The sequence below is a fragment of the Chiloscyllium plagiosum genome, unplaced genomic scaffold, assembly GCF_037043375.1.
Source record: "Chiloscyllium plagiosum isolate Xiang-an unplaced genomic scaffold, Cpla_swu_hap1 HiC_scaffold_26, whole genome shotgun sequence".
Classification (NCBI taxonomy): Eukaryota; Metazoa; Chordata; class Chondrichthyes; order Orectolobiformes; family Hemiscylliidae; genus Chiloscyllium; species Chiloscyllium plagiosum.
In genome coordinates this window covers 30,907,405-31,051,583 of record NW_028270164.1, presented here as the reverse complement: position 1 = coordinate 31,051,583, position 144,179 = coordinate 30,907,405, and the positions used below count along the sequence as shown (strand labels likewise).

Below are 144,179 nucleotides of genomic sequence, written 5' to 3'. Positions count from 1 at the left end.
TTCCTAAATAGGGTGGAAATTCAGAACTCTGAAGTGCAAAAAGACTTGAGAGTTCTAGTCCAGGATTCTCTCAAGATAAACTTACAGGTTGAGTCAGGAGTTAGGAAGGCAATCACAATGATGACATCTATTTTGAAAGGACTTTAATATAAAAATAGGGATACACCTCTGAGGCTCTATAAGGCTTTGGTCAGAGCATATATGGAGTATCGTGTGCAGTTTTAGGCCCCATATCTCAGGAAGGAGGTCCTGGCCCTGGAGCGTGTTCAGAGGATGTTCACGAGAATGAAAAGCGTAGCAAATAAAGACTGTTTGAGGACTCTGAGTCTACTCGGTGGAGTTTAGAAGGCTGTGGGGAGATCTAATGGAAGAATTTAGAATATTGAACGGCCTGAGCAGAGTAGATGTTGAGAAGATGTTTCCAATGCTAGGAGAGACAAGGAGCCGAGGGCTTAGCTTTAGAATGCAGATAACAACATTGAACATAGAGAACATAGAACAGTACAGCATAATACAGGCCCTTCGGTCCACAATGTTGTGCTGACCTTTTATCCTACTCTAAGATCAAACTAACCTACACACCCTTCATTTTACTATCATTGTTGTGCCTATACAAGAGTCACTTAAATGTCCCTAATGTATCTGACTCTACAATCACTGTTGGTAGTGCATTCCATGCATCCACCACTCGGTGTGTAAAGAACCTACCCCTGACATCTCCCCTATACCTTCCTTTAATCACCTTAAAATTATGCCCCCTCATGATAGCCCATTTGTGCCCTGGGAAAAAGTCTCTGGCTATCCACTCATCTTTGCCTCATCAGCTTGTACACCTGACAAGCCGCATCTCACCCTTCTTCCCTCCAATGAGAAAAGCCCTAGTTTCCTCAACCTTTCTTCAAAAGACATGCCCTCCAGTCCAGGCAGCATGCTGGTAAATCTCCTCTGCACCCTCTCTAAAGCTTCCAAATCCTTCCTATAACGAGGTGACCAGAACTGAATACAATATTCCAAGCATGGTCTAGCCAAGGCTTTATAGAGCTGCAGCATAACCTCACAGCACTTAAACTCACACTCTGCTAATGAATGCCAACACAACATATGTCTTCTTAAAAACTCTACCAACTTGGGTTGAAAAGTGCTGGAAAAGTACAGCCATTCAGGCAGCATCCGAGGAGCAGGAGTATTGACGTTTCAAGCATAAGCCCTTCATCAGGAATGAGGCTTGTGGCCCAAGGTGGCTGAGACATAAATGAGAGGGGGATGGGGCTGGGGGGGAGGGTAGCTTGGAATGCGGTAGGTCAATGAAGGTGGAGGTGAAGGTGATAGGTCAGAGAGGAGGGTGGAACGGATAGATGGGAAGGAAGATGGACAGATAGGACAGTTCAAGAGGGCAGTGCTGAGTTGGAAGGTTGGAACTGGGATAAGGTGGAGGGAAGGGAAATGAGGAGACTGGTGAAATCCACATTGGTCTCATGTGGTTGGAGGTCCCAAGGCAAAAGATGAGGCGTTCTTCCTCGAGGCATTGGGTGGTTATGGTTTGGCGGTGGAGGAGGCCCAGGAATTGCATGTCCTTGGCGAAGTGGGAGAGGAAGTTAAAATGTTCAGCCACAGGGCAGTGGGTTTGTTTATTGCATGTGCCCCAGAGATGTTCTCTAAAACATTCTGCAAGTCCTGTCTTCCAAATGTAGAGGAGACCACATCAGGAGCAATGAATATAGTAGATGACATGTGTGGAAGTAGAGGTAAATCTCTTGAAACATCGATTATCCTACTCCTCGGATGCTGCCTGACCAGCTGTACTTTTCCAGCACCACACTTTTCGACTCAAGTTGATAGGGTTGTTAAGAAGGCATACGTTGTGTTGGCATTCATTTGTGTCATTGGTAAACCTACTAACCCACACTTCCACTTCTTCATCCAAGTCACTTATAAAAACTACGAAGAGCAGAGGCCCAAGAACAGATCCCTGCGGGACACCATCCACTACCACTCGCTGACTTCTTTCGGCCAGTCAATTCTATATCCAGACAGCCAAATTTTCCTGTATCCCATACCTCCTAACTTTCTGAATGAGCCTACAGTGTGGAACCTTACGAAATGCTTTACTGACATCCAGAGACAGGGAAACCTCAATTATCCAAATATCAATTAACCGAATATCGAATTATCCGAAGGAGATCTCGAAGTCCCGATAGAAACATTACATGAAAGAGCTGTTTCAACCCTAATCACATCTTTTATTTATGCTGATTAAAAACGATCTCTGCTGAGAATAGTCCTGGACATAGAGGGGAGCCCAGGCACCATCTCCAAATGACTGATCTCTCGCCCTCTCTCTCTCCCCCCACATTTTCCCTGGAGTTCTACATAGGGGTGAACCCTAAACCCCTTTTCCCTGGATATTCTCTCTAACATTGTCCCATACAGGATAGAGGTGGAACTTGTCAAAAAGTTGCAGTTAAAAGGGTGTGTGTGTGTGTGTGAGCGCTATTTGGAGACTTACCCCAGAAAGGTATAAGCAGTCTTACTGTTGGTGTCCAGTTCGGCTGTCCCGGGGAGGTGGATGGGGGTGGCCGGGTGGGCAGAGGCTCGGATAGAGGTCAGACAGTGGGTGGTGGTGGATGGGGGGGAAGTGTTGGATAGGGTTTTGGGAGCGAGTAGGGGGGTGGTGTTGGGGGCGGGTGGGGGATGGAATTAGGGGGCGGTGTTGGGGGGCTGGCGGGGGCAGTGTTGGATAGGATTTTGGGGTGGGTGAGGGTGGTGTTGGGCAAGGGTGGGGAACTGTGTTGGGGGGTGGTGTTGGGGGCGGGTGGGGGACGGTGTTGGGGGGCGGTGTTGGGGGATGGTGTTGGGGACAGACGGGGACGGTGTTGGGGGTGGGTGGGGGATGGTGTTGGGGGGCGGTGTTGGGGGCAGTGGGGTACGGTGTTGGGGGGCGGTGTTGGGGGTGGGCGGAGAGATGGTGTTGGGGGGGTGGTGGGGGCGGTGTTGGATGGGGTTTTGAGGGCAGGGGTGGGGGGGTACGGGCAAGAGCTCGCACACTGTGTGCTGCTGCCTAGTCTGAACAGGGAGCAGACTTAATAGAAACTTCCCGAGCCCCAGAGGAAACGCATTGAATCGATTAACCGAAAAATCAGTTATCCAAACGAAATAATGCCCACCCATCTCGTTTGGACAATCAAGGTTCCTCTGTCCACCACATCCACTGCTCGATCTTCGTCAACATGTCTCATCACATTCTCCAAGAACTCAATAAGGCTTGTGAGGCATGAACTGTCCCTCACAAAGCCCTGCTGACTATCTTTAATCAAATTGTGTTTTTCCAGTTCTACAGGCCTTCCCTGAGTCTGCTTTATAAAGGACTAGGTTCTGGCTGGGAAGGCCATTGCTTGTTACCAAGGGAACTAAAACCAAGCTCTACATGGAGATTAATTAGTGATTCCGCTGGACCTTATAGGATTACTACACCTCCCTAGTGGCATTGGGGATCTACCACAGCACATGTACCACGGCACTTCATGAAGGCAGCTCATCACTTCCTTCTCAAGGGCAACTAAGAATAGATTATAAATGTTCACCAGCCAGCGATGTACATGTCCGTTGAGTGAATTAAAAAATTGTAATAATATTCTATTTGTTCCCATGCAGCAATTTTCACTATGTATGATTGTAAGAAACTTAATATTTATTGAATTCATTCTATATCAGATAGGAAACTCAGGGTGAAAACAGATAGGAAATTCAAGACTACGGGGAAATGTAAAAGATGTAAAATTTTCCTCTATGTGCTATATTACAACCTGATGTGCCTCAAAATATTTTCAAGACACTTGTCTTTCAATGTACATGCTTCATAAGGTGTATAGTCCAAGGTGATCCACAGTTTTCAATCCCATATTTACTATCGATGAAGTCCTTAGACAATGATCATTTCCTATTGTGTCCCTCAGCACCTGTTCCTGTGCGTTGCAATGTTCCAGTCCACAACACTTGGTCCAAGGACATCTCCTTCCACTGGAAAACCAGCAGAGCATTTTTTGCAGAGATGATGGTCCTCCAGCTATGCTTGGTGTTTGTTTCAGTGTGTGTCCTTGTGAACAGCTCATGGAACACAGAGACCTGCATCATAGAGTGGCTTGATCTGAACCTTGCCTCCAGAGCCCAGTTTGAATTGATTACAGATTGCCAACCAGTCTGCCCTTCCTGATGATCATTATAGACAAGCTTGAGGTGGTGGAGAGGTTAGTATAAATTTGGTATCAATCTGGAATTTTGGATTGTGTCTTTCTTGATAAGAATAAACACATCACAATATATTTATTCTTTTTTACCTATTTTTCCTAATCCACCTATTCAGAAATGTTGCTACACACAATGGAGCAAGTGGGACTTGAACCTGGGCCTCCTGGTCTCGGAGTAGGGATATTATCACTGCATCACAAGAGTACTGACCTACAACCTCTGGCTTAGGATGCCAGTGCCTTTTCCTTTGGCAACTAGGGGCTTATAATCCTTTAACTTAGGGCACAAAGCTGCAAACTTTATGTTGAAACATAAAGGAACCACTCATGTGACCAAAATTCCATTAAACCTATTAATACTTCACATTTTCCACATGCATTTTGTTAATTTAAGCGGTCATGTAAATCGAAACAAAATCTGAATTGGATTTATTTTTGGTCAAGTTGACACATCATTCTGAATAACTGCTATGTTCCTTATAACAGGTTGGTATTGTGATCATTGAATTTCAAAGTAGCCGGATAATATCCCCATGGGTCAATTGCTGACTATTTTCAAACTCCAAGAACAGATGGTTGTTCCCTTTCTTTTGTACTGGTTTTCAAAGGTTTGAAATAATGTTTTCTTTTGGCTCAGCTTGCAACCGATGGTCTGTGAACATTAGCATTTCAAGAAAGTTGTTTATTAAGTGCAACCTCTCATATACAAACATGTTTGACCTTCACTGAGTTTCTGAATTAAATTCTGAGAGAAAAGTTAAAAGGGAATTTAATAGAACTGTGCTTTTAACAGAGCAGAACTGTGACACAAGTTAGCCTCTAACATTTTAGCATTTTTGGTCTATTCACAGAGATTTATAACAAGCTTGGGTCTTCCAGCAATGTTTGTATTACTACGGCAGCTGCCATTCTCATATAAAAAAATCAATAGGACACAGGTCACACCTTAAATTACTTGATCTATCACTTACGTTATAACAGAGCCTTGCATCGATCATGCAGGGCCTTGATTTAACAGTGGTAAAATGAACACCTTGTTTCAATGAATGAGTACTTCATTCTACACAACAGAGCAACAAAAAGTGAACAGTTATAAAATGATTCATTAATTAGTATCCATTTTATGTTAAATAAATATTGATGTGGGCCTTTTTATGATAATCCCTATGGTTGAATAGCTTACTGTAACTTGCTGTTGAAGCTTGAGCATGAAGAAAGACACAGTTGGATAAGATATATGAAACCCAATGTAGGCAGTCCCTGGGTTGTGAACAGGTTCTGTTCTGGAGTCTGTTGAAAAGTTGATTTGTAGGCAAGTTGGAACACAATGCTGTTTGCAAGTACAGAAATTGTATATTGGATCTTTAAAATTACACCCCATGTGAGACTGTATTCGAAAATATAAGCATCTGTGATTCAGCTGTTGATAAATCGGAGACCCTCTGAATAAAATTGGCATTAGGTAACCTAATGAGACAATGGCCTGGATATTCCAATGACCATTGATTCGTTGGAACTATGCTGACTACAGTTCTAAACCTCCATATACAGCAAACACAATGGGCAAATCTCTTCCTCTGGAAAAAAAACCCTTAACATAGAAGAATTTGAAACATTCCATTTCCGTTAACTTAATTGTTACTCAGGCAAAGTGAGACAAATAAAAACCTAGTCTTACTTCTGAGCAATTATTAAGCTGAAACCCAAATTACCACAGACACCCCAGATACACCTCTCCCAATCCCTTCCAGTCCCAGCACCACTGACAACAACCAACCCAATACAATTCCAGACCCATCTGGATCCAACATCTCCCTCTGCCAGAGGCCACCCCTTCATTTATTGGCCCTGACATCTTCCCTATTGCTGTCACCAGCCCGAACACCTACCTCCATCTCTCCAACCCACCCTATGCACTCCAAAGCTTACCTGGCATCCTACCTACCTGGCAACCTGTTTATTTGGCTCTCTGGCACTGAACACCTGACATTCTACTACCCTGACACTCTACCCACCGAGCACTCATCCCCTACAACCAATTAGGCAGAAGTGGGTAATGCAGATGCTGGAGATTAGAGTCAAGATTAGAGTGGTGCTGGGAAAGCACAGCAAGTTAGGCAGCATCTGAGGAGCAGGAAAATCCATGTTTCAGGCAAAAGCACTTCATCAGGATTTTCCTGCTCCTCGGATGCTGCCTGACCTGCTGTGGTTTTTCAGCACCACTCTAATCTTGACTTCCCTTTAGCCAACTGCCATCCAAACACCACACTTACTTTACATTCTTAGCCTTTCATCGTAGCTGTCAACATGACTATCTGGACACAAACCTCAGAACATGGCACAATGTTTGCTGCACAAAGAGATGTGGTTTGAATTACCCTGACTACACTACATCATGAAGGAACTGTACTGATTTCAACTACTCTCTGCATTTCTAAAGAAACCAGGATCAGAATTCTCAGCTAGAAATGTGGATCTGAGAACTAACATAAAAGTGTATGAGGCGAGTGACAAACTGACTGTGATTGGAACTTGGAACATCCAGGCCATTATGTTCAATCAGACCTGAACTGGCTAGAAGTAGCATTTTGCAGGAAGTTTAATCAGCCAGCATGATTACCTGAAACATGTGCAGGGCTCCTTGAATATGAAGATCAGGATACTACGCTGGGTGTAGGATCTCAATTGTAAAGTTCAATTTGTAAAAGGGACAGAAGTGCCTAAATGGATCCTTAAAGTTTTCTGGAGGGAATGACTTTCAGACACCTGCTTGCATCCTTTTCAGTCACAAGATCCTCTTCCAAATATTCCTCACATCTTACCCAGGTTCCTTTAGTTGGACCAGTGGCTTTTGTGGTCCAAAGTGATGCTTCTGTCTACCACCTGTTGTCATTTCACACCAATGGTATTGTGCATGGTGCTCTCACCACTGTTTCTAGCAGTGATAGACTGGGGTGGTTGAGGGGTGGCACTCCCAGCCACATCCTGTTCATTGAGTGGCTACCATCCTTATTACAGATATTGGCTGCCTGGCTCCAGGAGTTGCAGACCAATCAGATGTCTCGCACCTAAGTAGCCTCAGCAGTGCCACTGGAGGAAATGGCCACCTCTGGGACTGCTCCTGGATAAAGAACAAGCACCCTGACAATCAATGGAGTTAGGAGGTGCAGGGGAAAGTCAGGCAGGCTCTAAAAAGGGGAGGTAAGTGCAGCCAGCATTCTGTGGGTTAATGAGTGTCTGAATAGGGGAGTTCACCTGTTGGTCTACCCATGTGGCAGAGGACTCCCACCACTTATTAAACACCAGGAGAGGCAGAAGAGGTCATGCAAGTGGCTCAGTCAGGATCTGGGTTGGAGTGCCATCTTCTGCTTTCCCTGTCACTTGCAAGATGGCAAAGCGGCATTGTGGCACATCACCCCTTTCTTTCCATACCATTATACAGTCCTACCCTCTTCCAATCTCACCATAAGTGCCCTGGTAAAATTCTGGCCATTGCCCTCAGTTAACAAAATAGAAGGATGCTGAAATAGAAAACTGGTATGGTTTGTAATCTAAAAGGGTGAGATCAAATGAACCACCTTCATCTGAATCAATCTTAAAATTTTGTAAAACCTCACTTGCCCTCTTTCCCCCAGCACTGGAACAGCCATTGGTCAGTTCTTTTGCTGATGTCACTGACTGGAAGGACAGTAATGGAAATTTGCATGACCACATACCATTACTTAAAGCATTTCCAATCATGATCCTGACTGTCATTGTCAGGAAAATTGCAGTAAAGTATGTTTGCAATCACTGAGATATGTCCAGTTTGGCACAATCCAAAAAATAATCAGAAATCAGTTTTCATCTTTGAATCTGAAATATTCAAAATTTGATTCAGAACCACTTATGAGTCAGACCTGTACCTTTATATTGCATATTATTAGTGTTGGGGAATTAATGCTTGCCTAACTAACAATATCAAGATCAAAAATTATTGCTTCATTGAATAGCAAAAGTATCAGGTGGATAGGTCTGGCTGTGAATAAGCTGCTTGGAAATCTTTTGTAATATTGTACTGACCACGGTTGGAATGATTTCTTTGACATTACAAATTAGGCAGTGAATTTCTCACCGGAAACAGTGAGAGGTGTCTCTGGTATGAGTTCAAACAAGTTCCTACTTTGCAACTGTTGCTGGGGGTGCAGTGTAATTACAACTGCAATTACAATTGCTAGATCTGTGTTGTTGCAAAGAATAAATGACATGATTCTCCAGAATCAGATTGCAGTCTGACTCAGCAAGTAGGTTTGCAAATGTATAATACATTGGCAAACCAGATTTAAACAGTGCCCCTAAAGCTCCTGAATCAATGAGATGGATTTTACCAATGGGGGTGGCTTTGCTCCAGGATGTGGAAAAGATGAGGTGGGTGAGGGGGTTGCCCATTTTCATCCTGTCACTATACCAGTGGCAACTTGGGAAGGTGAGGAACAGTCTGTCAACTTAAAGGCCAGTTGAACACTTGAGTAGCCTATTAAGAGCCCCTTTCCCTGCCACTGTCATTTTACTGTGGTGAAGAAACATCATTCAAACATGGCAGAGAGACCACTAAGTAAACCTTAGTGACTCTCAATGGGTACAATGTGACTCTCATAAACAGGCACACTTTGACCTCTGAGAAATACCCTAATGACAATAGTCATCTCCAGAGCAATGGAACCACCTACCCTCAGCAACATCTCCTACTCTTCTTTGGGACCTGCGTAACTGGCTTCTGTGCACACACAACCCTACCTGGTAGCTGGGGCACTTTCCATTCCATTATCTTGTTCCCAATGCCAATTGTGGATACTACTCTTGTTAGCAGTATTGAGGCTGCTGAGATAGCAGCCTTTTAATTGCTCAACAACTCCCACAGCGAGTAGATGCCATAACTCTAGGTTAGAGGTGACCTCTGACAAGATGGAACCCTGAATCTTGCAAGCTGTGAGAATCAAGTTGTCTTCTACCAGCTTTTGGTTCCTTCAGCAGGATCTCTGATATTCATACAACATTTAGCTCATTTTTAAGTTAAAAGGAATTGTTATTTCAACTAATGTTGAGGGTGGTCCCCTTCAAATGAATCGGTGGTTGATCAGAAGGGCTTACCTGAGAACGTGCATCCTTCCCATTTTTCTCTACATATTGTGCCGAGGGGATCAATTTCTGCTGTTCAACATTTGGGTCAACACACAGAGGTGCAAATTCAAGTTCTGTCCATTTTTCTGAAAATAGTGAACTTTCTATTACAGCTTATCGACCTATGAAAATCAGTTCCTTTTTCCAAGATCACAAACTATGGGCGAAAAATGCCGCAAGGCCTGCCTCAGCTGATCCATCTAAAAAGTGTGTCCCATTATTCATTTTCTGACAGTGCAACATTTGGTATAGTGATTGCAATCTCGTCTTTCAGTTAAAAGAATGTGCATTTAGCCCTGTGCAAAAAATCTGGTTTGGTTATCGTTTCATTGCAGTACTGAGTGAATTCTGGGTAATCAGAATAATTTTCCCTGCATCAGTTTAATTCCATTCATAACTCTCCTGTCTCTGAAACAGAAAATGATGGCTGAGAAAATCATTTGCACAGTGCCAAATGGTGACAAAATTCAAGAATGGCACACTAGCAGAGACCCATAGCACTGTGTGCTCTTGGGGAATTGAGTTCAGTCTGAAAAGCAGGGAGGCTCAAGTGTATCTTTCCACACTGTAAACATGCAGAGTAGTTCCGAGGGAGCATTGTGTTCTTTAAGATGATATAATATTTACAACCTCATACTTTGTACAAATCTCTGACTCAGAAGGCCTGCACCAGTTTATTGCAGAAGCTGTTTGTAACTGATAATCTCATGGACTCAGAGTAACCTCATTTGTCATATTTTATCATCATAGAGAAGACAAGCTCCCGTCAATTGCCCGCACTCCACACATTTTGTGAAATGTAGGGGTTTCCTTGGGCAAAACCTACCTTATAATCTCTTACTATTCACTATGACATTAGTTTGACACAATACTGAAATAGTAAGTGTAATGGTTATAATTGTGGGCCAGTAATGCACAAGTTTAGATTTCAGAATTCACTATTACCAGGTATGAGTCTGAAATTAATCAAACTTTACTTCAAGGAAGACAACTTACTGTGCATGACCTATTTGCAACCTATGAGGTTGACTTATGCTCTTCATCATGCTCTTCATCATGCTCTTTGAAGTGCAGTAAATGCTGGAAGAAGGTTTGCTCCGCAGAGTCAGGCTTAATATATGTGGGTTCGGCCAATACCACCAACATCTTGATAACACATTAAACCAAATCACTACTTTATAATAAGCAAATGACATGGGGAGGTGATGGTCTAGTGGTATTGTTACTGCCATAGCAATCCAGAAACCCAAAAGCAATGACATTTCATTTCAATAAAAATCTGGAATTAAAAGTCTAATGATGATCATGAAACCATTGTCAAGGTAAAATCCACCTGGTTCACTCATGTTCTTTAGGGAAGGAAACTGCTGTCCTTACTTATTCTGGCCCACAAGTGACTCCAGACAATGCCGTTGACTTTTAACTGCCCTCTGAAGTGGCTAGTAAGCCACTCAGTCACATTAACTGCTAAAAAATGGTAAAGGAATGAAACTGGATGCACCACCTGACATTGACTAAGGCATCAGAAATGACAATGGCAAACACAGCCCTGTCAATCCCACAAGGTCCTCTTTACAAACATCTGGGGGCTGGTGTCAAAATTCGGAGAGCTATCTCACAGACTGGTCAAGCAAAACCCTGACATACTCATGTTCACAGAATCAAACCTTATAGACAATGTTCCAGACACCACCACCATCATCCCTAGTTATGCCCTTTTGCATTGGTAGGACAGGCCTAACAGAGGTGGTGGTCTGGTGGTATACAGTCAGGATGGAATTGTGCTGAGAATCCTCAACATTGACTCCAGACACCATGATGTCTCATGGCATCAGGTCAAACTGGGGAAAGGAAACCTTGTTCTAATTACCATGTATCATCTTCCCTTACTGAATAACCAGTATCCTCGTCCCTCGGCTGATGAATCAGAATTCCTCCATGGTGAACAGCAAGTGGAGGAAGCACTTAAGGAACCAGGGGTGCAGAATGTACTCTGGATGGGGACCTCAATGTCCTCAACCAAGAATGGCTCAAAGTTACCGTTGCTGACTGAGCTGACCGAGCTTTACAGGATACAGCTGGTAGACTGGATTTGTGGCAGTTGGTGAGAGAACCAACAAGAAAGAAAAAATGTACTTGAATTATCTTCACCAATCTGCTACTGTAGATGTATTTGTCCATGTCAGCATCAGTGAGAGTGATGAACACAGAGTTCTTGTTTTCACATTGAGAATACCCTCCATTGTGTTGTGTGGCACCATCACCGTGTTAAATGGAATAGACCAAACACGTCTAGTAACTCATCCATGAGGCACTGTGGATCATCAGCACCAGCTGAAATGTATACCAACAAAACCACACAATTACGGCCTGGCATATCCCCCTCTGTACCATTACTATCAAGTCAGGAGATCAATCCTGATTCGATGAAAAGTGCATGAAGGCATGCCAGGAGCAAGATAGCATACCTAAAATGAGGTGTTAACCAGGTGAAGCTACAAAATGGGGCTATTGCATGCCAAACAACATGAACAGCAAATAACAGACAGAGCCAAGTGATTCCACAACCAACAGTTTAGATCTAAGCTCTGCAGTGCTGCCATAGGTAGCAGTAAATGGTTGTGGACAATCAAGTGGGAGAGGAGGCTTCATAAACATCTCCATCCTCAGGCATGGGTGAGCCAAGCACATCAGTGCAAAACATAAGGCTGAAGCACTTGGAACAATCTTTGGCCATAAGTGCCAAGTGGATGATCCATATCGGCTTCCTCCAGTGGTCCATAGCATCACAGGTGTCAGTCTTCAATCAATTCAATTCACTCCACTAATATCAAACAGTTGGAGGCACTGGGTACTACAAAGACGCTGGGTCCTGACAGCATTCCAGTAGTAGTAGATTAGATTACATTACATTACATTACAGTGTGGAAACAGGCCCTTCGGCCCAACAAGCCCACACCGACCCGCCGAAGCGCAACCCACCCATACCCCTACATTTACCCCTTACCTAACACTACGGGCAATTTAGCATGGCCAATTCACCTGACCTGCACATCTTTGGACTGTGGGAGGAAACCGGAGCACCCGGAGGAAACCCACACAGACACAGGGAGAACGTGCAAAGTCCACACAGTTAGTGGCCTGAGGCGGGAATTGAACCCGGGTCTCAGGCTCTGTGAGGCAGCAGTGCTAACCACTGTGCCACCGTGCCGCCCACTGCAAACTTATGCTCTGAACTTGCCACACATGTAGGCACGCTGTTCCAGTACAGTAGTTACAACACTGACAACTACCCAAAAATGTGGAAAATTTCCAGTGTGTCCAACCCAGCCAATTAAGACCCCATCACTCTACACTTGATCATCAGTAAAATGGTGGAGATTGACATCAGCAATATCTATCAACCAGCATTTCTGAGCAATAACTTGCTCACTGATGCTCAGTTCATGTTCCACTCAAGCAACTCTGCTTCTGATCTCATTGGTCCAAACATGGATAAAAGAGCTGAATTCCAGAGGTGAGGTGAAAGTGACAGTCCTTGACATCAAGGCCACATTGATCAGATGTGGCATTACGGAGCTCCAGCGAATCTATAACCATAGGAAATCTGGGGTAAACTCTCCACTGGAACAAAGGAAGATGATTGCAGTCATTAGAGGTCAGTCATTTCATTTCCAAGACCTCATGTAGGCATTCCTGAGGGTTCTGCCCTTGGCTCAACTTTCAGCTATGTCATTAAGGAGTTTTCTTCCATCATAAGGTCAGAAATGGGGATGTCCACTGCTAAATGCACAATAGTCAGGACCACTCATGACTCCTCAGATACTGAAATAGTCCATTCCCAAATGTAACAAGATCTAGACAATATTGAAGTTTGGACTAACAAGTAGCAAATAACAGTCACATCACAAAAGTGCGAGGCAATAATCTTTTCTGACAATAGAGAATGTAAGCATCACCACTTGGCATTCAATGGCATAGGTCAGGGAGGAGAGGGTGGAGTGGATAGGTGGAAAAGGAGCTAGGCAGGTTGGACAAGTCTGGACAAGTCAAGGGGACAGTGCGGAGCTGGAAGTTTGAAACTAGGATGAGGTGGGGGAAGGGGAAATGAGGAAGCTGTTGAAGTCCACATTGATGCCCTGGGGTTGAAGTGTTCCGAGGCGGAAGATGAGGCGTTCTTCCTCCAGGCGTCTGGTGGGGAGGGAGCGGCGGTAAAGGAGGCCCAGGACCTCCATGTCCTCGGCAGAGTGGGAGGGAGAGTTGAAATGTTGGGCCACAGGGCGGTTTGGTTGATTGGTGCGGGTGTCTCGGAGATGTTCCCTAAAGTGCTCTGCTAGGAGGCGCCCAGTCTCTCCAATGTAGAGGAGACCACATCGGGAGCAACGGATACAATAAATGATATTAGTGGATGTGCAGGTAAAACTTTGATGGATGTGGAAGGCTCCTTTAGGACCTTAGATAGAGGTGAGGGAGGAGGTGTGGGCACAGGTTTTACAGTTCCTGCGGTGGCAGGGGAAAGTGCCAGGATGGGAGGGTGGGTCGTAGGGGGGCGTGGACCTGACCAGGTAGTCACGGAGGGATCGGTCTTTGCGGAAGGCGGAAAGGGGTGGGGAGGGAAATATATCCCTGGTGGTGGGGTCTTTTTGGAGGTGGCGGAAATGTCGGCAGATGATTAGGTTTATGTGGAGGTTTGTAGGGTGGAAGGTGAGCACCAGGGACGTTCTGTCCTTGTTACGGTTGGTGGGGTGGGGTCTGAGGGCGGAGGTGTGGGATGTGGACGAGATGCGTTGGAGGGCATCTTTAATCACGTCTCAGTTGTTTGGCCGAACTGGTCCTCACCCTTAACAATTTCTCCTTTGAATCCTCCCACTTCCTCCAGACCAAAGGGGTAGCCATGGGCACACGTATGGGCCCCAGCTATGCCTGTCTCTTTGTTGGCTACGTAGAACAGTTGATCTTCCATAATTACAACGGCACCACTCCCCACCTCTTCCTCCGCTACATTGATGACTGCATTGGCGCCACCTCGTGCTCCCGCAAGGAGGTTGAGCAATTCATCAACTTCACCAACACATTCCACCCTGACCTTAAATTTACCTGGACCATCTCTGACACCTCCCTCCCCTTCCTGGACCTCTCCATCTCCATTAGTGATGACCGACTTGACACTGAAATTTTTTACAAACCCACCGACTCCCGCAGCTACCTGGATTACACCTCTTCCAACCCTATCTCTTGCAAAAATGCCATCCCGTATTCCCAATTCCTCCACCTCCGCCGTATCTGCTCCCAGGAGGACCAGTTCCACCATAGAACACACCAGATGGCCTCCTTCTTTCGAAACCGCAATTTCCCTTCCCATGTGGTTAAAGATGCCCTCCAACGCATCTCGTCCACATCCCGCACCTCCGCCCTCAGACCCCACCCCTCCAACCGTAACAAGGACAGAACGCCCCTAGTGCTCACCTTCCACCCTACAAACCTCCACATAAACCAAATCATCCGCCGACATTTCTGCCACCTCCAAAAAGACCCCACCACCAGGGATATCTTTCCCTCCCCACCCCTTTCTGTCTTCCACAAAGACCGTTCCCTCCGTGACTACTTGGTAAGGTCCACGCGCCCCTACGACCCACCCTCCCATCTTGGCACTTTCCCCTGCCACCGCAGGAACTGTAAAACCTGTGCCCACACCTCCTCCCTCACCTCTATCCAAGGCCCTAAAGGAGCCTTCCACATCCATCAAAGTTTTACCTGCACATCCACTAATATCATTTATTGTATCCGTTGCTCCCGATGCGGTCTCCTCTACATTGGGGAGACTGGGCGCCTCCTAGCAGAGCGCTTTAGGGAACATCTCCGAGACACCCGCACCAATCAACCAAATCGTCCTGTGGCCCAACACTTCAACTCCCCCTCCCACTCTGCCGAGGACATGGAGGTCCTGGGCCTCCTTTACCGCCGCTCCCTCACCACCAGACGCCTGGAGGAAGAATGCCTCATCTTCCGCCTCGGAACACTTCAACCCCAGGGCATCAATGTGGACTTCAACAGCTTCCTCATTTCCCCTTCCCCCACTTTATCCTAGTTTCAAACTTCCAGCTGCGCACTGTCCCAGACTTGTCCGACCTGCCTAGCTCCTTTTCCACCTATCCACTCCACTCTCTCCTCCCTGACCTATCACCTTCATCTCCTCCCCCACTCACCTATTGTACTCTAGGCTACTTTCTCCCCACCCCCACCCTCCTCTAGCTTATCTCTCACGCTTCAGGCTCTCTGCCTTTATTCCTGATGAAGGGCTTTTGCCCAAAACGTCGATTTTGCTGCTCGTCGGATGCTGCCTGAATTGCTGTGCTCTTCCAGCACCACTGATCCAGAATCTGGTTTCCAGCATCATTGTTTTTACCTCATTCAATGGCATACTATCACTGAATCTTCCACTATCAATATCTTGAATGTTTACAATTGACCATAATTGAAATGGACTAGTCACATTTAAGTGGTGTATCAGAACAGCAGGCCAGACCCTAGAATCTTGAAGTGTCACACACACCTCCTGACTCTCCAAAGCCTGTCCACTAGTTAGAAGGCACAGGTCACTGGAAGAGTGCAGCTGCAACAGCGCTGAGGAATCTTGACAACATCCAGGATAAAGCATCCTGTTTGAAAGGCAACACATCCACAAACATTCAGTCTCTTCAACTGATGTCAGTTATAGCAGTGTGCACCATTCACAAAATTCACGACAGAAATTCACCAAAGCTCCTTCGACAGCATCTTTCAAAACTATGGCCATTACCATTCAGAAAGACACAGACAGCAAATACAGTTGAACACCACCACTTGCAAGCACTGTTCCAAGCCACTCACCATCCAAAATTAGAAATATACTGCCATTTCTTCAGTGTCACTGGGTCAAAGTCCTGGAATTCCTTCCATTATGGCATTATGGGTGTACCTACACCAAATGTACTGCAGTGGTTTAAGAAGGCATCTCATCATCACCTTCTCAAGGGCAACCAGGGATGGGCAATAAGTGTTGGCCCAGCCAGCAGTGCACACATCCAGTGAGTGAATTTTTTAAAAAACTGACAAGACGCTGTTAACCTTTATTGTCAATGACTCTGAATCCATAATCTGGATTTGATGATAGAATATCTTCCTTCCTTGCAAGCTATTTTCTCATAATCAAAAACTAGAATGAAATGGATTTTATCCTCCAGCACCTAATGCCTGGTTCTGCCACTCATCACACCATCTATTTGCTTTCTATTCCTGGTCTTTTGCTCTTACCTATTTGCCTGTACTGACAACAGCAAAAGAATTTAAGATCAGGGATTCAGAAACTATGCCATTTTTAACTTTCTGTGAGTCAATGTGTTTTGAGAAAGTCAAAAATGGCCCTTGAGTTTAGCACTGCATTGTCACATTTGCTGCATGTATACTTTAATTTTGTATTTACCTAGTCAGTAGCAGAAAAATTACAGAAGGCAAGAAAAGCCAAAACCACTGGCAGAGGATGAGGGAACAAGTGGAAATTCCAGAGGAATGTCCTTCCACAACTTTCAACTCTTTCCAAGAATCTGAACCTGATCCCAATATGTAGTCATTAGTAGTCAGAAATTTCAATCATATCCAGATTTATTTGACTATAGTAAGTAAAGTAGGAAAAGTAAAAGAATAAAGAAAATGATTAGCATTCAATTTTTTTCAGATTGAAGATTAAAAATGTTTGTAAAATTCCGAAAGAATCAAAATGTATATCAACATTTTCACATCAGTAAGTGGTCCATTTGTGTTTCATGCAGATTGCAGTTAGCAGATATCGACGTACAATTTTCTTGCTTCAGTTTAGAGTGTGGGAACATGTCTAACTGTTACTGAGAATAGCTTGTGGAGTGTGCAAAGGTTTCAGCCACTTCCTGACCTGATTAAAAACACTCCTCAGACGATTGTAATAATGTATGGGAACCTTACAGTGAGAAGCTGAGGTTAGAGCTGAAATGACTGTTTGCCAATCAGTTTGTTTCACTGATGCAGACAGATATTGAAAGGTTCAAGAGTTCATCGTCTTTAACATACCTTAACTTGAAATTGTACAGAAAAGGAGAAATCTTTCTGCAGGGATCTTGATTGGACTATGAACATTTTGTTACCATAGAAACATAATTTTGCATTTTAAAGGAAGCAATTTAAGGGAAGAGAGCCTTGTAGTTTAGTTGCCCAGTTCGATTTTCAATGATAATGTTTTAGCTGGAAATTCACATTAATTAGCGGCATAGATTACAGCATTTGCCCCAGTGGAGGAATTGTAAGGTAAGACTGTTGTCTTTTTATTTATTTTTAATATTTAAATATAATTTGTAATTATTTAAAAATTATTCTTCTGAACTGTATGGGCAGCACGGTGGCACAGTGGTTAGCACTGCTGCCTCACAGCGCCAGAGACCCGGGTTCAATTCCTGCCTCAGTGTGGAGTTTGCACGTTCTCCCCGTGTCTGCGTGGGTTTCCTTCGGGTGCTCCGGTTTCCTCCCACAGTCCAAAGATATGCAGGTCAGGTGAATTGGCCATGCTAAATTGCCCGTAGTGTTAGGTTAGGGGTATGGGTGGGTTTCGCTTCGGCGGGGCGGTGTGGACTTGTTGGGCCGAAGGGCCTGTTTCCACACTATAAGTAATCTAATCTAATCTGTATTTTACTCTATCCTTCAGTTCTGCTATCTAAAGTGAAGTTGATATTTCAGGTATCTTTTGTGTCTCCTCATGTGCTGTTTTCTACCTTAAACTCCATGTTCCTTGCCCAAGCTACTGTTCTTTTAATGCTTCAACTAAATGATCGTCCTTCATGTCTGAGCTTGAACAGTGAGGTCAATGGGCAACTCAAGCATGGGAATTTCAAAGACTAATCCAATATCAATCAATGCCTGCATGAGTTTACTTTTCAACAACACTCAATAGATAGTTGGCAGGTACTTGTTAGGCTAACCTCAGACAGAATAGCAACTGCTTCATCTCAGTATTTCTTCCTATGGAGTGGGAAAAGAAACATAATCAACCATTCAATAATAAGGGGTACTGAGCTGAAACAACTCTGTTGCTGTTTTGCCTGAAACTAGCTTAACATGTACAACACTAATTGGGGAAATGGGAAAATCTCGTATGCGTGCATATCATATAGTCCATTCTCTCACTGATATTAGAAACATAGAAAATAGGTGCAGGAGTAAGTCATTTAGCCCTTCAGCCCTACACCACCACACAATATGATCATGGCTGATTATGAAATTTGTATACCACTCCTGTTTACTCTCCATACCCCTTGATCCCTTTAGCCACAAGGGCCATGTCTAACTCTGTCTTGAATATATCTAACAATTGGCCCCAACAGCTTCCTATGGGAAAGAATTCCATAGGTTCACAACTCTCTGAGTGAAGAAACTCTTCCTCATCTCAGTCCTGAATGGCTTACACCTTTTTTCTAAGACTGTGACCCCTAGGTCTGGACTGCCCAACATTGGAAACATTTTTCTCTCATCCAGCCTGTTCAGTCCTGTCAGGATTTTTAAAGTTTCTATGAGATTCCCCCTCATTCTTCTAAATTCCAGTAAGTACAAGGCAAGTTGATCCAAGCTTTCTTCATATGTTAGTCATGCCATCCCGGAAATCAATCTGGTGAACCTTCACTGGACTCCTTCAATAGCAAGAATGTCCTTCTTCAGACTAGGAGATCAGAACTGCACACAATACTCAAGGTTTGGCCTCACCAAGTTCCTATATAACTGCAGCAAGACATCCTTACTCTGATACTCAAATCCTCTCACTATGAAGGCCAGCATGCCGTTAGCTTTCCACTCTGCCTGCTGCACCTGCATGCCAATCTTCAGTGACTATTCCACCATGACACCCATGCCTCATTGCATCTCACTTTTACCTAAACTTTCACCATTCAGGTAATAATCTGACTTCCTGTTTTTTTGCGACCAAAGTGGATAATCTCACATTTATCCACATTATATTGATTTTGCCAAGTATTTGCCCACTCAGCCACTTTGTCTGAGTCAGCCTCTTAGCATCTTCCTCTCAGCACACACTGCCACCCAGCTTAGTGCCATCCGCAAATTTGGAGATATTGCATTCAACTCCTTTGTCCAAATTGTTAATGGATATTGTAAACAGCTGAACTCTGAACCCCATTCATCACTACCTGCCACTCTGAAAAGAAACTGGTTATCTAACTCTCTGCTTCCAAAAGTCAACCAGTTCTCTATCCATATCAATATATTTCCCCCTAATACCATGAGCTTTAATTTTGCTTATGAGCATCAAAACAGCTTTCCGTTTTTTATAACTTAGAAACGGTTTATGCCTTAATGTACCAAAAGTAAATTCTAACCAGTTTCAATAAGCTGCGTGATGTGTTCCAAGAAGAATTTGTACCATTGTGACTGTAAGGGTATAGTCAATCATAGAGGAGAAAGTGAGGTCTGCAGATGCTGGAGATCAGAGATGGAAATGTGTTGCTGGAAAAGCGCAGCAGGTCAGGCAGCATCTAGGGAACAGGAGAATCGACGTTTCGGGCATTAGCCCTTAGTCAATCATAGAGAGACTGTGAGACTATAAGAAATAAAAGTAGAAATAGGCCCTTCAGCCCATCAAGTCTGTTCTGCCATTAAATGGCTGAAGTGAAAATCCTCAACTCCATTTGTGCCCATTCTCTTTGATTCCCTTCCTGATTAAAAATGTGTCAATCCCAGCCTTGAATATGGAAGAAGCAGTAAAATACAGAGCAAATAGCCTCAGCACCCCAGGTGAAATTACAGACAGATTCTGATTTTGTTTTATTCATTCAGAGCATGTGAGCATTACTGGCCAGGCCCACGCTCTCCAATTGCCCAAAGGGCAGTTGAGAGCCAACCACATTGCTATGGGCCTGGAGCCGTATGTAGACCAGATTGGGTAAGAATGGCAGTTTCCATCCGTGAAGGACATTAGTAAGTCAGATAGGTTTTCCTGACAATTGACAACTGTTTCATGGTCATCATTAGACTCTTAATTCCAGACTTTTTAAATTGAATTCAAATTCTACTATCTGCTATGGTGGGATTCAAACCCTAGGTCCCCGTAACATTACCGGGGTCTCTGGATTAATAGTCTAGTAATAATATCACCAGGCCATTCCCTCCTTATTGTTCTTTTGATTATCCTCTAAATCTTGACTAATTGACTAATATTCAGGAAATTGTAAGGTATATTTTCACCTATATGATCAATGGAAGGGAAATTGTTTGGGTTTCGTAACAGGCAGGCAATCACTGACCCTGCAGTGAAGATAAAATGTTACCTTTTCTATGCAACAAAGAGTTGATAATTTCTGAATCACAGTGCTTGGTTCAAACATACAGACCAATTCTTTGTAATTTGGGTTTCTCCCAGCATTCTAGTTTCTAACCACCTTTTATTATTTTTCAGAGATAACCTCTTAACCTCTTTCAATTCCTGCTAAAGGGAATTGGGATAAGACTAATTCCTGAAGTTGATCATTAATCTGACAATCCTCAAATAATCTTGGTTCCTGACTGAGGATGAATTAGATCAAAATTCAGTTTAACTGACATTAGCATGTCATGGAATAAGTTGTTGTTTGTAATGCTCGTTCACTATAATGGTACAACCCTTTTAGCGAGTAACTTTGCCTACAAATGTAGATTATTAAAACACAGAAAAGAAAGTAAGTTGAGATGTCCTTGTGGTAATACTACAAAGAGCTACAGAACAACTGTTAGGTCATTAATTTTACTTTGAAGAATTTCCAGTGTCAGATTAGTTGAGTAAGAACTCAAGTACACCTTGGCAGTCACCCCGACTTTGTTTCTCAGTAACTCTTAGTAAAGCTGCAAACTCGAATTTTAAAATCTTTAAGCTTGAAAATGTTTGGTGTGACCAACTGCAAGGGGAATTGTTGGTGCCCTTTTGACCACTCTGCCAATTCATCCTCTAAAGATAGTGACATATCCAACAGCAAATCTCACTGTCTCACAGGAATTGGTTGGGTTGGATTTTTGAGTACAGGATATGCCTGGGCAAATGTTGTTCAAATGCAAAATAGCTGGAACAGTTTTTCGAAGGTCACATCAGTTTCTGGAACACGTCTTCAATACTGTTGCTGAAATGTTGTCAGGACCTATAGCCTTTGCAGTGTCCAGTGTCTCCAATAGTTTCTTAATATCACTGAGATGAATCCATTGTCAGTTGTCAGAAAAAGCCCATCAGATCCACTAATGTCCTTTAGGGAAAGAAATTGCCATCTTTACCTGATCTGGCCTATATGTGACTCCAGATCCACAATAACGTGGGCAATTAGGGCTGGGCAACAAATACTGGCCTGGCCAGTGACATCTTCATCCCATGAATGATTAAAAAAAAATTGGAATGAATCGAATTGGCTGGATTACATCATTCGAGATTCTGAGGACCTCTATAAGGGACTGAGTTGCATCATCCAGCTCCGGCTGAAAATTGCTACGAGTGCTTCAGCCTTATCTTTTGCACTGATGTGCTGGGCTCTTCCATTATTGAGGATGGGGATATTTGTGGATCCTTCTCTTCCAGTGAATCGTTTAATGTCTACCACCATTCATAATTAGATGCAGCGGGACTGTAGAGTTTAGATCTGATCTGTTGGCAATGAAATCGTCTAACTCGATCTTGCTGCTTATGCTGTTTGGCTAACAAATAGTCCTGTGTCGCAGCTTCATCAGGTTGACACCACATTTTTGGTGTGGCTGCTGCTGCTCCTAGCATGCCCTCCTGCAATCTTAACTGTCATAGAATTACACCCAGACCCATTCCCCTACCCCTATCACTCTACATTTCCCCTGACTTATGCACCTAAGTCTACACATCCCTGAGCACTATGGACAATTTAGCATGTCCAATTCATCTAACTGGCACATCTTTGGACTGTGGGAGGAAACCAGAGCATCTGGAGGAAACCCACACAGACACGGGGAGAATGTACAAACTTCACACAGACAGTCACGATATTTTGCATACTCTTCTATTACCCTGATTTACTTATGTAAGGTATGATTTGTCAGGTTAGCATGCAAAATAATACTTTTCACTGTGTCTCAGTACATCTGATAATAATAAATCAAATCATATCAAATTAAGTCATTGAACCAGGGTTCAATTATGTTGCTATATTACAAGAAGGATGTGGAGACTTTGGAAAGGATGCAGAAGAGGTTTATCAGGATACTGGCTGGATTAGACAGTATGAGCTATAAGATTAGATCAGAGTGGTGCTGGAAAAGCACAGCAGGTCAGGCAGCATCCAAGGAGTAGGAAAATCAACGGAATTCCTGATGAAGGTCTTTTGCTTGAAACGTCGATTTTCCTGCTCCTCGGATGCTGCCTGATCTACTGTGCTTTTCCAGCACTACTCTGATCTAAACTCTGGTTTCCAGCATCTGCAGTTCTCACTTTTGCCTAGTATGAGTTATAAGGAGAGGCTAAAAAACTTGAGTTGTTTTCTCTGGAGTGGCGGAAGCTGAGGAGAGACGTCTATAAAATTATGAGATGCATAGATAAGGTTGATGATCAGAATTTTTTTCCCAGAGTTGGAATGTCAAATACGAGGGGCCGTGTAATTAAGGTAGAAAGAGAAAGTTCAAAGAAACTGCGAGGGGCAAGTTTTTTTACACAGAGTGGTAGAAGTCTGAAGAACGCTGCCAGGGATGGTGGTAGAGGCAGATACAATAGGGGTGTTTAAGGCACTTTTAGATAAGCATATGAATATGCAAGGACTAAAGCGATATGGACCAAGGCAGACAGAATGGATTAATTTAATTTGGCATCATGTTCGGCATAACATCGTGGGCCAATGGGCCCATTCCTGTTAAGTACTGTTCTATGTTCTATGTGGTTGGTTTTTGATTTGAGGTCATGATGTTGCAGAGTGCAGCCATGTGCTGTATAAATGCCCAGTCTGAATTGCTAAATCTGTTCAAAGTCTAACCTATTTAGTGCCACATCTAGCGACAGTGTCTCACAGCACAATGTAAGATACTCCCAATGTAAAGACAGGATTTTATTTCTATAAGTATTATGCTGTGGTCGTTATTACCAATACTGTCATGTATGTATAAGTGCATCTGTGAAAGGAAGATTGGTGAGGATGAGGTCAAGTATGTTGGTTCCATCACCAACTGATGCAGACTCAGTCTAGCAGCTTTGTCCTTTAGTACTCAACCAATTTTGTCAAGAGTGGTGCTGCCAAGCCCACTCTCGGTGTGGACATTGCTGAGCCCAGCCATTGTGTCCTCCATTACAGTAAGGAGTATAAATTCAGTGAGGTGGGCAAGGTGGGGAGGTTGTTGACTTGTTAGGCTATTTCAGAGGACAGTTAAGAGTTAAGGATATTGCTGTAGGTCTGGAGTCATATGTAGGTCGGAACAGATTAAAATGACAAGTTCCGTCTTAATAAACGACATTAGGTGATTTTTTTAATGACAAACAACAATGATTTCGTGGATTTTTAATTTCACACTTTTTTTTTCACATATGATAGTTCTTTCTGCCCAGGAATCGGTTGATTCAGTTTAAAGTCAGTTAATTTCTTGAAGATGTCAAAAAAACTTCTATCTCAAATCTCAGAAAAACCCTACGACTTAGAATATCCTGGATGTTCTTCATATCGCTCCATTTGGCAGAAAATCTGGAGAAATAACATAATTGATTGCTCACATCATTTCTTCAGGATATTCTGATCAACTCAGGAATTCAAAAGAAGCCTTGTGGAAATTATTGCTGTTGACCTTTATGTTTCGCAAGATAATTATGGACTAAACATGCCACATTAGTTCATTTTCTAGAACTGGCCAATACAGCATCCACGGATCAATGAATTCAATACCCGCTGTGACATCGAACACGTCTTCCCCCTCCTCCGCCTCCCAGCTTACTTTTTCCACCAAGACTCCTGGCTTACCTCCAAGGACCCCTTCTTCTGCCTCCAACACACCCCATCCACCTGGACACACCGTGCCGGTCCATTACCCGCCCTCAATCTCTTTATTTCCAACTGCCACAAGGACATTAACCACCTCAACCTGTCCACCCCCCATCACCCACTCCAACCTCTCACTCTCACAACGCACAGCCCTCCACTCCAACCCCAACCTCACCATCCATCCAGCAGACAAGGGGGGTGCGGTGGTAGTTTGGAGCACTGACCTCTACACCGCTGAAGCCAGGCACCAACTCAAAGATACTTCCTCCTACTGCCTCTTCGATTATGACCTCATCCCCTCATCACCAAACCATAATCTCTCAGACCGTACACAACCTCATCACCTCAGTGGATCTCCCACCCACAGCTTCCAACCTCATAGTTTGGGAACCCCACACCACCTGGATCTACTACCTACCCGAGATCCACAAGCCTGACTACCACAGCCAACCCATCGTCTTGGCCTGCTCCTGCCCCACCAAACTCATCTCCACATACCTTGTTACTGTCCTATTCTCCCCTAGTCCAGGAACTCCCCACATACATTCGGGTCACCACCCATGCTTTCCACCTCCTCCAAGACTTCCATTTCCCTGGCTTCCAACATCTCATCTTCACCATGGACATCCAGTCCCTATACACCTCCATCCGCCATGACCAGGGCCTCCAAACCCTCAGTTTCTGACACTCCCGATGTCCCCACCAGTACCCTTCCACTGATGCTCTCAGTCATTTGGCTGAACTGGTCCTCACCCTCAATTTCTCCTTTGAATGCTCCCACCTCCTCCAGATGAAAGAGGTAGCCGTGGGCACCCGCATGGGCTCAAGCTATGCCTGTCTCTTTGTTGGTTACATGGAACAGTGCACCTTCTGTAGTTACACTGGCAGCATTCCCCACCTCTTCCTTCACTATATTGATGACTGTATTAACCTCCTGCTCCCATGAGGAGATTGAACAGTTCATCATCTTCACCAACACATTCCATCCCGACCTTACGTCGTGCTGGATCATCTCAGACACCTTCCTCCCCTTCCTGGACCTCTCCATTTCCATCAACGGTGACCAACTCAACACTGACATTTTCTACAAATCCACCAACTCCCACAGTTACCTACACTACACCTTCTCCCACCCTGCCCCCTGCAAAAATGCTATCCCTTATTCCCAATTCCTCCGCCTCTGCCGCATCTGCTCCCAGGAGGACCAGTCTCACCACAAAACACACCAGATAACCTCTTTCTTTAAAGACCGCAATTTCCCCTCCCATGTGGTTGAAGATGCCCTCCAGTGCATCTCATCCACTTCCCGCACCTCCACCCTCGAACCCCACCCCTTCAACCACAACAAGGATAGAACACCCCAGTCCTCACCTTCCACCCCACTAACCTCATATACATCGTATCATCCCTGCTTTTTCCGCCACCTACAAATGGACCCCATCACCAGATATATATTTACCTCCCCATCCCTATCCACTTTCCGTAAACACCATTCCCTCTGCAACTACCTCGTCAGGGTCACACACCCCCACCAATCCACCCTCCCCTCCCGGCACTTTCCCCTGCCACCATAGGAATTGCAAAACCTGTGCCCACATCTTCCCCTCACTTCCATCCAAGGCCCCAAAGGAGCCTTCCACATCCATCAGAGTTTTACCTGCACTATCACACATCATTTACTGTACCGTTGTTCCTGATGAGGTCTCCTCTACAATGGGGAGACAGGATGCCTACTCGCAGAGCACTTCCGATCCATCCACGCACTATCCTGACTTGTTCCTTCACTGTCATTCCATCAAACTCTTGCAACTTCCTCCCTAAAAACAGGGTGGATGTACCTATATCACTATATATTGCTGGGATTCAAGAAATTGACCCACCACTCCTTTCTCCAGAGCAATAAACCAGGCAAAATAAATGGTGGCTAGCCAGTGACACTAACACTTTGTAAAGCAAAAATAAATTTAGGAAACTTGGTAAAATCTGGGGACTAAGCATCCTGGGTGAGAGGAGGGAATTAGCATCCCTGGAAGAGTGGGGGGAGACAAGGTCACACCCAGAAAGAAGATAATTGAAGATAAAGGCAGCTGATGATTCAGGATCAGGCTGGGGTGGTTAATGGGGTAGAGGGACGATTATAGAGACACTGGGGAGGTTTTCAGTTTAGGAGATTGGAGGAAGACTGGGGGCTGCGGTGTGTGAAAGGATTGGAGGATGCGGAAGTTCACAAAAGTTCATCCTATCTGCATCCCCCTCTCCTCCCCACCTCACCCACCTGCTCAAAACTGGATACGAGCGAGTACGAAGCGGAATGCATCAGGATTTTAGATGGTTTTTATTTGACCCAAACCCAATTCTTAAATTACCCTTTAAAATGATCCTTTATGGATCAGTCTCATGATTATATTCTGATGATTGAATGTGATCCTTTAGTCAAAGTGGTTAGAACTGAGCATAATAGTCAAAAAGCAACCTGATCAAGAATACAACACAGTTTATTCATGACATCCTCGGAATTAAATTCTACCATTTTGACTGTATACTTCAACATTCTTTTCACTTAATTAATTTTGTTCTGCATTGCAATTGTTCACTGTCAATTGATATTAAAATTTTATAAGTACCTTTCGACTTCCTTCTTACTTACATGTGTCATCTATTTTTCTTTGGTGCACGTGGTACCATTCCTTCATTATCTTTAACTTGCCATTTTTCTCAACTTGTCAACATTAATGTTACTTTTCTTCTACATATCCACTAGATGGCATGAATCAGCAGTAGGTCAACATAAACTATCCATTTATTCATTAACCTACGCCCTGATGGAGTTTAGATGATGAAATTTTGCAGCCGCTAGTTTAGTCAGGAAAAGCTGCTGGACTGGAAGACTCTAGAAAGGGGTGAAAATAACCAATATCCAAGATAAAATGTAAATCAGTCTTTAAGACAATTACTAACATGCTACTGAAAAGCAAAGCTTTTAAAATGTGAATCTTTTCAAATTTCAGTTATGAATATTAGACAGGAGTGTTCTATGTCATGCTAAAAGTGTGAGCTGCACTTTGGTTAAATATTGCTTTGATGATCTCTCATTTTGGTAAAGCAATTTTTATAGCCACAACAGTCTCATTCTCCATTGCACTCAAAATAGTCCTGGCTAAACAAAAAACAGCAGTGCAGGCACTAACAAGATAAAGGATAATGCCACCCAGGGAGCATTTAATTCTAACCTCAATATATTTTGGTCTAACAGAAGAAGGCATTTAATTAGAAACATCTGTTCACAATAAGTGCTGTGAAGAGATGTGTCATTTGTTGACTATAGAGGGTGCTAGTCACACTTTAATAAAAGCAAGCATGACGACCAACCATCAACCCAACAAATCATCAGAAATAAATTCTGGCCCCATTATAGTTTTATTGTATAAAGCAACATTACATTGTGCCATATTGAAAATCTTTCTTTTAAATCAGCTGAATTCAATGAATATTTAGAGTTTACTTTTGTCAAAGAGTGGAATGAACACTAAAGAATGCAGTGCAAATAAGACCCACGTGTTTGGAATTCTTAATTGCTAATTAATATAAATGTTTAAAATGTCAGGTTGACTACTGCACTTAGGTGGTAGTGTGGGGGTTAATAAAATACAATAAAAAGAAAAAAGAAAAAAATAGAGGAGTGCTGACTGCCTGCCCCTCTATAAATAAAAAAAAATGACCCGGGGATGTTTTGATCACACAGCACTGCCCTTTAAAAAAAAATAAAATAAAATGTCAGGTTGAGCATCCTCACTGATTCCACTGGATACCACTCTGGAATCTTAAATCATGTGGCAGTGGCAGTGGCAGTGGCAATGGCCTTGCCCAGCGATAGGAACATGACTTGATTTCAAGAAATAAACCCAGAGAATCTTGGAGAAACTTTGTGGGTCTGGCAGTGACTGAGGAGAGAAAAACTACGTTAACATTTCAAATCCAGTATGACACTTTTTCACTAGTTCTTATCAAAATTTTAAGGAAAACAACAGGTCTAGCACATAAATGCTAGGTTCTCAAAGATGGCTCTGGAGGTCTTGGTGTAGGAGCTTTGTCCTGCAGTGAGTGGATAAATGTCATGGTGCCCTCCTGTCACTCTCTGCTGAAGTATCTCTGCCTGCTTTCATGTTCTCTTAGACAAACACTCATAGACAAACACTCCCTTTCTCCTGGTAACTTCTGTCATAAGTACAATAAAATGGAGCATTTAACAGATTGCTTGTTGTTTTTCAATGAATCCTCAAAGAATTTCCAGATTAAGTGTCACTTGAGAATGTTGGTGATGTCTTGTCAAAGTGTTCCAGATATGTTGATGTCTCTTGACATGTTTGAGGCCTTGTGGGGCTCCAGCAGCCATAAACTGGAAATAACAAGTATCTTTTGAAGTAGCATCTGAAATTGAAATTAATGTAATGGGGTATTGTAAGCAATTAATCATTATTAAAGTGCTTTAACTGAAGCATTAGAGCTGAAAATGTGTTGCTGGAAAAGCGCAGCAGGTCAGGCAGCATCCAAGGAGCAGGAGAATCGACGTTTCGGGCATGAGCCCTTCTTCAGGAATTCCTGAAGAAGGGCTCATGCCCGAAACATCGATTCTCCTGCTCCTTGGATGCTGCCTGACCTGCTGCACTTTTCCAGCAACACATTTTCAGCTCTGATCTCCAGCATCTGCAGTCCTCACTTTCCCCTTTAATTGAAGCATTGGCAACTAAAATACCTTGAAGCCTCTTTAATGACACTTGCGGGATTGTAAGTGGCAGATAGTTTCTTAATCAAGCCTCTGGGAAGCTGTTCCTTTCACTGGCTTCAACTTGTTTACAAAGGTAACATCTTGTACTGAATATAGGATAAACCAAATACTTTAGCTCATGGCACACCTTAGCCATCTCAGGGAATCTTTAACATGTGAAGTTATGCCAAAAATTGTTCCAACAAGCCTCCAAATTGTACATTTTGTGTCAACTTCATATTATTTTAAGAGAAAGTCTTGCAAAGAGACAGCAGCTTTCATGACGTCCTAAAAGTGCTCTACAGCAAATTACACTTGCTCTTGTAATGTATAAAATCTGCCAGCCAATTTGCATTTACCAAGTTCCCTCAAACTATAAATAAATAAATAATTGGATCCTCGGTTTTAGTGTTTTTGTTTGAGAGATAAAGTTTGGCCAGGACACCAAGAAAACTCGCCCATTCATTTTCAAAATTGTGCAGTGAAACATTTTACCTACAACTGACAGAACAGATTGCTTGAAAGATTCATATTTGAAAATGTTTTGTGATGCTTTTAGGATGGATTTAAATTTGATTTGCCTTCACCAACCGTATTCTACTGGTAGACAAACAGGAGGCTGGAAGAATACAGCAAGCCAGGCAGTATCAGAAGGTGGAGAAGTTAACATTTCAGGTGTCAATCTTCTCCAGGACTGGGCAGCCCCCAATCCTAAAGAAGGGTTACACCCGAAATGTCGACTTCTCCCCCTCCTGATGCTGCCTGGCTGGCTGTATTCTTCCAGCCTCCTGTTTGTCTACCTTGGATTCCAGCATGTGCAGTTTTTTAGTCTCTAACTTTAATCTGCTGCCTTTTTAAAAAAAGTAACTTTTTATCAATTTGATCATAAACATAAGATAAATTGGTAAATCAAAGCACATCCTTCCATTACAGACATATTGCTAGTGTGTTCATGATGATATATGCAGGTTGTTGGCTTCCAGCCCTGGTACAATTACATCACACTCCAGTTTTGATTCATTAATTACAGGCAAGGCTCAGTGAATCAAATGGTTAATATATATTCATGACTTTGCAGCCAACCCAAAAATAGATGGTAAGGAAAGTTATGAAGCAGATACGAACACATTACAGAGAGATGTGAATAGGTTAATTAATGTGGAAAAATGTAAAGTTGTTCATTTTGGAAGTGAGGACAAAAGAACAGTATTATTTAAATGGAGAAAAACTACAGAAAGCTACAATACAAAGAGTCTTGGGATTACTTGTGCATAAAACCCAGAAAGTTAGTACATGGGTGCAGCAGGTAATCAGGAAAGTTAATGGAATGTTGGCCCTTAGTTCATTGAAGTTGGAGTATAAGAGTAGCAAAGTCTTCTTACAACTATACAAGGTACTGGTAAGACCACAGTGAAGAGTGTGGTGCTGGAAAAGGTCAGGCTGCATCCAAGGAGCAGGAGAATTGGCGTTTCAGGCATAAGCCTTTCATCATGGCTTATGTCCGAAACGTCGATTCTCCTGCTCCTCAGATGCTGCCCGAACTGCTGTGCTTCTCCAACACCACACTCTCGACTCTGATCTCCAGCATCTGCAGTCCTCACTTTCTCCTAGCTGGTGAGATCACATCTGAAGTACTAAGAACGGTTTTGGTCCTTTTATTTAAGAAAAGATATTCTTTCGTTGGTGGCTATTCAGAAAAAGTTCACCAGGGTGATCCTTGGTATGGAGGGATTGTTTTATAAACAAAGGCTGAACCAGTTGAGAGTGGACTCATTGGTGTTTAGAAGAATGAGAGGCAATCTCATTGAAACGTATCGGATTCTTAAGGGGCTGGACAGGATAAATGCTGAGAGGATGTTTCCCCTCATGGGACAGTCGAGGACCAGAGGGCATAATCTTAGTATTAAAGGGTGCAAATTTAGGATTGAAATAAAAAGGAATTTCTTTGAACAGAGGTTGTGTTGGAACTCCGTACCACAGAGAGCTGTGGGAGCAAAGTCCTTGTGTATACTTGCGGTCAAGATATATACGGTCTTGATCAGCAGGGGAGTGAAGAATTATGGAGTAAGGCAGGAAGATGCCATATCAGTCATGATCCTATTGAATGATGGAACAGCCTTGAGGGGCCAAATGGCCTACTTCTGTTCCTATTTCTTATGGTCTGATGGTTTGTCAGCGGTCAGATTGTGATAGATTTATGACAGAGGTGCTGTTAAATTGCCTAAGATCCTCATTTTAGCGCCTCAAGCCAAACATCCAACTGCCTATCAGAAAACCTAAACCCACAAGCCACATTTTTAACAGCAGCTCTGTAAACAGATCTGATACCAGAAAGACAATTGAGTAAATAGATTTTAATTACTGATGTAACGCTGTGCAGAAACATCCTGCTGATAATGAGAAAAAAAGGATAGTTGTACACCAAAGTAGCACTGAAGTGTCGTTGCCTTGTAAATGTTTCTGGTCCGAGAAATCTATAGTCATAATGATAGGATTTAAATTGAATCTTCCTTGATCTTTGCAATACAGGTAGTTTGATTAACACAGAATATCAGAGCAGAAACCAAAAAGCAAAAGTTTGTTATCAAATAAATATTTAAGAGAATTTTCATCCTTAAGGGAGAAGATTTCAATAACCATGTGGGGATATTTTCTACACAGTTATTACCCCTGTGTTACAGCTTTTCTTGTTCCTTGCAGTAACTGACTGAAATAGACTTACTTTGTAATTCATACATATATGAAGAACTCTGTGTGATACATCAAAATTTGCAGGGATGATTTTGATCTGAATGACAGTTACAGTCCTAGATTTTCACCAACAGAAATAATATGAGTATATATTTCTCAGACCATAAGCATTTGTACTGCAATGACATTTCAGAGTATGAAAAAAGCTTGTGAATGCAACTGTGAAGTAGTTACACATTACACATTTGCAGTTCTGTCTTTTATTGACAATCCTTGAGCCCATAATTTAAACAAAATGGAATTAATTGTTGCCAAGAACATCTGTCAAGTCTTAAGCTAACTTTTTTTAACCTTGATTCTTCCTAATATCTTTTGCAAATATGTCTTCTCTGAAAATGTGTCCTACCCAGTTTTTCTCCCTTTCCTAACTATATTCAACAAATTTCACCCTCCACAGCATTTCATCCATTTGATTTTATTTCTGTCCAAGGCATTTCCATTCTCCTTCAAACCTACATTTCAAAGCTACCTTGTTCCTCTCCTCCTTTGTAAGATCCATGTTTTGCATCTGCACACACCAGCACTCAGTACACTGCTGACCAGTGATGGTGTGATGCCAGGTATATAGATCTTCTATTCCAATGATTGGAAGGCTATACCAAACAACACATCCCCTTGAGTATTCACAATGGACAGAATGCCACTATGCTCTAACTGCCAATGTTTGCAAGTGTCATAAAAGTACATCCACCATTAGATGTGATTCTGCTTTTAGAAATAATTTATTAAATAATCCACAGTGCTAAGAGTTATGCCAGAAAACAATTTAAGTTCTTTGGGTGTGCCAGCTGTATGATGCATGGAGGACATGGAGACAGCTAAACTCGACTGCAACTTTTACACAAGCCCTGACCAATCAGAATCTACCTTCCTGGTCAGAGAATTAAGAAGAGCAGTTCTTGCTTATCTCCATGCCACTGATCGCCCACCCAATCAGCACCCTCTTCTCATCTTGTGTAAAATGGTGTCTCTTTTTATAAATCTTTTTTTTGTGTCTTAGTTCTGATGAGTGCAAGACGAAAAAGCTTCAAATTCTAATCTCCTTTTAGCAATGTTTAAGGGCTGTACTATCAAATATTCACAATATTTCTCAAAAAGCTGGATTATGTAAGCAAAAGACAACTGTGAAACATCTCCAGTAGTAGAATATGATCTATTGGTGGATGTATTTTTCTGAGACGTGCAGTTTCAATGGCAAAGATCTTCCTGCTCTCAGACTTGTTCTGAAAGCAGGAAGGGTTACTGGGAGAAATACACAGCCCACTCTGTTCAGACTAAGGTCAATCAGATAGCTAGTTGGTTGCTGGCAAGTTTTCTGCCAAAATTATGAATCTGGATGAGGAAGACTTGCCAACCTGGAGCTGTTGGCCAATCAGCGTCGTGGCCGAGGCCACGGCTGTTGCAAAGACAACTTTGACCAGACATCCAGTTCAACATTCACTGACATATCTTGTCAGGTTAGTGTTGTTGTTTGGTAGGGTTTGGGTGATATTAGGAGAGGGTGGCAAGGGTGTCAGAAACAAGTGGTGTATGGGTGTCAAAGACATGCCCTTCCCTAGCTTGAGTCCCTGCATATACTAAAACAAATGCAGATTCAGGGAATCCCGCCTTCTCTCACCCCAACAATTCATTAATTGACAATTTAGGGCCTTGATTGCAGCAGGTCAGGAATGTCACTTTTTGGCATTCTGCCCAAAAGCTTAATTTCTGATGTGATGAGCTGTGGCAGATCTCTCCCCACTGAAGACCTTCCAATTTGTTTGCATTGAAGGGAATTTATTTCTCATAGAATTAAGGGATTATGCATTTTCTTGGGTGAAGTAAGTCCAACAACATGAAGCAACTCAGTGAAATGGTAGCCTTTGCACTACTATTTATTTACATTGATTTGGTTTACTGTCAGGATTTTAAATTTTAAACTTTGGAAACTAGGCTACTTCAACGGAAATAGGTTCAGGCAGGAAGAAGATCAATCGCCAGTTTACCGCATACTGTTTTCACGCTGTTGTTACAGACCAATTTCCCCACTATTTTTCTTAATAGTACTAATTGTGATTAGAAAGATTTGAATGACTTTATTCATAGAAAAGTCACAGCAAATATTACTAACCTTAATACACGAGGTTCGACTCATTGGCGAGTTTCTGAAATCCGAATTGTGGAGGTGGGTGAATTTGCATATCTAACATCTCTGGCAGCTGAAAATGATTTTAGTGACTACCTTCAAAATTGTTTTATTTAACAATTATTTTATCATTTCTGACAATTGCATTGAAGTTCAATATTCCTCACGTGGCTGGTTAGCTCAGATGGTTGGCCTGTTATTGTGAGGCCAGCGTAAATGCCAATAGTGTGAGCTTGAATCCTGTTCTCGTTGAGGTTGAAACCTGCATTGTTGCCCTGCCCTTGAGAGTGGAAGGCAAACTACCCACTGACAAAAACTGTTAAGGTTGAAGCAGCAGTAGACAAAGAATCAAGACCTGTCTTTCAATGAATTGATTCTTTGCATTATGTTGTCAAGATGTTTTTCCCATCTCCTTCACCCATTATTTTTTGCAACGTTATTTTAAAATGTTTTATGTAACAATCATTGTAGACTGTTTCTTTCAAATCTCAGACCTTGATTCACATTGCCTCAAGGTGAAGATTAGTCATTTTAGTTTTGGTGGTTTTCCAAAGCTACACGCACACCACAGTGACCTTCTGAACTTATAGGATGAATCAAGTTATTTTTTTGTCCAAAATACTTCAGTTTCCTATAATCATTTCAATACTTCAACATTTTATGCAGTTTAATGATCAGATAAATCTTATTTGCACAATATATACCTGCTATTGATTTGTCAGTAAAAGATCTTGTTCTGTAATATCTGAGTCAATATGTTAACTCTTTCTCCACAGCTGCTGCAGAATTGTTGGGTATTTCCATCTGGTTTTTATTTTCAGACTTCCAACATTATTGTTATCACCTTATTCTGTGGCTGAGAATACAAAGTAGACTAAGAGCATAAATTGTTTTCAGTTTTGTATTCCCCAAATTTCACTGCCTCTTTTACAATGATAGTATGGCATGTAATCTCTTGCTGTTTTTGGAACCTGGATCTGCATGAATTGGTTGCTGCATTTATCTATGCTGAAGGATTGTGGATGTGAATGGCATTATGTCAATGCAAGTTATTTATTTTAGAAATAAAAGTATTTCAAACGATTCTTGCTGATGTTGCACCATGGACAAGTAAATTTAATTCCTTCCAGCAAACATTGCCAAAGCAGTTGAGATAATTAGCTATGGTTTACTTTGATAGCTAGGAAAGCTACTAAGGGAAGCAGACATTGTACTAACAACTGCTGCACAGATACAGACTTCTGCACTATTTTTGAAGTTCTTAATACTATTATTATGATTTATAGCATAGTAACATTCAACTTATAGCCCTTGGACCATATGTAGCCAAATGCACAGAAACAAAACTTCAAATTCATCACAGTACTGTCTTGTTAGCACAGATGCAGGTACAACCTCCTCAGCCTGAGTTGATGGAAGCATTTGGGTCCCTGGCACAGGGGAGCTGGTGTGGCTGGGCACCTGAGTTGACAATCCCTGTTTGTCTGGCTGTTGCTCCTCCTCCCCATCCGCCCTTAACTCTTGAGGAGAATGGGGCACCTGGAGGGAGCTCAAGGTCCCTTTGGACCCTTCCAGAGACTGTGAATAAATACATTTATGGCTTGGGTTAAGGTTCCTTTGGTTTGGCCAAAAATCTTCTACTGGACTTGGCTCTCACATTCATTGGAGACAGCCATGTACTCACATCCCAGAGTTATGACTTACAAAGAACGTGACGGAATTTTCTGTCCTTCACTCCAGTCAGTTTATGCATGGTGTTTGGTCCCTCTGCTTTGCTTATGTTTGCATCTCTGTAAGGTCATTAATGGCCAAGTCCAGGGATTCATCATCTGGACTGACTTTAGAAGAGGGCATGTGCTCCAACAGTCTTTCGAGTGCCAGAGAGCTCGGATGGGTTTTTATCTTCTCTAGTTGTGTGACTATGTCAGTGCTTTGCTCACCAGAATGTGACTCCAAGCCTACACTAGATTGTTAACTTACTAAGGAGAATGTCCCTGCACTGGTGATGAATGTATATGAAATCCTTGGTGTTATATCTTCCAGTGTTGTTCCTAATAGATGGGGTTCGAGGGATTGGTAGCAATGCTGGGGCTTTTTGTTTTGATCTGAGAGTGCAATTTAGAGGCTGCATTGATAAAAACATAATGATATGTTGCCATCCTTGCTCAATACTGATGCTTCATGTTCACAGCAGTTTGGAATCATCTTCACTTCATGGCAGTAGATATGCAAACCTCTCTTTCAGCAAAGTCACTTCTTGCTGTCAGGCCAGCTTAGTGACCTGCCTCACAAAGGAAGTCAGGAGCAGTGTGTCAGGCATTACCTCTGAGCATGGTTTCTCTAATTGTGTAATTCCTCTCCTGCAAAAGTAGAGAAATAGTGAAAGACATTATTGTGGATACATGAGCACTGCATGCATTGATAGACAAAGATAGAGATATGAATCCCTACAGCTGTAATTCTTTTTATTCCCTTCTGGGACTTGGGCATCGCTGGCTGGCCAATATTTCTTCCTCTTCCCTAGTTGCCCTTGAGAAACTGAAGGTAAACTGTCTTCTTGAGCCAGTGAATCTACCTGCTGTAGGTAGACCTACAATGCCCTTATGGAGAGAATTCCAGGATTTTGAACTAGCGTCAGTGAAGAAATAGAGATGGATCAAACTCGTGTCCTTCTCGTTTGAGTATAAAGAATGTGGTCCTGGAGAAGGTGTGTGTTAAAGGATTCTGAATGAAATGTACTTCAGTGTCATTGCGAAACCACAATTGATGAAAACTAATAAAGCATTATTTAAGTAGTGTGTCTGAGATGCCTATGAGATGCTCATCCAAAGCCAAATGTTGTGGCCAACTCCTTGCCCCATGTAAGCCTTTGGTGCAAAGCTATCAGGTGTTTACATTCTCCTGGTTGTGATGAAAGATCAATGAGCTGATGGTCCATGAGTTGCTGAGTGTTGAGGCTTCTTTTATGCTTTAACTGTTAACCCTTGCAGATATGTAAGAGGCAGAAGCACTGTGCTGTAAGTAATGCTCCATCAGTATCTGCAATGATGTGGCAGACATTGATTGCACTTGAAGCATTAGGTGAAGTTGCCTAACAACCAATCTTGAGGGTAACTGTCCTCTGAAATCACAATCTTTATAATGCTAACCCACACTCTGAGGATATGAGTGTTGATTATATTGTGGTCCATACCCTGGTGGAGCACAGTAGATTTTTTAATTTCTTATGGCACTTGTACCAGGTTTCCTTGCACTACCCAGGAGGCACTGATCTCCACAGCCACCTTTGTTCAGTTTGCCTTTGTCAGGGATGACCTCCTAATGTCACCCTTCTCTCTTGGAGAACCTTCAGGAGAGACTCTATAGAGATGTCATTAAGGTACAGTGCCACTTTTATGCTTGATCTCTGACTTTTCCAGGGGTGGTTGAGATGATGAGCAGAGGTTAAGTAATATTGTTGGGTTGCAGAGAGTGAAATGTTGCCCAGGTGCCTTTTAAGTAAGGCACCTGGATGTTGAATCCTGGAAAATCTGAGCACGGGCAGGTGCCCTGTCTGCTGACACATAAAATTTGACATTTTATCCCAACACGCATATCTGATGAGTGCAGAAGAATATGAATTATGCCATAAAACTAGATGTTTCTGGGAAAAAGAATGTCTTGCTTTTATTAATTAGTCTCAGAAACAAAATTTCACCCAAGGAATCTGAATAAAGCCAATTGTAGAATGATTGAATACTGTCTTGTGCATATTAGAGTTTAAGGAACACAAAGACCTAGGAGGATTGTTGGATTGGCAGAAGCTGAATTGAAAATTGTGGTGCTGGAAAAGCACAGCAGGTCAGGTGGCAACCGAGGAGCAGGAGAGTCAATGTTACGGGCATAAGGAACATTCATCAGGAATGGCAGAAGCTACAGAGGTATGCAGGGGCAAGGCTATGGTGGAATTTTAATTTGGGACTGAGACTTTAAAATGGAGCTGTTATCAGACTGGGTGCTAATGTGGATCAACAAACACAAGAGAACTAGCTGAAGAAGGCATGTCACATGTTAAATACAGACAGAGATTTTGAATGAGTTTAAATTTAGGAAAGGTGAAAAATAAAAGACTGGGCAGGAGTGTGCGGTGGTGTCAAAGGCCTGGATGATGGTTTCAACTGCAGCTGAACTGAGAAAAGGGCAGAGACACTTCATTGCTATTCAGGTGGAAGAAAATGGACTTCGTAATAGTAGGGATATGTGATTAGAAGCTTATCTCAGAATCAAATACAAAACCAAAGCTACAGCTATCTCAACTGGCGTCAAACAGTAAACTGGAAGAGGTTTAGAATCTAGGGAAGAAGAGACAAAGGATTAGAACTAAAAGAAGAGGTTGAATAGGCTGGGGCTGTTTTTCCTGGAGCTTCGGAGGCTGAGAGGTGACGTTATAGCAGCTTATAAAATCATGAGGGGTGTGAATATGATAAATAGACAAAGTCTCTTTCCTGGGGTGGTAGAGTCCAGAACTAGAGGGTATAGGTTTAGGGTGAGAGGGGAAAGATATAAAAGAGACCTAAGGGGCAACTTTTTCACGCAGAGGGTGGTGTGTGTATGGAATGAGCTGCCAAGGAAGTGGTGGAGGCTGGTACAATTGCAACATTTAAAAGGGTATATGAATAGGAAGAATTTGGAGGGATATGGGCTGAGTGCTGGCAGGTGGGATTAGATTGGGTTGGGATATCTGGTCAGCATGGACAAGTTAGACCAAAGGGTTTGTTTTCTGTACATCTCAATTACTCTATGAACTGCTTCTGCCAATTTGCTGTGGCAGTTCATCTGTATAAACCAATTTCCATAATTTATCTTACGAAAATATAATTGGAAATATGAATAATGCAGAAAATAAAAGGAAATGTTGCAGTAGGTATTTTAAAGAAAAATTATAGGCTGAAATTTCATATGAGTAAATTCATCAGAACCCCAATGTTCACATGACAAGCTTTGGAACTAATTGTGTTCACAGCTATTACCAAATATGCCAATAGAAAGTTTTTAATTACTTACTACTTGGTTTAAAACATAGAACATTAGTTTCATTACATATCATTTCCTGATGTATGAAAATGAAGCAGTCAGTTACCATAAAGATGTAACTGTCTACTAATGCCTTCCAGTACCACTCGTGCCAGAGTTTGTAGATCTTAATTATCATAAAGCAATGGATGCCAACATTACTAACAGCACATTTTCCGGGCTCATCTGCCCACACTAGATGGAAATCTAGCATCTGAGTATAAGAGCAGGGAAATTATGCTGAATTTGTACAAGGTACTTGCTACATCTCGACTGGAGTATGTTCTGGGTGCCATATCATAAGAAGGATAAGAATCCATTGTAGAGAATGCAGAAGAGATTTAGAAGTAGTTCTAGGATTGAGAAAGTTCAGTTGTGAGAATAGGTTGGAGAGGTTGAGACTGTTTTTGGAGAGAAGGAGGTTTAGGGGAGATCTAATAGATATTTATGCAATCATAAGAAGCATAAATAAAGTAGATGGGGCATACTAACAAAGGGATTGAGAACAAGACGTCTCAGATTCAAAGTATTTTTCAAATGAAGCAAATGTAATGCGAGAAGTACCTTTTTCACACAATGAATGGTTCAGGTCTGGATACACAGTCTGGAAGTGTAGTGGAAGTAGGTTCACTAGAGGCATTTTGGAGGGCTAAGCCTGAATAGAACAAGGGTATGAAATAAAAGCAAGAGATTCATAATGCTCTTTGATAGCTGTTACAGGCACTGAATGGCTCTCCTATGCCATAAATCTTCTGCATCATTTTGTTTCACCATGATCAGGGAGATCCAATGGACCATCCCGTCAGCCCCTGTGTAGTGTTATGTTATGCTTTCTATTTAATGAAAACTATACCTTCTGCTCTGGTGTCCAGTTTGCTTACTTCGGCTGTGCCCATTGTTGAGGCTGTTCTGTACTTTTTTTGGAACATTCATATCTGTTGTCATGCCAACCTGCAGTCTAGTATTTTCTTATCTATTTCCTACTCCTCGTGTTCTCCTGCAATTTATAGATGAGATGGTAACATGTTTTCACTAAAAATATTGAATTTCCCTCACTGAAAGTAGCTGAGCTGATGCACAGGTGTAAAGAAGCATGTGATCTGTGGGTGGAATGGGGGTTTGTTGGAGAAGGTAGAGCACTGAGCTAGAGGTCTCTGCGAAAAAAAAAGATAGGTGTATGTCAGATTTCACCTCTTCATTTTCTTCATCATCCTCATCATCAGACTTCACAAGGTTGTCATTCATTTTCTGTTCTTCCCTCATATTGCCATATCTTTTGTACTCTGCTTCCTTGCTGTCATGCTAGATCTGTAACAAAAGGCAGCTGCAACTAAGAATATTATTCCATTAAAATGAAACAAAAAGACACATGTATGTGTTTGGTTTCCCAAGAATTTCAGACTGCAGTGTAGATCAAATAGTAAATTACTGCCAAGAGTGTGGTGCTGGAAAAGCACAGCAGCTCAGGTAGCATCTGAGGAGTAGGAGAATCAACATTTCAGGCAAGAGCCCTTCAACAGGATGAAGGACTCATGCCTGAAATATTGACTCTCTTACTCCTCGGATGCTGCCTGACCTGCTGTGCTTTTCCAGCACCACACTCTCCACTCTGATCTCCAGCATCTACAGTCTTCACTTTCTCCTCCTAAATTTCTGCCATCAGTGCTGCCAAAGCAAATCCCTCAACATGAGCTCCAGACCCTCTCTTCAGACCACGTGAGGTGTTTAAATGTAAGATTGACCCATTTGGTATAATTTGCCTTTCATGGTCAGCCTGAGCCATATCCTCTTGCAACATTGTAAATTTAGGGAAGTTTGCAGTTGAGAAATAAGGACCAGGTGATGTGAAGAAGCCAGATATGTACGGGAAGTGATTTAGGGGTATGTGCGTGTCAGTAATTACAGATGTCAGCAAGATCAGTAGCCATTTTGTAACGCATTCTGCAGTCCTGAGAGTAAGAGGAGTTGATAGTTGCAGGTTGTATGTTTTGATTCATTCTAAGGTGCAACCCATTCTAAAAGATGAACGACTTAACAGCAATCTAGGTTTGTTCAATATATTGCATCAGTTGTATGATCTTTGGCTATAAATTCTGTGTCCTGTGATCCTATTCTACTAGCTACTTGACGAAGTAGCAGCGCTCTGAAAGCTTGTACTTCCAAGTAAGCCTGTTTGATTATAACCTGGTATTGTGTGATATTTTAACAATATTATAAGCAGAGGTGAATCCCCAGTTGATGCCCCAATATAATTAAGTAGCAATAAATATTTAATTAAGAGGATAATTATCACCTCATACCTTCACATAGACAAAGGTGTGCTCTTCTGATTTTGTGGATTTAATGTAACTGCAATCTATATTCTGTTCTTAGTTCTGAACACAGAAGACTGGTCCATCATTGTTTTCAGAGATAGACGTTTACCTTTGCAATCATGGTTAATACTCAAGAATTAGATTTTTTAAAAATATTTCTTTTGAACTCATTGAGTGTTTTGTGAGCTGAAATGTATCAAATGACGTGCTCAGCCACAGAAGTAAATTTATAAGAAAATATATTAAATACAAACTTCAAGATGGCAGCAATGGCATATGGTAGGTAGTGTTCAAGTTGCTGAGTCCATCTGCTCCAGGCCAGCTCTCCATCTCTCTCTCTCTCTCTCTCTCTTTCTCACTCTCTCTCTCTCTCTCTCTTTCTCCTATTTCGTCTATTTTTTTCCTTTTCTCTTTTCTTCATTTTCTGATGTCATGGAGTGTTGGTTGCAGTAGTAGTGGTACCCGGAACAGGAACGCGTGGTTGCAGTCTACCTGAAGCATGGACTCTTGGCAGTGTTATTGTTGCTGTACCCAGAGCAGAGAATCCTTGAGGCCCAGGACACCTTGCAGATGCCCTGGAGCTGTGTTTGAAGGCCCCTTGTACAGAAGATTAACTCTATTGACATAATTTATTTTTCTTTTGTAACTCAATCTAGCACTGGCTTGTGGTGACAAAACATCTTTCACTACCTTTCTAGATATATGTGACAATATATAACTCATAAAATTCAATGAAGGTGCGTATTACGTGTACAAAGTAAAGGCATTTTGAGAGATTGTGAACTAAATAAGGTTCAAGATATCATTTACTAATATATTAGGTTGGGAGTAGGTTAAAGTAAAACTTATGCATTGTGGATATTGTGAGCAAATCTAGTTAAACAGGAAGCTGCCAGAGAAAATCAAGTGAGGGCCATAAGTGACACAACACATAAATCTTTTACTTGTGGAAAGTTGGAATTCAGGAAGTGGTAAAATCTCAATTAGGTTGTCCCAACATTGTTTCTGGGGTTGATTTTAGATAACTTAAATTATTTTTATATCTTCTTTATAATTCAAAAGGCCAGAATTGGCTTGAAATGGCAGTGTGACCAAAACTGGATACAGGCTTTCGGATATTTTCTGATATATGTTTCATACAATAATGTAAGTATTTTCATTTTAGTCCTGAGAGAACACAGTTTCATACTCCATGTGTCTTTTTTAAGAGCAGCTTAGCACTTGGTTATAATTGATTTTTAACATTCCCCCATCCCTTTCCTGACTAGCAAACTGTGCTACTGTTCCTTCTCCTGCATACTGCTTGATTGGTTCATTGCTGCCCTATTAATGATTTTACATTTATCTAGATTAAAATCCACCTGTGAAGTATTGCTCCAATTACACATGATTCTGCTTTTAATTTGCTGGGTTTTGTTTCATCCTGAACAAGCTCAAATATTTTGCGATCAGTTAGTGATTAGTTAGATTTTTAATTGGTAATGGGTTGAAGGGTTATGAGGGGAAGGTAAGAAAATGGGAATGAGGAGGATATCAGCCATGATGGAATGGCTGAGCAGACTCGATGGGCAGAATGGCCTAATTCTGCTCCTATATTTGATGAACTTATGAACTTATGATCATCCTTGTTGAAGATATTTGTGTGCATGTGTACAAGGGAAAAATATATCTGTGGTTGCTGGCAGTATTGATCCTTTTAAAATAAATGTTAATCACTGTTGGGTCTGTGTAAGATGTTTACACAAATCGCAAAGCTCACTAAAATTCAGCATGAATGGCTACAAATCTTGGCAGTCTTACACTACAAAAATGGCAAACAAGAAAAAAAAAACTGGGGAAAGCAGCACTGTTTCACCAAGAAAGTTATTTTTCAGAAATAAGTCTAAACAGGATAAATGTGGTGTTACTCCAGAAATGTCTCCCATTGTTCCTTGGATTAAATGTTAGCAATGATGAAACTTCAGACCCCAGCATTGCCAACTTAATGATCAGAAATTTTAAATATGAAAATGTGGTTAGGCATGACAAACGGGAAAATCAGCATGAATGAAGTATTTAGTAGTATTTGTCAATTTAACAGTTATCTAAGGTCCGGCATTATTTGTAAATCTACAAAATTTACTTGCGTGCTCCACAAAAGTATTAACATTTTTGGCTAATCATTGCTTTCTTTAGAAAATGAGTGTAAATGTTTTTCATTACCCTGATTATTTCTTAGCATTGTTAACTTACTTTGACCAAAACTACCTCTCCAGCATACCATACTGTGTTTGAACTTCAATATTAAAAATACTGAACTGGGCATTGACATAAATCCTTACACTGAGTTGGCACTTGAATATTTTGATAAGGGAACATGTTTCAATGAGTATATTGTTAAATACACGTTTGTGGCCGTTGGCCACATAGTGATTCATGGGCGGCATGGTGGCTAAGTGGTTAGCACTATTACCTCACAGCACCAAGGTGGATTCCAGCCGCGGGTGACTGCCTGTGTGGAGTTTACAAATTCTCCCTGTGTCTGGTGTCTGCGTGGGTCTCCTCCCACAGTCCAAAGGTGTGCAGTTCAGGTGAATTGGCCAGGCTAAATTGCCCACAGTGTTAGGTGCATTAGTCAGAGGGAAATGGGTCTGTGTGGGCTACTCTTCGGAGGGTCGGTATGGACTGGTTGGGCCGAAGGGCCTGTTTCCACACTGTTAGGAATCTAATCTAAAATACACGTTTGTAGCTCAATTGCTCCGTGTTTCTTAATGGTTTCCTCTCAGAAGCAATCTGTTTCGTTTACTTTTTAAAACTTTCAGTTTCAAATTTGCAATGAGAGCAGAGAACAAGAACCGAGAAAAAAATAAGTTTGATTCAAGGTTTATTTAGTTCGATACAAAACATTAAAAGCGATCCAAATATGTTGGTTACATGATATGCGTTGTTCTTTCAATGACTACAGAGCAAACTAATCTAGACATCAGACACTCGGTTAAGGTACAAACACAAGTTAAAATTTCAAAGCAACAGATTTGCTCTTTGTGTCGATCAGACTTGTGCTCAACCTCCCCCAATTTTCAAATACATTCGTATTGAGAAGCTTGCAAAAGTCTATTTTTGAAGAAGATCCTTTCACATTTTAGCTGGAGACAGATTTAATCAGCAAAACCAGCCTGTCTGGCACCTTTGTTAACAGATTTCTCTGTGTGTAGATAGCATTCACTGGTACGACAGAAGACTTTGTATTCTAACGACGGTGCTGCTTTCGGAAGGTGTTGACCCAGACCCGAAGCTGCTGTTTCTTTTGCCCAGACCGGCAAAAACATAAGAAGTCAGCCAGCCAGTTCTCTGCCTGAAATTCCGGTCTAAAAACGCGTAAATGATCGGGTTCACGCAGCTATTAACGAAAGCAATACATGAAGCAATAGCCAAACCTCGGCTCACTACTGTCCAACAGGAGAGGTTGGCGCTGCGGAATTGCAAATACAGAGCGATCGTTTTGAACACGTTAAAGGGCAACCAGGACAAAACAAAAGCCGACACGATGGCGAAGACGATTTTTAGGGAGTTTTCCCGCCTCTGGATGGCTTTCATGCTGTGGCCGTAATGATTCCGCAGCTTGGCTAGGATGGAGCAGTAGCAGAACAGGATAATGATAACAGGCAGGACAAAGGTCAGGCTGACAGCAGTCAGATTGAACACTTGGAGGAAGGGGGAATCCGTGTCCTCTCTGCACTGGGTCACGTTCAGCTGGTCAGGTTTTCGAAAGTAGGCAGAAGGTATGGCCAGAAGCAGAGAAGAGAGCCAGATCATGACACTGATGGTCACGGCGTATTTCTGAGTTCTGATGTGCTTGAAGTCCCGTAGTTTCACAATGGCTAGGTATCGGTCAATGCTCATACAGGTGAGGAAAAAGATGCTGGAGTACCTGTTGACAGCGACAATGTAGCTGCTGATCTTGCAGAAGACACTGCCGAAGTTCCACTGATGATTGCTACTGGCTGATGCTGCCCAGAATGGCAAGGTGAAGACAAAGATTAGATCGGCAAAGGCCAAGTTAATCACAAAGGTATCCACCAGTCTCTTCCTCCTCCTCTCTTTGCAGATCATTACTAAGATGACAAATATGTTTCCCAATGACCCAATGATGAAGATCAGGTAGTAGAGAATTGAGATAGAGATGTTTAGGAAATGTAAATTCTGAGAAGGACAGATTCTTCCATCTGTGTCATCTACGTAATCTTCATACACCAAATAGAAAGGATCCTCAGAGAATGTATGACCGTCCTGCTCGGTGACTCCAGCTTCAGTGGACATTTCGGTTCTGGTTGATGCAAATTTGCTCTGACTTCGAAATAACAATGATAAGTTGTCAAAAGAAGGGGTTCAGCTGTTTTCTTGTGTTCATCCACACAAGTGACAACGGTGTACTCAAGGGTTTGAACTTGTGCAGCTTGTTTGCAGAAGTAGAGACCTGCTGAAGCATTAGCAGAGTATAGAGCTGAAAGCCTCAAAGTGCCCCTTTTTTATAGTGGTTTCAAGTTAACTGATCTGAACCTGTTTCCGATGTCAACATGCCATTGGCACAGGAAATAACAATAAATGATGAGGTTGGGGGCATGGGGAGGTTGGTGAAACACACTTAACTGCTTCAGCAGTTAACCAAGAGAAACAACACTGAAACACACATGCGCCATCCTTTTATAGATGTTTTAATAAAAGTTAAATCCTTATTTCTGTAAGAATACATTTTACAACTTCAGACAATGTGGTTCTTCATGCATATTAAAAATGGAAACACATATTTGATAAAAAATTTTGTCCCATTGTTCACAAACATCTCTGTTGCCCTCACCACACCACTGTCAGCTTGCACTTCCAATAAATTATGGTGCAAAAATGCCTTGAGCTGAAGATGCCGGGCAAAGTCTTATTAATGGTATACACCACAAGATATCATATTCCAACAAGATCAGACCCTCATCATATTTTTGTCATATCAAAGTTGGCCAAAACAACAAAATTCATCAAAACTGTACACTTCTATTCTAATATTTTAATTCTAAGTGTGTTTCATTAAACATATAATCAAGTTTGCTGAGATTTTTTTTTCCTTACAGGTCTACATTAGGGTATCTTGCAGGGTAGATATTATTAACTTGTCAACTGTAACAAATTAAAGAAACCCACATAAAAATGCTTACCAAAGCAAGTTTGAACATTCATTTAATTAGATTGTTCTGGTTTGATAAGCCAATTTTATACATCGATTATCAAGTTGGACTAAAATATACTTACCTTGATGTATGGGAAACATCAGTCATTTGAATAGATTAGCAAAGCTGGGATCATTGTTCTTAGAGCTGTATAGGTTAACGAGATTTAATACAGGTATTCAAAGTTGTGAAGGCTTTTGTCAGAGTAAAGAAGGAGAAACAATATCCATGGGCAACTGTGTCAGTAAGACACTGATTTAAAATTATTGGCAAAAGTGCCAGCAAATAGATGAGTTTTTTTTTCATGTAGCAAGTTGTTATGATCCGGGCTGCACTGCCTGAAAGGGTGAACAGTAAACATTTTTAAAGTAATGTGCAAAGAGCAGGGTGCTGAAGGTACTTGGATAGCTCTTTCAAAAAGTAAGCATATAAACATGGTGAGCTAATTGGTCCACTTCTATGCTGTAAAATTCTATGACATTACTCATACCTACTAGCTAATGTAGATCACTATTTCTGAAAATCACATAATGCAGAATTGAGCAATTCTAAAAACTCTGCAGTGCCATTAAATTATTTACAAAGCGGGAAAGTGGTAAACTGAAACCTTATGTTCACAGTTTATATTCATTAAAGCATCAATGCCCAAAAATAGTCATTTGTGGTTACTGAGTGCAACTTCAATTAGGCATAAACATGAACTTCATGTAACATGATAGTTTTCTGTTTACTTTCAAACACATTATAGGTCAGGTTGCCCTTTTTAGTACATAAACTAGATCTGCTTAACATTCCCATTTTATAATACAAAGAGTATTAGAAAATAATTTTTTAATGGATAAATTCATGTGTAATACATAAAATCGATTTATTTCTTATCTGAGTATTTTTTTCTCAACAAACAATCGATCAAATTGTAAATGTTAAACTCAATATATTAGTGATTACATGGGATATTGCAAAGGTCACTATCATATATCTGAGGAAAAATAAGTTAAAATGGTTTCTTCATGGAAAAAGACTGAAAACTGTCGAGAAACAAAGAAGTTTAAATGCTGAAATCTGCTAAAGCACTAATAACTAGTACAGACATACAACATTTAATGAGAAAAGCTGATGAATGTTGACCTTTATCTCAAGGCATTTGCAATACATAAGTAGCAAGTAATATTTCAAATGTACAATGCTTTGGCCAGACACTACCTTTAGTATTTTGCACAGTTTGGGACTTCAAACCTCAGGAGAGAGACTTTAGCCTTGAAAAGAGTATGAAACAAACAAAACTAAATTAAGCTGTGGTATGTTGTATCCAGTTAAAAATCACACATGGTATCATGCCTAGGAAGGAGCTGAGCTCTGAAAGCTTGGAATTTCAAGTAAATCTGTTGGACTATAACCTGGTGTCATTTTTTTTTACCTTGTCCACCCCAGTCCAATCCCAGCATCTCCACATCTGAAATAAGAATGGGAGAGAAAGAGATTGGGGAGGAGGAAGAGGAAGAAAAAGTTTAGGGAAAGATGAAGGAAGAAGTGGCAAGGGACATTGGCTTATTAAGCACAGCAATTTTTTCCTCACTGTGATGGGAAGGTGTTTTGTTTTTTGCTTCAATGTGGTGGCTGTAATGCATCAGATTTTTGTCACAACGGTGGTTGTACACAATATTTGGGTAGGGAACCAAAGGTGTGGGTCTGTCCCTGCTACTTTGTAGTTATGTGGGTGTTCTTGTTCGTTCGTCCAATAAGTTGTGGAGGAAATTGAATATTGGCTATCTTGCGCTGCCAATGAAATGGCTAATGGAAGTTGCCATTATTTAGGTGTAAGTGTATCGCAACATCAGGCAAGGAGCAGACGCACACAAAGTTGCAATATCTAAACATCACTGTCTGAGTTTGTCTCCTACCTTCTCTAAAACAGAACCTCACTATCAACCACTCCACTGAAAGACAAATGAAATTGTTGCATCAGTGCCACAGAAAGCTAAGCCTTGTCATTGCATTTCATCTCAAGCAGAAGGACCCTCTTAACAACATGATAGTTTTTGACAATGCAACATTTTAAGACCATGAGGTTTGTTTTCAGTCCAGCTCAGAAGCAAGTTAGTTCTGACAACACCAGAGTTGAGTTCAAAAGCAAGGTTTGCTTCTCGACTGGCAGTAGCTCAGGGCAGTTCAGGGAAATTGGTTGCCCTAGCAGAAGTATCTAGTTTGTGAAGGTTCCAGGGCAAGTTTGATAGAAATCTGGAAGCGGGTAGAACTGAGAAAGGTTAGGCTGTCAGATTTCTGAAGAATTCATGGCAGCAGACTCAGAAAACGTTGATTTTCTGTAAAATCTTCACAGTAAATGAGAAAGAACCTGGAAGAAGACAATTTGAAGTAGAAATCTAAAGAGCTGAGATAGAAGTTTAATTTCCTTTGAGGCTCTAAGTGATGGTGCTGGTAAACACGTTGAAACCTTTTAAACAAAAACAAAAATTGTTAGAAAAGCTCAGCAGATCTGGCAGCATCTGTGAAGAGAAATCAAAGCTAATGTTTTGGGTTCGGTGACCCTTCCTCAGAACTGATATACAGCATCCACAGTTGTTTTGGTTTTTATTGAAGCCATTTAAGTTCTTTCTAACTGCAACATATATGTATAGCTTGGTTTGCTTCTTGTTCTTTGAGTAATAAACTCGTGCTTTCTTTGTAAAGAACACCTGCAGCATCATGTAAATATCTTACAGTGCCTAATCACTCAGTTTTACTAACTTGATCTGTCTTGTTCTCTACCACCATCAACTAGGAACATAACACTAATAACTCAAAAGTATATTTGAATTTACAAAAAAAAGTCTTTCTAAACTGTATTCTGCAACTTTTGTGTAATAAACATATTCTATATTAAGAACATGTGCATCGACATGGAATGTATGAGGTTGAGAGGTAACTTTATAGAGGTTTATAAAATTATGAGGGATATAAATAGGGTTAATGATAGGTGTATTTTCCCTAGCTTGAGGTATTGCAAGACTAGGGGTCATATTTTAAGGAGAGAGATTTTAAGAAAGACATGGCGGGGATGGGGTGGGGTGGGGTGGTGGGAGTGGGGGGAGGCGGATGTTGGGTGGCAAGTTTTTTATTTAGTGTGATTCACTTTGTGGAATGACCTTCCTGCAATGTTTAAAATCATTTGGATAAGAACATGTACAAGATAGGTTTGGAGGGATATGAGCTGAAAATGTGTTGCTGGAAAAGCGCAGCAGGTCAGGCAGCATCCAAGGAACAGGAGAATCGACGTTTCGGGCATAAGCCCTTCTTCAGGAGTAAGCCCTTCTTCCTCATTCCTGAAGAAGGGCTTATGCCCGAAACGTCGAATCTCCTGTTCCTTGCATGCTGCCTGACCTGCTGTGCTTTTCCAGCAACACATTTTCAGCTCTGATCTCCAGCATCTGCAGTCCTCACTTTCTCCTTGGAGGGATATGAGCCAGGACCAGTCATGTGGGGCTAGTTTAGTTTGGGATTACGTTTGGTATGGATTGCTTAGACCAAGGATTTGTTTCCATGCTGTATGACTCTGACTGTAACTGACTGGGAGGATCACACAAGATTTAAAATTTTACTCAAATAAGTAAACTGAAAAAAGCATTGTTTAAATGCTATCATGGAGCAGCTCATACTCTAACTGGGAGAAATATTTCTTACCATTTGATTTTAAAAATGATGCAAAATTCACATCAGGATTGTACCATACTTTATTCCTTAAGTGGATACTTCATCCTCCACAAACTAGTCCATAGCTATTCTCAGCTCTCTATGGCTTGTTTACTTTTTCCCTTTTCAAGCCAAGTGACTCCTAATCTCAAACAGACTTTCACAATGAGAGTTACTTTGAAGATCCCTGCCTCTAACTGAGCTAGGCAACTCTTGTGGCCTTGATTAAATCCTCATGAACTTGCAGTCATTGAGTCACAGAGGTATGCATCACAGAAACAGACCCTCCAGTCCAACTCATCCATGCCAAACAGATATCCTAAATAAATGTAGTCCCACTTGTCAGCACTTGGCCCATATCCATCTAAACCCTTCCTATTCATATACCCATCCAGATGCCTTTTAAATATTATAATTGTACCAGCCTCTGTCAGTTCCTCTGGCAGCTCATTCCATTTATGCACCACCCTCTGTGTGGAAAAATTGCCCCCTAGATCCCTTTTACCTCTCACCTTAAACCTATACCCTCTAGTTTTGGACTCTAAAACTCCAGGCAACTGCCTTGTCTATTTATCCTATCCATGCCCCTCATGATTTTATAAACCTCTATAAGGTCATCCCTCAGCCTCCGACACTAGGGGGAAAAAAAACTTAGTCTCTTCAGCCTCTCCCTATAGTTCAAACCCTCCAACCCTGGCAACACCCTTATAAATATTTTCTGAACCCTTTCCAATCAGTGTGTGAGATTTCACTTGCCTTTCTTGTGGTCAATATAAAGAGAAATTTCACTGTTTCACATGTGGGACTACCTCGGCTCTCACTCTCTCAGACTTTTCCAGACTGTATCAATAAAGTTCTGGGATATCTTGGGAAAATCTGAAACATGATCACTTGTTCTGATTTCTGCAAAGTTGCCTCCATGGTAACATGAGTGTTTTAGATTAGATTAGATTACTTTACAGTGTGGAAACAGGCCCTTCGGCCCAACAAGTCCACACCGACCCGCCGAAGCGTAACCCACCCAGACCCATTCCCCTACATTTACCCCTGCACCTAACACTACGGGCAATTTAGCATGGCCAATTCACCTGACCTGCACATTTTTTGGATTGTGGGAGGAAACCGGAGCACCCGGAGGAAACCCACGCAAACACGGGGAGAATGTGCAAACTCCAGACAGTCGGTCGCCTGAGACGGGAATGGAACCCGGGTCTCTGGCGCTGTGAGGCAGCAGTGCTAACCACTGTGCCACCGTGCCGCCCACTATTCAGATAGGAATGATAATTAAATATTCTTTACACCCCCAACTCCATTCTATTTTGGAATTAAATAGATGGTTTTTAATTGATTAAAGCATACCAGTGAGAGTTAGGGACAAACAGTCTACACATAGTCCAGACACATTGTCCTGTTGTAGTCTACAAGTTGTGCAATGTGCACCTTCTTTTCAGTAAAGCCCCCTGCCTTATTCTTTAACAATCAAGGTACTCAAACTTGTTATTAGGTTGGATTCAGAGCAGGTTTCCTGACCCCCTTCATTCCACACTTTGCCTTAAAGTCCAAAAATGTAACAATCTTACAATCTTCATATTTGTAATTGGTCTCATTTGTTCCTATTTTAATTGTTTTTGGAGATTTAACAATGTAAATAATCTGAAACTTATTTCCCTTTCTGAGATTTTCTTTCTCTTAGGCCAGTCTTTATTCATCTCTATTTCTCCTTCTATACTTGATTTGACATATAATTCATTCCCTCTAATTTACTCACTCTCCTCAGAACATGTGCCATTCATTTCACAATATTCGATTGTGATTGATTATTTAAGGTGATAAACACATGCTTGCCTTGTTTCATCAGATTCCAGATGGCCACTTTATCAACATGACATAATCTGTACTTTCAACAACTTTCCGTGCAAGAACACATAAATCTTAACATTAATGTTAAATCTGACTAATGGTAGATGATATTAAGTGCTCTGCTACAGCAGAGATTTGATCTTTTTTTAGTGAGGAGGGGGGATGTTGTCCTGATCTCAGTGAGCACTATTATTTTATATGGTCAATGTAGGTTAGATGGTTAACCAAATTTTATGCATTTGTCTATCCCATTGTGTGCTGTTTGTGTCTGTCTTGTATTTGCTGAGTAGTGGGTGGGGGTAGGTTACACTTTACCATTTGAGGGCTTTGTTTGCATTGAATATGAGATGCGTAGTAAAATTGGGGGTAGCTAGTCAGTCAGTGGGGGTTTTAAACTCTTGTTTTGGGAGGATTTGAGTTGGAAGTTTGATTGATAAGCAGTGAGGCAATTTGACAAAGGTCCTATGGTTGGATGATTCAAGAGTACACTGAGTGTGGTTGTAGACAGTGAAACAAAGCTATGCATGTTAAGCAGTAAAATATTTAACTTGTGTTCAGATAAAGAGCACGCTGATAGAAATAGACAATAGACAATAGGTGCAGGAGTAGGCCATTCAGCCCTTCGAGCCTGCACCGCCATTCAATATGATCATGGCTGATCATTCCTAATCAGTATCCTCTTCCAGCCTTATCTCCATAACCCTTGATTCCACTATCTTTGAGAGCTCTATCCAACTCTTTCTTAAATGAATCCAGAGACTGGGCCTCCACTGCCCTCTGGGGCAGAGCATTCCACACAGTCATCACTCTCTGGGTGAAGAAGTTTCTCCTCATCTCTGTCCTAAATGGTCTACCCCGTATTTTTAAGCTGTGTCCTCTGGTTCGGCACTCACCCATCAGCGGAAACATGTTTCTTGCTGCCAGAGTGTCCAATCCTTTCATAATCTTATATGTCTCAATCAGATCCCCGCTCAGTCTTCTAAACTCAAGGGTATACAATATTATCAGAAAGGATACATTGAAGCCTTATAGAGTCATATAGTCATAGAGATGTACAGCATGGAAACAGACCCTTCGGTCCAACCCGTCCATGCTGACCAGATACCCCAACCCAATCTAGTCCCACCTGCCAACACCTGGTCCATATCCCTCCAAACCCTTCCTATTCATATACCCATACAAATGCCTCTTAAATGTTGCAATTATACCAGCCTCCACCACATCCTCTGGGAGCTCATTTCATACACGTACCACCCTCTGTGTGAAAAAGTTGCCCCTTAGATCTCTTTTATATCTTTCCCCTCTCATCCTAAACCTATGCCCTCTAGTTCTGGACTCCCAGATCCCAGGGAAAAGACTTTGTCTATTTATCCTATCCATGCCCCTCATAATTTTGTAAACCTCTACAAGGTCACCCCTCAGCCTCCGACGCTTCAGGGAAAACAGCTCCAGCCTGTTCGGCCTCTCCCTGTAGCTCAGGTCCTCCAATCCTGGCAACATCCTTGTAAATCTTTTCTGAACCCTTTCAAGTTTCACAACATTTTTCCGATAGGAAGGAGACCAGAATTGCATGCAATATTCCAACAGTGGCCTAACCAATGTCCTGTACAGCCGCAACATGACCTCCCAACTCTAGTACTCAATACTCCAACCAATAAAGGAAAGCATACCAAACGCCTTCTTCACTATCCTATTTACCTGCGACTCCACTTTCAAGAAGCTATTAACCTGCAGTCCAAGGTCTCTTTGTTCAGCAACACACCCTAAATCACATCTACTGCTCTGCCGTCATCAATCTTCTTTGTTATTGCTTTAAAAAACTCAATCAAGTTTGTGAAGGGCCTGGGCCCGAAACGTCGAATCTCCTGTTCCCTGGATGCTGCCTGACCTGCTGTGCTGTTCCAGCAATAAAGTTTCAACTTTGATCTCCAGCATCTGCAGACCTCACTTTCTCCTGTGAGACATGATTTCCCATGCACGAAGCCATGCTGACTACCCCAAATCAGTCCTTGCCTTTCCAAATACATGTACACACTGTCCCTCAGGATTCCGTCCAACAATGTGCTCACACAGAGGTCAGGCTCACCGGTCCATAGTCCCCTGGCTTGTCTTTACCGCCCTTCTTAAACAGTGGCACCACGTTTGCCAACCTCCAGTTTTCCGGCACCTCACCTGTGACTATCGATGATACAAATATCTCAGCAAGAGGCCCAGCAATCACTTCTCTAGCTTCCCACAGAGTTCTCAGGTACACCTGATCAGGTCCTGAGGATTTATCCACTTTTAACTGTTTCAAGACATCCAGCACTTCCTCCTCTGTAATCTGGACATTTTGCAAGATGTCACCATCTATTTCCTGACAGTCTATATCTTCCATATCCTTTTCCACAGTAAATACTGATGCAAAATATTCATTTAGTATCTCCCCCATTTTCTGTGGCTCCACACAAAGGCCGCCTTGCTGATCTTTGAGGGGCCCTATTCTCTCCCTAGTTACCCTTTTGTCCTTAACATATTTGTAAAAACCCTTTGGATTCTCCTTAATTCTATTTGCCAAAGCTATCTCATGTCCCCGTTTTGCCCTCCTGATTTCCCTCTTAAGTATACACGTACTTTCTTTATACTCTTTTAAGGATTCACTCGATCAATCCTGTCTATATCTGACATATGCTTCCTTCTTTTTCTTAACCAAACCCTCAATTTCTTTAGTCATCCAGCATTCCCTATACCTACCAGTCTTCCTTTTCACCCTGACAGGAATATACTTTCTCTGGATTCTTGTTATCTCATTTCTGAAGGCTTCCCATTTTCCAGCCATCCCTTTACCTGCGAACATCTGCCTCCAATCAGCTTTCGAAAGTTCTTACCTAATACCGTCAAAATTGTCCTTTGTCCAATTTAGAACCTCAACTTTTAGATCTGGTCTATCCTTTTCCATCACTATTTTAAACCAAATAGAATTATGGTCACTGGCCCCAAAGTGCTCCCCCACTGACACCTCAATCACCTGCCCAGCCTTATTTCCCAAAAGTAGGTCAAGTTTTGCACCTTCTCTAGTAGGTACATCCACATACTGAATCAGAAAATTGTCTTGTACACACTTAAGAAATTCCTCTCCACCTAAACCTTTAACACTATGGCAGTCCCAGTCGAAGTTTGGAAAGTTAAAATCCCCTACCATAACTAACTTATTGTTCTTACAGATAGCTGAGATCTCCTCACAAGTTTGTTTCTCAATTTCCCTCTGACTATTGGGGGGTCTATAATACAATCCAAATAAGGTGATCATCCCTTTCTTATTTCTCAGTTCCACCCATATAACTTCCCTGGATGTATTTCCAGGAATATCCTCCCTCAGCACAGTTGTAATGCTATCCCTTATCAAAAATACAACTCCCCTCCTCTCTTGCCTCCCTTTCTTTCCTCCCTGTAGCATTTGTCTCCTGGAACATTAAACTGCCAGTCCTGCCCATCCCTGAGCCATGTTTCTGTATTTGCTATGATATCCCAGTCCCATGTTCCTAACCATGCCCTGAGTTCATCTGCCTTCCCTGTTAGGTTCCTTGCAGTTTAATTTATTCGTCCTACCTTGTCCCTGCCTGCCCTGACTGTTTGACTCACTTCTGTTCTCAGCTGTACCCGTCTCAGATCGATCTCTTTCCTCACTATCTCCCTGGGTCCCACCCCGCCACCTTACTGGTTTAAATCTTCCCAAGCAGTTTTCGCAAATTTCCCTGCCAGTATATTAGTCCCCTTCCAATTTAGGTGCAATCTGTCCTTCTTGTACAGGTCACTTCTACCCCAAAAGAGATTCTAATGGTCCAAAAATGTGTATCCTTCTCCCATACACCAGCTCCTCAGCCATGCATTCATCTGCTCTATCCTCCTATTCCTACCCTCACTAGCTCGTAACACTGGGAGTAATCCAGATATTACTACCCTTGAGGACCTCCTTTTTAAATTTCTGCCTAACTCTCTGTAATCTCCCTTCAGAATCTCAACCTTTTCCCTTCCTATATCGTTGGTTCCAATGTGGACAATGACCTCCTGCTGGCCCCTGTCCCCCATGAGAACATTCTGCACCCTCTCTGAGACATTCCTTGATCCTGGCACCAGGGAAACAACACATCATTCTGCTTTTTCTCTGCTGGCCACAGAAACGTCTAACACAATTGATCTCTTGGAAGCTGGCATATCCTTCGTTGCATTAAAGCCAGTCTCAATACCAGAAACCTGGCTTTTTGTGCTATGTTCCCCTGAGAATCCATCATCCCCTACATTTTCCAAAACAGCATACCTGTTTGAAATGGGTATAGCCACAAAAGACGCCTGCACTAGCTGCCTACCTCTCTTACCCTTCCTGGAGTTAACCTATCTATATGATTGTATCTGAGACTTTCCCCCCTTCCTATAACTGCCATCCATCACATACTGTTGCTGTTGCAAATTCTTCATCGCTTCTATCTGTCTCTCCAACCGATCCACTCGATCTGATAAGATTCGCATCCAACAGCATTTATGGCAGATATAATCTGCAGTAATCCTTAAACTCTCTTTAAACTCCCACATCTGACAAGAAGTACATATCACTGCAAAGGCCATTTTTGCTCCTTCACAATCTACAGACCCAGAAAATAACACTGTCTTATTCCTCTACAAACACTGCCCCAGGTTAAATTAAGAGCTATGACTTATATTTTAAGTTTAATCAAGAGACTTATCTCCAAAAACATATAATCAAGAAAGAATCCACTATACTCACTACTGCAGCCTTTCTCTTGGACAGACTTAAAACAACAAATAGCTTATCTGATTCTGTGCTGTGAACTTCGCCAACAGTTCCTCCAAGATTAGTCGTGAATTTCATTGTTTGTTAATTTTCCCAGATGCACTCCGATGTCCAGCGATACACGAAATCAAACAGCAAAGGCGGTAACTGTGCAGGTTCTCTCTCTCTCCTGCACTGTCCTCACCATGTGCTTCCTTTGTCTGCTCTTCTCCCTTTTAAACTGCTGTTGTATCTTTGCTTTTATTATTTCTACCATTATTTTATTATTTCTATTATTTTTATTCTGTGGACGTTCTTAATATGTCTAAATTTCACCTCTGCATTGGGGGCACAATGTGGTTATTTTAAATGTAGAGCTGTTCTCAATCTTCCCTTTGTTCAGGCTTCAGATTCTTGCTGAAGCAGAGATCCACAGGCACTAACAAACATAGTTGCTGTACTCTCTTTAAAATATGCTTTGCAACAAATAGTTTCAGCAGTTCTGGAGCTTGTGTTTTTCAAATGAAGTTCTAATATTAGCTGACCTTTCATTGCAGTGTTCTTGTTAATTCAGGCAATTTGCACTCTTTTTTTTGTTTCTGCTGCTTTTTTTGTACTTTCTTGATTTAATTGCAGCCCCGATGTTCTGTCAATTGTTGACAGCGGCAGCTTAATTTTGAAAACCACAACTTTGCAGCTAGGCATCCTGCTCAGTGTACTTCTCTTTCTCCCTGTTTTTCTCTACAGGGTACTTATTTTGAGCAGAAACAGAAAATGATTGTCTACACGATGTTATAAAATGACACATGGCTTACTAGGTACCTCCATTTGCTGATCTCTGAGGAGATCTGCCTTCATGAGGCAGGTATTCATGAAGTTAAAAATTGCATAACACCAGGTTATAGTCTAACAGGTTTATTTGGAAGCACTAGCTTTTGGACAACCACCTGATGAAGGAGCGGTGCTCCAAAAGCTAGTGCTTCCAAATAAACCTGTTGCATTATAACTTGGTATTGTGTGATTTTTAACTTTGTCCATCCCAGTCCAAAACTGGCACCTCGAAGTTATGGTATTCATGAAATAATGCTCTACAAGCCAAACCGTCAGGCAATGTCTCTGAGCAGAATATCTTCATCTTAGGAGAGCCAAAGGCCTAGTGGTATTATTGCTAGACTACGAATCCAGAGACCCAGGTAATGTTCTGGGGTCCTGGGTTTGAATTCTACCATGGCTGATGGTGGAATTTGAATTTTAAAAAAATTCAGAATGATGACAATGAAACCCATTGTCAATTTTTGGGAAAAACCCATCTGTTATTAATGTCCTTCAGGGATTTTTATATCTTGTCTGGCCCACATTTGACTCCAGATCCACAGCAATGTGGTTGATTCTTAACTACCCTCTGAACAATTAAGGATAGGCAATAAATGCTGGCCTTACCAACGATGGCTATATCCTAGGAAATGATTGAAAAAAGGCAATTTCTTTTAACCTCTGGTTGCTGCAAGGGAAAAAGTGAGCCCATAATAAGGGAATCATAGTGTCTTTATATAAGACTTCATGGATTAAATAGTTTTTCATTATTCAACGTGATAATACAAATAATTGAATTGTCTTTATCTTCAAATACAAGAGAAAGACCAAGAGAAGATCAGACTTACTTTCCACTTACACTAAGTCTTGTTCCTATTTTCAAAGATGGCATGAAAATTAACCAAATTGGAAAAAATGTTGTAACTGAATTTCAGATTCTCAAACCAGAGCAAGCTTTACAATGTTCCTAGTATGTTACATCTTGCAAGACATTGCTATTGAACATTTAGATGAGAACAGCAAAGTTGAAGGAGCATAGCCACTCACAGGCAATAGATTGGTTCTTCCAGGGAAGGCTTCAATTCAAAACTGTCTCAAGGATTGGTGCCAAGGGTGTGGTGCTGGAAAAGCACAGCAGGTCAGGAAGCATCCGAGGAGCAGGAAAATCAACGTTTCGGGCAAAAGCCCTTCATCAGGAGCTTCGGTGGAGAAATAAATGGGAGGGGAGTGGGGATGGGGGGAAGGTAGCAGAGAGTGCAATAGGTGAATGGAGGTGGGAGTAAAGGTGATAGGTTGAAGGGGAGGGTGGAGTAGATTGGTGGGAAGGAAGATTGACAGGTGGGACAGGTCATAAGAACGGTGATGAGCTGGAAGGTTGGAACTGGAGCTGGGAGTTGGGGTGGAGACTTTAACTGGAATGGGCATGGCAGTGGGGGGGGGGGTTGACGTCATTAGCGAAGTGATGTTCACCCTGAGGTTCTGGGGGTTGGGGTGGCAACAGTGGGATCCGTGTCGGTGGTGTCCATGGAGGGTGCGCGGCGGTGTCACCATTGTCATCACCCCGCACCCCCCCCCCCCCCCCAGAACCCCGGGTGAACATCATTTCCGCAAATAACGTTGCCCCCACTCCCCCCACTACCATACCCACTCCAGTTATAGTCCTTGTCCCCACTCCCTGCTGAGTTTTCACCATCCCCCCAGACCTCCCCCTCACTGAGGACAAACGATCAGTCCTCAGCAAAGGCCTTACCTTTATCTCCCCTGTCCACACATCAATGAATTTAGTACGCATTGCGACATTGAACACTTCTTCCGCCACCTGCGCCTGTGGGCTTATTTTTTCAATCAAGACTCCCACCCAATCTCTGAGGACCCGTTCGCCCGCCTCCAACACACCCCATCCACCTGGACACCCCGTGATGATCTGTTACCCGCCCTCAATCTCTTTGTTTCCAACTGCTGCCAAGACATTGACCACCTCAACCTGCCCACCCCCTCACACATTCCAACCTCTCACCCTCACAATACGCAGCCCTCCACGTCCTCTGCTCCAATCCAACCTCACCAGCAAACCAGTGGACAAGGGGGAGGGGGTGCAGTGGTAGTTTGGCGCACTAACCTCTACACCGCTGAAGCCAGGTGCCAACTCGAAGACACCTCCTCCTACCACCCCCTCACCATGACTTCACCCCCCCATCACCAAACCATCATCTCCCAGACCATATACAACCTCATCGCCTCAGGAGATCTCCCACCCACAACTTCCAACCTCATAGTTTGGAACGCCACACTGCCCGATTCTACCTCCTACCCAAGATCCACAAGCCTGACTACCCTGGCAGACCTATCGTCTCAGCCTGCTCCTGCCCACCAAATTATTCTCCACATACCTCCATACTCGCTGAAAAATGTGTTGCTGGAAAAGCGCAGCAGGTCAGGCAGCATCCAAGGAGCAGGAGAATCGACGTTTCGGGCATAAGCCCTTCTTCATACTCTCCTATTCCCCCTGTCCAGGAACTCCCTACATATATTCGACGCACCACCCATGCCCTCTACTTCGTCCAAGACTTCCGTTTCCCTGGCCCTCAATGCCTCATCTTCACCATGGACATCCAGTCCCTATACACCTCAATCCATTACGACCAGGGCCTCCAAGCCTTCTGTTTCTTTCTCTCTTGCCGTCACACCAGTACCCTTCCACTGACACTCTTATTTCGTTGGCTGAACTACTCCTGATCCTCAACAATTTCTCCTCTGAATTCTCCCATTTCCTCCAGATGAAAGCGGTAGCCATGGACACCCGCATGGGCCCCAGCTATGCCTGTCTCATTGCCGGCTACATAGAACAGTCTATTTTCCGCAGTTACGCTGGCACCACTCCCTGCCTTTACCTCTGCTACATCGATTATTACATCGGTGCCACCTCGTGCTCCCACGAGTAGGTTGAACAGTTCATCAACTTCATCAACGCATTCCACCCTGGCCTTAAATTCGTCTGGACCACCTCTGAGACCTCTCTCCCCTTCCTGGACCTCTCCATCTCCGTCAACGGTGACTGATTCAACACTAATATTTTCTACAAACCCACAGACTCCCACAGCTACCTGGATTATGTCTCCTCCCACCCTGCCTCCTGAAAAAAATGCTACCCCTTATTGCTATTTCCTCTGCCTCCACAGTATCTGCTCCCAGGAGGACAAGTTCCACCACAGAACACACCAAATGACCTTCTTCCTTAAAGACCGCAATTTCCCCTCCCACGTGGTTGATGATGCCCTCCAGCGCATCTCATCCATGTCCTGCACCTCTGCCCTTGAATCCCACCCCTCCAACCGCAACAAGGACAAGAACCCCTCCGGTCCTCACCTTCCACCCCCACCAACCTCCGTATACATCGTACCATCCTCCGCCATTTCCGCCACATACAAATGGACCCCACTACCAGAAATGTATTTCCCTCCCCACCCCTATCCGCTTTCCATAAAGATCATTTCTTCCATGACTACCTGGTCAGGTCCACACCCCCTAACAACCCACCCTCCTGTCTTGGCACCTTCCCCTGCCACTGCAGGAATTGCAAAACCTGCGCCCGCACCTCCCCCCTCACCTCTATCCAAAGCCCCAATGAGACTGCCTCATCCATCAAAGTTTCAGCTGCACTTCCACACGTTTACAGTATCCGTTGCTCCCGATGTGGTCTCCACTACACTGGGGAGACAGGACGCCTACTCACAGAGCACTTCAGAGACACCCACACCAATCAACCCTACCGCCACATGGCCGACACTTCAACTCCCCTTCCCACTCTGCCAAGGACATGCAGGTCCTGGGCCTCCTCCAACGCCATTCCCTCACCACCCGACATCTGGAGAAATAATCCCTCATCTTCTGCCTCGGGACCCTCAAACCTCAGGGCATCAATGCGGATTTCACCAGTTTCCTCATTTCCCCTCCCCCCACCTTACCCCAGTTCCAACCTTCCAGCTCAGCACTGTCTTTCATGACCTGTCCTATCTGTCAATCTTCCTTCTCACCTATCTACTCCACACTCCCCTCCGACCTATCACCTTTACCCCCACCTCCATTTGCCTATTGCACTGTCAGCCACCTTCCCCCCACCCCCACTCTTTCACACTTATCTCTCCACCCCCAAGACTCCCAGCCTCATTCCTGAAGAAGGGCTTTTGCCCGAAACGTCAATTTTCTTGCTCCTCAGATGCTGCCATATCCGCTGTGCTTTTCCAACACCACAATCTTGACTCTAATCTCCAGTATCTGCAGTACTCACTTTTGCCTCAATGATTGATGCTTTCACTGTGCTTTGCAATTGGTCACAATTGTCAATTGAATTCCCTTTAAAGTAGGGAACTAATGAGCACCTCTTTTTCACACTTAACTGATGTCCATTCCTACCCCCATTCTGGACTAGGTAGACCCCTTCCCCTTCCTCTTGAAGTCTACTTCACATTCCCTTCCTCAGGACCAAGTTACTAACCCACTTCCCCGGACCCCACGCCCTTCAGCCCACCACTGGAACAGGTCCACTGTCCCAGAACTGGACATGATCTCCTGTAATCCTACTCGACACTGTACCAGCTGATTACATGGTGCTGATCTCACCTGATTCTACTTCCTGGCACCCTACACACTTGGCACCTTGCACTCCTGGCACACTAACGTCACACTTGCCTAACTCTGGACTTCTAAATTTCAAAGTCAAGGTGTTGAGTGCTGTGATGAAGGGGACATTGTTTGCCCTCCTCTGACAGCTCTGCAGTAAAAGGGAACTGTCAGAATGGAAGTATGACTCTACATCTGTGCTCGAACCCTGATTGGAATCTCCTCTCAGAAAGACAAAACATTGTCATGCTGTAAAAATGAATGGTGTGGCATGAGGTTGCCACTCCCCCAGCCATTCATGACATTTGAATCATAGAATCCCTATAGTATGGAAACAAGCTGTTTGGCCCAACAAGTCCACACCAACCCTCAGAAGACTAACCTAGCCAGATCCATTCCCCCACTCTATTACTCTACATTTCTCACAACTAATGCACCAAACCTACACATCCCTGAACACTAGGTGCAATTTAGCATGGCCAATTCACCAACCTGCACATTTTTGTATGTGGGAGGAGCCCTGAGAACCTGGAAGAAACTCACACAGACACAGGGAGAAAGTGCAAACTCCCCACAGACAGTCGCCCGAGACTGGAATCGAACCAGGGTACCTGGCACTGTGAGGCAGCAGCATTAATCACTGGGTCACCATGCCGCTGAGAAGATGATTTATTTGAGAAGATGAATTATCTATGCCACGTGTCTCAATTCACAAACAATAGCACTCCATTTGGGTTTGCAGTTGGAAGAATCAACTTTATCTCGACCATATGAATTGGTAATGATCATGGTGTATTAACCATTCTAATCATTGTTAATCTATCTGCAGTCACAGTATGGTTGACAATATCATCCTCATCAAAATGTCCCCATTTCTTTGTTGAACTCAATGTGACTGTCTTTGCTTAGTTTCACTTTTAATTGTCCAATTCTATGAGTCATTCACAATGGCTTCTTTTTCTGCTCTTGTACCATTAGGCAGTCAATCCAGGTAATATTTTATAAATTCCTACTTTGTAAATGGAACCAGAATGACTCAAGATTGAAATACAGACCGACACTAATCTCACGCCTTTAATGCGTTGTCTGAGCTGATATGTCACCTTTTTTTATGAACCTTAAGTTATTTCGAGAATGTGACTTAAAAGAATTTCTGAGATTTAAATATTAATGAACCGAAACCTGAAATTTATTCCAAAAGATGAAAGACTTAACAGCAATCTAGGTTTGTTCAATATATCATTTCAGTTGCATGACTCTGTAATCCTTTGCTATAAATTCTGTGTCTTATGATCCTGTTCCACAGCTACCTGATGAAGAAGCAGTGCTCTGAAAACTAGTGCTTCCAAATAAACCTATTGGACTATAACCTGGTGTTACGTGATTTTTAACTTATTTCCCAAAAGTAGGTCAATTTTTGCAGCTTCTCTAGTAGGTATATCCACATCCGGAATCAGAAAATTTTCTTGTACACATGTAACAAATTCCTCTCCATCTAAACCCATAACACTATGGCAGTCCCAGTCTATATTTGGAAAGTCAAAATCCCATACCATAACCACCCTATTATTCTTCCAGATAACTGAAATCTCTGAAATTTGTTTCTCAATTTCCTGCTGTCTATTGGAGGGGGGGGGGGGGGGGGGGGGAGGTGGTGGTGGTGGGAAAGCGGTTAGCTATAATGCAATGCTAATGAGGTGATCATCCCTTTCTTATTTCTCAGTTCCACCTAAAAAACTTCCCCGGATGTATTTCTGAGAATATTCTGCCTAAGTACAACCGTAATGCTAACCCTCATCAAAAACACTCCACCGTCTCCTCTCTTGCCCCCACTCCCCACCCCCTTTCTTTCCTTTCTATAGCATTTGTAACCTGGAACATTAAGTTGCCAGTCCTGTCCATCCCTGAGCTAAGCCTCTGTAATTGCTATGATATGCCAGTCCCAAAATCCTAACCGTCCCCTGAGTTCATCTGCCTTCCCTCTTGCATTGAAATGAATGCAGTTTAATTTATCAGTCCCACATTTTTCTCTGTTTTGTTTCTGCCTGTCCTGTCTTTTTGACTTGCTCCTTTTCCAACTGCACCAATCTCAGTCTCTTTCCTCCCTATTTCCCTGGGTTCTAAACCCATCTCCACTTCCCCTCCCCCCTTACTCATTTAAATCCTCCCGAACATCTCTAGCAAGTCTCCCTGCCGGTATCTTAGTCCCTTTCCAATTCAGGTGCAATCAGTCCTTCCCGCACAGGTCACATCTACCCTAGAAGAGATTCCAATGATCCAAAAATGTGAATCCCACTTCCATACACCAGCCCCTCAGCCATGCATTCATCTGCTCTATCCTCCTATCCCTAACTTCACCAACTCATAGCACCGGGAGTAATCCAGATATTACGACCCCCGATGATCTCCTTTTTAAATTCCTGCCTAGCTTTCTATATATTCCCTTCACAACCTCATTCTTTTCCCTTCCTCTTTTATTTTTTCCAATGTGTACAATGACCTCCTGCTGATCTGTCTCCCCGTTGAGAATATTCTGCATCCTCTCTGAGGTATCTTTGATCCTGGCACTAGGGACACAACACATTATTCTGATTTTTTGCTACCGGCAGCAGAAACATGTCTGTGTGTCTGATTTTAAAAAGTCCTCTATCACAATCAATCGCTTGGACGCAACTCTCATTCCATTCGGTCCATTCTCAGTACCACAAACTTGGCTGTTCGTGCTACATTCCCCTAGGAATCCATCACCCCCTATATTTTCCAAAACAGCACACTTGCTTGAGATGGGGATAGCCAGAGGAGACTCCTGCATTACCTGCCTTCTTCTCTTACCTTTCCTGGAGTTAAACCATCTACCTGAATGCATCTGCAGCTTTTCTCCCTTCCTATAACTGGTATCCATCACACTCCCTAGCTCTTGTAAATTCTTATTGCCTCTAACTGTTGCTCCAACTGATCCATGCGATTGGATAGGATGCAACCAAAAACACTTCCCACAGACATAATCATCAGTATCATGGAAACTCTCCCTAAACTCCCACATCCAATAGGAAGAGCACATCACTCTACTAAAGGCCATCTTTGCTCCTTCACAATCTGCAGACCCAGAAAATAGCACCGCCTTATCGTTCTAAAAAAAACTGCTCCAGGCTAACTTAATACTTATGGCTTATGTTATTAAAATTTAATTGAGACAGATCTAATAAAATATGTAATCATGAAAGAACCCACTCCACTCACTATTGTACATTTACAGCAAGGCTACACTTAAAAAACTCTGCACTTATCTGTTCCTGTGCTGTGAGCTCTCCTACACAGGTTTCTCCAAGGTCAGCTGTGAATTTTGATATTTGTTAATTTTTTTCTCAACGCACTCTGATATCCAGAGATACTTCAACTCAAACAGTAAAGGCAGTAGCTGTGCATATTCAGTATAGATTTCTCTCTCTGACCATGTGATCAGTACCTTTGACTGTCTTCCTCTTTAAAGTGCAGTTGTTTTTATCTTTTGTCCCTACTAATGTCAGGACAACAGATTTCTTTTGATTTTCTTTTTCCTTTGTATTAAAGTGTAGTTGTGGCCATGACATTAGAAATGGATATTCCCTTTCATTAAAAGTCAGTAGTTTTCTTAATTTGGAGGCACAATAACTCTTTGAAGGAGAGAAGGTATTTTTCTGTGCAAAGATATTGAATGCAAAGTCATTAAGAGATGAGATGGTACACCACAAGAATGGTTCTTGTAATTTCTTCAGAATTACTTGTGGGAAGGAGGCTGCTTGTCTTTTTTTTTGATCGATATTTCTACCAGATCTGATTTCAGATATCTATTGTGATTTGAAATTGTTGCTTGTTCAAAAAAAGAAGCAAATCATAGCATAAGTTAGCAAATTAGTTTGTCTAACTGTGGGGCATGGGCAGGAATTGAGTTCAAGAATTCAAGTGGTTTATAAATTTTAAATACCTGCCTTTGCACATAATTTTTTTTAAAAAATGAATTACAGTGCAAAGTAAGTGAAACAAATCTAAAAGTACACCACATTAGGTTATCCTGCCTAATCCAAAGACCTGCATGCAAAGATACAAATGATACTTTAATCAAACATGGATCACAATCTTAAGCATAATTATTTCTTGTTAAGATTTTAACTAATTATGCACATATAGAGTAATGAATAGCCCCATACATATTCCAGGTAGTTAACAATCCAACTGAGGTCAAATCATTTGACTTGTTATTCTAAAATCTACAAGCAACAAAACAATATTAGTGGTGATAAATATTCATTGGATGAATTTTGCATTCACCAAGGAGTGAAATTAACACTTTTCGTTAAGGCACTCAGTATTAGTATCAGATAACACAAGGGTTAAGTAGGTGTATTGAAATGTTAGATGTAGTTAAAGCTCCATTTATTCCACCTCAGAAATGTACTTTATCCCTAATCTTGAAATACTTCGCATTTTATGCATCCTTCTGTTCCGAGCAATCTTGTGGCCAAAGAATAATATTGGTAGTTTACCACAAATTAACATTGTGCCATTAGGAATAGGATTAAAACCATTCAAGTTCATTTCAGAGAAGATTCTATAAAACTTAATCCTATATAGTTATCTGGTCTACCAACCCTTAGCTACAGTTTACCTATTATTAAATAATTTTAGGTTAGAATGTAAGTTATTGGGGATAATACTGAAAACAGCTCATATAACAATTCTTTCTCATTTGTGAAAGGTGATTTTCAAGCTTTCTTTTTTAATTCAAATAATGTTTCATCAAAATTCTAAGTCAATGTTGTTTCGGTAAAGCCACTTTTGTCAAATTATCATCACAAATAATTATTAAATCATCAGAGTGTTAGGACAAGGAATAAAATAAAGGTTTACATAATCTGTATCAATTGCTTTCATGACTGTCACATCTGAACATATTAGCATATCATCTTAAAAATATTTAATACACAATTATATGACAAAAAATTACTGATTGAGAAGTGTGATAGACTTTACTGAAAAGAGCAGTCAAATGTGATGAAAGAATTGACAGAACTGAAGGTGTGGTCAAATGATTTTCAACTGAAAGACCAATAGGGTGCTTTCAACAGAATTGATATAAATCAATTAATTCATTATTGAAAATTACAAGTTCAATATTTTTAATCGGTGTATTGATTGGTTCAAGTTTTGAAGACGTACAAAACACGTTGATAAATACAATAGCTCTTGGATAAGACATGCCATCTTATGCAGCATCTGTTATAATTGTTCTCCTCAAGGTTTCTTTGACTTTGATAAACTCTGGCACATTCTCGTTTCCTTCCAATTTTTGTTCCTGTTCATACTTTTGAAGAAAAGTGAAAATAGTTTTCATAATTTTTTTTTGTAATGCCATAAAACTAAATTATTGAAGACATTAAAAATACATGTATATGATAGATGTAGGATAGATACAAGCTCCATTAACATGACCTCAACCAAATCATTGCTGCCTGCAAATTCTAACCAAATTACTTTCACTTCCAATTCACTGACATATGTTGGCTCATGGTCTTGCAATACGTCAATTTTAAAATTCTCATCCTTGTTTACAATTCCTTTCTTGACCCCCTCATCTCCGAAACTTCTCCAGCCAAAAATTCCAAGATCTCTGTACTCTTCCAATTTTGATTTTGTTCTGAACCCTGCTGTTGAGTTTCTTCCCTTACCTTTCTACTCTCTCTTCTCCTTTGTCACCCTTCAAAAGACAAATGCATGCCAGAACATTACATTAGAAGTATTTCAGAAGAGGTTTAGTAGTTTGATACCTGAAATGAACAACTGTCATATAAAGATATGTTGGAGAGGTTGGGGCTCGTTTCAATTAGAGATTAGAACAGTGAAGAGTGACTTGATTGAAATGTGTACTTCAGTTATACATGACATTGGTCAAACCATATCTCAAATTCTGTGTGCAGTTTTGATTTCCGTATTTAAGGTAGGATGTAAATGCAGTTAACAGTGCAAAGGAGGTTAACTAGATTGATACCTGGAATTAGTAGGTTGCCTTATGAGTTTATGTCAAGATTAGAGTGGTGCTGAAAAAGCACAGCAGGTCAGGCAGCATCCGAGGAGCAGGAAAATCGATGTTTTGGGCAAAAGCCCATCATCAGGAATTGGGCTTTTGCCCAAAACATCGATTTTCCTGCTCCTCAGATGCTGCCTGGCCTGCTGTGCTTTTCCAGCACCACTCTAATCTTGACTCTGATCTCCAGCATCTACAGTCCCCATTTTCTGCCTTATGAGGTTAGGTTGGACAGGCTGGACTTGTTTTCATTGGAGTTTAGAAGAACTATCGGTGACTTGACAGAAGTGTACAAGATTCTGAATGGTGTTGACAAGGTGAATATGGAAAGAATGTTTCCTTGTATGGATCAGTCTAAAACTAATGGGTACTATTTTAAAAATAGGGGTCACCATTTTAGGGACAAAGATGCAGAAACTATTTTCTCTGAGGGTTGTGCAACTTTAGAACCCTCTACCTCATTAAGCAATGGATGAAGGCTCATTAAATATTTTTAAGTCAGAGGTAGATAAATTCTTGTGAGGCAAAAGAATCAAAGATTATCAGGGATTGATGGGAATGTAGAATTTGAAACGTAAATAGATTGGCCGCGATCATATTGAATGGTGGAATGAACTTGAGGAGCTGAATGGTCTACTTCTACTCCTATTTCATACGTGCAAATATTCCTTCCTAACTTCTGGTTCTCATGTTCAAAAAACACCAGGTTGCATTTATAAAGGGCATTGAACATAGTAAAAGTTTCAAGATACTGTCGAGGATTATTATAGTACAAATATTGGCACTGAGCAACATGAGATATTATGGCAGATGACCAGTTTTCAAACAATGTTAAAGGATTAAAGAGAGAAAAAAAAGGCAGAAGGAGGGAATTCTGGAGATTTGAAATATGGCACTTTAAGGCAAGACCACTGGTGAAGTGATTTAAATGAGGATGTACACAAGGCTCCAATTGGAGGAGCACAGATGTCCTTGAGGGTTGTAGGACTATCACAGATAACAAAGGGAGGGAAGAACAAGGCCATGAGGAGTTTGAAAGCAAGGATGAGAATTTTCAAATCAAAGTGTTTGTTTGATTTGGGTCATCTTCTTTGTCTTTGGTTAAACTTAAAATTGTTTATTGTAAGCAGCAGACAGAATCTGAGGTTATGAGGTAGGAGCGAGAGGAGGAAGTTGAAAGTGTGAGACAGAGTGACACAAAAAAAAACACAGATTTATCCATACATTTCAATTTTAAATGATTGTTGAGAAAGTAGATCTCAGTTTTACCTCAGTTTTCAGCAGGATGGTAACTGTTACTTTCCACATTAAAGGGTAATAATTTGTGATAATGGCAATTATAATTGTGAAGAATATTTACATGGATTTAGTGTTTGGTTTTGTACTGTTTACTTTCCTTAGATATTTCTATCCTGTGGTTGACACCCTGAAAATACTGTACTACGTTCTTTCTAATATCATCTATATTGTAAGAAAGGAAGATTCATTCAAAATTGAGTTGTAAAATAACTCCTCGGGGAGACTTGTGAATATCTGGAATTCTCTACTCCAGAGAATTGTGCAGATGAGATCATTGTAAATATTTAAAGATCTAAATACATTTTTTTGGAATATTGAGGAGTTGAGGGCTATGACGTGTTGGCATGAAAGAGGAGTTGTGATATGGAACAGATCAGCCATTATCTTATAAATGCTGGGCAAGCTTGAAGGAACAATGGCCTGTGCTTGCTCCTATTTATCATGTGCTTACATTTGCCATAGGCCTCAGACGTTTGTTTCTTTGAGATGCAGATGGTACTAGTGAGGTGATCCTTAATTGCTATGCCTAATAAGGTGGCATGGTAGCTCAGTTGGTAGCACTGTTGCTGCAGAGCACCAAGGTCCCAGGCTTGATTCCAGTCTTGGGTAACTGTTTGTGTGGAGTTTGCACATTTGCCCTGTGTCTGCATGGGGGTTTGCTCTGGTTTCATCCCACAATCCAAAGATGTGCAAGCCAGGTGAATCGGCCATGTTAAATTGACCATAGTGTTAGGTGCATTAGTCAGAGGGAAATGAGTTTGGGTGGGTTACTCTTCTGGGAGGGTCGGTGTGGACTTGTTGGGCCAAAGGGCCTATTTCCACACTGTAGGGAATCTAATTGCCCTTGAAAAGATGGTGAGTTACCTTCTTGAATCATTGCAATCCATTTATTATAGAAAACCGCACAATGATGTTAGGGAAGGAATTTCAGATTTTTTTGACCTAGTTTTAGTGAAGCAATGGCAATACATTGCTAGGTCTGGTTGGAGGGCAAATTAGGTATGTTTGATGCTGCTCCTGGCATGTCTTGCACTCTTCATTGTACCAGCATTGATCCCCTGGGTTTGATGGTAATGATAGAGGGCGAATGTGCCAGGTCATATGCTTGTAGATTGTGTTTTGTACAATACTACTACTGCTGCTGATGGTCCCCAGCACCTCATGAATGCCCAGCCTTGGGTTGTTGTTCATTTGAAGTCAGCAGCACAGAACCTGCACATAAATTGGCAAATATACCAATTTATGTTCAATACCCAAGAGCATATAACAAATCAAGAGAATCTAATAATATCCTTTGAAACTTTCTTTGCAAATTTCATGCAAATTGAAAGACAAATTGCAGAAAGGGAAAAGGTGATTCAGTGCAACCAATCTGTTCCTTTTATAGATTGTTAAAAAAGTATTTTCAGTGATGTATTCTTTTTGACTGCTTTCACAATTTCAGATTATGTCAATTAAGTTTGGTCAATCTGGGATCAATATTTTTCTCTTCTTATATTGCTCACAGGCTATGGAGCGTTGATATGGAGGAGCCAGTGTTGGACTGGGGTGGACAAAGTTATAAATCACACAACAGCAGGTTATAGTCCAACAGGTTTATTTGGAATCACAAGCTTTCAGATGATGAAGGAACAGCATTCTGAAAGCTTGTGTTTCCAAGTAAGCCTGTTGGACTTTAACCTGGTGTTGTGTGATTTTTAGCTGTGTGTGTTCCAAACTCCTCTCTATTTATGTTTTGAATCTGTGCATTTCTAGGGTTATCCAATGATCACTTGCCTCTCTCCTATTTTGAATTCTTGTCCTATTCTCCTCAGTTCTTTGCAGCTTCCACATGCTGTTTTTCCTATTGGGCTCCAATATCTGGGTTCCACATTTCAAAGGCAAGCATTTCATTCTCTACAATCCAGAAGCATCACTTCCATACACTCCTGGAGGTGCAGAGACCAGGCAAAAAGCAATGTCATGTGTAACAATATTCTGGCTTTAAGAGGTGTGTTTTGTCCTATTTTATTTTATGAACAGAGGTTGAGACAGAGGTACTGAGTGCTCTGCTTCAAGCCAATAAAAGTAAACAGCTTGTGAGGCCTTGGGAATTTTTTAAAACGTTGGAACAATAGAAGCAGCCTAAATGGATGGAGTCAAGCTCCACAGAACTAGGATTTTTAATTTGGCTTTCATTAGCTCTTGGGGTTGTAAAAGCTGCAAAATCTATCTCTCTGCTACAGCTAAAAGCTTGGGTTCTTTTTGTGCTGCTAGAATTGCATGTGAGACAATCCATGTAACTGAATTTGCTTTTGCCAAGGGTGTGCTTATGATATGTTTCTATATTGGAACACTCAGTGAGTAGTTTGTTATTTTGTTAATTATTTCAATAGAGTTACAGTTAAGCCAATTCTTGGCACTTGCTTGTAAAATAAGTAAAGTTAGGGTCTAGGCTATCCCCTTGACACAGAACGTAGAACATAGAACAATAGAGCAGAGAACAGGCCCTTCAGCCCTCAATGTTGTGCCGACCTGTGAACTAATCTAAGCCCATCCCTCTACACTATCCCATCATCATCCATGTGCTTATCTAAGGATTGTTTAAATCTCACTAATGTGGCTGAGTTAACCACATTGGCAGTCAGGGCATTCTATGCTCTTACTACTCTTTGAGTAAAGAACCTGCCTCTGACATCTGTCTTAAATCTATCACTCCTCAATTTGTAACCAAGCTCCCCCGCACAAGCTGACATCATCATTCAAGGAAAAAGACTTTCACTGTCTACCCTACCTAATCCTCTGATCATCTTGTACATTTCTATCCAATCACCTCTTAGCCTTCTTCTTTCCAATGAGAACAGACCCAAGTCTCTCAGCCTTTCCTCATAAGACCTTCCCTCCAGACCAGACAACATCCTGGTAAATCTCCTCTGTACTTTTCCCAATGCTTCCATATCCTTCCTGATGTACACCAGAACTGCACACAATATGGAGAAAGTGAGGACTGCAGATGCTGGAGATCAGAGCTTAAAAATGTGTTGCTGGAAAAGCGTAGCAGGTCAGGCAGCATCAAAGGAGAATGAGAAACGCGTTTCGGGCATAAACCCTTCTTCAGGAATGAGGAGGGTGTGCCAAACAGGCTAAGATAAAAGGTAGGGAGGAGGGACTTGGGGGAGGGGCGTTGGGAATGCGATAGGTGGAAGGAGGTTAAGGTGAGAGTGATAGGCCGGAGATGAATGCAGATTTCTCCAGCTTCCTCATTTCCCCTCCCCCCACCTTTTCTCAGTCCCAACCCTCAGATTCAGCACCGCCTTCTTGACCTGCAATCTTCCTCCCGACCTCTCTGCCCCCACCCCCTCTCTGGCCTATCACCCTCACCTTAACCTCCTTCCACCTATCGCATTCCCACCACCCCTCCTCCATGTCCCTCCTCCCCACCTTTTATCTTAGCCTGTTTGGCACACTCTCCTCATTCCTGAAGAAGGGCTTATGCCCGAAACGTCGAATCTACTTCTCCTTTGATGCTGCCTGACTTGCTGCGCTTTTCCAGCAACACATTTTTAAGCTCTGTACACAATATTCCAAGCACGTCTGCACTAGCGTTTGGTATAGTTGCAGCATGATATTACAGCTCCAGAACTCAATCCCTCTACCAATAAAACTTAAAACATTGTATGCCTTCTTAATAGCACTATCAACCTGGGTGGCAACTTTCAGGGATCTATGTACATAGACTCCAAGATCCCTCTGCACATCCATACTACTAAGAATCTGTCCATTGACCCAGTATGCTGCCTTCCTGTTATTCTTCCCAAAGTGAATCAGCTCACATTTATATGCATTGAACTCCATTTGCCACCTCTCAGTGCAATTCTACAGTTTATCCAAGTCCACCTGCAATGTGCAACATATTTCCACACTGTCTACCACTCCACCGACTTTAGTGTCATCTGCAAACTTACTAACCCATCCACCTGTGTCTAAATCATTTATAAAAATAACCAGCAGCAGTGGTCCCAAAACAGATCCTTGTGGCACACCTTAGTAAATGGACTCCAGGCTGAATATTTCCCATCAACCACCACTCACTGCCTTCTTACTGAAGGCCAGTTTCTGATCCAAACTGCTAAATCACCTTTAACCCCATGCCTCTGCATTTTCTCCATCTGCCTACCATGTAGAACCTTATCAAAGGCCTTACTAAAGTCCATGTACACCACGTCAACTGCCCTCCCCTTACCTACATGCTTTGTCACCTTCTCAAAAAGTCAATGAGGTTTGTGAGACAGGACCTGCCCTTGACAAAACCATGTTGACTATCTCCAATCAAATTGTTGCTTGCTGGATGATTATAAATCCTGTCTCTCGTAATCATTTCCAAAACTTTAATACAACAGACGTTGTCTATCATTACCTGGGTCATCTCTACTGCCCTTCTTGAACAGGGGCACAACATTTGCAATCCTCTAGTCCCTGGATTAAACCTGTAAACAATGAAGACTGAAAGATCAAAGCCAAAGGCTTCAACAACTCCTCCCTAGCTTTCCAGAGAATCCTCAGATAAATCCCATCCGGCCCAGGGGACTTTCACTCCTTCTTAAATTGATAACACCTCTTCCTTACTAACCTGGATCCTTTCTCATCTAATATCTCATATCTCATTCTTATCCTTTATAATATGCTCCTTTTCCTAAGTGAAAAGTGATGAGAAATATTCATTTAGCACCTCTCCGATCTCCACAGGGTCCACACCACAATTTCCCACGTCTGTCTTTGACTGGCCCTATTCCTACTCTAGTCGTCCTTTTGTTCTTCACATACCTGTAGAAAGACTTGAGGGTTCTCCTTTATTCTACCTGCTAAAGACTGCTTATGTCCACACTTGCTCTTCTTAACTCTCTCTTTAAATCTTTCCCAGCTAATCTATAACTCTCCATCGCCTCATCTGAACCATCTCATCTTATCATCACATAAGCCTCCTTCTTCCACTTAACAAGAGATGCAATGTCTGTAGTAAACCAAGGTTCACTTCCTCCCTGTCTGACAGGGACATACCTATCAAGGACATACAATATTTGTTCCTTAAACCAGCTCCACATTTCGATTGTCCCCATTCCCTGCATTTTGCTACCACATTCTATGCATCCTAAGTCTTGCCTAATCGCATTATAATTGCCCTTTCCCCATCTATAACTCTTGTCTTGTGGCATGTGCCTGTCCCTTTCTATCGCTAAACTAAACATAACCGAATTATGGTCACTTTCTCCAAAGTGCTCACCTACCACTAAATCAAACACCTGGCCTGGTTCATTACCAAGCACCAGATCCTCGCCTCTTGTCGGCCTTTCGACATACTGTGTCAGGAGACCCTCCTGCACACATGGGACATAAACTGGTCCATCTGACGTACTAGAGTTATAACAATTCCAGTCATTGTGGGGAAGTTAACGTCCCCCATAATGACCACCCTGTTCCTTTCACTCCAACCCAAAATCGTTCTGCGATCCTCTCCTCCACATCCTTGGAACTCTGTGGAGGCCTATAAAAAAACTCTCCTCTCCTGTTTCATACAACTACAGTAGATGAGTCCTCATCAAAAGTTCTTTCAACCGCCGTTAATAGTCTATGTACATAGATCCCTGAAAGTTGCCACCCAGGTTGATAGTGCTATTAAGAAGGCATACAATGTTTTAAGTTTTATTGGTAGAGGGATTGAGTTCTGGAGCTGTAATATCATGCTGCAACTATACCAAACGCTAGTGCAGCCTTGACTAATAAGGCCACACCTCCTCCTCTTTTACCGCCTTCCCTGATCTGAATGAAAGATCTAAATCCTGGAACCTGCAACATCCATTCCTGACCCTGCTCCATCCATGTCTCTGAAATGACCATAACATCGAAGTCCCAGTTACCTATCCATGCTGCAAGCTCACCTACCTTAATTCGGATACTTCTGGCGTTGAAGTAAACACACTTCAAACCCAGTTTGCTGTCTGCCAGTACATTCCTGTGACCATGAAATCCTGTCCCTGTCTTCCCTACTCTCATCCTCCTGTGTACTGGAACTACAACACAGGTTCCCATCCCCCTCCTGAGCTAGTTTAAACCCACCCGAATAGCACAAGCAAATTTCCTATCCCCTCTGGTTCAAGTGAAGATCTTCCTGTTTGTGGAGGTCCCACCTTCCCCAGAATGAGCCCCAATTATCCATACACCTGAATCCCTCCTTCCTGCACCTTCCTTGCAGCCACGTGTTCAGCTGATATCTCTCCCTATTCCTTGCCTCGCTATCACGTGGCATGGGTAACAAACCAGTGGTAACAACTCTGTTTGTTCTAGCTCTCAGCTTCCACCCTAGCTCCTTGAAATCCTGCTTTACATCGCTTTCCCTCTTTCTACCTATGTCATTGGTACCTATGTGGACCATGACTTGGGGCTGGTCTCCCTTTCCCTTCAGGACCCCAAAGACATGATTGGAGACATCATGGACCCTGACACCTGGGAGGCAACACACCAACCATGACTCTTGTTCGTTCCAACAAACCTTCTAACCCTGTAACTATTGAATCCCCAATGACTAACACTCTCCTCCTTCCCTTCTGTGCAACAGGGATAGACGTGGTGCCAGAGACCAGCACCCCACTACATGTCCCTGGTAAGTCATCCCCCCCCAACAGTATCCAAAACAGTATCCTTGTTTTTCAGGGGAACATCCACAGGGGATCCCTGCACTGACTGTTTTGAGGGGGTTTGGTTTGGTCCATCACAAATTTCTTAGCAATGCATCCCAAGAAGGCTAAAAAGGAGAGCGAAGTTATTTTCCCTGAGGATAGCAACAACAGCCCATCCCTACTGACAAAGGCTTGATAGAGGTGATGTGGAGGTCAGCAACTATTGGTAGATCATGAGAACCTGGTTTCAGTGCTCCAAATGGATGAATGATCTGATGCACTCTGTCGGAGTACGTACCATGGTGTACTCAATAATTTAAGGTCCTGAGTATGAGTTAGGATTATAAGGCTTTCTCTGGGTCTCAGGCATCTTCATTAGATATCCATACACAATCAATGTCTGTCACTCATTGCCGATAGCACTGTCACACCATTAACCATAGTGGTACTTCCTCTCACAGATCTGCCTGTTTTCACACTTCAGACATAAAAGATGCTTAAAAACTCAGCAGCTCATTCATGATCAGGTCTCTGACCTTTCATCACAACGCAGAGAAAAATAGCTTTTCGCCAACATTTTGCATCAGACACAACCATAAATGATGGTCTTTTGAATTGAGTCTTCTTTTGAATTCAGCTCTACTTGCCTGCAATGGTCAGTTTTGCTTGTGTTGCTGCTTTGCTTGGCCAGGCTTCACCCCTAACAATAGATGTGTTTAACTACAACAAGCTAGATTATGTATAATTGCAACTTCTCATAAACTGATCAATATTGTTAAGTTTCACCCCTTACACAATATGCATTTAGATACATAAAGCAGACTGCATATGACTGAGACTGCTCGTGAGCTGATTGATCTGGTCAGATTTCACCCCTTATATTTCTGCAAGAAATGGCTTGTTTGTGAAAGAGCCAAGTTAGTGAACTAATTTGTACTATCACATCTTGGAGGAAGTAGTACATCCCACAAATAGTACACTGCCTTGTAGATATTGTCAGCTTTATGAAAATATAGGTATGAAATTAAATACAATAGTTGTGCAAAACAATTTGGAGGTTCAGATGCATAGATCTTTAAAATGTCATGAACAGGTGCAGGAAATAATCAAAAAAGCAAACTGAACATTATTTTCTAAGTATCAGTCGCATCCTCTATAACAGATTCTAGCATTTTCCCCACTACTAATGTAAGGCTAACAAGATATGTAGTTCCTATTCTTTCTCATTCCCTTCTTATCATGGAGTGGCATTTGATAGTTTCCAACCCAAAGGAATCATTCCAGAATCGATAGAATATAGGAAGAAAACCATTATTTCATTGGCTGTCTTAGCAGCCACCTACTTTGGAGGACTTAATTGTAAATGTTTAACCCATGGTTGGGGACCTGAAGTTTTGCCTCCTATCCAAATACGTTCTCCTGTCCACCCTTCTAGAAATCTTGGTGGGCACAGAACGTTTTACCCCCATTATTTCTGTATCATCACAGTCAACATGTCTCCTGTGCACAGTTCACAAGTTTACTATTCTTCTATTTCTTCCCCTAATTAATTTATTTGACCACCCTTCTGCTTTCTCTCTATTTTCATGTAGATTCTTTTGTTTTGACCATTAATTGTATACTTTTGATACATTGATATGAAACCCTGGCTACAATTTGGAAGGCCTTTCATATTTGCATCAAACTTGTTAGTCCTCAATTTCATGCTTTGGTTAAATTGTAAAATTTCTCAAGAGTCAGTTAGTATTCAAGATCCTGAATTAATGGCAATAGTGTTCATGTTGCCCAACCAAATCTGCATTAGCTCATGTTAGGGTAGGGTACAGATGTAGGGGTTCTGCCAAGAAAAGCTAAGCAGCTTCATTTGGAGTATAAGTTAGAGGAAACTTGAAACAAGCAAAACATGTTTGAACCTGATGAGGTGGGAGAAAGTTACTGAAATAATGTTCAAATAAACTTAAAGTAAAATGCTGATTAAAAATTATAAATAATTTAAATGGCCAGGTAGAGTTACATGGTCACATGGCATGGATCAGCAGTGTTGAACCTCCACAAGAATCTGACAATGATACAGAGAGTGTTGGAAAGGAATATCTCACAGGCCCTATCTTATTAAACACATTATACAATAGGGCCACCCAATTGTGGTTGCATTGTTGATTCTTAAATGAAAAATGAGTAAGAGGCATATCCTCACTGAACATGTTGGACTGGATTTTTGCGGAGGATGGGTGAAAGTTGAAATCAGGAAACAAACTGATGCAACTGACTGATCTCCTATAATAGGGGTCCTCCCCATCAAAGTTTCATTCAAGGGAGAGTTGGAGTTGAGCCTGCCATCTCCAGAAACAGTCCCATGGTGACCACTGTGATGTTGACCATGCTGGCAGGCTACAATGCCTGACTCCATTTCCTGGAACATTGATCCAGTTTTAACAGTAAATGTAATACCCTCAAACTCCCACTTCCCTCCCCTCAACCCACCAAACCATGCCCCATCCTGCCTCATTTTCTCTTGCCTCCTCCAAACAAGCAGAGGGTTAGCTGTCAGAACTACCCCTCGTAGTTCTCAAACAACAAGGGACTATTGAAATCACAAAAACAAATTGCTATTATTTTCTGATGGCCTGTCTAATTGACTGTTGCTGTTCTACATTTGTAATATCTCTGGCCATTTATTGTAATAGACAGACTACACAATATTTTCACTAGTTTTAAAAGCATAAGAGCATGTTTCCGAATGAGAAAATTACTCTCCAAAATTACACAATGCTGATCAATGTAATAATGATGTAAAGGCCAGCTTAGGTTTGTGGCAGAGCTGTATTATTAATCACTGCATTGGAAACACATGTATCTTCCTATAGCATCAAACTATTGAAGCTGAAAGATCAGATATTTTGTTTCATATTTTAAAGCCTGTAAATAATATTTCCAGGAGCAGGTTACTGTTTTCCTTGGTTCTCCACTTTGGACTGGGGTTCCTTTGTCGTTCATGCCTTCACTGAGGGGCAGCGTATCACGTACACATATGTTAAGGGCTCAACTCCATGTAGGGGTAATATATTGCCCATTCACCTAACATACACATCTATGTTATGTGAACATAGCTGGCAGAATGCTACATGCAGGCTAGATACCCAAACCCTTATCGAATGGCAGTGAAAATAGCTGGACATGTGAATGATTGGTGGGAATCCTGGAATCGGATTCCGCTTTGTAGTGTTTCTGAGTCGACTTGAGTTGATGAAAATTTGGGCCATTATCTCAATTGTCACGTTTGCATGACATAAGAACATAAGGGTAGGAGTTTGGCTGAAGGCATATCATAACCATGAGTCAGAACCCTGAAGTGCTATAGACATTTCTAACTTGTACTTCCAAACCCTGAACCTAACTCTAATCCTCATTTGTTCACTCTGAATCTTAGCAGCCAGCTAGCTAGTAAACTAGACAAACAGGAAAAAGGACAAATCTTTCACTCTGAATGCTGGAATTTAATACTGGTTGAAGGGATTGCAACTAATCTACAAAACTAAGGATTTTGAAATCAAATGGTCAAATTCCAAAGTAAAGATTACCAATAACCTCCACTGCAATAGTCTCAGCATTCTACTGTCTTCGCAAACAATTCAGAAGTTGATCTGTAAATCTATTTTTGTAAGTTTTATCTTTTATCAGTTAGTTCTAATCTGTGTTGTGCTATTAATTCTTTTTATGTTTAGTAACCAATTAGCACAATCTTCATTAACTCAAGAAAGCTTGATTAAATTGATTATTTTTAAATTCATTTGGCTGGAGAAAGGCATCCACAAGGAAAGGAATTTTTTTTATATTGACCTTGTTGTATCCAACTAGGGGGACAGGTTGAGCCACTTCATTCCTCCTCACCTGAGAAATTAACAATTTAGGGTGTTCTGCCTCAAACCATTACAAACTGGGGGCCTCAGTCAGCTCTGGAGGTACAAATTGTGGTGGTCTCTGGGATTTAGATCGACATGTGAACAACATTAGAGTGTGCACATTGTTACTTTGTAAATTTTTTTTAAATGCAAAACGTTTTCTTCAGTTTGCACTGCCACAACATAGAATTGTCTGCAATCGATGTAAGAACTCTTGAGTAGAATTAGCGAAAGTTACTTCTGAGGAATCAAAGATTCTGTTCCTTGAACAGTTAAAGCATTTTGTACAGCATTTGGGATTAGGATTTCACCTGAGCCAGAAAACCCAAAATTTTAAAAGATGACAGTGACAGTGAAACAGAAATATTAAAATTGGGGAAATAGCAATCAGGATTTCATGAAAAAGAAAAGGAAAAAGAAAGGCAAAAAGGAAAAACAGAAATGGGGAAAAAACAAGGAGGAAGAGACAATTTAAGGAAAGTGGCAGGAAAGGGAGTTTGAACTAAGACAGCTGAAACTGAAAGACAAGAATGCTAGGATTTCTTTTTATTCATTCAGTGGGCAGCACAGTGGCTCACTGGTTAGTACTGCTGCCGCAGAACATCAGCAACCAGGGTTCGATCCCAGCTTTGGGTAATGGTCTGCGTGGAGTTTACATGTTCTCCCCCTGTCTGTGTGGGTTTCCTGAGTGCTCCGGTTTCCTCCCACAGTCCAAAGATGTGTATGTTAGGTGAATTGGCTATGCTAAATTGCCCCTGGTGTTCAGGGATGTGTCGGTTTGGGGATTGGTCAGGGATAAATATAAGATAGTATGGGAACTGGTGTGGTGGTTTACTCTTCAGAGGGTCAGTGTGGATTTATTGGGTTGAAGGGCATATTTTCCACACTGTATGGATTCTATGATTCATGGGATGAGGGTGTCACTGGCTAGGCCAGCACTTGTTGCCCATCCTTAATTACCCAGAGGACAGTTAAGAGTCAACCACATCACTGTGGGTCTGGTGTCACATGTAAGTCCAAATCAGGTAAAGATGACATTTCCTTCTCTAAAAGATTAGTGAACCTGATGGGTTTATCTGAAAATCAACAATGAATTCATGGTCATCATTAGACACTTAATTTTAGATTTCTTTTATGGAATTCAAACTCTCCTTAGCCGGATTTGAATTCAGGTCCCCAGAACATTACCTGGATCTCTGGATTAACAATCTAGCATTAATACTATTCGGCCCACTTTATAAAATCTCACGAGTATGGCTTGCTCAGACTTGAGGGTGAAAACAACTTGGTTTGCACACAGAATTCATGAGTTTGATGAGACAGAGGTAGAAGCTCCTTTGATCTCTTCAAGCAAGTAGCAATGCAGCTAAAGTGGCCATTTCAACATGATTTCTGCAGTGTGATCTCTCAGGAAAGCACAAAAGCTTTGCTCCCTTTTCCTGAGAATAGTGCCATTGATTATGATGCAGTTAAAAAAAGGTAATCTTAAGTGCACCCTAATTAGTGCTGGAGACATGCCATCAAAAGTTCCATACCCTCAGGCAATGGTTTGATTAGATGTACCTGAAATTGGAAAAGCTTAATCACATTGTTTTTGACCAGTGACAATGGACACTTATGAAAAGCTCAGTGAACTATTTATTTTTGAGGAGTTCAAGAACTTCATATCCTTCCCAATAAGGATGCATTGTGAAACAGATTCACTGGATTCAGACAGGCAGCAACTCTGGCAGATAATTATGAGCTGGTCCACAAACCCCTATTCCAGAAGAGAACTTTTCCGAACCATCCCAAACCAACTGGAAAGGCTAGAGTTGGAACGAGTTATAGTACCCATGTGAGAGGCAGAAGTGCTGGGATAGGGATGAAAAGTATCATGCAGAGATGAAAGATGAGGCCAAGTAACCTGTGCCCAGGAGAATGATAACTGCAAGAGAAGGAATCAATTTTTAAATTAAGCTTGTTGCAACCAATCGAGGGAATGAGTGAATAAAGGGGAGCTAGTTCATCCCAGCCTCACCCAGGAGGTTGACAATTTGAGGAATCATAATAAATTGGGGAATGTTGGCAGGTGCCTGGATTCAATTTGGAATGGGCATTTGAAACTGCACTGGATGGGCTATGCTTCATGTTTCCAATAAACATCACAAATCATCAAATATAACAGTGCACACTATAGTAAATTAAATGTATTTTAATTCTAAAAATTTTTACAAATGTTTATTATTGTTTTTAAACCATAAAAGTGAGCATGATTCGAAAACTCTTGCTGAACCAACACAGTTGGTTTGACTTGAGATATGGCCAGTTTAGTAAATGATGGCCAATATTTGCAAAGTTAACATATGCATGTGCGATACAGTTGTCTGCATTGTATGAGTGCACACAAGTTGTTTTCTAACAAAATGTATGCATGTCTGTAAATCTGTGTCATTGTAGCCACACTGGTGTTTGTCACCAAATTCTATTGGACAATGTTATCATTGAAACTGTGGTTGATGGTGGACTAATGAGATCAGATCAAAGCATACCTGCTCCAGTTTCTGATATCTTTTCTTTAGCTCCTCCTCAAAATCTGTTTTTGTTTGCTTCGCTTTTTCCTGCTCTCTCGGTAAGTTACATTTTCGTTGTTCCATCACCTGTTGTAGTTCAGGTTTATTTTGTAGAACAACACCTCTAGGAGAAGGAAAAGGGAGAGATTGTCTAATATAGACTTTTCTTCTACAGCATTTTACATGTCAATGGTCCATCAAAATCCAAAGTCTAATTTGTTAATTCAAATTCAAGTTACAATTTAAAGCTGTTAAGTTCTCCTGTTCTGTTAAGAAGGGCATTTAAATGGTAATCGATATAAAACAATGAGCACATAATTCATACTTGCCAGCAGCACTGCTCAATAGTAACACGCTTGCACATTATAAATTTATTTTATTCTTAGATGATTCACCAATTCACCGGAACCGCACCCAGTTGCACTCGATGATCAGTTAGATAAACACTGCTACCAGGCAGTTGTGCACTGTATTTCACCACTGGCATTATGTTTCCAAGTGTTACTTTTATGTCAATTCAATTTTTATGGTTGATTAGCAATTTTGTTCTGCAAAATTAATATTAGTTATATAGATCAGTGATAACTAGTTTCTTTCTTGACAGGCAAGGAACCACTAAAGATACTTAAACAAATCATTGTGCTACAACATGTATAGACCCTTCCTATGAATTTTCACCACCAATCTCAAATATCTATCCAACTGAATTCTTTAGCTGTTTGCTTTTAAAATTTTATGTAGATATTGGATGTTGAAAAGCACATTTACCCCTCCAGAAAATATCTTTTAAAAAAGCTACAAACTATTTGCCAAATTTTTGCAACACAGTTTATCACTATAGTTAAAAACTACAGATTAGTGAGCTTTAATTTTCAAGCTTGTGAGTTTAATTGAAACACAGTATTATAGTAACTTAAATTCATATCAGAGGGTGCATCCTGAATATTGTGCATAATATTAATCACAAAGGTGTTTCAGTACTGAAAAAAGCCATTCAATTGCATTGTGTATGCACTAGCTCTCCAAGTGAACATTATGATTTAGAATCATTTTTCTGTCTTTTCTCAATGCCCTTGTACATTGCTTCTATTCAAGTAACTATCCAATACCATCTTGAATGCTTGAATTGAACATTCCTTCACCACATTTCCAGGCCATTCAATCCAGCATGTAACAAGTCATAGAGTCATAGAGATGTTCAGAATGGAATCAAATCCTTTGGTCCAACTTGTCCATGCCAACCAGATATCCTAAATTAATCCAGTCCTATTTGCCAGCATTTGGCCCATATCCTTTCAAGCCCTTCCTACTCCTGCACCCATCCAGACCTGTTTTAAATGTTGTAATTTTACCAGCCTCCACTAACTCCTCTAGCAGCTCATTCCATACACTCACCACCCTCTGGATGAACATGTTGTCCCTTAGGTCCATTTTAAATCTTCCCCCTCTCACCTCGTTGTGTGGAAAAGTTTTATTCTCATTTTACTCTTGCTTCTTTTGCAAATTACTTTAAATCTGTGTCTTTTTACACATGATCCTTTTATGAGCAGGAATAGTTTCTCCCTATCTACTCTATCCAGCCCCTCATTATTTTGAAAACTTCTACTAGAGCTAGGGGCCTTCATAGGTGAAGGAATGGATATCAGTGAAGGAAAGATGGCATTAACTATCAAAATCAAGGAACACAGAACTCTGGAGGCTTTGCAGAGCTGAATGATGTGAAACTCTCGGTGTTGCCATAAAATGAATGAATACAAGGATGAGAATCTTAAATTGGAATGATACTGGGGAACAGAACTTCTCGAGGACAGAGTGCTGATTGAGCTATGGACAGCAGTTTTTGATGAATTACAATTTACACAGTTTGGATACTGACTAGGAGAGCATAGAATAACTGAGACTGGAGGTGACAAAGACATGGATGAATGTTTCATCAGCAAAATGGCTGAAGCACTTTGAAATTTGGTCTTACATCTGACCTGATGAGTGCAAGGTGAAAAGCTTTGACAATAAGTCCCTATCTTCAGCAATACTGTAGGTTCAAACTATTTGATTCAATGGAGCACTTATCTGGCAAATTGTGGCTATATTTTAGAATTTATGTGACAAAGCTGCATGTAGTTAGAGCTGTTTATGGGAACCACATGAAGCAAGCTTAGGTTAGTCTTGAAGTTGTGGTTAATAACATTCATTAAACTATGACTGATTTCTATCCACAAAATTACGTTCAGTTTTAGGAGTGGATCATTTAGCTTTTATGTAAACCATTTGTATTAGCTTTAAAACTTAATTAATAAAGCATATGGATATATGCCTTGTGAAGGTTTGTAAACTCCTGACTGAGTTTAATTCTATTGTTTAAGTTTAATTTTCAACACTTCAGATTAAGAATGTGCTGTAGTCACAAATTGGCTAAGAGGGAAATGTGGTCTAAAGGTAGTGTACTTATTTTTAGATTAATGTTTTTGACATAAAATTTTTCTCTCATCCCTTAAGTTAACTTTTCCCTTTGGCAAATAGTAATCTGAGATTTTATACCTCCCAGGTAAAAAACTAAATTATTTATGCTGTAGCATAGTAATAGATCAATGGATTTGAATTAGCATGATCTTGCATGTTTTATATTTGAAATACTTAGTTGTCTTTTTTAAAAGCTGGTGTCTCAGTAGGTATTTGTGGTAAAGCATGCTGTGTTTTCTGGATCTGTATATCAATAACATTTTTTTGTACATGGTATGCCCCAAGAGCTTTACCAATTAGCTGTTAGCGTTTTACGACACAGTTTGGGTAATCTTTCACATTTTATACATGACTCTTATTTAATGATGTTATTTCTTCATGCCTTTTGCAAATCCAGCAAATTGCTGGCATGTTGTGATCATTTGACTGATAATTCTGACTCAGCACAAATAATTCCAGTTTTTAAAATATCTCTTTAAAACACAAGTTATTGGAGGAAGTCACTTGGGGGGAAATGATGACTTTTTTTCTTTATCGATTAACTATTTTAATATAGGGGAGCAGGGCACACAATAAAATTGAAATGTGATCTTCATGTGATCTTTGAGGCCCATCTTTTGGTTTTTTAGCTGCTCCTTTCATACTGACTGCATCACCTAGTAAATTAGTCAAGAATACCATCTCTCTCTCTGTCTCTCTATTTTTCCCTGTAACCCCTGCTCACCAGCTAAATATATGTCAAGTGTTGTAGGGAAGAGTAAGACATATATTCTTGACTTGCTTCTTTTGAATTGAGGAAAGAACTGGGATCTTGTTTGCTACTTCAAACCAATACACTTTAAAGACTACAAAAAATAAGCATCACTATTATACTGGAGGGTGCTCATAATAGATAAATTAATTGCCGGTAAGTGCAATGCCTTCAAAAACATGCAGATCAATACAATAGAAACAACAGTCAAAATGCTCTGAATAGAAAGGAAAATCAATTTTCAAAATAGTAAACTTCCAGCTGAATTTGATTGTACAGAAATAATTCAAAAGATTAGACATGCCAGTTGGAAAGAGACATTGTGCATCTAACACTGTACACTGACACAAATGTTGACACTGTAGTTGGAGAGGAAGGAACAAAACTTTAAAGATGAACATAAACTGCAATCTACTGTTAAAGATGCTAAATAGCTACCAAGAAAGCTTTCTTTAGAGCAGAGAAGTTCAGGAAGGAAACCTGAATGAGTGTACAACTTTGAGGGAGACAGATTGGGTAGTTAAAAAGAAATCCCCTCCCTTTTGTTTAGTAGTGGTGTCAATAACCGGGGTATAGAATTAAGATTTGGGGCAGTTGATTGAGAAGGAATTTTCGCCCAGAGTGATATGTCTGCAACTGTGCTGGAAATGGTGAAGGGAGAACCATCACAACAGTTAAGTATTTAGTTGAACACTTGAACTGCCATAGTATATAAGGCTGCTGGCCAAGTGCTGGAAACCTTTATGCTAGGAGATAGATACTTGATGACCATTGTAGATATGACATGTCTAACTCTATGCTGTAAAACTCTTAGACCCTCTGGCTTGTTGAATTGACTTTATATCCAATGTGAAGCAGGCAAGTGAAACTTTGTCCCTAATGAACTTATTATCTGAGGGGGCACAACAGCTGTAGACCTGAGGGATGAATGAAGAATAATCTAGGATACCTGAAGAGGTATTGAAAATTGCTTTTTAAATTGCAATGGACTCTTAAATGAATCGGTGAACGTTGGGTATTTCTAATAGATTTTAAATAAGGAAGGATCTTTCCTGTACTAAAAAAAGTGTGTTGTAATTGGAATAATTGGAAAGTTGAATCACTTGGAAGCAAATATAATACATATAACAAAGGGTAGGTCTTGTCTGATTTTATCTTTATGACCAGATGCCCAAAATTTATAAGGAAAGTGAAGAAATTGTCACTACTTGCAAAATGCCTTCAGAGTCCACTGACTATCTTCCACAGTAGTACGTTAGGATTGGCAGATGTGGTTGAGGTAGTTATAAATATCTACTTTTAATTATAAAGCAGAATTAATGTTTCGAGTTTAGTAACTCTTTAAAACTGATAACTGATATGAAAAGTTATGACAGGTTTGGGTGGGAAGGAGTGAGTAGATAGATGGAAATGAAGCTCAGAGAGAGAAAGACAGTTAGGCACATAAGGGGATTGTTGATAGTAAGCCAGGGAAGGAGAAAAACTGATAATGGGAACACTGAGTAGGTGAAAGTGGGTTGGCTGTGCTGAAAGGTGCCCATGTCATGACAGGGCCTGGGATTTAGGGTGGGTAAAGGGTATGGAAGGAGGTCTTCACACCCTAAAAATATTGAACATAGTAGAGTCCTGAAGGCTGCAGAGTTGCAAAACAAAGTAAAATACAATACCATTAATTCCAACAGCACCCCTTTACAAAATACCAGGGAAAATATTTTCTCCTTTATCACACATTGGAATTGACTTCACTGTGCCTTGAGTACTATGGTCTTGAGTATCTTATTGTCTCTACCATGAGCATTTGTACAAAAAAAACTTTGACTTTCTCAGCTTTAAATAACAATTTCAAGGTGTTATCCAAACACCCCTGGTGTGGAACTTTCCCTCAGCAGGAGGAATTTAGATTTAACCTTTTTTGTAACCTTCTAAACTATTACCCTTTCTAGGTACAACTGTTTTATGCATCCATCCTCAGCCAAGACTTCTACCAACCCGTCAAACTGAAATCTAAAACCTTTTCAAGCTACGGGTAGTTCCCCTAATCAGGAGTAAAAATAAAGTTCTCACCTTTGAAACTGATGGGGGGCAACCTTTTCACACACAGAATGGTTCATATGTGGAATGAACGACCAGAGGGTGTGATAGCTGCAGATACAGTTACAAAATTTAAAATACATTGGACAAGTACATGAATCAGAAAGGTTTAGAGGAATATGCGGGCAAATGCGCGCAAATGAGGCCAGTTTAGTTTGGGAAACTTGGTGAGCATGGACGAGTTGGACTAAAGGGTCTGTTTCTGTGCTGTATGACTCTATGATTCAATGTTAAAGTGACTAGGGAAGGAGATGAAGTCAATTGTAATGATTTAGAATTTGTGTCAGAGGACAAAGGTAAGTGTTCTGATCTTACCAAGTTTGAAATGGAAGAACATCTTTCGAACAAAAAGGTTTACAAATTCCACAAGGAGCTGTATTTTGAAAATCATTCTATATACCATGACTCACCTCTTTTGAATAAATATTAATTCGCGATGGAGATCTCGATAACTCTTAGAATCTTTCATAGGATTATTTAACTTTTTAGGTGTAATAAGCTCGGTTTTCTCATCTGGCTGAGACATAGCTTTCTGCAATGCATTCTTGGTACCAGACCAGGCATATTCTGCAATAGACAATTGGTTTTAGATCGACATATAAAAACATGACCTAATGCAGCCTAACATCTCTTCATTGTTTAATGTGGGAGTAGCACAAAGTGGAAAGTTTTCAAATGATTAAACACGTTCATTTTTATTGAACAATAGTATATAAAGACATAGAGTCAGAGAGACGTACAGCATGGAAACAGGCTCTTTGATCCATGTCAACCAGATATCCCACCACAATCTAGTCCCACCTGCCAGGACCCGACCCATATCCCTCCAAACCCTTCCTATTCATATACCCATCCAGACGCCTTTTAAATGTTGCAATTGTAGCAGCCTCCACCACTTCCTCTGGCAGCTCATTCCACACGCGCACCACCGTCTGTGTGAAAATGTTGCCATTTAGGTCACTTTTATATCTTTCCCCTCTCGCCCTAAACCTATGTCCTCTAGTTCTGGACTCCCCCGCCTCAGAGAAAAGACCTTGTCGATTTAGCCTATCCATGCCCCTCATCATTTTATAAACCTCTATAAGGTCACCTCTCAGCCTCCAACACTCCAGGGAAAACAGCCCCAGCCTATTCAACCTCTACCTGTAGCCCAAATCCTCCAAACCTGGCAACATCCTTGTAAATCTTTTCTGAACCCTTTCAAGTTTCACAACATCCTTCCAGTAGCAAGGAGACCAGAATTGCATGCAATATTCCAAAAGTGGCCGAACCATTGTCCTGTACACCGCAACATGACCTCCTAACTCCTGTACTCAATACCCTGACCAATAAAGGAAAGCACACCATACACTTTCTTCACTATCATATCCACCTGTGACTCTATTTTCAAGGAGCTACAAACCTACACTCAAAGGTCTCTTTGTTCAGCAACACTCCATAGGACCTTACATTCAGTGTATAAGTCCTGCCCTGATTTGCCTTTATAAAATCAGCACCTTGCATTTATCTAAATTAAACTGTGTATAACACTCTTCAGCCTGCTGGCCCATCTGATCAAGATCCTGTTGTAATCTGATATAATCTTCTTCGCTCCACACCCACTACACCTCAAATTTTGGTGTCATCTGCAAGCTTACTAACCATGCCCCTCATGTTCACATCCAAATCATTTATATAAATGATGAAAAGTAGTGGACTCAGCACTGATTCTTGTGGCACTCCACTGATCACAGGCCTCCAGTCTCAAAACTAACCCTCTACCTGTGAGCCAGTTCTGTATCCAAATGGTTAGTTTCATGAGATCCAACCTTGCTAACTAGTCTCCGATGGGGAACCTTGACGAAGGCCTTACTGAAGTCCATATGGGTCATGTTCACCACTCTGCCCTCATCAAACCTCTTTGTTACTTCTTCAAAAGACTCAACCAAATTTGTGAGACATGATTTCCCATGCACAAAGCCATGGTGACTGTCGCTAATCTTGCCTTTCCAAATACATGCACATCCTGTCCCTCAGGATTTCCTCCAACATCAGGTTCATTGGTCTATAGTTCCCTGGCTTGTCCTTACCATCTTTCTTAAACAGTGGCACCATGTTAGTCAACCTCCAGACCTCACCTGTGACTATCGGTGAAACAAATATCTCAGCAAGAGGCCCAACAATCATTTCCTTAGCTTCCCACAGAGTTCTAGGGTATACTTGATCTGGTCCTGGAAATATTTGCACTTTTATGAGTTTCAAGACATCCAGCATTTCCTCCTCTGTAATATGGACATTTTTCAAGATGTCACCATTTATTTCCCTGCATTCTATATCTTCCATGTCCTTTTCCACAGTAAACACTGATGCAAAATACTCATTTAGTATCTCCCCCATCTCCTGCAGCTCCGCACAAAGACCATCTTGCTGATCTTTGAGGGGCCCTGTTTTTCCCTGGTTACCCTTTTGTCCTTAATGTATTTGTAAAACCATTTGGATTCTCATTAACCCTATTTGCCAAAGCTACCTCATGTCTCTTTTTTGCCCTCCTGATTAAGTATACTCCTCCAAGGATTCATTTGATCTCTCTTGTTAATACCTAACATATGCTTCCTTCTTTTTCTTAACCAAACCCTCAATTCCTTTAGTCATCCAGCATTCCCTACACCTACCAGCCTTTCCTTTCACCGTAGCTGAAATATACTGGCTCTGGACTTTTGTTATCTCATTTCTGAAGGCTTTCCATTTTCCAGCCATCCCTTTACCTGCGTACATCTGCACCTAATCAGCTCTTGAAAGTTCTTGCCTCATACCATCAAAATTTAGAACTTTAGCTTTGAGACGTGGTCTATCCTTTCCCATCACTATTTCAAAACTAATAGAATTATGGTCGCTGGCCCCAAAGTTTTCCCCCACTGACACCTCAGTCACCTGCCCTGCCTTATTTCCCAATAGTAGTTTTGTACCTTCTCCATTAGGTATATCCACATACTGAATCAGAAAATCTTCTTGTACACACTTAACAAATTCCTCTTCATATAAACCCTGAACACTATGGCAGTCCCAGTCGATGTTTGGAAAGCTAAAAGCCCCTACCTAAACCACCTATTATTCTTACAGAAAACAGAAATTTCCTTAAAACTTTGCTTCTCAATTTCCCTCTGACTATCAGGGGGTCTATAATACAATCCCAATAAGGTGATCATCCCTTTCTTATTTCTTAGTTCCACCCAAATAACTTCCCTGGATTTCTGGGAATATCCTCCCTCAATGCAGCTGTAATGCTATCCCTTACCAAAAGTGCCACTCCCCCTCCTCTCTTGCCTCCCTTTCTATCCTTTCTGTAGCATTTGTATCCTGGAACATTAAGTTGCCAGTCCTGTCCATCCCTGAGCCATGTTTCTGTAATTGCTATGATATTGCAGTCCCATATTCCTAACCATGCCCTGAATTCATCTGCCTTCATTGTTAGGCCTCTTGCATTGAAATAAATGCAGTTTAATTTTCAGTCCTTGTTCTCTGCATTACCCCTGCCTGCCCTGACTGTTTAGCTCACTTCTTTTCTCAACTGTACCAGTCTCAGATTGATCTCTTTCCTCACTATCTCCCTGGGTCCCACCCCATCACCTTACTAGTTTAAATCCTCCCGAGCAGCTCTTGCAAATCTCCCTGCCAGTATATTAGTCCCCTTCGAATTCAGATGCAATCTGTCCTTCTTGTATAGGTCACTTCTACCCCAGAAGAGATTCCAATGATCCAAAAATGTGAATCCTTCTTCCAGCTCCTCATCCATGCATTCATCTGCTCTATCCTCCTATTCCTACCATCACTAGCTCATACCACCGGGAGTAATCCAGATATTACTACTCTCAAGGAGCTCCTTTTTAAATTCCTGCCTAATTCTCTTTATTCTCCCTTCAGAATCTCATCCTTTTCCCCTCTTATGTCACTGGTTCCAAAGTGTACAATGACCTCCTGCTGTTCCCTCTCCCCCTTGAGAAAATTCTGCACCCTCTCTGAGACATCCTTGATCCTGGCACCAGAGAGACAGCACACCATTCTGATTTTTCGCTGCTGGCCACTGAAACATCTATCTGTGCTTCGGACGAGAGGGTCCCCTAACACAATTGATTTCTTGGAACCCAACTTACCCTACATTGCATTAGAGCCAGTCTCGATATCAGAAACTTAGCTGTTCGTGCTACATTCCCCTGAGAATCTGTCACTCCCTACATTTTCCAAAACAGTATACTTATTTGAAATGAGGATAGCCACAGAAGACGCCTGCACTACCTGCCTACCTCTCTTACCTTTCCTGGAGTTAACCCATTTATGTGACTGTATCTGCAACTTTTTTCCCTTCCTATAACTGCCATCCATCACACCCCCTTGCTCTTGTCAATTCCACATTGCCTCTGTCACTCCAACTGATCCATTCGATCTGATAGGATTTGCAACCAACAGCATTTATTGCAGTTATAATCCTCAGTAAAACATAAACTCTCCCTAGACTCCCACATCCAACAAAAAGACTATATCACTCTACTAAGGGCCATATTTGCTTCTTCCAGTCTGCAGACCCCAAAAAAGTGTGGTGTTGCTCCTCTACAAAACACTGCTCCAGGCTAACCTTCTTATGGCTTACATTTTCAAGTTTTATCAAGAGACATATCTCAATAAAACATATAATCAAGAAAGAACCCACTCTACTCACTACTGTAGATATACAGCAATGCCACATTAAAACTATTTACTTATCTGTTTCTGTGTTGTGACCTCTCCCAAACAGGTTCCTCCAAGATTAGTTGTGAATTTCACTGTTTGATAATTTTCCCAGATGCACTCCGATGTCCATCGATATATGAATTCAACAACAAAGGCAGTAACTGTGCAGGTTCAGTTAGCAGTGTGGGTTTCTTTCTCCTTCTCTCTCCTGCACAGACCATGTGCTGCCTTTGTCTGTGCCTCTCCCTTTTAAAAGTGCCATTGTTTTGACTTTTTTCTCCAAAGTTCCAAAACAATGCAACAGTATATGAAGCAAATTATAAGCTGCAATTGTTTCTCGGAACACAAATAGAATGCTTGACTTTCATGCAGCAATAGTCAATGAATAATCACAGCAGCCTGCTCACATCTATTGGATTTGGGTGTCAATTACATCCTGTCTATTTTGTTTTACCTGACACTGCAGAGGTCCATCATGCAGAAGGTGATGTTCTTACTGCTTGATGACCATTTCTTCCTCCTCAGAACACTTGTGCCACTCTCCCAGCACTTCAGCATTCATCACATCCCATCTTTGCCTACTCTAGTTATACCTGGCACAGCATGAAAGGATTAATATGCACAGTTTGTCTGGAGTGCACTGACAGGGTCCCACAGAATGATCCAAGCTTCAGAACGTCATCATTAGAAGACCTATCATCTGCATAAAGATAGTACTATTGAAAAATGGACTGCACATATTAATGCTATTCCTCAGTCAAAGATTGGCAGAACAGAGATATCAACCATGGTAGCAGAGGGTAGCCATTGTCTCCCAGCTACATCTTTATAAGGCCTTAGGCACTTGACTGTTTAACATAATCCTCCATGCAATAGGACTTGGAGGACTCTGCCAAGGAGGATATAAATGGACCTTTGACATAGGGACTTAATTCCAAGAAATGAATCACAGCATATCACACATATACAGTAGGAGATTATTAATGCTACATGATTACTGATATCCTGACCCCAATCCCTACATTACCCAAGGATGGTAGCATTGCATATAAGAGCATGTTAACAAATACATGCAGTTCAAGGCAAGAATAAATAAAAACTGTTCTCTCATGATTTTGGAGTGCTTTTGTGAATTGTAGCCCACAGTTCCCAATTTTAAACGATGATCTCTCCCTCACAAGGGTAATTATTTTCAATTTACAATGACCAGTAATATGGTCAAGATTGCTTGTGACCAGGATTTCTATTCCAGGAATTTGGACACTGCATGCATTTCACGTGCAGGGTGCTTTTTTAGAGATGTCATCAATTCATACTGTGAACATGCTTGATCAATGAAATTGTTTCTGAAGGTCTCACATTGCTCACAAGTAGACCTTGCATGCTCAGACAGAAAAACACCACATACTCCACCCACTCCAGGTGAGATCGCATTACTATTGTAGACTGACAGTATTTTCCACTACTATTGCAAACTGATAATTCACATGAGTATGTAGATGATGCAGGTCACATTTTGCACAGAGATTAAGCCTGATAATGACAGCACCCCTGCAACTCTATGTTCTTTTCCTTGTTCTGTGTTCTTTTCTTCCTCCACCCCCTCCACCCTCCACCCCCTCATTACGCTGCACTGCCCCCCCACGAAGCTAGGATGGTTGCAATTTTGCAGATGCCTCATCCTGCAGTAGCTCATGTTCAATGCACTATCATCGCTTTATACATATTTTGAGACCCCCCCCTTCACAATTATTGCCCCCTTTGCATCCCAACCTGGTACCTCTAATCCCCAGAATTTTTAAATCTTCCTAAATTTTTAATTACCCTGATAACCACATGACTTTCATTGAGTGGGTCAGACTAGTCCACATCTATGATTGACTTGTATGGACAACCCTGTCCATTAGAGTGACTGAACTCCTGTCTAACCTCTGTGCAGGTCCTTGACTTACCGCACTCACAAGATTGATTGCATTAGCCTAGCAGGATTGCCCTTGCCCCACTCCCCAACTGTTGTGATATGGATCCCGTGACCATGGACACCATAAGGAGCCAACTGACAGTATCCATGCCCCTAAACTGAAATTGGATGATGCCTTTGGCTTGCTATGTCTGACTGAAGGTCACCTTCCTTGAACCATCTGAGGATTACTCTCCTTAGACTTTGAAACATGGTCATTTAGTTGATGCACATTCAATGTGTTTGTCGGTATGCTGTTGGCATGTGGTGTGGTTATGAGACAAATGTACCACTCTTCCATATAACAACCTGTCCATCATCTTGAGTGATCACTGCTGACAACAATGACAAGTGCCTGGCTTTGTGTTTTTATTAAAAGCTAAGGTAAAGTAGAAATACATTGAGTCTTTAAACTGTGACTGAGCAGACAAAGCTGAAAATAGCACGCAAGGTCAGGCAAAGCAGAGATGCTGCCAGCATCCAAGTAGGCATAAGGTGAGTAAGCATTATGAGAGCAAGCAAGGAGCTGAGAGTTGGACCCTGGTCTGTTTCATGAGCTGGCTGCCTCAACGTGGGCAAACTGTCCTGACAGCAGCATTACAATAATAAGTGCTGGTATGCTCCAGAGTGCAGTATTGAATTGCTGAAGTGTGCTGTAAGTGGATCAGAGATACGCTGTGAGGGTATGGAGGAGCTGTTATATGTCCAATGGCCCCATCATGGATGGGGGCTGCAGGTGGTTGCTGCCCATGAAGTGTGCCCTAAAAAGTTGTGACTGCTGTCCAAGGTAGAATAGCGAGTTGGAGTCACAGGGTTCAGAGTCTATCTTTCATGTTGGGAAATGTCAGTGTCTAGTTTCTTTCCGGTGCACGGGAGAATGGAAATTTGCATATCCATGAGGTTAGACGAGATAGCAATTGCATGCTAATACATGAAAATGAGCCTCTCTGTTTCGGCATTCAAAAATGGTAGCAGAATCTCATTTGTCCTATTTTCCCAACTGACTCATCAATGCCAATGTCATTCATGGGTTGGGAAGATTAGGTCCAGAGATGTTTTTCTTTGCACCTCAGCAAGTACAGGGACCTCAATTTGATATTCCAGAAGATATCACCTTACCATACTAACGGTATTAAGGAAACAATCCAAGATATGTGCTCAAGTCCCCCTGATATTTTTAACCAATATTGTCAAGGTGAAGACAAGTTTCTAGGCATGCAAAGAGTTGAAAATGGGAAAGTGAAGTAATTGCAGATTCTAGAAACCTGAAACAGTTGTTGAAAATTCTTGATACACTTAGCAGTATCTGCAAAATGAATAGAGAAGTTAATAATTCATGTTTGAACTTTTCTAAATTGAAATATTAATAATAATTGGCATTTAAGAAGAAGCAGAACAGAGAGAGAAAGGGAAAACAAAACACATGCAAAACGAAAAAGACAGACTTTTTAAATTGCTTAAATTATAAATAGAAAATGGTTAAAGTCTTTCAGTGATATTAATAAAGAAAATAGATAAATGGGACCCACCATGTGTACGAATAGCTTAAAGATGTTTCTCCTTCTTCCTTTCTTTCATTCTGTTCTGTTTTAAATGCCATCCATTGCAATATCTCCAGTTTTAACTGAAGGTCTAAACCTGAAATGTTAACTTCTGATATCTTTCAACAGACACTGTCTGACCTTGTGTGTGCTTCCAACATTTCTCAGTATTTTTAAGATATAAGTACTTATTTTGGAAGAATAATATTTGTTTCTCAAACTGGGAGCTGCAGTAGGCTTTATTGCTGCAAACATATTAAAGATGGAGGTCAACTATTAGATGAGCTGATGTCTTTGGGGTTTTAGGGCTGGTACAGATTACAGAGAAAGGGAGATATGAGGTCAGGGCCAGATTCGAAAACAACAATGACAGTTTTAAATTTAAGACACTGCTTAACCATTGGTAAATGTAGGCCAGAGATTATGGGGTAATGGACATGATCAGTACTAAAGCACAAAAATATATACAGTGTCGAATTACTTACATCCAGAAACCTGAGTTTATATCTCATGCGAGATTTAATGAAAGTACTAGTTATGTAGATTAAAGTAAATTAAAGTGCCTCAAGAGTTTTCTTTTATTTTTTTTAAAATTAAGTTTTAACTAATTATTAAAAAGTTGCATGGCAAACTGTTACATTTTTATGTACTACAATATTGGAAAGCCATTTGTATTTCAAACTGCACTGTGGTATATGTGTTACCAAGTTTATGGTGCAAAATGCTAGAAAGATATAGTGGGGTGTAGTTGTGCCTCCAAATTCAGTGAGGAGTTAACAAATAATGAACAATAATGAGTATGATTTCAACATCACCAGTTCACGACTCTGTTCTGCATGTAGGTTTGCTCGCTGAGCTGGAAGGTTCATTTTCAGATGTTCTGTCACCATACTAGGTAATATCTTCAGTGAGCCTCTGAATGAAACACCGGTAGTGTAGCCCACTTTCTATTTATATGTTTGAGTTTCCTAGGGTTGGTGATGCCATTTCCTATGGTGACATCATTTCCTATGGTGATGTTATTTCTGGTTCTTTTTATCAGGGGGTGGTAAATGGGATCCAAGTCAATGTGTTTGTTCATAGAGTTCTGATTGGAAAACTTGTCCTTGCAACATATATAGAGTCATAAAGTCATAGAGATGTACAGCATGGAAACAAACCCTTCAGTCCAAACCGTCCATGCTGACCAGATATCCCAACCCAACCTAGTCCTACCTGCCAGCACCCAGCCCATATCCCTCCTAACCCTTCCTATTCATATACCCATCCAAATGCCTCTTAAATGTTGTAACTGTACCAGCCTGCACCACTTCCTCTGGCAGCTCATTCCATACACGTACCACCCTCTGCGTGAAAGAGTTGCCCCTTAGGTCCCTCTTATATCTTTCCCCTCTTACCCTAAGCCAATGCCCTCTCGTTCTGGACTCCCCTACCCTGGGGAAAAGACTTTGTCTATTTATCCTATCCATGCCCCTCATAATTTGTAAACCTCTATAAGGTCACCCCTCAGCCTCTGACGATCCAGGGAAAACAGTCCTAGCCTGTTCAGCCTCTCCCTATAGCGCAAATCCCCCAACCCCGACAACATCCTTGTAAATCTTTTCTGAACCCTTTCAAGTTTCACAACATCTTTCCGATAGGAAGGAGACCAGAACTGCACGCAATATTCCAACAGTGGCCTAACCAATATCCTGGAAGAGCACAGCAGTTCAGGCAGCATCCAAGGAGCTTCGAAATCGATGTTTCGGGCAACTGCTGAGCTCTTCCAGCACCACTAATCCAGAATCTGGTTTCCAGCATCTGCAGTCATTGTTTTTACCTAACCAATATCCTGTGCAGCTGCAACATGACGGTCCAACTCCTGTACTCAATACTCTGACCAATAAAAGAAAGCATACCAAACGCCTTCTTCAATATCCTATCTACCTGTGACTCCACTTTCAAGGAGCTATGAATCTGCACTCCAGGGTCTCTTTGTTCAGCAACACTCTCTAGGACCTTACTTTCTCTTCACAGAAATATTTTTGTTTGAAGATAAAACTATCACAAAATTTATACAAATATTAGTTTTTGGTATAAGTAATAGTACTCTAGGACAATACTGAGAAAGATGCCTGGTCCTCAGCATCTGATGTCAGTGTAGCTATTCAACATTGTAATATTCACAACTTGCTTGATTTTTTTCTAAGGATCCCTCTTCAAGTCACTTCATGAATAGAATGTTTATGATAAGAATATAATCTTTTAGGTATTTTTAATCAGAAAACTAAATTTATAATGTCAACATCGCCTTAGGGCGAGTATGTATTTAATTGTAATAAGCACACCTGTACTTTATAAGAACAGTTCACATTCTGTTGATTCCCTAAATAAAATTCAGTTTACAAGCCAGGTATTATAATTTACTCTACGAATGACAAATTCTACGAGGCATTGTTTTTAATCTGAACTGAGATCTTGCTTCTAAATCATCAAGAAAGATGAAATTGCCATGAAGTGCTGCTAGAGTCACAGCAAGTAATATATTATTATTGTACACTTCTCTTGAGTTTCTGTTACATCAAAGTCCTTTTTGTGTAAATGTGTTTCTAATATTATCCTACAAACAAACATTGAATATTGAGGTCAAACGTTATTATTAATGTTCCAAGAAAATGACTCATCCGTAAAGATTGCTGTCTCTAAAATTCAATATCATTAAGAACTATTTCAAAATTAGTTGATTTTTCAAATAAATTTCTGCATCTGCTGCACCATATTAGATCCTTGAACCCTCTTGCATTTTCTTGTAAATGAGAACAATCTACCTCTTTATCTAACTAGTAAGAATCTCAAGAATTGGGCAAATTTAAGCAATAAGGATTAGTCCAAGCTAAACTTTAATCTAAATCATTAGTTTTATCAGTATTGCGGTTCACCCAGAAGCTTTCAATGTCTGTCAATTGATTTGTCTCTGATTCTATATCATTGTGGTGGATGGTGCTAATTGCAATCTTCTAAATATTATCCTTATCGTGCCTATTACCACATCACATTCAACTTTGTCCCAATTATTATATTACTACTACATACATTCATCTTTGTACATCTGTAAAGTCTTTAAAGTCCTTTAAAGTCTCTGACTGTGCAAATTCGGATGGGTTGGAGACTCGGAAGAATGATGAACTCTCTCGAACCCTTTGACTCTTGACTTGGTTGGTCTTCCTGAAAATTTGACATTTCCTGTTCCTCTCAGATTTCAGATTCAATACCTTGTTCATCCCAATATAATGATGAATGTCTTACTCTACTGGGATAAGATTCCTTTTATTTCATCTTGTAGTTCTTTCTGCTCTATGTAATATGCAAGATTTCTCTTTCTTTTTAAACCTGTCCCTCAACTTTTTAATTATATTTGATGATTGGTATAGGTTTGGGACCAGACTGGGAACTGGATGTTAATTTTCCCTTGGCAACAAGTGCTCACAGACAACTTAGGTGATAGAATACTCAAATATGGATCATTGGGACAGTAAGTAAAAGTGAAGTTACCAAAGTCCTGCCCTCTTATTAGAAAGTTTAACCTGAGAGTTGCCATATCTTGGGCAAGTGGCAATATTGAGAAAGTAGGACCATCATTGTAACGTGGCCAGTGCAGGGATTGAACCTGTGCTTTAGTGTCACTCTCTGTGACAAGCCAGCCATTCAGCTAACTGAGCTAACCAACCCCAATAACATTGGGATGGGACTTTCCCAGATTAGTAGATGCTTGTTATGTCACATGGCAACCAGAAAGGTGACCATCCATGATGTCTGTCTTAACAAGACCTTTAATTATCAAATTCCAAGGGTCCTAATCAAGTAGCTCTGAGGCCTATTTTTATTGATAATTCCACAGCAGGAGTGCATTAGACTGATATATGGATATTTTCTTGGGCCATTAATTGTAACTCCCAAATGAATTATAATCAATAGAAGATTCTGTAAACTTGTTCCTCTCCAATCAAGGTTGCAAACCTGTACAGAACTGCAAAATCATCAAATAGTCATAGAGTCATAGAGATGTTTGCTATCATTTTATCACGTTATTTCCAGGTGAATTACTGTTATTTGTCGATCTACTGTTCTTTGGCTTTTGCTTTTTCTGATTTTGATTCTTCGTAACCTAACTGCTAGCTGTTTAAGAAGTATTGCTTGTCAGATTGTTATCTGCGATCAGTCAGAGATTGGGAATTACTGATTATAGTGTACATATTAAAGTGAGCAGGTTTGTTGCTTACTTGGAGCATCCATTTTTCAGATTAATTTAACCATGATGAAGCCACACTTACTTTAGAAGAAGCATCAATTTCCCAACTTGAGAGAGAGAATCTGCAATGTTCCAAATCATTGTAATATATGTCACCACTAAGTGCATATAAAATAATCTGAAGAAATGAAGTTTCAGAAATTGGAACAAAATGGCTATATTAGTATGAAGTGCAAATATAATTTGTAACATTTCAGTGCATTTAAAAAGAAACCAATGTTCATAGTTTTGACCTCAGACTATAAGATGGCCAATGGCCCTGTTTACTAATAGGATACAGAGATTTTTGTTTCTAATTGCCCCATCAAAAAAAAATTAATCAAAATGAACTTTCTGAACAAATTCTTTGGTGTGAAGTTCTGTTTGAAATGTATTTCAAAAGGCTCACAACTGGAGTTTGTTTATATCACTGACTTAACATCTCCCCTGGGGTGATGTAGCAAATGTAAAATGTGATGTCCTCTCTCAATTAAGTGTTAGTAGCTATTACAACTGGCAAAGTGCGAATGGCACTGAGTAAATCCATTTACTAAAGTACTGAGTAAACCCATTTACTAAAGCATTAATATTTCGTTTATTGTGATGTTTTTCAGATATTCAAAGAGTCTGCTTTTACATCATGGCAAAGAAGCTACGTAATTCAGGGAACATCCTATGGCCTCCATTACAAATGCATAATTTGTACTTTAATTTGGAATGTAAATGGCAGATCAAAAATAATCTCTATTGAATAACACCAGGGATTCTAATTATTTTCTGAAAAGAACTGCAGTGATTCTGTTCAGTTTACATTTGCTTTTAAATAAATATTATATGTCTGGTTATTGTCCTGCATTAATATTCATTACATCTCCTTGATTCTGCATATTACTTGTGTCCAAAATAAATTTATCTTGTATACATTGGTGCAGTTGTGTGTTATTTTTCAAATTTTGAGGTGGTGAAAAAGTAATAATTTTATTTATTGCCCACAATATCACATACCATTTATTGTTAAACCTAGGCACAGTAGTGCAATGAAGAATAAAGATATGAATTTTAGTTTATAAGTGATTTGTGGAAACTAGCATTTGGTCATGATCATCAAAGCTGGAGAAAAAGGTGGTAAAGAATCCTAAGTAGTGCCAATTAGTCCATAACTGAAAATGTGTTGCTGGAAAAGCGCAGCAGGTCAGGCAGCATCCAAGGAGCAGGAGAATCGACGTTTCGGGCATGAGCCCTTCTTCAGTCCAAAACGTCGATTCTCCTGCTCCTTGGATGCTGCCTGACCTGCTGCGCTTTTCCAGCAACACATTTTCAGCTCTGATCTCCAGCATCTGCAGTCCTCACTTTCTCCAATTAGACCATAAGACATGGAAGCAAACATATGCTGTCCAGCCCATCAAGTCTTCTCTCCTTTCAATGAGATCACAACCAATCTAAGAAATTTCAACTCCGCTTTCTTGCCTTTTCCCCATAACATTTGAATGCTTTAATGATTAAAAATCTATTCAGTTTATCCTTGAACAGACTTAATGGTCCAGCCTCAACAGTCCCAAGTGATAAAGAATGCCACAGATTTACTATTGTCTGAGAGAAGAAATATTCCTCAAATGTCTTAAATGTGCAACCCCTTATTCTGAAATAATGCCCTCTGTCCCAGACTTTCCCACAAGAGGAAACAACATTTCCACATCTACCCTGTCAAGTCCTTGTACATTTCAATAAAGTTAACTCTTATTTTTCTATATTCCAACAACTACAGGCCCATTCTAATCAACATTTCCTCATAAGACAATCTTTCCATACATGCTATCAGCCTTTTCTGGATTGCATTCAATGCTAATACACCTTTCCTTATATAAGGCACCAAAATGTGTTCACAGTAGTTCAGCTTTGGTCTAACTAGTGCCTTGTATAGTTTTAGTGAAACCTCTGTATTTTTATACTGCATTCCCCTTTGAAATAAAGGCCAACATTCCACTTGTCTTCTCCCTCATCTGCTGAATCCTGAAGCTAGTTTTTGTGATTCATGGATGAGGACTCCCAAATCCCTCTCATCTGTAGCTTTCTGCAGTTTTTCTCCATTTAAATAATATTCAGATCCCCTATTCTTCCTACCAAAATGTATTACCTCACACTTCTTTACATGATGTTCCATCTGCCAAGTATTTGCCCAAACACCTTAACGTGTCCATATCCCTTTGCATACTCTTTGTAGATTCCTCACCAATTGCCTTCCCACCTATTTTTGTATCATCTGCAAACTTGGCAATAATATATTCACTTTCCTCATCTAAATCATTAATATATATTGTAAACTAAAGTGGGATACCTATCATGCAATGTCCAATCAGATTGTTTGAAATTCATATTTGCATGAATTACTAGTAAACAAATGCTTGCAAAACAAGAAAATACAATGGCAAAAATGGTTTGGCTCCTGCCATATGGGAGCAATGGTGATATGAAACTGAGGTGCATGAATTGTCAATACAGTAGAGTCTTGTTGTTTGTGGGTGATACATTCCAAGAGGGTGTCACAGAGATTTTCAGGAATGATAAAAGTGGCTGACTGCACATGTACAATACATATCACAGGCACTTATTTCGTCAACATTGGAAGCAAGTGGATGAAAAGGTGCCTAGCCAGTATCACACAATAAGCAAATTAGCAAAGGAGGAGCACGTTAACAGAGGGACTTAATTGTCTTGAAAAGGAGCTTTGCAGATAGGATGCTGAAGCAAAAGATGTAAAAAGCAGAGAAGTGGCTGGAACAACAGCAGAAACAGAACATGAACACCACCAAGCAGCAAGTGAATTTATGATGATAGAGTGAGAAACCACTTGATATGATCTGTAATTCTGCAAGGACTAGCATTAAAGAATAGTTGAAATAGATTTTTAGGGGCACTTGAGTTATTGATGTGCTGATAAAGATGGTGAGACAAAGGAAAAGTTAAAAAGACTCGAATTGTCACTTTGTAATCAGGTTTTCTGTTTGAATTCTCTGACCAAAAGTAGATTCTTGGTGATTATTTGCCAAACTGCTGGTTTTTACTACAGTTGGTTGAACAGCAACATTTTCTCCAATTTGTATGATTACCTGACTGCTTCGAGGTTCCACATATGTCAATCAGTGTGACGATGCATTGACTTCTGCATGTAGAGGCTATTGCTGCACACAGACGCTGGAGGCCCACTCAGAAATTAGGGGGATCATTGGTGAGGAGGTAGACCCCAAGTCTCCTTCAGCTGGAATGAAGATTGAATCCAGTGCTGTTGGCCTTAAACTGATCCACATGTTAGCTGGCTTACCTCACTTGCCCTTCAGTGATGAACCGTGCATATTATGATGAACTAAAACATGTAATTCTCATTGCTTTTGGATTCACATCAGAAAGGTTTAAATTAAAATGTAAAAGAGGGCTTATTACTGTAGTTAGGAAATTAAATTTTCCCAATTCTTTGGAGACAGGATGGAAGGCTGGAGAAAGGGAAGGGTCACTCGACATGATGCTGACAGACCTGAGCTTTTGCAGCAATTTCTATTTTTGTCATGGAAGGCTGGAGGTCTGATAATGTGCCAAAGGAAATTGCCAGAAGAGACCTGATGACTTCCCACTTTCCTGCCATATTAATAGCAGAAGGACACTCAGGCATATGTCCACAAGCCAAGCAGTCTGCTGAGCACTTCCAATTAGGGTCACTTCCACCCATATGCACTCAGTCTGCATTGAGAGATGCCATCATTAAATTATTGGGAGACTGCCAGTTAAATGAATGTTGGCACTGTTTCAGGAGGATCCTTAATGGTCCCTCCATGATATTTATGCCTGCAGCTAAAGTACTGTGTTCTGAAGCTCCCCATCAGCTTATCAGGACCTGCTAGCTGTCTAGTCCCTAAAGACGAATAACTCACCTCTGGGTACCAACAATCACCAGAAGTGGTTCACTGTCATCAATGCTTCATTATAGATATCTTAATCAATCTGTTCAAATGTGTTATTAAAGATTTCTGACGCAGGTGGGCAATGAACCCAGCCTTCTGGCCCAGAGATAAAGACATTACCACTATGCTACAAAAGCTCCAAAAACATGTCCTTTATCTGAAGGCCTGTCTAATTACCAGTAGTACAGGATAGATCACCAGGCACTTGTCTTACATCGCAAGGTATCGTTCATTGCATAATAGCAAAAAGTCAAATTGAAATTAACTAGGTAGGCCACGACTATTGGAAGTCAACGTCATGTCTGTCTCTATCAGACATTACAACATGGGATAAACCCTCCTGCTCAATTTAACCCAGCAACATAGAAAAGATTTATCCTGTGCAGTAATCTGTGAAAATTCGATAGGCCAAGGACGATTTAAAGTAAAAATTAACAACTTTATTTCTTAAAGTATAACAGAGAATAATTAACTAACAACTATTTATAACTCCTTCCTCTAAATACTTTACCTTCCCTTCTATAATACTTGTCCAATAAAACTCCCAATTAAGATTTACAAAACAAAACTTCTTATCTTAGAACCAGGCAGCTTTTAGTTCTTCTCCATATTCCTGTCTTCTTTTCTTCTTGGGGATTCTGCTTCACAGGTTACTGATTGATAAAGGTACTTTAAAGACAGCTATTTTTCAGGCAGTCCTTACATGCAGGTAGCTTGGCAGTTCTCCTCTCAACTGTTCAATTTTTCCCAGTCTTATACCCCAAAGCATCAGATTGTGTCATTGGCAATATACTCCATTCAAACTTGATAGGAATTTAGTATTTTCAGGCTATAATTTAAACTGGTTGGTCGAATTTGAATTCGTTTTTGTCTCATAGCCAGTGCTCTCTGTTCTGAAGGAGAAAGTGAGGTCTGCAGATGCTGGAGATCAGAGCTGGAAATGTGTTGCTGGAAAAGCGCAGCAGGTCAGGCAGCATCCAGGGAACAGGAGAATCGACGTTTCGGGCATAAGCCCTTCTTTACAGGTATCTGTTCTGAACCAAATGTTACATTATAAACTCTGTGTGCTTGCAAAGTCCTTTGCTCTCTTAAATGTAAAGTACACTTCTACACCTTCATAACACAGAACACTGTGCAAGATTAACAGTTTCTCCACCTAAAGACTGTGTGAATCATTAGGTTGGGGGGAGTGACTAGCTCTTTCAGAACCATTGCATGTCACAATGGTTCCACCCTATTTTAGGAGTTGCTCCATCTGACTATTTTTCTTCAGTCATATTACCTGATCTGAGAGGACAATGAAATGTATTTCTATATTAAGCTTAAAATGTCATTGGCATAAATAAGTTCCATGAAACTAGAATTTGTTGAAAGACTAGTCATTTGGAGTACTAATTTCAACCAAGAATGCCACCGATATCTTTTCTAATTGAGGGATTTCACCGAATGCAAGTGTTTTTCTGATAGGCATGGTCTGTCCTCATTAACCTAATTGTAAGAATAAACATTTGCCTTTTGCTGCTCTACAACTGTGTAAATCCTCTGAAGACCTACAGACTTACAGATTTGGCATTCTTTTGTCTTTGCTGGGTGTTGCCTGCTTCAACCATGTTCTACAGTTCAGCGTCACTGACAATGACTCTTAGTACCTGCTGTTAAGCCTACTCTGTGTTGGTTTGTCATCTGTCTCTTGATGACGTCTGCAACTACATCTGAAAAATAAGAAGATTAAGTTGCTCCATTCTGTTATTTAGCATTGTTCTTTCCCCCTACTCCCCCCCCCCCCCCCCCCCCCCCCACCCAATCTCTGTTGGTGAGTCTTTCTGGTTTCTGCTTCAAACACAAATTAAATACTTTTCACCAAAGGTAAATCTTCCTTGCAGTATTTGAAATCTATTAGACTCAAATAATTTTAATAAAATTCTGTCTCTTATGAATTATGATTTAAATGATCCATTATTCATTGATCAGCAGGTACCCCTGAAAGCTGAACTCTCCAGTTAAATCTTGCCCTTTCAAGGATTTTGTTCATTCGCTGCTTAAAGTAACTATCAAAAGCTTTCACAACTTTGTCAAAACTATCCATACTTTCTTTGATATTTTAGTTCTGAAGTTTTTGTCTTTTCTCTCTGGTTCTAGTTTTTAAATTTTCTTTTAACCTCTTACCAACTCAGGGGCGAAGATTTTCTTCTGAAGAACTGATTTCATCCCAATGCAGTTCACACAGGTATTGCTGAATGTTTATCAGTCTTCATGTTTTGCCTGCTGATTGACCGTCTGTGTCTCCTTAAAATGATAAAGTTCTTAAATTTGTAAACTCAATTACCTTAGGACAAAAAACAATTCTGAGTTGAATGGATTCTCTCTATTGAGTTTCCTTTATGGGTTTCAGTAATGATGACCACTGATGATCATCATTCCATGTTTGGTTCTCAGTACCAACCATTAGCAGTTGGTGGTTGAGATAATTCACTGCCACCGGGCCTCCATTTTATATTGAGTTAAAGTCCTGTCAAATTATCAGTGGTAGCAGATAGTGCACAGCAAGTCTTAACCAGAATAAACAGTTTTCTTACTGTGACAATGCTGTGGTGCATTTTAACATAAATATGTTTCATGAAACTAGAATTGGTTGAATGATTAGTCATTTGGAGTACTAATTTCAACCAAGAATGTCACTGAGATATTTTTTAATGGAGGGATATCACCGAATGCAAGTGTTTTTTCCGATAGGCATGGTCTGTCCTCATTAACCTCATTGTAAGAATAAACATTTAGCCTTTTGCTGGTCTATAACTGTGTACATCCGCTAATTTTAAGGTATAGATGCAAATGTCATCAAGAGACAGATGACAAATCAACCCAGAGGAAGCCTAACGACAGATACTAAGAGTAATTTTCAGTGATGTTGAACAGTGGAACATTGTTGATACAGGCAAGATCCAGAAAAGACAAAACAATATGGTACTTTAAGAGGTGTACTTTGCCCTGCTTTCTTTTATGAGAGAGATTGTACGAGAAGTGCTGAGCTATCTGTGGTAACATAAACAGCTAGTGAGGCTTGGGGATTTTTAAAAAGTTGGAACAATAGAAGCAGCCTGGATGGGTGTGGCCAACTCTCACAGACCAGGATTTGTTTTAGCTTGTATGTTCAGCAGAAGCTGCTGGAGCTTTGAAGTAGAAGAAGCTTTTTTTTTTCTCTTTTTGGTTAAAGCTAGAAGCTAGGTGTTCTCTTCCTATTGCGGGTGTTCCATATAAGAAATTCTGATTTTTGAATTTGCCTTTTTGCCAAGGGGAGTATCTATGTGATATTACTATATTGGAACAGTTAATTATTAGCAGATGTTGTATCTATTATTCTGTTAAGTTTTCCAATAGGATAAAGTTATTCTAAGTTCTTCTTTATTGTATTTTAACTGCAGTGTTGAACAAATTGTGTTTTGCTTAACATCGAGTAGTTTGACCAGTCAAATTAGATCTGGAGTACAACATGTTACATTTGCCTTTAAAATAAGAAAAAGTTAGGGTCACTGCTTCCTTGAAATATTTTAATGGAATCTGGTCTGTTTCATAACATTACATAACAATTTATAGCTTGCCACATGATACCAGTGGGTAAAATGAATATTCGTAAGTTACACATAATTACAAATGTTGAAAGGAAATTGTTATATTGGTCTCTATCAAGACTGTGTGCAAGATTAACTGGTTTCTCTTTTTTTACTTTAAAGGCAGACATGAGGTGGATATTCCAGGTGTGATGCAACTGGTCAAACCACTTGGCTTTAAGCAAAACAGAATTTATTCAAACACTACAGTTGAAACACGAACAAAAGAAAACAGAATTTAGAATAACTTAAATATAGGTAAACATAACTGACCTGATCCAGTAACTATTATTAATTAACAGTTCCAATACAGCAACATCCCACAAACACACCCTATGACAAAAAGAGAAATTCAAACACAGATTCTTATAGGCAGGAGAGAACAACATCCAAAGGGATTTCAGAAGATAGTCAGAGGAGTTCTTTGCTGAAGGTTGCAACTCCCATGCACTCACACATCTTGAGACTGCTACAGCTAAAACAAACTGCAAACTACCTAAATTGGGAGAACTGGCCACTCCCCTTCCACAGTTAAACTTGACAGTTCATGGACTCTTCAACACCACTGCTTTTATGACTTCTCTTGGAAAAAAAAGGACAAAATGACCTGTTTAAAGTGACAGCATTGTCACAGTTGATTAGTTGATTGAGCAAGTATGCAAAAATCAGATTTTCACCATCAGCATAAACCTTCACTTGAGAAGTGTATATTTTCTGAGGCCTATGAAGTTTTCACCTTGTTACTTAGAATTGCATTGATCCCTGGTATTTGATTTCTGTTTAAAATTCTTGAATATACCATAGAATTTTAACAGAAGAGCATATATTTTGTGGTTTTGAATGGCATACACTTGTTCCATATAGCATTAGTCTCTGTATTTTAGAAGTCCTTGCAGCATTCCTTTGACTTTGAGTAGTGTTCTTCCTACAACATGCAGTTCCCTATTAGATGTTCCAATCTCCTCCATCAACAGAGTTTTTATATAGTACAGTAATATTTACCTCAGTGCCAAATTCAAAATTAGTTTGATGACTGTAATCTGTCTGATCTGTGGAACAGTGATTGAGATGAGTCACCTAATATTCCGAGGAAATGTTGATTCACATATAAGAAGGATGGCATATTATAGAATCATAGATCATAGGCCCATCAAGTTTGCCCCAACTCTTCAAAGAGCATTCCACCCACACCCACCCCCACCCCCACCCCCACCCTATAATGCCACATGGTGTTTTTATTATGGTTAACCCACCTAACCGGCTCATCCCTGGGCACTGTGGGGCAAATTTTAATTTTAGCATGGTCAATCTATCTAACCTGCATTTGGACTGTGGAAGGAAACCAGAGCACCTTGAGAAAACCCATGGATCATCACATAATGTAAAGCTATATCATTATTAGTGAACTTGAGAAGATTTGTAGCTCAGGTTGAGGTTCTGGATGTAGGTTTGCTCACTGAGCTGTAAGGTTCATTTTCAGACGTTTCATCACCATACTTCCATCTCTCACTGAAGATGCTACCTAGTGACGAAATGAATGAAAATGAACCTTTCAGCTCAGCAAGCAAACCTACATCGTGTATATCATTATTATATCATCAAATAATATAAAGTCACCCAAAGTCCCTGAGGACCAAAGGACTGCTTTCTCATTTAAGAGTTGACTAGTGGTGAGTTTAACCTGAGGGTCACCACTCCTCTGGTGAGAGGTGAGATTGAGCAGGTGGAACCTTCATTGTAATTTCATGGGAATTGAATTTGCACTGCTGGTATCAATCTGCATGGCAAACCAGCCTTCCACAATGAAGTATTCTAATAAGTGTTTTCATATTCTGGAGTTTTTTCTAAAGATGCTTGTTTTGATGTGTTAACTTCTATGTGCAAGTGATCATTATTAGTTCTGTTTTTCAACATCATTTTGCTTTCACACATTCTCTAGAAGTCTCCCACTTGCTGTTAGAAGTTACTTACTAAAAAAGGGATCTGCCTCTTTCCTTATATTCTATCATTTTAAAACATGGTTTGCTTGCAGACCTAGTAAATAAAGAAATATGCTTATTGTACTTCCCTTGAATTCTTTTATAATTCTGAGGTAATTCTGCATCACATGAATTATTTTTTTCCATGTAGTATAATTCTCACGCTGAACTGTTTGTGATTTTAAATCTACGTGAACTTATAATTCCTTTGATCATTGTCATTGTACTTCTGTTACTCCTTTTATTTAAATGATTTTCTTGATAGCTGGTGCAGGAATTTTTAATTCTTTTGTAGATATAACTGGTTTTACTGCTTTGTGTTTTAAATTGTGCAATTACTTCAATTATATTAAATGTTGTCTTCTTCAGCAAGGTTTTAATCTTTTTTAATATCTCAATTATTTTTAAGTTGCTGTATCTTAAAAATGAATTGCGAATAGAGCTTTGTTACTAAGAGACCATATCGCATTAATGAAGTCTTTTCACTTTTTATTATTTTCCTTTTCAGACATTGACTAATTCCTGGTAATTAAAGTTGAAAAACTTTTAAATGCTTCAGAATTATCTTTCTTTTACTGCTGAAAAAATGATTTCAAGAGATCAAAGGTCATTAAAATGCTTTTAAATTAAGAAATACTGTTTATTTTGTTTTTTTCCCCTCAGAATGAAACAAGTACTGCTATCTTATGCCTTTTTCTGTCTTTCTTCATGAATGTCAAATCCTTTTTAACGACATGGATGATTCTTCTCCATAATAGTAGTATTGTTTTCAATGGAAAAGATGGCATTGTGTTTATTACGACTTAAAAATGATATGGTTGCTGAATAAAAATGTATTTTCTCTCAAAGTACTTATTTTTAATAAACTGTTCTTCTACCTTTGATTTTCTGATCCTGATTAGTCGTAGTCTACAGCTGCTTCAATGATTCTCTTTAAAATTGTCGTTTCATCCAAATATTTATTTGCAGCTTTTTTTCACGGTTTTAATGACTTTAGTGCTGCTCTCTTACTTAATATAAATGTTTAAGGCTTATTTAGCCTTTCAACATAGAATTTCTCCATGGAATTAAGAATGTTTACCCTTGCTCTAAGAGACAACTTACTTTGATATCTGCTATCAATTGGTTTTCACCAGGTTCATGATTCAAACATTTTCCCTTATAGTTCTCTATGATGTACATAAGCTTTTCAGTAGCTTCCATCATAGTCTAACTGGTTTAAACTTCTGGAGGCAGGCTTAGTATAGCTGACAGTACTGCTACTTTTTAATTGCTGGTGCTGCATTCACAGAAGCAAACTGGCCTGTGTTCTTTTCAGCTGATGAATGTTTAAGCTCACATTCAGAGCCTTTGTGACTGGAATTTGTATTCTTTCTGTCTTCTCTTCAGAGGACTGTGTCACTTGTGGAGTGGAAGATTTCTTCAGGCTAGCACTGTCTGGTCAAAATCTGTATGGCTGTTCAGCTTGTTTTAAAATGCAACTAAATTAAATCTTCAGACAACCACCACTGCCATCATGTTTTATGCCAGATCGCTTTGCCCCCACTGTAGATGCTGTTTAAATATGTTATTGCCGTATTCAACTAAAACTCTGGAATACCTTAGGTAGAGTCACTGGCTCTAATCTTTTTTTGTTGGTACTGATAGAATCTCGGAAAGGGTGCCCACGTAAATTCCTTGGCTGACTGTGGACTCAATCTTGATAAACAGTAAAAGTTTATTGTTTTGGATTCATTAGCAACTCATACTATATCTGAGAATAATGATTATCTCAGAAGAGAGTATTGGGCTCAATTAGAGATTAGTACACATTGTTGTTACCTACATTGATCATAGTACTTGAAAATGGTACAGCAGCACAGTGTATAAGCTGGAAGTGAAATGGTTAGCTCCTCTAAGAACAGTCTTTTATATCCTAATGAACAGAGCTTATCTCATGATGACATTTATCCCTTTCAGATACCAATTCAGATACCAAGATTGCCTTATGCAATGCTCTGGACATCATCAACTCCTCATTCTCAGGACAGTCAGACAAATGGGTCCTTCCAGTATTAGATTTTTTTTTCCCAATGAAGAGGCTGACAGGAGATAATTTCCATATTTGGTGCAGGTATGAAACCATCTTAAAAAAACTTTTTAAAACATTAAAGCTTTCCTCTGTATTCGCCTGCCCTAAACTCCACAACCAATTTCAGCTTAGAAACTGATAATGCAACTACAACTACAGTATATTGATTCTCAAGCCCTGAAATTGGGAGCTAATCTTAAAGCTGTGCTCCAAACCCCAATCCTTGACACAGCTGAAGTGATGGCCTACACTTCCTGATCTGACCACTCCTCCCACCCACCTCAGTTGAAACTAACATCCCAGAGAGAAAGAAAATGTTGAAAGGAGAAAGACCTTTCAGTTGGCCTACAATGTAAAGAATCTCAAAATCAACTTGTCACACAGCAACATTAATGCTCAATATCACCAATTTAACAGTCATAATGTCCCATCATCTACTGTTCACAGAACTCAAAGCCCAATCCATTTTTTTAGGTTTTGTTTTTTTTATTGGTCTCACCTCTTATTTCTAATCTGTGTGTTTATGTGTTGCTTTAGTAACTAATAAACTCCTCTATTGTAAATTAGGAAAGCCTGGTTAAATTGGCTCCTTTTAAAACACAATTTCATTTTTTCTAGGAGAGATGAGAGAAAGGCATCCACAAGCGATTGCATCCTTTTAAAATTAACCTTGTTGTGACCAATCAAGTGTGGTCGGTGAATATAGAGACAGTCTGGAGAGGGAGCATGCCAGAGTCCACTGATATGCTTGAAGTCTTCAGAGAGACGTGGACACTGTTGGGTAGAATGCTTTATCTCTCTTTCTAACTCCATTTTGATTTAGCCTCTCCCTGTTTCCTAGCTTTCCCTCACCTTTGGGAGTCTGCATTGCCCTTAACAGACTTTGCTTGTAAAGTAATCAATTGGAAAATGGGTAATTTAATCGGTGGTGATATGGGAAAGAAAGTTCAGTCATGTATAAGAGCTTAAAAAATATTAAGAGGAGGCGCCGGTTCATTTGGGTATTTGAGTATGCCAGCAGGAGCAGTGACAAATTGGGAAACCTCGTCTAGTAGTACTGTACTTATAATTCTTTTCATGTAAATAGGAAATAAATGTGACAAAAATCAAGACTGGTTTATTGAATTTATATCTTTATCTGCAAAAAATTTCAGATCAGAATTTATAACAAGAGTGAATACATTACACCTTAATAAAAATTATGTTTGACAGGATGATATATTAAATTTCTGCATTTGCAGGAAAATTTAATTCTTGAAATTTGAGTGCAAATATAGGCTAAACATGATGGCATTTGATTTGATTTTGATTTTGATTTAATTGTGACATGTGTTTTACAACAAGAATACAGTAAAATACAGTGAAAATCTTTCATTTGTTGCCTTGGAACGGTGCAGTTTTGGATAACTTATAAGTAAGGCAAAAAAGAAAAGAGACGAATGATGTGTATCTATCAATCAGAGCTAAACTTTTCTGAAATTAATTGTTTTTACAAGGCATTGGAAGATGGTTTGGAAGTCAAACTCTTTGAAAATATGCGTTGTTACTTACCTGATCTCACCCCATCTTGCACACCTTTACACCCTGCCTGTAGTAATTGACAAACAAAAAAGGGAACAATTAATCAGAATGATTAAAATACCTCTAAATAGAGTTTATCTAGAGTTACAGCTATGAACATCTCAAAATGACCAAAGCAGTGCAAAATATCATGGGCGTTTACATGCAAATTACTTTGAGTTATGTTAATTTTCATATGAATTAACTGGTTTATGAATGCTTTATTGTCTACTGCATCAGATCAATATTAAATAGCTTGTTTTTATTGATAGCGCCCATTTGCAACTGTTCAAGGAAGTTCTTCACCTTAAGTTGTGTTTTTGTCAGATGGAATCAGGAGACACTTTTTCAAAGTCTCTAATAATTAAGTGCATTTTACTTACAGATCTACTCTCTCAAAACTGACGGTTGAAGTCATGCTGGAATTTATATTTCCCCAGATTTTGAATCATATTCTTTGCGCAATGGTTAATTCAGGCTAATCTGGGTCAGATGGGGTCAAGGGTCACTTGTAATGAGGATACTGACCAGAACAGTGAAACAGATATCAAATTTGGCGTCATGTAATAATGAGCCAAATTTTTCAAGTAAGTTGGTTTTAATTGAGTATATTTTTAAAAAAGTGATGTTCAGTACATTCTAAAGATGTCCAGTTTTCAGACAACTCCAGTTTTTACTTTCCAACTTACAGTCATAGAGTCATAGAGATGTACAGCATGGAAACAGACCCTTTGGTCCAACCCGTCTATGCCGACTAGATATCCCAACCCAATCTAGTCCCACCTGTCAGCACCTGGCCCATATCCCTCCAAACCCTTCCTATTCATATACCCATCCAAATGCCTCTTAAATGTTGCAATCATTTCCATCTTGCAGGTCAGTCAATACATGTACCACCCTCTGCGTGAAAGAGTTGCCCCTTAGGTCTTTTTTATACCTTTCTCCTCTCACCATAAACCTATGCCCTCTAGTTCTGGACTCCCCAACCCCAGGGAAAAGACTTTGCCTATTTACCCTATCCATGCCCCTCATAATTTTGTAAACCTCTATAAGGTCACCCCTCAGCCTCCGATACTCCAGGGAAAACAGCCCAACCTGTTCAGCCTCTTCCTATAGCTCAAATCCAATAACCCTGGCAACATCCTTGTAAATCTTTTCTGAAAGCATACCAAACCCCCTCTTCACTTAGTTAGTATCCAGAGAGTGTATTTGCACCAAGAAACCATCTAGTACACACCGATAAAACTGGTTAAAATCTGGTCAATTTCTAATTCTCAGAATTAAGGGCATAGACTAGATGCTGATTCAAATCACTCAATTTGTAATGAACTCATTTTCAGCAGTATTAATAAATACAATGTTCAATTGCACCTAATTTAGAAACTGAATTCTATTTTATCTAATATAATTATGAAATAATGTTTCAACAGAAGAATCATTCCCTTGAAAACGCTGCAGCTACTGATTAGCTTAAATAAATGTGTTTAGTTGAAAACAAAATTGTCAATGTTTTCCTCTTGAATTCATCAAGATCAATAAATACAAAAGTCCAAAAGGAAAACAACATTTAGACTGTATTAGGGAAGGGTATTGATTGTTTGGCATGTTTGATTGGTAGTGTCTTTGACATGGAGAATGTATCAGTTACTGACTGATAGCAACCAAAAGAGAAAATGCTGGAAAATCTCAGCAGGTCTGGCAGCATCGGTAAGGAGAGAAAAGAGCTGATGTTTTGAGCTTAACTGACCCTTTGTCAAAGCTGTTTTACCTGGAGCATCAGAGGCTGAGGGGTGACCTTATAAAGGTTTACAGCTTTGACAAAGGGTCAGTTAGACTCGAAACGTCAGCTCTTTTCTCTCCTTACAGATGCTGCCCGACCTGTTGAGATTTTCCAGCATTTTCTCTTTTGGTTTCAGATTCCAGCATCCGCAGTAATTTGCTTTTATTTACTGACTGATAGCTAACTGATAGCTGAGCTTGGTATTGACTTATCAGAAACAGCTAAGCAGGTTGGCTTTTATTCATTAATGTTTAGAAGGATGAGCGTGGTCTTATCGAAACATACAAGATTCTGCTGGAGCTTGACAGATGTTGAGAAGACACTTCCATGAGGTATGGTGGGTGGGTGGGGGGGAGTGGTTGCGGATCTCAGGCTATGGAACAGAGTTACAGAATAAGTGGGCATTTATTTTCAATTGAAATATGAATGGATTGCTTCTCCCAAAGGATAGTAAATGGCTGGAATTCTCCATCCCAGAGAGTTGCTGAAGTTGACATCAATGAAAGCATTTAGAGAGGAGATAGATAGATTATTAAAAATCATGAAGTTGACGGCTATGTTGATCTGACATGAAAAAGGGGTTGAGACTTGGGGCAGATCAACTGTGATCTTGTTGAATGGTGGGGCAGGCTTGAGGGACAGACTGGCCTATTTCTGTTTCTCTTTCTTATGCCAGGGTTATTTAAATTTAAACTAAGCAGGTTGACTCTGATTGATTGAGGCATCACCCTGAGAAGCAAAATAATCAAGGGCTATTTCTTTGTTTAGTTGGAAACAATGCAGTATGTGTATATCTTCTTTCTGTCTGAAATTAACAAGTCCCCAGATATTAATACATGTAGCTTCCAGTACACGCAATGGGCCATGCTTTCAGCCTGACTGACAATCTTAAATTGGTTCAGTGAAAAATTTTCCACACTCAGGATTATTTAGCAAATGCTTTTCAATTGCAGAGCACATTTAATGTTGGTCAATACATTGTGAGTTTTGCATGTTCAAACTGGGTGGATGGAGTCAGTATCTTGCAACTACAAATTAGTTTTAATAAATGCTGTATTGTTGTTGTTAAATAATACATTTTGATTATGTAACCATACTAGTCTATGATGGTCAATGTTCTCGAAAAGCATCTGCAAGACGTTTTATGAGCTTTCATTGGAGGATACAATTTGGATTACCTGAAAAATGTGAAAACCGTCTCCACCAAACAGGTTAATTTTCCATATAACTAACAATAAGCAATGCATAATCTGAAATAACAGAAAATGTCATTATTTCACTCGTATGCAATGCATTGTCAAATTATTGCAAAAGGGTCTCTAGTGATCAGATTTACAAAACAATTATTGTTTTGCCAACAAATCATGTACAAAATTTCACAATGTAAGTAATCGTAAAAATTTAGTATATGTATGGAATCATGGAAATCAAACTATTGTTTTATGGAGGGAATTCTCTATGCATTAGTCACATCCTACTACTCCTTGGTACAGTTTGCTGCAGCGTTGATATCCTCTGCCATACCCCTGTTACAATTTCTTATTTTCATTTTGAATATATACCATTTTCTGGTTCAAAAATTAAGAACTGACTATGCTCCAGAATCTATATTTCATAGGCAAAAATTGTTGCTTTGTTAAAGTCATCAATTTATTCTTTGGAGACACTCAGAATAAATGCCAATCGATTTAACATTGCAAATTCATTTTTCATACATGTTTAATGTAAGTTGTATACAAGGCAACCTCAATTATCCGGGCGTCAATTAACCGAATTTCGGATTACCCGATCAAGGTCTCAAGGCACTGTAAAAAAAATGGCACTAAGCAACTCAGCATTCAGTTATCAGTTAAATGGCATGGTATACATTGTCCGATAACCGGCAGTCATAAATTACTCCTTGTTTATGATCAGATCAATTATCCGAACAAAATAACCTCCCATCCTCTCGTTCGGATAATTAAGGATGTCCTGTATTGTTGTTATCAATTAATGAATTTAAATAGAGAATTTTAGTATATGAGATAGTGATATCCAGGGCGACCGCTGTATCCGCAGTGTCAGTTTCCACAGTTTCAGTTACCCGCGGTTTACCACAGCCTGCACATATTGCATGGAACATTTCAGAACCAGGGCCAGCGAGCTGCCGGGGAGGTAAATTTCCCATTTAAATGAATGGTTTCACTACTATCCACGGTTTCAGGCTTCAACGTTAGGTGTTGGAACATATCCCCTGCGGGTAAGGGGTTGGCGGGGGGGGGGCTACTATATTGGGAGACTGAATGACAGAAACCTGCTCTGTAGTACCATCTACTGGCCAAAGCCTATATGACAGGCAACTATATTTTCAATCGATGTCAACAACAAAAACAGAAATTGCTGGAGAAACACAGCAGGTCTGGCAGAATCTACGGCAAGAAATCAGAGTTAAAGTTTTGGTTTGAGTGACCTTTCCTCAGACTTTAGCTGCAGCAATATTGTGAGTGGCATGTATCAGGTGAGCTGCTGTCCTGCCCAATTTCCCAACTCACACTTTAGTGGAATCCTTTTCATAGAAAAAAATGTCTTGCATTTTAAGTTTATAAATGTACATTATCCAACAGAAATATAGTCAGTATCATTGCTACTGCCATGACCAAAATCCAAGAAAATATCATGGGGAAAAATAGAAGAAGACAGAGAGTCAAGTTAAAATCATTAGAGAAATTAAACAGAATAAAGTTAAAAATCACACAATACCAAGTTATAATCCAACAGATTTAATTGAAAGTACAAGACTTCAGAGTGCTGCCAGAATAATAATAATAATAATAATAATATAAGATTAAAGCAGAACAGAGAAAAAGAGAGACTGACAGCAAAATTGAAACAAAGGAAAGGTAACAGGGAAACTATAGTCCTCGCTGATTTTAAAGAAGGTGTGCGACTTGGCTTTAATGGCATTGTTTGTTGGAAGGTGAACATGTTACAAATCAGCCTAGAAGTCTCATTCTACAATATTACCATTTATATTATGGATATTGCTGAAGAGAGAGGTTTGTTGCTAAAGGTTTTCATCTTGCACTTATCAGGTCAAACAGGAAGAATGCCAACTTCCAAATAATCACAAGAAGCTACAGCACAAGAGAAAAGGGCTGCTGATTAGTTGGCCAGGTAGCTCCAATTAGCTGAGGTATTGACGTATAAGCTTTCTGTGCTTCTGGGAATTTTAAAAAGGCACAAGGTTTGAATATATTCATTTTAGTTGTGAGAATGGGTCCCTGTTTATGAATGCATGTTGCAAACATTACTGAGCCACATTATGAGTTCAACTGATCATCTTAACCTAGTTTGAGTTTAGTTTGAGCACTCAGGATGTCCAATAAATGCTGTCAAATTATCGAATCATATAACGGCTGATGTTTCGTAATGGGTTTTGCGAGTGAGGGTTATTTGGGCATGATCTGTACTCCATCTATTTTTATCATTTGACTTGACCAGCTAATCATTGGAATGCACACCGTGTATTTCCATTCATTACGTTACTCAATTGTGTTATAGACAGCTGTCATTTTGGAGGAGATTGTTTCCCTATTGTGGAAAATACCACTGAGCTGTAGCAGTGTGAAATGGCTTGCTTAATCTGTCGTTCACAGTTTTGAGATACTTTGCCTTTCCAAGGTAATTTGTAGAGCTGGTACTTTTCACATCTGAAAGTAGTGGCCTTTAGCCCATTTGAGAGTTTGGTGTAATACAGAGCAAACAATGATCTAATCTGGATAGCCATTGCTTTCATAGAATCACAGAATCCAACAATGTGGAAGCAGGCAATTCAGCCCATTGAGTCATCCTATTAAATTTCACCACTTACTCTATTCTTGTAATCTTGAATTTCTCATAGCTAACCCATCTAGCCTGCACAAACCTGAATGCTATGGGCAATTCAGCGTGGCCAATCCACCTAACATGCACATCTTTTGACTGTGGGAGGAAACTGGATCACCCAGAGGAAGCCCACGCAGACATGGGGAAAATGTACAAACTCCACAGAGACATTTGTCCGAGTTTGGAATCAAACCTGGATTCCTGGTACTATGAGGCACCAGTGCTAACCATTGAACCACCAGGCCTTGGTAATGTTGATGCGCTCTATTTATACACCCAACTTGCAAGATGAATAGGTGAGTCTATTTACAAGATTAGCAATAAAACCAATCTGACAGTGTGCAGAGAGGGCTCTTGTGATGCAGTGGCCTACCTCTCAGTCAGGAGGCCTGCATTCAAGTTCCACCAGCACCAGGTGTGTAATAGCATCTCCAAATCGCCAAACAGATTGATTGGAAATTATCTAAAGTGTGTAGAATTACAAATCTCGATGCTTGTATTGACCATTTGTGGTGGACAGTAGTGGAGAAGCCATTATAAGGTTTCTCAATGATCAACACATTGATGAAAAAAGTTGGAGTCCAGATTGGAATTCATTTAGGTGTGTAAGGAAGCTCTTACATGTGGATGCAGATTTGAAGATCAGTAATATATTAGAGATGAATGAATGAATAAAAGAATGAATTACTTTATTATCACTTATACTCAATGAGTTTAGTGAAAAGTTTATACATCACCACTTCCAGTGCCATTTTAATTACAAAGGTACCTAGGTACAGCTTCTTTAGTTACAAGATTTTAGAAAATAGCGAAATAAAATGTTCAGCGGTGCAGAACAATGATCTTCCAAGATAGACAAGCAGGAGGCTGGAAGAACACAGCAGGCCAGGCAGCATCAGGAACTAGAGAAGCCAACATTTTGGGTGTAACCCTTCTTCAGAGCTGGGGTCTTCCAAAACAAACCATGCAGGCACCTCCAGTCCACTCTGGGCCCTGGCTGCTGATTGCGCAGAATCATGTGGCTGGGAGGTCACTTCAGAGCACCACGCCGAGGATTCCACACTGGGCCGGGAGGACACCACCTTGGGAAGCTGCCCTGGAACATTGCTACAATAGATGGAGAGGCCACTACGCCAGGCCGGTGGGTCACCGCACCACACCACACTGGAGGCTACTATGGAAGGCCAGGAGTCATCGGAGGGAGGAAGTCATTGCCAGTGGCCTGGAGTTGACCAAAGGCTGGGAATCATTGCCAGTGGCCTGGAGTTGACCAAAGGCTGGTAATCATTGCCAGAGGCCAGGAATTTTCAGAGACCAGGAGAAAAAAAGAGCCATCCACTATTTAGAGGATTAAATCATTTACTTTAAAGAAGCAGACAGAAAGATTAGTATGAACATGGTTACAACTAGTGATAAGGTTGTATCAAATAGATTCAACTTGTTTATTTTCTTTTGCTGCCTTTGTATTTTGCATGGTAGAGCCCATTGTGCCAGTTTTACTCAAAATAAAATGAAATCATACACACCCTTAATTCAAAGTTACTTAATTCAAATCATCTGATAACTCTGTTTATACAAAATTCCTATGGCTTTGTAATTCATGCTTCTAACAATCAGTTACAGGATAATTGCACTTGTTTGTGCCAAGTAAATTCTAATTACATTAGGTACACTATAATTTAAATAAAACATGATTTTATTTGGGTGAGTGGATTGAAACTTTTGGAAGCAGCCAAAAGATCTTTGGAGGAATCAGGTCTGGAGCCGACAAAACCATTCCCAAGGATTTCAACAGCAGTGTAGCCAAGTTATTGTCAGAGATAAGAAATGATACAGGAACGGTAGCAGACAATCTTTGTTGTGTAGACAATAATGGGGTAGTCATTTCAGTTTGGGATCAGTTAAAGTGCAGCTAGTACAATTGTGGTATGAACTGAAGAGATTTTTGTTTTAGTTCTATAGGTTATAGGGGAGATAATGGTGGAGTGGTATTATCATTCAATGTTTTAAGATAGTCAACTGAATCAAGTCAGTTATCCTGTTCTTCAAAGAAATTTAAAAGGGACCTGAGGGGCAACTTTTTCATACAGAAGGTGATTTGTATGTGGAATAAACTGCCAGAGAAGTGGTAGCCGCAGGTACAGTTACAACATTTAAAAGACATTTGGACAGGTACATGAATAGGAAAGCTTTAGAGGGATATGGGCCAAATGGGACTAGTTTAGTTTGGGAAACTTGGTCAGCATGGATGAGTTGGACCAAAGTGTCTGTTTCCATGCTATATGACTCTATGACTGTATGATCCTCAAAATTCACCCCAATGGTTCCTACCCAGACTCTTTGAATAACCAATTCCAATCCCAGAATAACCAATCCCGCATCAGAGAGCGGCGGGAGCTGGGTGAAAGTGAAGGCAGAGCGCAAAGCCAGTCGAGAAGGTAAGTGATTGTTATTTGAGTGGGTGTGTTCTAGACCCCAGATCCTACGAAGTAGGGCCTCCCTCCCTCCCTCCTCCTCTAACCTAAATTAAAGGTCCACAGACTTGCCCCAAAAAGAGGGTCCAAGGAAGTTCCTGTGGATTGAAGAGTGAGGCTTTAGCTCAGGACAAGGAGGTTGAGTGAAGTGATTACGCCACAGTTGAAGAGGGTGAAGACATGACTGCAAAGCTGGTTCAGTGTGCTACATGCTTGATGTGGGAGGTCAACGACTCTGGTGTGTCTGGCTTGTATAAATGTGGAAAGTGTGTGCACGTTCAGCTACTGACAGAGCATATTGCAGCACTGATGAAAGAACTCGAGGACCTTAGGCTCATCCGAGAGAATGAGATCTTTCTGGACAAGACCTTCAGCGAGGTTATTACACCAATCGTACCAGAAGAGAGCAGACGATGAGGAAGGCAGAGAGGAGACAGGTGCAAGAGAGCCTGGGGGAAGTACCTGTCAGGAACAAGTTGAATCTTTTGGAAACAGTAGAGACAGATGACATTGCCAATCCACGAGGCGGCCAGGTCTGTCAATCAAAAGTTGGCGGAGACAGTGCGGAAGAGTCGGACATCACACAGAGCCGTGGTAATAGGAGACTCCATATTGAGAGGAACTGACCAGGGTTTTTGTGGCAGCAGACGGGACTTAAGGATGGCGTGTTGCCTTCCTGGTGCCAGGGTTAAAGACATCACAGACAGAGTGCAGGAAATCCTCAAGAACGAAGGTGAAGAGCCAGAGGTGGTGGCACATGGCACAAATGATGTCAGGAAGAAGAGGAGGAACATACTACAGTGGGACTTCGGAGAACTAGGAAGAAGGCTGAAAAGCAGGACGTCCAAGGTGGTTATCTCCAGTTTGCTTCCAGTTCCTCGGGCTGGTGAGGCCAGAAACAGAGAGATAATGGACTTGAACGTGTGGCTGGGGAACTGGTGCAGGTAGCAAGGATTTAAATTCTTGGATCACTGGGGTATGTTTTGTGGTAAGCATAAATTCTACAAGAGAGACGGTTTGCACCTTAATAGGTTAGGGACCAGCATTCTGGCAGGCAGGTTTGCTACTGCAACACAGCTTCGTTTAAACTAAGTAGCGGGGGGGAGGGACAAACTGGATGTTTAAGAAGGAATTTGGAGGGAAAGTTAGACCAAGGGAAGTCAAGAAAGACAACTGTATCAATGAGGCAGAAAACTCAGAAAGGGATCATGCTGTAAGGTTGAGTGAAATAGGAGTTGATGGGAAGGGTGAGGGCAGTAACAAATTAAAAATAACTATACATGAATGCACGAAGCATTAGAAATAAGATGGATGAGCTTGAGGCTCTTTGGAAATTGGCAGATACAATATTGTGGGGATAACTGAGACATGGCTTCAAGTGGACAGGGCCTGGGAAATGAATATTCAAGGCTACACGTGCTATCGTAAGGACAGACTGATGGGCAGAGGGGGGTGGGGTGGCCATGTTGGTAAGGGATGATATTCAGTCCCTTGCGCGGGGGACCTAGAATCAGGGGATGTAGAGTCAGTGTGGATGGAGCTGAGAAATACTAAGGATAAAAAGACCCTCTTGGGAGTTATCTACAGGCCCCCACACAGTAGTCTGGATGTCAGATGTAAGTTAAATCAGGAGCTGAAATTGGCCTGTCGCAAAGATGTTACTACAGTTGTTATGGGGGATTTCAACATGCAGGTAGACTGGGAGAATCAGGATGGTATTGGACTATAATATAAATGAGGATAGTAAAGGTATTTTTACGTATGTGAAAGGCAAAAAAATGGTTAAGACTAAAATTGGGCCCTTGAAGACAGAAACAGGTGAACTAAGAAATGGCAGAAGAATTGAATTGGTACTTCAGATCTGTGTTCACTGGGGAAGACACAAGCAATCTCCCTGAGGAGGCAGTGGCTGAAAGACCTGAACTTAAGGGAATTTATATTTGCCAGGAATTGGTGTTGGAGAGACTGTTAGGTCTGAAGGTTGATAAGTCCCTGGGGCCTGATGGTCTACATTCCAGGGTACTGGAGCAGGTGGCTCAAGAAATCGTGGATGCGTTGGTGATTATTTTCCAGAGTTCGATAGATTCAGGATCAGTTCCTGTGGATTGGAGGGTGGCTAATGTTGTACCACTTTTTAAGAAAGGTGGGAGAGAGAAAGCAGGAAATTATAGACCAGTTAGGCTGACCTCAGTGGTGGGAAAGATGCTGGAGTCTATTATAAAGGATGAAATTACGACACATCTGGATAGTAGTAACAGGATAGGTCAGAGTCAGCATGGATTTATGAAGGGGAAATCATGCTTGACTAATCTTCTGGAATTTTTTGAGGATGTAACTCTGAAGATAGATGAGGGAGATCCAGTAGATGTAGTGTACCTGGACTTTCAGAAAGCTTTTGATAAAGTCCCACATAGGAGGTTAGTGAGCAAAATTAGGGCACATGGTATTGGGGGCAAAGTACTAACTTGGATTGAAAGTTGGTTGGCTGATAGGAAACAAAGAGTAGTGATAAACGGCTCCATTTCAGAATGGCAGGCAGTGACCAGTGGGGTACCGCAGGGATTAGTACTGGGACCGCAGCTTTTTACAATATATGTTAATGATATAGAAGATGGTATTAGTAATAACATTAGCAAATTTGCTGATGATACTAAGCTGGGTGGCAGGGTGAAATGTGATGAGGATGTTAGGAGATTACAGGGTGACCTGGACAAGTTAGGTGAGTGGTCAGATGCATGGTAGATGCAGTTTAATGTGGATAAATGTATGGTTAAACACTTTGGTGGCAAGAACAGGAAGGCAGATTACTACCTAAATGGAATCAATTTAGGTAAAGGGGCAGTACAGAGAGATCTGGGTGTTCTTGTACACCAGTCAATGAAGGTAAGCATGCAGGTACAGCAGGTAGTGAAGAAGGCTAATAGCATGCTCGCCTTCATAACAAGAGGGATTAAGTATAGAAGCAAAGAGGTTCTTCTGCACCTGTACAGGGCCCTGGTGAGACCACACCTGGAGTACTGTGTGCAATTCTGGTCTCCAAATTTGAGGAAAGACATTCTGGCTATTGAGGGAGTGCAGCGTAGGTTCATGAGGTCAATTCCTGGAATAGCGGGATTACCTTACACTGAAAGACTGGAGCGACTGGGCTTGTATATCCTTGAGTTTAGAAGACTGAGAGGGGATCTGATTGAGACATATAAGATTATAAAAGGATTAGACACTCTGGAGGCAGGAAACATGTTTCCGCTGATGGGTGAGTGCCGAACCAGAGGACACAGCTTAAAAATACGGGGTAGACCATTTAGGACAGAGATGAGGAGAAACTTCTTCACCCAGAGAGTGGTGGCTGTGTGGAATGCTCTGCTCCAGAGGGCAGTGGAGGTCCAGTCTCTGGATTCATTTAAGAAAGAGTTGGATAGAGCTCTCAAGGATTGTGGAATCAAGGGTTATGGAGATAAGGCAGGAACAGGATATGATTAAGGATGATCAGCCATGATTATATTGAAAGGCGGTGCAGACTCGAAGGGCTGAATGGCCTACTCCTGTACCTATTGTCTATTATCTATTTATGAATAACCGATTCCAGACACTGGGTTTGTAGCTGAAATGCAAGATTTAACAATTTAGTAACAAAACAGCACTTTTAGGAGAGGAAGAAACAAAAAAGTAATGATATAATATCTATGCCTTAAACCTGATAACATTTGTTTTGGCCCCATTCACACAAAAGACAGACAGACAAACACATTTATAGTTAAATTTAAAAACAGGAAATAGTACTGGCAAGGTTATTTAAGCAGTCCACATGGTGTTGTTTAATGAGCACAAATGATTGTTTCTTGGTTCATTTTCTGAAGATGTTAATCAGGCCCACCTTAATAATTTATAACTTAGTTCCTTTTCCCTGACCTTCCAATAGCGGATAATGGGAGATTATGATGTGGCACAGCCAGTGTTGGACTGGGGTGGACAAAGTTAAAAGTCACACAACACCAGGTTTATTTGGAAGTATTAGCTTTCGGAGTGCTGCTCCTTCATCAGGTAACTAGTGAGGCAGGATCATAAGACACTGAATTTACAGCAAAAGATCATAGGGTCATGCAACTGATATAATATATTGAACACACCTAGATTGCTGTTAAGTTTTTCATCTTTTAGAATGGGTTTCAGGCATCAATTCATCAATATGTAAATCTCAGAACTTCTTTCAAGTCATATTCCTGAGATAACATAAGGTTTTATTAAAAAAGGTGACATCTGAGCTCAGACAATGCATTAAAAGTGTGGGGTTAGAGTCTGTCTGTATTCCAAACTTGAGTCAGACTAGTTCTATTTCCAAAGTAGAAATTTACAAAATGTCACATGGATTGACTGTCTGCAGATTGTGTGCTTTTTGAACAAAATACAATGTATCTCCAAATACAATTCTGTAAATACAAATTCACCCTATAGACTTACATGTATGTGTGCGTGTGTGTGTGTATGCATGCATGCATGGAAGGTTAGACATGGAGCTATCAAATCTTCATACTTGTTCTTCCAAAATCCAATTCAAACTCTAGCCTCTCCCTGCCAGACTGATTGTCTCCCTATGAAGACATGTTACCAATCAGATGTCTGCTATCTATTTGGTCATGAGGTTTCTGTGAGTCAAATAATCGATAGAGTATTTCAGTCAAAAACAAAGTTACAATTAATTTTCAGGCCTTCCCTCACAAACAAACTTTTTTTTACACAAGCAACATTTGACGAATTGTGGCATCAAGGAGCCCTAGCAAAATTAAGCCAATAGGAAGTAAGAGAAAACCTCCCTGCTAGTTGGAATAATTCCTAGCACAAAGGCAGTGGTCGCTAGAGTTAGATATCTCAGCTCCAGGATGTCTCTGCAGAGGTTTTTCAGGGTGGTATCTAAGCCCAACCATCTTCATCTGCTTCAACAATGACCTTCCTTCTATCTGAAGATAAGCAGTAGGGATGTTTGCGGTTGACTTAACAATGCTCAAACTCATTCATGACTCCTCAGATACTGGAGCAGTCCAAACTGTGCTGATGTAGTGTTGGACTTAAAAATTATATATTCAAAACAGACCATTAAACGTTAATCATTAAGAGTTAATTGGACATGACAATGAGCAATTGAATTAAAATGGTTCATGCAAAAACAGTCTATTTTGACTGGGGGGGACCTGGCTGACCTTGAGGCACAGTGGAAACCGTCCTCTACAGTCTACATGAGGCCACCCTGGATTTGAGGAGAAAGTGAGGTCTGCAGATGCTGGAGATCAGAGCTGAAAATGTGTTGCTGGAAAAGCGCAGCAGGTCAGGCAGCATCCAGGGAACAGGAGAATCGACGTTTCGGGCATAAGCTCTTCTTCAGGAATGAGGAAAGTTTGTCCAGCAGGCTAAGATAAAAGGTAGGGAGGAGGGATTTGGGGGAGGGGCGTCGGAAATGTGATAGGTGGAAAGAGGTCAAGGTGAGGGTGATAGGTCAGACTGGAGTGGGGGCGGAGAGGTCAGGAAGAAGATTGCAGGTTAGGAAGGCGGTGCTGAATTCGATGGATTTGACTGAGACAAGGTGGGGGGAGGGGGAATGAGGAAACTGGTGAAATCCAAGTTCATCCCTTGTGGTTGGAAGGTTCCTAAGCGGAAGATGAGGCGTTCTTCCTCCAGCCGTCGTTTTGTTGTGGTCTGGCGATGGAGGAGTCCAAAGACCTGCATATCCTTGGTGGAGTGGGAGGGGGAGTTAAAGTGTTGAGCCACAGGGTGGTTGGGTTGGTTGGTCCGGGTGTCCCAGAGGTGTTCTCTGAAACGCTCTGCAAGTAGCCGGCCTGTCTCCCCAATATAGAGGAGGCCACATCGGGTGCAGAGGATGCAATAGATGATGTGTGTGGAGGTGCAGGTGAATCTGTGGCGGATATGGCAGTTTCCTTTGGGGCCTTGGAGGGAGGTGAGGGGGGAGGTGTGGGCACAAGTCTTGCACCTCCTGCGGTTGCAGGGGAAGATGCCAGGAGTGGAGGTTGGGTTGGTGGGGGGTGTGGATCTGACGAGGGAGTCACAGAGGGAGTGGTCTTTACGGAATGCTGATAGGGGAGGGGAGGGAAATATATCCTTGGTGGTGGGGTCCGTTTGGAGGTGGCAGAAATGACGGCGGATGATGCGCTGTACATGGAGATTGGTGGGGTGGTAGGTGAGGACCAGTGGGATTCTGTCCTGGTGGCGGTTGGAGGGGCGGGGCTCAAGGGCGGAGGAGCGGGAAGTGGAAGAGATGCGGTGGAGGGCATCGTCGACCACATCGGGGGGGAAATTGCAGTCCTTGAAGAAGGAGGCCATCTGGGTTGTACGTTTTTGGAACTGGTCCTCCTGGGAGCAGATGCGGCGGAGTCGAAGAAATTGGGAGAATGGGATGGAGTTTTTACAGGGGGCAGGGTGGGAGGAGGTGTAGTCCAGGTAGCTGTGGGAGTCGGTCGGTTTGTAGTAGATGTCACGCCTAACCCTGCCCCCACGATGATCTCCGTCACCACGACTCACCCCGCCCCTTCGCCGATCTCCGACTGCGTGCCTAACCCCGCCCCCACGCCTATTTCCGTCACCACGTCTAACCCCGCCCCCACGCCGACCTCCGTCCCCGCCCCCACACCCAGCTCCAGCCCCACACCAAGTCCTAGCTCCCAGCCCTGCCGAGTTTTCACCATCCCTCCAGACCTACCCCTCTCTGAGGACGAAAGATCAGTCCTCAGCAGAGGCCTCACCTTCATTCCCCTATGCTCTCGGATTAATGAGTTCAACACGCGGCGTGACATCGAACAATTCTTCCGCCGCCTTCGCCTCCGTGCCTACTTCTTTAACCAAGACTCTCTCCCACCCTCTGACGACCCCTTCTCCCGCCTCCAACACACCCCATCCACCTGGACACCCCGTGCTGGCCTCCTACCTGCCCTCGACCTCTTCATAGCCAACTGCCGCCGCGATATTAACCGCCACCTGAACTCCCCCACCCCTCTCACCCACTCCAACCTCTCACCCTCGGAACGCGCAGCCCTCCACTCACTCCGTTGCAACCCCAACCTCACTATCAAACCAGAAGACAAGGGAGGCGCGGTAGTAGTTTGGCGCACCGACCTCTACACTGCTGAGTCCAAACGCCAGCTCGCAGATACCTCCTCCTACTGCCCCCTTGACCATGACCCCACCTCCCACCACCAAACCATCATCTCCCAGACCGTCCATAACCTCATCACCTCGGGGGATCTCCCATCCACCGCCTCCAACCTCAGTCCCACAACCCCGCACCGCCCGCTTCTACCTCCTGCCCAAAATCCACAAACCTGACTGCCCCAGCCGACCCATTGTCTCCGCCTGCTCCTGCCCCACCGAACCCATCTCCGCATACCTTGACACCGTCCTGTCCCCCTTAGTCCAAGAACTCTCCACCTACGTTCGGGACACCACCCATGCCCTCCACCTGCTCCATGATTTTCGCTTCCCCGGTCCCCAACGCCTTATTTTCACCATGGACATCCAGTCCCTGTACACCTCCATCCCCCATCACGAAGGACTCAAAGCCCTCCGCTTCTTCCTTTCCCGCCGTACCGACCAGTACCCTTCCACTGACACCCTCCTTCGACTGACTGAACTGGTTCTCACCCTTAACAACTTCTCTTTCCAATCCTCCCACTTCCTCCAAACGAAAGGAGTAGCCATGGGCACCCGCATGGGCCCCAGCTATGCCTGCCTCTTCGTAGGATATGTGGAACAGTCCATCTTCCGCAACTACACTGGCCCCACCCCCCATCTTTTCCTCCGCTACATCGATGACTGTATCGGCGCTGCCTCGTGCTCCCACGAGGAGGTTGAACAATTCATCGACTTCACCAACACCTTCTACCCCGACCTCAAATTCACCTGGACAGTCTCAGATTCCTCCCTCCCCTTCCTCGACCTTTCTATTTCTATCTCAGGCGACCGAATCAACACGGACATTGACTACAAACCGACCGACTCCCACAGCTACCTGGACTACACCTCCTCCTACCCTGCCCCCGTAAAAACGCCATCCCATTCTCCCAATTTCTTAGACTCCGCCGCATCTTCTCCCAGGAGGACCAGTTCCAAAAACGTACAACCCAGATGGCCTCCTTCTTCAAGGACCGCCATTTCCCCCCCGACGTGGTCGACGATGCCCTCCACTGCATCTCTTCCACTTCCCGCTCCTCCGCCCTTGAGCCCCGCCCCTCCAACCGCCACCAGGACAGAACCCCACTGGTCCTCACCTACCACCCCACCAATCTCCATGTACAGCGCATCATCCGCTGTCATTTCTGCCACCACCAAACGGACCCCACCACCAAGGATATATTTCCCTCCCCTCCCCTATCAGCATTCCGTAAAGACCACTCCCTCCGTGACTCCCTCGTCAGATCCACACCCCCCACCAACCCAACCTCCACTCCCGGCATCTTCCCCTGCAACCACAGGAGGTGCAAGACTTGTGCCCACACCTCCCCCCTCACCTCCCTCCAAGATCCCAAAGGAAACTGCCATATCCGCCACAGATTCACCTGCACCTCCACACACATCATCTATTGCATCCTCTGCACCCGATGTGGCCTCCTCTATATTGGGGAGACAGGCCGGCTACTTGCAGAGCGTTTCAGAGAACACCTCTGGGACACCCGGACCAACCAACCCAACCACCCTGTGGCTCAACACTTTAACTCCCCCTCCCACTCCACCAAGGATATGCAGGTCTTTGGACTCCTCCATCGCCAGACCACAACAAAACGACGGCTGGAGGAAGAACGCCTCATCTTCCGCTTAGGAACCTTCCAACCACAAGGGATGAACTCGGATTTCACCAGTTTCCTCATTCCCCCTCCCCCCACCTTGTCTCAGTCAAATCCATCGAATTCAGCACCGCCTTCCTAACCTGCAATCTTCTTCCTGACCTCTCCGCCCCCACTCCAGTCTGACCTATCACCCTCACCTTGACCTCTTTCCACCTATCACATTTCCGACGCCCCTTCCCCAAGTCCCTCCTCCCTACCTTTCATCTTAGCCTGCTGGACAAACTTTCCTCATTCCTGAAGAAGGGCTTATGCCCGAAACGTCGATTCTCCTGTTCCCTGGATGCTGCCTGACCTGCTGCGCTTTTTCAGCAACACATTTTCAGTCACCCTGGATTTGTTTTTTATCTGTTTTTGATGGTTGGAAAATTACTGAAGTTAAAACAAAATTCAGCATGTAAGCCTACATTCAGAACAGTATTATTATCTAGGACTTTGCCATACGCATGGAATTTACACCATCAGGCTTGGGTTCACAGGACTGCTGCTATGGGACCTGAGATCGAGCTCTGTGTGCTGCCGTTGACAAAGGATACGAAGGCAATGTGAGATTCACTAGATTACCTCAGTTGTCTAACCGAATTATATAATATATATCTATCTGAAGGATAAGTTAACACTTATGAATTCATGTAGGTATTAATTTTTTGAACTATATATTGAAGTGTACATGGTCTTCTTGTAGTCATTCTGATCAGACTTGGAAAAACCTGTTCATTACTTTCAGCCTAACAATACACCCTGACAAGTGACAAGTAACATTCATGCCGCACAAGTGCCAGAGACCCATCTCCAACAAGAGAGTGTCTAACCATCATCTTTTGATGTTCAATGGAATTAATGTCACTGAATCACCCAGTACAACTTTCTGGGAGTTGCCATTTACCAGAAACTGAACTGGACTGGCTATATAAATACAGTAGCAATCGGAGCAGGTCTGAGGCTATCATTCTGCCATGAGTAGTTCATCTCCTGACTCTCCAGAACCTGTCCACCATCTGCAAGGCACAAGTCAGGAGTATGGTGGAATTTTACCCACTTGCCAGGGCGGGTGCAGCTCCAACAACTTTCAAGAAGATTGACACCACCTAAGACAACGGAGTCTGCTTAATTGGCACAATTTACTCAAAACATTCACTCCCTCCATAATCTAAATTCAGTAGCAGCAGAGTGTACCATCTACAAGATGCACTCTCGAAATTCAGGCACATGGGAATAGCATCACCTGAAAGTTCCCCTCCAAACCATTCACCATCCAGAATTGGAAATAAATCACCTTTCCTCTCATGTCACTGGGTCAAAATCCTGGAACTCCCTCCCTAACAGCATTGTGAGTGTATCTACACCAAATGGAGTACAATGTGATAACACCTTGTAAAGGGCAATGAGGGATGGGGCCCAACCAGTGATGCCCACACCCTCAATGAATAAAAGAGTAGACCTCAACAAACTATTTAACCTTGCCAGAACAATGAAACTAGAAGACATTGTCCATGCTTGAAGGAGAATAAAATTGTTGTGATATTTGGAATGCAATGTTAAGAAGAAAATTAAGTTGGCAAGATGCTTGGGACAGGGACAGATGGAATAACATGCTTATAAAATGGGCACCCAGCTCCCAACCTCCATTTTGACTAGGAAAGGTTGGAGGTTGGGAATTGATTTGTTCTCAAGAGGTAGGACAAGGTGTGCCTCAGACTTTAATAGCTGTTTGGATTTAATGGCATAGGGCTGCATTTTTCAAGGTTAAGGAAATTGGGCAGGCTAAAGAGAGGCAAAAAGTGCTCCAGTCCACTTTGTTTTTTAGCAATGTGGTTGGACTTAGTGCTTCCCTCTGCATTGGGAACTCCCTCTTCCACCATCACAATTTTGCGGTCAGCCATCTGCAATCTGAACTTGACCTCTGACTGCAAATCCCACCAATCAACTACAACAGCCCCCAACACCAAAGCCTTTTGTTGTCTCCATTCCCTCTAGGTGCAAAATTTTACCAGATGCATTCCTGTTCAATAAACAAGCAGACTCTCAATGCTGGAAACTGCCAACTTGAAAAAGGAGTTAAAAAAATACAAATGAAATGCTATCATTTTTCAGTTTTATTAAGAATGCTATTTGATTAACTTGCTTAAAGCTAAACAATGTCCCGTTCCATCTGCATCCCACTCTAAGAAATATCAGGTAATTATTTCAGTGAGTAGGTCGTAGAGTTGTTGAAATTAAATAATGTTAATTTATTCAAACTCAAAGTAGATAGATTTCCTTCAGATAATAATATTTTAGGATATAGCAAATGAGTAATTTCAGGCATGACATGCAAAGTTATCATGTTTGAGAAAAAATGTTGGGTTTGAGGATAAAGTTTTCACAGCTTTGAATCAATGCACAGAGACAGAGTCTTAGTCACACAGCAAGGAAACAGACCTTTCAGTCCAACTAGTCCATTCTGAACATAATCCCACTCTGCCTGTATTCCTGATGAAGGGCTTTTGCCCAAAACGTCGATTTTACTGCTTCTCGGATGCTGCCTGAACTGCTGTGCTTTTCCAGCACCACTCTAATCTAAACACTGAACATAATCCCAAACTAAACTTGGCCCACCTTCCTACTCCTGGCCCATATCCTTTCAAAGATTCCCTATAATTTACGTATTCAAATGTCTTTTAAATGTTGTTATTGAACCCACATCCACCACTTAACTCAGGAAGTTCATTCCACTTAGGAACCACCCTCTGTGTAAAACATTTACCACTCAAATCTTTTTAAAATCTCTCTCCTCTCACTTTAAAAATGTATCCCCGGTCTTGAAATCCCCTATCCTACAGGAAAGACAATTACCATTAATTCTATCAATACTCTTCATTATTTTATAAACTTCCATGTTTTCTCTCATTTTAGATCTTGGCCTACTGTAAACTAAATTATACAGAATCCTCACCAAGATTTGTCAACAACTGCATTACTATCATGTCATGCTTCCAACTAGATGGTATAATGTGAATGAAACATATCTTAATTTTTAAAAACATTATCTAGAATTTTCTATCTTTCCATTTATGGAAGGCAACTAGGAGGTCCCTCTGAGAAATCTTCATACAAATTTTAAAAATGTTTCCAGGCTACAATATTTGGACTCTTTTAAGATATGACTTCATGGCTTGTGTGGTGTTGATTTACATTTAAAATTCAAATTGTATGAGACTATCAAATCACATTCATTTTCTGGAGATTTTTTTGTTTGTTATTAATGAGCATTAGAAACCTCTTTGCAATTACTTACCAGTGGAAGTACAAGCAACAGCCTGCACTGCTAGCAGTCTTATCCTCCAGCTATAATCCAGATGATAATGTCTGTAAAGATTTTGCAATAGAGTTTTACTGTGAATCTGTCAAACTTTATAAACTGAACTAATTAAATGGATTAATTTTCTTAGCTTGAACTCTAGCTAAGAAAAACAGCAGATGTTTCTTGAGATTAGTATGATCATCACAAAGCAGACTTGTCCCCTTATGAACGTAATTGAAAAATGTATTAAAATCACTTCCAGAATAAACCCAGTATATCACTGCATTTATAACCAATTTGTAATTCTAATTCTTATTTTATTTTGGTGAGAAATGGTGAGATTTGTGACCAAGTTTATGAGATTAAAGAAGGAAAGTGAACTACTAAATAGTGAGAGCGATTTATACATTACAGTGAGAAAGATCTTAATTCAAATGTTAGAACACAATTCAAACTGTTTCCCAACACCATCTATTACAGAGAAATTACAGATCTACTTCAACTCTTCTGGTTCTTATTTAATGTTTGTTTCCTTTGGACTGTGGAAACAATTTGATGAATCCTTTGAGTCTCCTGATATGAATGCTTCACAAATCTGAGAGTCAATAATTTAAAGATTTCTATTCAAATTCTCTAGGCCTAAAAGCTCCCCAAACTAGACACTTCTAATGGGATGGCTGGCTTTGATTGAACTTAAATTAAGTAAAATACTCCCATTAAGAAAGAAGCTAAGCCTTGCTTCTGAGCTCCACTCTGATGTCTTCTGAACTGAACCAAACTTAAGTGAATGGAAAACCCATGTCTGAGTGCAATTCCTTATTCTTCTAAACTGAAATCACATCAGATGCACATGTATGGGAACAGCATAACCTTACCTGATCACCACCTCTCTTAACATTCCATTGTCTCTACATTTTCAGACTGCTTCTCCTACATCTAGGATTGTTTGAAGCAGGAATATCTTTCAACTAATTATTCAGAAGATTTGAAGCCAATGTCTTTGCTGCAAACACTAATCCCTTGTCTTGATTCTATATTTCTCCCTGGAAAGTGCTGGAGGCTCAGTGAGATTATTTACAAGTTCGGTGTCATATTTGTCCACAAAAGGAACTTACAAGCACATTTCAATATCATCACTAAAACCTCGTATTTCCACCTCCATAACATTACTCTTTATCCTTCCCTGTCTCAGCTCTTCTTCTCCTGAAAACCTAACTTTATTACCTCCAGACTTGATGATTCAATGTACTTCTGGTCAGCCTCCATATTCTACCCTGTCTAAACTTCAGGTCATTCTAAATTCTATTGTTCATGTCCTAACATGCAGAAAAATCTGTTCACTCATCGCTGTGCTTATTAATCTATGCACAACTCCATCTTGAAAAAGGTACTCAAGTTTAAAATTCTAATCATTGTTATCAAATCCACCAAGTTCTGGTTCCCTTATGTTTGTAATCTTCCTTAGCCCTAGACATCTGTGCTCCTCCAATTTGTTGAACATCCCTGATTTTAACTGTTCTATCTTTGGTGCCCCTGCCTTCAGCTACCTGGGCCCAAGACTCTGGAACACACTTCCTAAGCCTCACCAAATCTCTCTACCTTGTTTTTCTCCTTTAAGACATGCTTAAAACATATGTCTTTGTCAAAGGTTTTGGTCATCTGCCTGTGTATTTTCCTCTATGGCTCCATATCTTATTTAGTTCTGTTAGTGAAATGCCTTGGATCTTTCTTAAAAAATTTACATTAATAGTGCTGTATAGCTACAAACTAGTGCTATTTTGTCCAGTATCCCTTGATGTATGGTGCAGAATCTTGGGTTTGCTATAGGAGCTCTGGAACTCCCATCTATGACACTTCCATCTATGACACATCCATCCACCATCAGATTTTGATGGTAGGACAAAATCACAAACAATAAAGACTCATCATTGTATTTGGTTCAATAGCATGGAAAGTAGTCTCCAGAAAATGCAAGTTATATGAGCAGGCCATGTCCCTCACATCAATTATTACATGAATCTCCAAGCAGATATTTAATGAGAACTATGTCATAACAAACAACATCAAGGTGGTTAATACAAGCAATAAAGTGACAGCCTAAAAAAAGTATTACTAACTCCTGCATCCCAGACAACGTCTCTTAGGAAAACATTGCAGCTGAGTAGCCCATATGGAAACAGTCATGAAAACTGGTTCAGCATGATTTGAGAATCAACTATGCTAAATGCATAAAATTTGACTTGCCCAGATAGAGACCAGAAGTAGGACAATGCATGTGGTCCCTGAAGAATTAACAATGACAACATAAATTCTGTGGACATCCATGTTGATCTTGCATCAGAATCTTCAGACTTAAGAGGACCCCATAAGATAATTTACAGCCTGGATAGACTCAAATAACAGAAGTCTACCATAAATCAAGTATTTAGACAACAGTCAATGCATTTTTTTTAACCATTAATACATGATTGTTAAATTTTTAGAATGAGAAAAAAGACAAAGCTGTAGTAGTGGTTGCAACTATACAATATATTGCTTAGAGTAAACATAAATGGCATTTGTTCATAGCATGTTCCACATGCATAAGTTACCTTTTTGCCTTGAGATCCTCCCATAGCTTAGAGTAAACAAGTTGACTTTAAGACAAGTAGTTTTCTCCTTTTTTTAATGGGGAAATCCCATACAGAAAGATTTATATTTTCTTTTTCTGAGGTCTCAATCCAGTAGTTATTTGCAGTCACTTATATGGCTAAAAAGCTCGAGCAACAAGTATTATCTGAAAGTAGTCCTAGAATTGTCAGCACTTAGTAGAAAGAAAATCTTCCAATGTAAAGACTATTATATCGAATTTTCACGATGTAGCTCCACTCTTTCCACATCTATTGTTAGACAGTCATTACATGACTGTAATCGCATTAGTATATCTGCCTGTAGTAGATCTATTCCAGGCAATGGATGCACAAACATACTGGAATTAAGTTAATTGATTATGGCAGTACAAGACATCACCATTGTGCAGTGAAGCGATCAGCAGCAAAACTCTCACAGCTTAGCTCCCTAACTCATAATGCCTCTCGATAAACACTGTGCACATAGTAATTGAACATTCACTACTAATACAGCATCATGAAGAAACCATACTGATGTTTCTTTTTAGTGTTTGTCTCATTAGACTTTATTCAGAGTGTTTATTTCACAAGTTGATTAATTCTATCAATTTAAAAACTAAGATTTGATTTCTGAATGCAAGGCTCATTACAAATTCAGCAAATAAAGTATATTCTTGGGCCAAAACTTATTCCTGAAAGAAGTTGTGTGATCATTGGTCTTGAAAGCAAGATTTCTCACATTACAAATTTTCCATGAGAGCAAGAATTGAAATATTTCACTGACATATTGCAAACCAATCTTTCATTGCAAATAAAATTGTGCCTTACAGCACTGGCTTCAGTTTACACTGTCAACCACTTTTGTATAATTATACTTTTCATCTGCTTATGAATGATTTGTTTTCTTTCAGGACAGTATGGATTCTATTTTAATGGTATCATTCAGTGTCTTATTTATAATACAAAACCTATTAGCAATTTTCTTCTTAAAATTCTGTGAGGCAATTCTTTTCCAAATATACACAGTTGTTAACGCAGTAAATCTAAAGTGTACAAAAAATGTTACCCCTGAGGACACAGTGGAGAAATGTGCAACATAAATTTTTCCTCAAGAAGACACAGAGGTGAAATGTGTTACATAAAGTCAAACAACTGCAGACGGTCTTCCAGGTTCGGTCACCAGTATGCGGTCAGTTGCTCTCAGCCAAAGCATTACAGTGACTGCAAATCTCTCGTTTGGAAGCGGGGTACAAATCAGCCAGAGTTACCACTCTAGTTGCTATCAAGTGACCTCTACCACAGCATAAAAATACAACTTCTACAGTAGATTCACACAGAAACAGCACTGCCACATGTACTGGCTGAAGCAGATACTATTGCTGCAATTAAGTGGCGTTAAAAAAAAAAGCAGTAAATGGTGGTTAAACAAATTAAATAAGCTTTGGGAAACCAAAGTCAAATAAATAAAATCGGCTAAACTAAAATTAAGATTTTAATCAAAAAAAATTGAAAACTGGTCCATCCATTCAGGTGTGAAAAAATACTTATATCCTATTTTAATTTACACCTGTATGATAAGGTTCACATAGTGGAGATGAAAGACTCCAGATTATCCAGATTAAAAAGAGGAGATTCAGACATTTTAATACATAAAATAGCGGGATTTCAGGGAGCTGCAGGTGGAGCAAAGGAGATGCACTTGTGGCTGGAACGAACTTTAGAAAGCTCTGTCTCAACCTCTCCAGAAGGAATAAGTGTGCAATGACAGAGCTGGTTAAAAGGAAACATTATAACACGAAGAACCTAAAAAGATCTACAATGTTTGTTACAGAAAGGATTAAGACATTGTTGCAGCAGAAAGCCTTTACTCCTGGAGGATACCCTAATATGTTAAACCCCGCATTTTTCATCTTTTTTTGAGCTGGACACTTTCCTTTTTTACCTTTGATGTGCATTTACATTTGATGCCTTCATTATTTTTTTCTTGGGTTAGCATATAAAACTGCTTCTTTCACTCAAAGAAAATCTTGTATTTGGCTCCTTAATGTTTCTGGTGTACTAGTTAACTACATTTTAATTGGAAAGTGGTTATATTCTCATGTTAAAAAGCACATAAATCATTGTGGAGACCAACCAAGATTGAAAAGAAGAAAATCAATTCACTCTTCCTTACCTGGACGTAAGCCTAGATACCATACCTTTAAAACTTTTTACCGGCGAATGCTCCATTTCACAACTTAATTATTTCTCAGGGTTAGTAAACAATAAAACAGCTCTTTACTTCTCTCAAGAAAACCTTGAATTGGTTCCTCAATTATACCATAGACATTGGGTAACTAAATTTTATTACAGACAGGTACAGCCTCCTGCTAACAAAATACAGTAAACTTTGTTTTAACCAGCACTTTATGAACCAGCACTGTCAATTAACCAGTATAAATTATATATCTCAAATACTGTGAAGTTTACTATATTATTCTGTCCAATTATTATTTCTTAAAATTTATTTACCTCCATGTAAACATGCTTGTTGTTCAATCTATTGGTCACACAAAATATCAACAGTTGATTCAATTTCTCCTCAAATACTGCGATATTCGAGTAGTCAGTTGAGAGTGCGAGTGAAAAGATTCTCTTACAGTAAGTTTTATTTAAGGCAAAGTCATGTTATTAAAGTGATTTTTGCTGCAAGTAAAGCATACACAGTGATGTGTATACCACCTACATTATATTTCTATTACTTTGTATGTCCTTTTACATTATGTGGACGTCCTGATTATCTGGAATATTTGATCAACTGGCACACTCCTCATCCCATAGGTGACAGTTAATAAAATATTTGCTGCACATAAATCTTCGTTGTAACAAATTGAGAGGGTTGAAAAGAAGGAAGGTGATTTCCCTCTCTTAAGTTGGATACAACAAAAATTAGGGTTTAGAATCTGGTAGACAATTTGGTAGACACACAGACAATTAGATTGCTTCTTCAAAAGCTATTTGAGACAAATGGCAGAAAGGTTTCCTTGGGACTGTAATATTAAAGTGATAAAATGTCTACATTTGATGTTGGTGCTTTCATAGAAGAAGGTAGGCAACTAACAGAAAGTTAAAGGCACTGTCCTTGGAAGAATAAAAAGGGACAGTAAGGCACTTTGAGTTAGTTGATTTCCACGAAAGCCAGAAAAACAGAAATTACAAAACAGATAGTAAAATATCTAGAGGTACAAATGGAAGATGTAGAAATAGATAAATTAAAACTGAATTGTAGAGATTGGAACAAGAATTTCAACAGAACGAGGAAAAAAAGTACAGAAGGCAAAGCCAGGAAGAGTGTGTCTGAGAAAAAGAGAGAGAGGATGGAACAAGAGAAATAGAAAGAGAGGCAAGAATGGAAGAGAGCATTCCTGGAAAAGGAAAGAGAGTTTAAATTGAAATAGCATGAGCTGATAAAAGAGAATCCTAATGAAGGCATCTGCATTGAGGGAGCCAACCCTAACTCATATTTAAGCATGCGTTTTCAAGTTTAAAGTGAAAATCCCCAAGTCTGATAGAGAGGCCGTGGACTTTTGAATGAGTGGGTTAGCAGTTAAGAGTTGCCAATTCAACAATGGATATTTTCATTGTGAGACATGCTGACAAGGAAAACTCGAGATATTTATTCCATCTTGCCTGAAGAGTGCAGCCAGCAATGTGGCATCTATTTTACATGTGCATTGGTTATTACCAGAAGTGTGACGATATTGGTCAGCTCAGTTGACATTGATTGGTCTGCAATACAGCATGATGCCAACTGCATAGGTTCCTGCACCAGATGACATTACTAATGAAGCACTCTCCTTCTTTTCCTCTTCCCTTGTCTGAGGGATGGTGACCCTCTGGTCAAACCACTATGAGTCATTTCTCTCTAATAGGAGAACATCCCTAAAGTGTGATAGGACTATTGCAACTTTACCTTTATCAGAGTTGTATCAGTGGAAATTCCATAACTTCATGATACAGCCTGAGCATTGATATTAGGACTTTGAATAAGTTAAGCAGTTGGTTTTTGACTGTTGGACTGTATGGACACTTAAAATTTGGGTGCCCATTAAAGCTCTGCAAGCTAACATTCCTGGAGGAGTTCAAAGACAACAATCTGGACTCATGTTAAAATACAGAAGGTAGCAGGGTTCAGAGAGTCGACCACAAGGCTCAGAGTTAACAACTACACTCATAAATTCCGGAGGACCAAATGGTCTGCTAACATGCACTGATGAGACAGCGAAATTGATGAGGTAGGCAAATATTCCTGGATGAAACTTTATTGCTGGAACAGCACAGCAGGTCAGGCAGCATCCAGGGAACAGGAGATTCGACGTTTCGGGCACAGGCCCTTCTTCAGGAAACCCTTCTTCAGGCCCTTCACAGGCCCTTCCTGAAGAAGGGCCTGTGCCCGAAACGTCGAATCTCATGTTCCCTGGATGCTGCCTGACCTGCTGTGCTGTTCCAGCAATAAAGTTTCAACTTTGATCTCCAGCATCTGCAGACCTCACTTTCTCCTCAAATATTCCTGGATAAGCTGGAGAGAAAATGGAAGCCAGGCAGAGAAAGCAGAACTGTCTCCCACTATTTTGATGTGGGAGAAATGGGTTTAAATTCATTGGACATTGGTACCAGTACTGGAGAAGAAGAGACCTGTTCCGATGGGACGGTCTTCATCTGAACCGTGTGGGATCAGTCCTAGTGAATTGCATAACTAGGGCTGGAGACAGGGCTTTAAACTAAATCGGGGAAATTAGAAAATCCAAATTAAAGGAGATAAGAGTGCAAACTCAGGAGGCATTATTAAAATCTCCAGCACAGACACTAATAGAACACTGGGCATGGAAAGGGTTAGCAATCAAACTTCAAACACACTGGACAAACAAATGACAATGAGGAGAGGGATGATTAATACAGGAGTGAAGGTGTTATATCTGAGTGCATTCAGTATAAGGAGTAAGGTAAATGAGTTTGCAGTGCAGATCGAAATTGACAAGTATGACATGGCATGACATGGAGATGTGGCTGCAAGTGTATCAGGATTGGGAGCCGAATATTCAAGGATATACATCTTACCTAAAAGATAGGCAGGTGACAAAGAGCAGTGGTCAACCAGAGGATTGGGAAGATTACAAAGACCAACAGCGGGGAACAAAAAAAAGGGAGATTAAATATGGAAGTAAGCTAAAGGAAGACTAAGAGATTCTTTAAATATACAAAGGGCAAAAGAGAGGCAAAAGTGGATATTGGGCCGCTGAAAAATGACACTGCAGACATATCAGTGGGGAACAAGGAAATGGCTGAAGAACTGAATAATTACTTTGCGTCAGTCTTCACAGTGGAAGACATGAGTCATATTCCAAAAATTCAAGAGAGTGAGGGGACAGAGCTGAGCATGGTGGCCATCATCAAGGAGAAGGTGCTAGAAAAACTGAATGGCCTGAAGGTGGATAAATCACCTGGACCGGATGGACTACACACCAAAGTGTTAAGGGAGAGAATTGAAGAGATAGTGGAGGTGTTAGTAGTGATCTTTCAGTAATCAGTAGAATCATGCAGTATACAAAATCCCATGCAAGGACTGCACAAAACACTACATAGGACAAACAGGAAGACAGCTAACGATCCGCATCCCTTACCACCAACTAGCCACGAAACGACACGACCAGCTATCCTTAGTAGTCACACACACAGATGACAAGCAACATAAATTCGACTGGGACAACACTACTATTATAGGACAAGCCAAACAGAGAACAGCCAGGGAATTCCTAGAGGCGTGGCAATCATCCACAGATTCAATCAATAAGCACATCGACCTGGACCCAATATACCGGCCACTGCAACGGTCAGCTGGAACTGACAACCGGAAGTGGCAGACTCAAACCACTACAAATGCCGGAGGAAAGATCACAGAAGCACTTCACAGGAGGTTCCCAAGCACTGAGGGTGTCACCTAGACAGGGAACACAAATTCCCAGCTCGGCGAACAGAACCACAACAAGCACCCGAGCTACAAATCTTTTCACAAACTTTGAAAGGGTCTTTCTCAGGATGGAAGCCGATGATAAGTGGTGTTCCTTAAGGTTCAGTGTTGGGACCACATATTTTCACTTTATACATTAACGATCTAGATGAAGGAACTGAGGGCATTCTGGCTACATTTGCAGATGATACAAAGATGGTTAGAGGGCCAGGTAGCATTGAGGAGGTGTCGAGGCTGTAGAAGGATTTGGACAGGTTAGAAGAATGGGCAAAGAAGTGGCAGATGGAGTCCATCGTTGGAAAGTGTGAGGTCATGCACTTTGGTAGGAAGAATAGAGAAATGGACTATTTTCTAAATGGGGAGAAAATTCAAAATCTTAAGTGAAAAGGGACTTGGGAGTTCTATTCCAGGATTCTGTCAAGGTTAACTGGCAGGTTGAGTCAGTAGTTAGGAAGGCAAACACAATGATGGCATTTATTTTGAGATGACTCGAGTATTAAAGCAGGATATATTTCTGAGGCTTTTCAACGCTCTGGTCAGATCACATTTGGAATATTTGCACAGTTTTGGGCCCATATCACAGCAAGGATGTACTGGTCCTGGAACGTGTTCAGAGGAGATTCACAAGAATGATCCCAGGAATGAAAAGCTTAACATACAAAGAACTTTTGAGGATTTTGCGTCTATATTCTATGATGTTTAGAAGGATGAGGGGGGAATCTAATTTAAACATGCAGAATACTGAATGATCTGGACAGAGTAGATGTTGGGAAGTTGTTTCCATTGGTAGGAGAGACTAGGACCCATGGTCATAGCCTTAGAATAAAGGGAAGACCTTGTGGAATGGGGATAAGGAGAAATGTCTTAAGCCAAAGAGTGGTGAATCTATGGAATTCATTGCCACAGAAGGCTGTGGAGCCCAGATCATTGAGTATATTTAAGATTGAGATACAGAGGAACCTCTATTATCCGAATATTGGATTATCCGGCAAGATTGCAAGGTCCTGATGGAGAAAGTGAGGACTGCAGATGCTGGAGATCAGAGTCGAGAGTGTGGTTCTGGAAAGACACAGCAGGTCAGGCAGCATCCGAAGGGCAGGAGAATCGACGTTTCAAGCTTAAACCCTTCATTTTGGCTAAACTACATCCTCCGGCATTTAATTATCCGAAATTTGATTAACCGAACGAAATATTACCCGCCTATGTTCTTCACATTATCGAGGGTCCTCTGTACATAAGCTCTTGAGTATGAAGGGAATCAAGGGTTACAAGGAGAAAGTGGGAGAGTTGGGTTAAGAAACTTATCAGCCATGATTTAATGGCAGAGCAAACTCGATGGGCTGAATGCCCTATTTTCTGCTCATACATCTTATTTTTTTTTACTGAGGTTATGAACTTTCAGTGTTTCTATCACCAGGGTCTGCGGAAGCTCAGACTTTGAGCATTTTTAAGGTAGAGTTAGTCTTGATGAAGGGTCCTGCCCAAAACACCAACTCTCCTGCTCCTCTGGTGCTGCTTGACCTGCCGTGCTTTTTTCC

The 144,179-nt window shown here is 41.0% G+C and overlaps 1 protein-coding gene across 8 annotated transcripts; it reads right to left on the bottom strand.

Annotated features, from left to right (window-relative positions):
- Positions 1 to 44,269: 44,269 nt before the first annotated feature.
- On the bottom strand, positions 44,270 to 141,001 carry LOC122563205 (protein FAM107B-like). 8 transcript variants are annotated; one of them, XM_087973607.1, is made up of 6 exons: positions 136,617 to 141,001; positions 113,773 to 113,809; positions 88,549 to 88,705; positions 82,816 to 82,960; positions 68,075 to 68,103; positions 64,841 to 67,710 (listed from the first exon to the last, which is right to left on the bottom strand). In XM_087973607.1, the coding sequence occupies exons 1-6, from the start codon at positions 136,638 to 136,640 to the stop codon at positions 67,641 to 67,643; spliced, it is 462 nt and encodes a 153-aa protein (XP_087829733.1). In that variant the 5' UTR covers positions 136,641 to 141,001; the 3' UTR covers positions 64,841 to 67,640. The 8 variants fall into 8 exon arrangements, 7 of the variants coding, with proteins under 7 accessions (XP_087829727.1, XP_087829728.1, XP_087829730.1 ...); XM_087973601.1 differs by lacking the exons at positions 64,841 to 67,710; positions 68,075 to 68,103; positions 88,549 to 88,705 and adding exons at positions 44,270 to 45,879; positions 134,020 to 134,090; XM_087973604.1 differs by lacking the exons at positions 64,841 to 67,710; positions 68,075 to 68,103 and adding an exon at positions 45,628 to 45,882.
- Between the last annotated feature and the right edge of the window lie 3,178 nt (positions 141,002 to 144,179).

Excerpts from the sequence above, each read along its gene's own strand:
- LOC122563205 (XM_087973601.1), bottom strand. The coding sequence starts at position 45,722 with ATGTCCACTGAAGCTGGAGTCACCGAGCAGGACGGTCATACATTCTCT.